The sequence below is a fragment of the Helicoverpa zea genome, chromosome 5 (assembly GCF_022581195.2).
Source record: "Helicoverpa zea isolate HzStark_Cry1AcR chromosome 5, ilHelZeax1.1, whole genome shotgun sequence".
NCBI lineage: Eukaryota > Metazoa > Arthropoda > Insecta > Lepidoptera > Noctuidae > Helicoverpa > Helicoverpa zea.
The window spans coordinates 4,355,314-4,499,492 of NC_061456.1; the positions used below are offsets into that span (position 1 = coordinate 4,355,314).

Here is a 144,179-nt window from a genome sequence, read left to right on the forward strand (position 1 = left end):
CACACGTCATATCATAACATTTTAGGAGCTAACGAAAAAATGGTGACCAAAACACATTGAAAAGAATACTTGATAAAAATAGTAACATTTCATGTTAAAGAATGAATATGAATTATAAACTTTACTCTGTATAATTGCAAGTAAGAAAGAGGAGTTAAAAAACAGATGCGATAAAAACAACTTGTTATACAAATACCTAAGCAATTTCTCGTGGCATCTCAAGATTTCACAACGCCATCTTCCAAACATTAAGCTTATTGTCTAATGAAAAGTAATTAACTGTTGGACGGCGAGCGGTGGGAGGGTGGGGGGGAGTATATTGACAGACAATGCCGAATGGAACAATCAGTGGGAAGAGTTAAAGAGTAGATGCTGAGTCAGCAACTATTGGACTAGCTCGTAACTAGACGCGTGCGCCGACGAACTAAGAAATTACTTTTATATACCAAGAAGTTTGTCTATGTTTCTCAGAAATGCTGTCTTGTTGGTTTAACCGCAAACTCCTTGGAGTTCCAATAATTTGACGCGAATAAAAAGAATTCGATATCATTTGAATTGCGACATGGTTGAGCTTTCAACTGTTTTAATTTTCTTCGAATTTTGTCTATGCAGCTGCTAGAATGATAGAAGATTTATTTATATTTGACAATTGTTTGAAGCCTTGCTCTTAAAATTACTTAATTAATTGAGCATATTATATTATATAAAACAAATACCTACATTTGTTCTAAGACAAAGTTTTAAATTAGTTCGAGAGGGAACTTGAAAAAAACTTAAATTAGCCAAGTTCAGTACAGTCTTTTATAACTAAGATAAGAGAATATACAATTTGGCGAACTTACATAGGAAGGACTAAAACACTTAAGTGGTGAACTTGTAGCCATAACTTCATTTAATTATACCTTTTTTAGAAAACCTTATCATGTTTCTAACCATGTTCTGCCATTTTATTCCGCCTACTTCGCTGAAAATCCGGAACCTGTGAAAAGGCTTTTTTAAAAAAGGTTATTTATTACCTCACCGGTGACTGCCTAGACTTTGTAGTTTTTAAAAGCATCTTTTATTAGTATCAACAATAGGCATGATGACAATTTTTTAAATTCCTTTGTATGATGTAGGTATACGTCTATTTTATATGAAAAATTATTAATTTTAAGAAAATGCGAAGTTTTTTTTATCAAATAATTGCATTTTTCTCTGTCCACTTTGAATCCGGCGCGAAAACGCTTGTCAGTGTCATGTCGTCACTTGTGACGTCACGACTGAAATTACAAGACGCAAGTAAACAACGCTCGTGCAATAATTAAGTTTTTTGTGTTATTAAAAATGAATTCGAAAGTGCATAGGTGTTGTGGGGTTTTGTATTGGGGTTTTGCATTGGGGGCAATGTAAGAACACATCCAAAACAACTCCTGATAAGTTATTTGTGTACGTTCCTCACAATAAAAAAATACGAAACAAGTGGCTTAAACTTGCAAGGCGAGATTCAAAAGCAATATTGCCCAGGGTACAACTTTATTTTTGTGAAGATCACTTTGATGTAAGTTATTACATAGTTCTCTAGATTCTAGCATAGTTTATAATGTAAATAACTATTTCGAGGTTAGGTTTCATCTCTCATTGTTTTTTAATTAAACTAGTATACTTACATGGAAGTTTTAACATTTCTAAATTCAGCTGAACAAAAATCTTTATTTGATGCCAAAAACTTTCCCAGCATTATGATATCAATTCTAGGCAAATTAGCGCTGTTTGCCTTGATAAATCCGGGCTCCATAACTCGTGTTATAAACAATTAATTAATTAGAAACAAAGATCGCAGTGGAAGTTCACAATAACGAAATATGACGTTCGCGCGCTTTCGCGCGAGTTGTTTCGAGAAATGACGTCACGAGCTCTGATTGGTGTTCAAGATATCATGGCGGATTGCCTTATTTCGTAATTTTATTTTATAAAAATACATATTAATCACATTATTAATAAAGAAATCAATGCGCGTTTTATATTCCAAGCTTCAAGTTTAATTTAATAAATATATTATTTTAATGATTTTTGATTACTGTCATCATGCCTATTATCTGCTTGTTAGGGTACATGACACACATAACATTACAATCGTGCGTGATCCATAAAGCTTTATTGAAAATATGTATTTACATAATAATTAAATATAACAACAACAAAAAAGGTTAGTCTGTTAATATTTTTGAAGCCTAGAAAAAAATATTATTTTGCCTCTCACGAAGCTCGAATATGAGAATTTAATCATTTATATCTCCGAGGTTTTGTTAAAAGATTACATAGGAATACCACATCCATTTCGTCTCGTAGATCTCAATGTGTTCGGTTAGTTAAACCGTAAAGACGCCGACATAACTTCATTGATTAAAGTTCATGTTTACTGCACGTTCTCTCTGATTTGTGAATTTGTTCTTACGAAGAAACTCGGCTTAGTTGTTTGTAGTTGTTTTAACATTATGTGTGGAATGAACTCTTGCTAATCGTACCTTTTGGTCGTGATTTTGACGAGGTTTTTAAGTGAGGTCTAAGGTCTTTTCCTACGGAACGTTCTCATTTGCTAAACTATACTCTGTGTTTTTGTCACCTGACTGGAGCAAAAACATTTACAAATTGGTTAGTTAAATACCTAGATTCCATAAAGACCAGCAAATGTGTACAATCGTTTCACTGACTAAAAATCAGAACAAACTATAAAGGCAAATAACAAATAGCTCCAAGAAGGTTGTCTATCCTTTTTCCCTCTTCATTTTACTGTTTTCCCTCCCTCGCTAACTCTTTGTCGAAGACTTTTAGCACTTTCAGACCTATGATATTAAAAACAACAACCTAAACTATCAAACGATTTACAAAATATATTTTAATTAATTTCCCAGTGGAACCCGAACCCCTTGCAATCGGTTATTAAGCAGGCTGCTAACTAATCAACTTAGCTGTAGCTGGGGTCCGCACGCACTGCGCACGCCGCGTGAAGATGCCACGATAGCAACCGCCGCACAACCAACACCAGTAGGGGAGAGGTGCCAAAAGGTCTACTTGGGGTAAAACTTTCGGCGGAGAAGAAGGATCAATGGTAGCTATTCTTATCCTTCTAACCAAATGTTTGACTCTTAGGGCCACTGTGTGATTTATACAGCTTCATAAGCTAAGATGATTTCGATGAAAAAGGTTGACTATTGATGAAATGGTCTGTACCATTAGATGGTTCGAAACTCTCACGGACTGAAGCCTGTTTCTTGAGAGCAGGGTCCAGACATTATTTCCTCTTACTTTAGCATACATATTCCCTGTTATGTATTCAGTATAAGTTCTTATTGTAACGCCTCTGTCTTAGCTGAATACTGCAGTAATCCTTCTGTAAGTTAGTATATCTGTTGGTAACAACCGCCGGCCACATGACGGTGCGCCCGCGCCGCCGCGGTCGCACCTCGCCGCGCTTGCGTGTCACACTTGCGAAATTAACTTTCTGGGGAGCTATTTTTTTTAATTTTATTTGTTTTTAATTTATTTTATAGCAACACACATAGCCTGTGTTCATTTAAATTGAAATAAAATTAGCCATGCACTACATGATTGTAACTTTTGTTTGTAGATATTTAGCATACGTTGGCACCGAACTTCATATTTTTATTACCATTGGTTAATTCTTTTTTTTTCTGTAGACGATGACAAGACTGATTATGAAAGTATGATTTTGCTTATTATTTATTGAAATAAACGATGCATGGGTACCCTCCCACACATATCGGCTATAGAGAAGAGAAAGCTTTTGATAGACGAATAGCGTTATTTTGATAGTTCATCAATACTATATCTTCCTGTGCTGTATGCTTAAATGTATGTGATCAGATTTGCTAATTAACCAGTACATCTCAGAATTACTCATACTTATGCTTGCTTTAGCTACCAATAAAAGCCATGTTTCACATTAAAAGTGTTATAGGTCCATGGAAAATATTAAAATAAATAGTATGATTCATATTTACAGGCATGTTTTAACTTCCCTAATATTCAAGAAACAAGTCACGCACGTTAGTTACGCAACCAGATGGCATTTGCATAAAATTTAGTCCGTCTAGTTGTTGCCTCGTTTGAAACTGTGCCCTCTACGTGATATTAATATCGTATTAGCATCTTCAACGCGACTTATCATTTCAAAGCTACACGACTGACTCCTTACAAGTCTAGCGGAATGGACCGCCTTTACAACGATAAATCTGTTTTTGGCCTTGTCTTAAGTCTTGGCGATGAATTAGTTCGCTGAGTCTCCAATCTCCTCTCTCATCATCTCAGTACATGATCCTAAAATAAATTTACAACCGCACGAGCGTATCACCGATTCCCCGTAACAATGATGGGAGGTGCTGTTTTACATCACATAATGAATCTGAGAACAAGAGGGCAATCAAACATGGAGAAGTGTTACATACGAGGCTTACGGGCTCTCAAATTAAATTAATATTGTAACAAACGGTCAGGCCGCGTGTAGGCGGACCTGAAGCGCAGAAACCGATGATTGCTTTCTGATACCGTCTTACGAAATACACCGTTAGTAGACAAACTAAAAAATTAAAATAGCTAAACGGCCGGTGGTGAGGCGGCTAAGCAGGGCAATTGTAGATCCCAGCGGGCGGTTCGCCTTTCATTATTTTATAATAACTCGTATAGAGGGCGAGCGAAACCACCGTGTCATGGTGCCGGGCCACGGCAAATAACCAACTCTTACCGAATTAATTGCCCCGTTCTGGGCGGTAACGTCAGTCCCGGCCGAGTCAATCGGCTTATTGTCGCTTCGCAGAAACGCTGCATCCGCTACTTATTGTTAAAACGCCGGGATGCTATCTAATACCTAGCTTTTTAATCCATTAATAGACTTCCATCTACATTCCAGTTCAAAATTTGTCTGCTCTTATTTTTAAATGTGATGAATACTTAATACCATCGCATTAGTAAAGTAAGTAGGTATAGTTGTGCAGTTAAAACGAAAACTCATTTAGTTTGATCTTCACCCAAACGTACCTACAAGTATTAGGATATTTGACATCACTTGCGGTTTCAATGAACAATACTCTTCACAGAAGTCAACTACGGTTCACACAGAAAGTAAACGGGGATTTCCATCAACATGACGCATTTTTATTCAAATTCGATTCCAATTGCAATTCAATTGCATGCGAACGTATGACACGACTTTTTCCTGTTTTACTTTATGTAAGTGGATCAACATGCTTTTTAAATAAGTAACTTTTGCAGATGTTTTTGCGTCGTCATTTGTTAAAGTGTCTTTTGACCTGGTCATGTGTATGTTAATTAAACAATAGACATCATTTCAATGTTTAGTTATGAGAAAGGATCACTCCACTTTTGATTGAAACAGGTGATCGAGTAACACCAAAGAAGCTTGCTAAGTTTTTATCAAGGATATCAGGCACAGTTCACAAGCTCCCAGAGTTCAGAGCAATATCCGGCTCGGGAATCATACCCGGGCGCCGCAACATCTGTACCGATCGATATAGCACTCGATCGAGCCACAGATTATGCTAAGGCGATGTCGAGACGTGTCGAACGCCTATCTCAGATCGATATAAATCATCTTATTAACTATTGTTTTGGGAGGTGTGGTGTGAACGAGCCGATGTTATCGGGACTCTGATGTGTTTTAAATTAACATAATAGGTTTTGTGAATGGATATTGCGTTTATGTTTGTTGTTGTGACTGCAGGCCTATGGGAACGTTTAAGGGGTTAGTTTCGTTTTGTCTGACAGATGCTCTCTTGTTTTGTTATTGTTCGTCCTTTGATGGTGTTATATTTCTTATTGGCGGTTCATAGATAGATGACAAGACATGATTCTTCTATTACATTTGCTCACATAGTCGTTTACTCTAACTGATTCCTCCATCAGAATCACATCACAACCTCTTGCATCTGAAATAGAAAATCACTTGAAACTTGAAACGGTTAAGAAATCAAAATTTTATCACACTGAAGAAAATAATTGAAACAAAAAACCTATTCGATCCTTTGACCTCCAACCACAAATGAACTAATGATTTATTAAGAAACATTAAAAATAAAATCAGTTGTTCTATTTTAGTACTTGATATTTACAATCACAGGCCTGAGGCGATTCTGACACAACCGCTAGGTGTGAACCGAGGTATAGAGTAGGCGGACGTGTATGGCCGTACACCCACAATTTGTAGATGAAAGTGTTAAATCCTTATGTGTTGATGTATGGTACTCGTGAACTTATGACACGATTTTTTTCTATTGTTTTTTAGGCGCAGTAGTAGATAGAGTAGCTAATGTTGATGTGACTGGGCTGGTAGTGTAGGTGTTTGCAGCAAGCTTTTTGAAAGTGAACGGAAAAATAGGGCTACCGGACTAAGATAATATTATGTGAATTAAGACATATAGAACCGCCATTCAGTACCTGGTTCCTAACTTTGTACATAGCCAATTAATTAATGCCTTCAATAGATGGGACTTAGGAAATAAAATACTACCGTAATTTGGATTTCCGACTGCATTTTTTCTTGCCTTCAGAAAAGCAAGAGTAACATTACATTATTTAAAACCACCTAAATTATATAATACCTACACGAATTGCTTCGCTATTTTCCTCGTTTAAATAGGTATAACAATGTAGGCCTATTCAAATACAAGCAACAATAACGCACCGCGAAAATAATCAAAGCGTCCAAACGGGCCTAATGCGGTGAACATCCGTTTTCTACCTCTTTGTGGTCGCATACAGCCTACTTACACGTTTCTGATTGTAATGTGTCATCGGCAAAAAAACAAAGAGTTGAATGGCCGGTGGAACATCGAATTAGTATGTATAGAGCCGAGTCTAGCGGCGAACATGAGAACGCATGACGCTGACTCATTGAGTGCCCTATCATCTCAGGACCGGCTGTGCTCTGAAGTTTTTGGGGGTTAAAGTTTGGAGATGTGGTTGATATAGTTACGTTTATTTTGCTTTGTACGCCTTGGTAAAATTTGAAAATAAGGGAACCTACTAAATAATCTATGTACCTAATTAATTTTTCTCTCTTTTGGAGTAAGGGAAAGTGATGAAAATTCTTTGTGTTGCTATTTATATGTGAAATACACATCAATGATATTGAAAACGCTACAAACTGCCAAAGTTAAAGTCCTGTCTCATGGTCGTAATTTAAGACTACTTAGTATCAATAATAAAGGCACAATTTTATAATCAAATAATTTATTAATATATCACGATTTCGTTCTTTCTCAACATCCTGTAAGTAAAAATACAATGCAACTTGCTAAACAGTTTTTCGGATCATTTTTAATTAGCTTCATATTTTTATTCTTCTGTAATCCTTGTTACTTTTTGTGGCTCTTGACTGATGTAGCCGGATTGTTTGGTCACAGTCATAGAGTAGCTGGAAGAGGTACCGTGTTTTGGAAAACCACATGGATTAACTTGTAACAGTCATGCTTGTTACTGTCAAAAGGTTGCGGTTTGGCTGCATGAAGTAAGTACTTGGAATATATAAATTTATTGAGATGTGTCTGCTTTTTATTGCATTTCCTGCAAGTATTTGTTAGACGCAAGTTTTACGTGCTTTAGATCACGCACACTTAATACAAGTAAACTCTCATACAAATGCATTAAGTGTTATTCAGAATTTGAGATATTTATAAATTCTTCATTATGTTCTACCTAATATTTTCTTTATGGACACCCAGCGAAAGCAGTACCAAAAACAACATATTGCTTTCGAACACCTATCAAAGAGCAATAAGGATTATATCACAAGGGTATTTCAGCTGGTATCCAGTAACCAATTCCAAAGCAATCTATCCCAGTTCATTCGACCCTAAGTCTAGACTCAATAACAATCAACGTTGTCTCTTCTAGGAAAGCTCGACATCCGCGTCAATGGCCTTATTAGGAGCGGCTGTATGACGGGAAGTGATTGTCATAAATATGAATAAGCTGAACACAGTTACTTAACAGAATTTGCTATTGTTACGTTTCCAGGTGGAAACTTTTAATATTGTGTTGACCCTTTCAAGTGATTACTTACAGTGGAGAGTTCTGTTCAAGTTGATTGACACAAATCCTTGAATGACATCAATTTGACCTTTTTACAATTCTTCTAAGAAATCCTAACGGTTCAGAAGTACAAACAATACCTAGCGGTGTTGATGACATGTACTTTATTTACGTGATCAGAATAACCGGGAGTTATTGTGAATTGCGAAATATTATTGAGTACATTAACTTATTGATGTCATAATCATCGTCATCATTATAAAGGGCTTTTATATGGTCACAAACATACGTTACTTTTATTAAAATTACTTGAAACCTAGTACATCTAGGGGTGGAGTAAAACTGGGAAATATGTACTTAGCTAGCTTCTGCTTTTTTATGGTAAATCCTTAAATGACCATCAGCATCCAGACCTTAAGTGACTAAAACGCATCATGTTCCTCCTTCCGAACAATCCCGCAGGGTAGGAGCTAGTTTCTACTGCAACAAATATTTTCACAATTTCACTGCCTCAATAATTTTTTTCGGAGATTTAAATATTGTCCATTAACTTTTTTCGACAACGACATCTAAAACTTATGAATTAGACGCCACTTCTCCATGGAGGCCATATTTATACTTACCTACTTAAAGTTAAACGCGATCGATACGAAAATAATAGACTAACAAGTAAAGTAGGTGAGGCTAGCAATTTTATCATTTTTCATTGAAGATTAATTTTCTTAAGCAGCTGTCAGGCGAAGCTGTGATGTTAATAAGTAGTAATGGTTCAAACTTAATGGTTTCGTATGATCATTGATATTGGAACTTGTTAATATTATCTGTATCGGTAAAGGACTGGATACATGCTTGAGCTTTAGCGACTTTGTAGGAATACTCACTTAAGTATTATTAACTACGTATCTGAAACCTGCAATATTTTCAAATTTTTACTAGAAAATTAAATAAATAAAACACATATTCCACGCGTAAAAAATTGTCATTGTCAACAATTTTAAGTTTGAAAAAATCATTTTAAATCTATGAATTTGGGCAAGATATTTTCACAGATAGCCAAATGCGTGGGTGTAGTTTTATTTAAAGACCTTACAACTGCACTGGGCGAAATAAATTTGGTCAACATATTTCATGTATGATAATTCTAAGTAGAAAGAGAAAAATGTGGAAAATTCTTAACCCTGGTGCATTAAACTCCTTTCACACTTATACTTTAAGTATTTCAGCTTAAAGCATGTCACATTTCATAACACAATATGAATGCTGTCCATAGTGATTAGTAGTGGGATTGTCCCATAAATAACGTCTCATTATAATGGCGGCTCCAACAGATCGGTCGGTACTTCGCGCGCCCTCGCATTGGGGCGCGCGCGCAGGGCCGTAGTTAGATCCAAGTATATGTACGTGTTATTTGGGTACCAATAAACCAATATAGGTGACCAATAAACATTTTGAAGATCATAGCAGTACGTAAATATGCTCGACGTTAGTCGTCAAGTTTTCAGCAGTGCTGAATGCATACTTATACATTATGACGTTCAAAACATTGTTGAGGTTTTGTCCCAAATTTCAAAATATGTGACTGCATATTTAAGAGCGAGGAATTTAATAATGTTTTGTTAATCCTTCATACATTACTAACTAGGGACAATAATTTGATATTACCTACGAGTTGATATTACGTAGCTAGTGAAACCTGTCAACAACATATGAACTAGGTATTTAAACAAAAAGCTTTAATTCTGAATTTTCCAGAAGAAAAATCAGGCAGCCAATTTTTCGTTCAATTTTTTCTTATATTTACTAACGGAGCTTCGAGGAGTTCACACAAAATTCTTGTCATCACGGCTTGGAACTTCATATGCCATTCTTATCATCTAGGCTCATTCAGACCAGGGTCCATTCCACCTTCCCTTCTCCACAGTCCAGGGTCCGCTCCTGCTTAGGGCGTGGTGGTCGTGCGGGCGCCGCGGGCGGGAGGCGTGCGCGGGGCGAGCGCGTGCGATAAATGGCCCGTCCGAACGTCCGCCGCGGGCGCATGATCTGCTTTGCGCACTTTTGTTATGGACGTTCCGATGGGCGAGCCATTTTCTTTTTAGGAGATGGATTTTTCTTGGGAAGAATACGATGTTTTCCTGTCTTGAATATCTTGGGTTTGACTTTCACTGTATCCATATGTATACATTCCGGCTTTTTACTCGAACGTCTGCTCTTTCCGAGTTCCAAAATTCTACCAGGTTCAACGTCAACTCTTGGTTCGTCAAGCTTCCTGAGATCTCATAATCGAATACTAATGAGCAGTATCAATTATTTACAAATTACAATCAGGACCAATTGCCACGAAAGGACGTTTAGTCTTTTCCGAAACACGGAGGAATTGTAACTTATGTTCTTTGATCCATTGTTGAATATAGGTGTGGCTGTTGGGTCTATGCTGCACTTGCTCGTTTAGTAGAACCCACCTTTAACTAAAAGTCGATACCTGATTTGCTTTTTATCACAAGCGTTTGAGCAATGGTGGATATTTGTCTTGAAATAGCGCGATATGGATACATGCTTATTACGACTTAGAGCATAAATATCAAAGTTTTATATACATGTAACCTTGCTCGTAAATATAGGAGGCGTGTGAAATTTATGGTAACAATAGAAAGCTTGTTAAATTACATCTACAACTTACAATGCTGTTGCGAGAACTTCGTAAATCACTATAAAGCTTGCATCTAAAACGTTCAAGAGTTGCTATATCCGTATGTGGCTGCGATTGGATTAATCTTTCAGCGCGGTTTAGTACGAGCAATGTTGAAATGTACCGACATGCTATTGAGTTACAGAAAACTCATTGCTAAGGAATTTTATTAACAAGTTTGTAATTAGTTAAAAAAATTAAAGCAAATAACTTCTCATCTAAACGACTGACCATCGGCAATGCTTTCTTTTATACATACTTAGTTTGTGTTCTCTTATACAGAAGTATGTGCTTTTAAATGATTTCAGTCTGGCCGCAGATTACTATATTTTTTATCTCTTTTGCAATAAGTACATGTAAAAATTACTTACCCTTACCTTTATCTTCACAACTTAACACCAAATCCCAACACTTTTATAATATACAGTGAAGTTACTTACCTTAGCATCTTGTTGAGATTTCTGCAGACCATTCTTCTTACTTACAAGTCCAAATCTCAACACGGCACTGACCATCCAATCTCCAGTAGGTGTGAATGATAATTTCTTTGAAGCACACCAGTGTTATCATTTAACAATGATTCATATCTTCGAGGTGAGCCTGGTTTAATAAACAGCGATAATTAAATGTTGTAACTTGAGTTGTTTATGCCGAAGCCGCGAGTGGAGGCCGGGGCTCCGCCCTTTAGCGCCCGCCTCGTTATAACCGTAAGGGATTAACGAGGATTCTGTATTGTTGTACTCTTATTAAAGTTTGTTGTGAGTGTTACTTTGAATGTTTATCAGACCTTCTTAAGCATTTTGTTTTTTTTTTCTAATCAGATATATTTTAGCGTATTGATTCTAACCAGCATTATAACAATGACTAAGGCTTAAATGCTGTCGTTCGTGTTTCAGTCGAAACCAAGATTTGTGTCTAACAAAAAAAATTGTGAAAAACAAAAACTCATTGATATGTTGCTTGCTGGATCTATAATAGATCAAAAGAAAACTTTTTGTTTTAAATCCAAAATGATTTGGTATTTAGAAATTGATAGATTTGTGTGAAATAATTAAAAAAATCGAAAGCAGTAGGAACTGAAATTTTGCAGATTTTTTAATTGAAGAAATGCCTCCTAGTTTCTATATGATTGAGATAGTAACTAGCAGTCAAAAGCGTCATTTAAGCTGAAAATGAAACTGTGATCCTAACGTTAATGTTATTCAAAGTACCTACAGGTTTTAAGAACACTATTAATTTACAGAGAATGAGTGATGACACATATTACTACTCAGAAATAGGCCGACATACCAGTTTAACAGGAATAAAAGTATAGAATAAACAGAGTTCGAGTATAAAATTATTTTATAAGGAGATTTTCCAAACACTCAAAAATTATGTTATTTTAAAGGACGGCAAGTAAACATACGTTAGTTTTTTTGAAGTTTCCGAAGTTAAAATGAAATATATAACGACAACGTATAATAGAGGTAGAAGAAAAATCTTATTAGGTATAGAAGAGTAAATGCTTAGCTAAGCCTGACGCAGTTATATTTACAGCACGTGTGATGAAAATTACATGCCACAACCTCCTTCAATGAAACTAAAATCACAGAACAAGACACAGAATTGTTGACATGGATACTAAAATTAATTAGGCACCAAACATTAACATTAAACACACAACAATTCACGCAATATAACAATCTAAATGAACTCCCACAACGGAGCACAAAAACATGTAACACAAGTACGAAGAACGAATTTTAAAGTCATTTCTGTTCCAAATCTCAAGCATATTGCTAACAAATCACAGGCGAATGGGTCGTTTAGCCACCATTTGTTGCCCTGGGCGCGACGCAGGGTGGTAATTGTGTTTACAATACATCCCCCTTTCACCCCCCTTCCGCTCATTTCTCATCCTCAAACATCAGGGTAACGCTTAGCGATTTCACCTCGGGAAATCTGGGAAAAGTGGAAAATGCGCACGGGTATTATGAGAGATAGATAACTAAATGTTGTGTTCGGGTGGTCTTTTGTGTTCCAACGAGCTGGGTAAGTTGCCTTTCCAAATTGAAGGTAGGTTCAATTGTTGTTAGAAGTTGATGGTTATGTTATTTGGTGGGTATTTTTTAAGTAATGGTTGTAACATAATTTAATCCTTGAAGTGCTTATGACAGTACCTATGCCTAGAATACTCTATGACTTTGCTCTTGCTGTGGTCTCAAAAAATTACTGTCATAGGCACAAAGGTTAATTTTATAGCTTTAAACATTAATTGATTCCGTGTTTAATCAATGATATGCTAGCTAGTTTATTTTTCGGGTTTTCATGAAAATGTATGGCGTTAAAAGCGCTCAATATAAAACGATGAACTTTACGGTGTCTAGTCTAGTCACTTTACGATCTCACACAAGAACTTAGTGAAAAAGAAACAAAAAGAATATTAGGTATGCTGAAAGATGTTCACGAGTCAATTTTCAGGATTATGGTGATTAGTCACGCTTCACAAATAAATGTATTAAAACAGTAATGTACTTGTACTGTATAGAGCATATTATATTTCATAGTGGTACTAATAAAAAATAAAAAAGCAACATCTTTAGCTAAAAATTCAAGTTACCTACGATGAGAGCATCTTGCTGGGTGTCATTGAGAATGAAAAAAAGGAGTGTCAAATTTATAGATGCATTTTAATTTTACCCGCTCAGCTTTCTAAAATGACTAGCAGCTAGGGACTTATAATAAAAGTTACAATTTACAAATAGTGGCAAAGTTTCTTCGACACAGTTGGTGCGCGATTTTTGTCTACTGTCAACATCACAAATGCAGAATCGCTTTAATTTTTGCCCACGTAGGTATCAGGTTTAATCTTCATCATCATTTCAGTCGAAATACGTCCACTGCTAGAAATAGGTATACCCTAAAATCCTGCCTGACATAAGGTTTCTGACCGCTAAGATGATGATTAAAAAATCGAAACACTCCAATTTATAATGGAAAAAGAAGAAAGATTAACACTCCATTGAATCAATTCTCATTACTCCGTGGCATAACGAGTGCGGGACGATCGTCTTCATGAAAATCTCATAAAAAATAATAAACAATTTACGTTCACCGACACGCTCCAACTTCACCTTTTGTATTAGCTGAGAACTTTACTGCGCCATTTTTTTATAAGAAATCTGCTTCCCCGGGAAGATAATACTGATGGGATATAAAAAATAATTGCGATGCCTAACTCTTTTGCGGTGGTGAAATATGAATGATGTTTTGAGGTTGGTGAGACTTGGATTTTACGTGTTAAATATAAAGAAAGAATTGACTCTGTCATTTGGCTTTAGAAGAAAGCTCATGCTATGAGTGGTTACTTTTCTCTTAGGTTAAATTATATTTTGTACATATACCTAAGAGCAGGACCAATTTAGGGGTTATGTTTTCTGTGGATACTGTTCCAAAAAAATAATTAAGCACATGATAAACTTATATTTCGTTTTTAATAAAAAATAAACTTTTCTCGTTTCTCTCTGAACGATTGAAATATTACTGACTGATCACACTTATCTCCCCTTATTAAGAAATTAATAAAATTGTATGAATTGGGATCTACTTAGTTATAAATAAATCTCGTACCTACTGCACACATTTCACTTTCTTTAATGTTCTAAAACGTACAAACAGTGGCTACTAAGCTCACCTTCATTGTTCGCAGACCTAGGCGAATAGTTTTTCTGAATTAATTTGTCCGCCAGAGCATTGAGCGGGCCGATTGCTCCAATCCCGCGTGTAATCCCGGGATTATGCGACAGTCGCCGGCGGTCATTAGTAATGCAGGTGGAGAACTGCCGTGTATGATGTCCACGAGGCATGTTACTGTACTGTTTTATATAATATTTTATAGTGGTGAAATTATTTCTGACGAACTAAGGTTGAAAAGTAAGGAAGTTATTCTGTCGAATTGTCAGTTCTAAGATATCATTCGAAGGATTATTGTCGACGGTATATAACTAAAATATAGAAGCAAAACAATAATATCTTGCAAGATATAACACTTAAATAATACAATCAAGTACAAAAATGCACTCGATACTAATAAGACTAGGCCTACATTTTTAAACACTATTTATCGAAACTAAACTTCGACGAAATACGGAGAAGCAATCCGATATCATCTATCTATCTCGTTAGACCATTCATTACGGGACACTGAAAATAAACCGGCCCCGTCCGAGAGACCAACAAGTGTATAATTCCTGGAATACCTAACAAATGTTACGTTTTTTCCGTCGTTCTGTACATGGCCCAATTAAGGGCCCGACAACAACCAACCGACTCTCTATATAATTTATTCGCTAAGGATTTTGTCTTGTGGCACGTTTTTCGAGATCAAAATCGGAATCGTAAACACCTTGTTCAGCTCTTTTGTTATCGATTAAGTTTTGTAATGCTTTATCGATTGTAATCGATATTGGGTTTCATTAGGTCTCGGTTATGATGATTTTATGGAGGCGTTTTTGAGATAAATATTGGAAATGAGATTGAATCTTTTATTTAACGAAACGATAACGATTTCTATTTAACGATAGTTACCGCTTGGATTGTAGTAAGTAAGAGTTGTGTCTTCGAATTACATACAAATGATATCGTAATCTGATAAGTAACTGCTACGCTAAGCGTTCCGATCAACAGAATTATTATAAAGTTTATTTAGATTTTTTTTCTAAACACCTATACGACGACTTAAACGAGTACATACAGGGTTTGTCCATAACTAAGATACCTATGGTCTTTACCATAGCTAGTCGCAAAGAAAAGAATATAAAGGAACATCAAAACGACATCCATAAATACATGGCATTACTTAGAAAAATATTATCAACAGCCATCTTTGTCTATGAGAAAAAAATCTTAGCAGACCATCACGACTGAAGCATATAATGTGCATGACCTATCATATAGATAGAATTATTTTTATCCCCTGTTCATACGAATGGCGTAACTATGTATATTCGTGCAGGCTCCGCGCAGTCCCGGTGCATCGATTCTCGGAACTCTTTAATTGCACCCACTCCGACGCAGATCGAACGTTTAAAATCGATTTTTTTTATTCGATTTATTTCATGTGAGCCTCGAGTTCAAAATCGTGTTTTTGTTTTGCGATAGCGAACGCTGTGTATATGCAAATTTTACACGCATCTACTGAAACTTCTCAATTAATTAAATTGTGTGACAGATATTTTTTGTCAGAATGTTATGTCGATATTAATTAAGTTATAGTTGAATGTCTGTAAGGTAATTTGTCGTTGACATGAAATAATAATAACCGCTAGTATTCATTACGTTGTTACTGATAAAAACTCGGTCAATTCTGACCTTACAACTATTGAGCACAAAAAATAAATAAATCGAAAGGGATAATATTTCTTGCCATTTAAAATTCCAAAACTGGTATAGTCCAATAACTGGAAACGATTTAATTGGGAACATAAAAATAGCGAACCATTAGTCCCACTTCTGTATTCGAATGAGCAAAATTGTCGCATTCGCCCTACGTCCGAACAAACGGCCAGCTTGTGTTTTCACACCTAAGAAATTTTCCAGGATATAATGAACTTTCAGCTTTGTAGCGTTTGGCTTAAAGTTCATTTTCGTTTGTGATATCCTCCATAATCAGGGCAGATATAAAATCAGGCAATTCAGAAATTTCTAGCCCAAAGTTTTGAGTTGAATTTCGTATAGTTAGAGTCTTCGACGGAAGCCAGACTGGGTGATTAGGTGATAGAAAGTGAACTCTATTTCAGTGGTCATACAGTCTAATTTTAGTGGACAAGCATGGTATAGGATCGAAGAAATGTCGGTGATATTCGTGCACGTAATGAGGTGAAACAATTCAAAGTACGAATGGACAAAGACTTATGGAGTTTTTATTTTTAAATAAATTGAAATTAAATTCGCTACATTCTCGAGCCTTGTTTCAGTGAAGCATTTTAATTTCTTTTCTCAAAATGTGCCAGTAAGTGGGTAGGTTTCAGTGTAATAGAAAAAGTTCAGCTGAAAGCTCGAATTTAGAATTTGTTAGCATTTCGTGCAAATTCTCTTTTGCTACTTATATAACGTAGTAATATTTTGCATTTAAGATTGGTACATGACATGAGACTGATATAAATTTTGATAATGAGTATATATACTTCGCTGCCGATTTCGGATATGGTGACTGCTTTCAGTTATCATTGAGAGAAGAGCTAGGATGATCAGCTCTTCTATGCGCCCTTTGATGGCTGCAGTACCCTATTTTATGTGTAAACGTGCGCGAGCATTGGCTGCAAAATGATAATGAGTATCTGGATATTGGTATCAGTTTTCATTTTAAGAAGGTAAGGAAATTTTTGGCTAAGAATACCAATAAAGTGAAAAAAAACGTTCATTTCCTATTTCACGTATGTAGTCTAAAGATAAAAGGAAGATAGCTGTTAAATGATGTCAATAAATGAAATAGATGTAGACTGTTAATGGTTTATAGTCCAAATATAAGCCAGAAGTTTAATTTGGTTAGAAAGTTAGCATTTTTTTTCAATTCCAAGGACGTTTTAGTCAAATTGTCAAATTCAAATTATAACTAGAATAATAAAAGTGGGTGAAGTTTGGAAACTTAAATATGTACACAAATTACGTGATTTAATTTTTTTTTATTGCAAAAATAATGCAAAAGAAATAAGTGATTTAATGACTAAGCTTTCTTGAGATTTATTTACTGTGTTTAAAATTATTTTCTTTTCATAATACTACTGTATTTAGTATAACACATATTTATATTTCCAAAATAAGAAACACTTCAACTTTTGTTATCCAACTTTAATATGGCTCCATTTAAAATTTGGAGCAAGGTGCAACAAACGGCGTCGATCAGGTGTATTTGTTCAAACAAGGTGCTCAACTCCGACGTAATTAATTCATATACTATTCTGCTCCGACAGCGGTGGGATTTACTATTAATAGTGAAATATATTTTATTACCTTTGAAAGCAATAAATGATCGATTAAATTATGTTATACATTATTTTCGAAACGTGGTGTTGTTGATCGAATTAAATACAAAATAGCTCCATTCGATTTTATAACGTAACTAGAATAGCTGAATTTGGTAAATAAATTAAATTTAACAAAAAAAAATATTTACCGTGCTTCACCACATTTTTTAAAAATAAGAGTCAGAATTTCGTAGCACTTAATTAAGAGAATTAAATGAATTCCTATTGAATACGAAACTTATACCTACTAACCAATCAATTTTAGTAAGGCCTATCTGTCTTGTACAGATCCTCTTTTTTAAAGACGGCTTAAAACCTTCGGCCTATGAACAACAATCTCTCGTTGCTTCACATGCATATTAAACCCTAATCAACACTCTTAGCAAGCTAGTGTTCTGTCAATCTTAGTCTTTTTTTCGGTTGGCACCTAACCGAATCATATGACGTAACGGCAAGGTGCAAGGCACGCGTCGAGAGTGCGTTGATCCGCATGTAATCTCCACCGGGTTGACAGGGCGCGGGCGCAGTATCGCGTTACCTTCCATTATACTTACTAATTTGTGGTGAAGGTGCCTTAAGGAAAGGTTTTATGATGTTTTAAAATATGAGTTGAAAAAAATATTGATATAAATAAAAATATATTAATACTAGCTTCCGCTCACGGCTTCCCCCGCACGGTGTGTTGATAAAAAGTAGCCTATGTGTTAATCCAGGGTATCATCTATCTACATACCAAATTTCAACCAAAACGGTAAAGCTGTTTTTGCTCCTACGTTCACCAGGATATAACAAAATTATATATATACGTAGTTCGTTATAAAGCAATAACGCTCGCATAATCGATAGTAAAATATGTTTTTATTATAACAAGAGAAAGTAAGTACTTAATTTTAATAATTATAACCAATAGATAAGCTATAGATAAAAGGTGTTAAAGGCAGGTGCACACACTTGTCACCGACCTAACGACAAAGATTACATACTTTTATTAATTACTGCAGATTATAATAGCATTAATTCTACAAGTAATTAAAATACTAGACTGACAGCGATAAGAACGCTATTTTTTGCTTAATTTATTAATGAGAATATTTTATGACAGATAAATATCAAAGTTTGAAAATTCTTTGAACCAGGTTTTTATTATGTTTGTTTAAACCTATATTATCTCAATTATTCACTGATATAAAAAAGTCAACGTTGTCACGTAAAGGACAACATGGCTAATTACTTTCGGCTGCATGCACTTCCAGACAAGAAAATGCAATATGTTATTTTTATTACTTTCATGTAAGAATGACATTGACATTGTCATTCGAAAGTCTTGGTGGTTGCTTAGGTCGGGAACCTCAACCCCCACAAAATCACAAACCATCTTGCCGATTTTTGCCTTGGCAGATCAATTGATCAGAGCAACACATAAATTAATTGCTTAATTAAAGGAATTAGGTAATTTAAATTAAATATTGTTTATTTCAGGTAATTACCCATAACATACACTAGATACAGACTAACACAAACACAGACTTTGAAATACATAATACTTACTTAATAAAATAAAATAACAAAAATTAAATAAAAAAATAAAAACTTACTTATATGTATATTATTATATTATTATGTGTATTAACTTATCCTATATGTAATCAAAAATTTATAAAAGTCTTTCATCTCTCGGGTTAGATGGACGTTATGAAAAACAGAGGACACAATTTTGTTGTTACTCAGGGCTACTCTGTTGTAGAATGACACCCTGAGCTTCTGTACTAGACCAGCAAACCCTGCAACACTGCTCTCAGCGAACATGTCAGTCGCACTACACCGCCAGGGCAAGTTCATCATTACCCGGAATGCATTATTATATTGTACACGAAGAGTGTTATACGCACTCCTCGTGTACCGGTACCAAAGTTGGCTGGTGTAGAACGACTGGCAGTACGCCTTGAACAGCGTCACCTTCACCTGTTTAGAGCAGTGGTAGAAACGTCTGGCTAGCATGTTACTTCCGGTATCAGACTAAAGATTGATTGGATTCACGATTTTCTAAAAAAAAAACCTACCTCGGGTCCTACGGTCAGCCGAATGTTTATTCTGCAGTATGCGTGTAGGCTAAGTCCTATACATTACTGTTGAAAAAATAAAGACTCATAAGAAAATTAAAAACGTAATTCTCTATTTACCCAACGCCTCAAGCTTACAAAACAAAAGCCTACACCTTACTACAAAAAACAACTGTGACCAGTAACCAGGTCAAAACTGTTAAGGTGGTAGGCACTAAAAGGTGCGTAGGTAGTTCCGCTAGAGGGTCGGAAGTGGGTGCTTTCGATCGACACATAAAACGCCCTGTACAGGTGCTTTCGTCTTTGAAACGTTTTACAAGGATTTTTTAGCTATTTAAAAAGATAGTAGGAAAGGTAATAAACGATTTTTTAATAAAGAGTCTACATTATTATTGTCAATGAATGTGTGAAATTGTTGGAACTGCAATCTTTATGGAACTGATATATAATATTTGCAATTAAATATGTAGTTAATAGCAGTATGCCTTCTTAACAGTTTCATAGATCATACCTACTTTTCTGTCTATTTTAGACCACAATAGCTCAAAAGAATTTGTGAAAAAACTTAATATTTTTACTATTCTGTAATCATTTTTATTTTTTGAGCATATCAATGTCATTGTTTAAAAAAAGAACAATTGTGTCTTTGCTACTACTTTTCTACATTGGTGTGTCAGATCAACAAATGAAGTCGTATATCTCTTTTTATTTTGATTTTGGAACACAAGTAAATTGGAACGTTTCAGCTGCTTGTCATTTGTTAGTCATAAAGCCAACTGAGAGGTTTTATTTTAATAGTTAATACAAACTATTACCTACGGCTAAAGTAAAAAACTATTAATGCAAGGGTTGAAACATTTTGCAATGTAAATTCATACGTGATTCGAGCTACCTGCCACTTTTAATTACTTGATAACGTTTTAACTTTTAAAAGTATAGAAGCTCGAAGTATTGTGTGCTATTTATTAGAAAAAAACCTATATGGGATTTCGTTTATTTAGTTTTTGTAGTTAACACAAAAAATCTATACACTAATTTATTAACGCTTTAGACACGGAGTATATAACGTAAGTCGATGTATTTACTTTGACAATCATCTAGTTAGATTAAAGACTTATTAGGAACAAAATTATTGGATAAATAAGCTATCTAATACTGAAAACAAAAAAAAAAACTGAATAAAGCACACAAACTCATCAGCGTTATTACTTACAGCAGGTTTTTAATTTATTTGCTAACACACTGTAGGTACCTACTTATTACATAACACATACCAAATTACAGAACAAAGGCACAGTTTTCCTAGCCCCGTTTGTTCTGAAAGTTGTGACATTCCTGTAAGCAGACCCGCATGGCTTAATGTAATTCTGACAACATACCCAATTAGAATGCCAAATAAGTACGTGATGCACCCGAAAATATACTGGTTACCCCTAGTAAAAAATATGCTGCAATACTATTTATGTTTTGAAAATTGGACAGACATTCCTCGAATATGTCGGGTATTTTTTTGGATTTTTCCAATGAGTATGTATTTTTTTTTTACTTACCCAGGTGTACATGAGATTCCACTAAGTACAGCTTCAAATTGGGAAGCGGTATTCGCAGTAACGCAGCGAATTAATATAAATTCGAATTAATAATTCCAATAAGGTTTACCTATTAATGGCCATTCTAATAATTATAATGTAATGAAAATATTACAAATTATATAAAACTTGTTCGTCCAAGAAAAATATTAATATGATTAATTAAACCTTATTTAGTTATTGTCACGACGTACACAGAATTAATACTCACGTACCTACATAAAAACGAAATCTTCACATTTTGTATTGTGTATTCCGCTTGTTCAGTAACAAACAGTGCCTCCACTGCAAGTCAACAACGCTACAAAGTTCGGTGCCAACGTTTTTGTCCATTCATATCGCAATAAACAATTCAGAAATATGACTGCATCATTTCATCAAAATTCCGTCAGTTTTTGTATTCCCTGTCACCTGTCTCCAGACCCTCGACCGTCGTCCGTTACTGCCGCCGCGATTACCATACTTTGGCCTCAAAAAAAGATTATTACTCGCCCCCAATACTGAAGTTAATATTCAATACGTTTACACCAAATAATAATTACAGCAGTTCGTCTGCCGAATGCATTAAAGGGTCGTTTTCCTTGTATATATTATAATATTAATGTGCGAGGGAGGGAGCGCGGGCAGGTGCATCCAACGTTATTAAGTTACTGATACTCAATACCCGGACACTTTGTTTATTATTATGAGCCGCGTACGTAAATAACATATTATAAGACGTAATAACTTACGTATGTTCTACGGTGCGTTCGGTTGTCGACGGCTCTTCGCCGGAACATTTGAAATAGGTATTTTATTCGTCGCCTCCGCCTCAGAGCTGAATTCCGTCTGGGAGTTAATCGTTTCTGTTTAATTTAAATGATCTTTGATCTGTTATCTAATAGTAGTTCCAGGAACTGAATGTTCTGATTCCAGCGTGTCGTGGACCACGTTCCGTCATCGTTTGTTACACAGTTTAATGATCGACTTTACAATATTAAACATTTTTATGTTTAGCCTTTTTTAGTAACTGTAAAACGATATCAAGAGTAACATCTCAAGTTTCTAGCATCAGTCGTGAAAATAAGTTTTTGAACTCGTTGAAAACATTGGATGTAAAGATTTGCGATCGTCATAAAGACATTTTCACACTCGAGCGAATCAGTGTCTGACCGGTGCTGTGTACAATACCTCAGTACTTTTTACGAACATATAGCATAATCTATTATTATGGTCATTTCGATTTCGTAAATGTTTGAAATTTAGACCACCATAACCACCGCTCATTTGCATGTTTTTTGTAAAATGTTAAGAAACTGCTAAACGGTAAATGCTTAGCTCTTTTAATATCTATTACTTCATCATACAATTTATAAACGGAAGTTATAGTTCCGCGATTAAGATAAATACCTCAATAAGCTACTAGTTAAATTACGTAGTGTTTGAGATACTTACTTGGAGATTAAACTAACTTCTGTAAATAATGTTAACGCAAACATCTACTTATTGAATTTAATTCATTTAATTTACTTTTTGATAACTGTTTTTTACTGAAAAGTTACAAGTTAAATAAATAAAACTGTCGATAAATATGTAGTTGCATATCTTACCCTAGTTACCTAATAAGAAATGTGTATTATTGTGACCATTTGTTTGTTTTATACCTTACGGCAATACTTTCTTGAATTATAAATTTATTTTTGTACTGTCGAGATAATTTTAATCCCGGAAATTGTTCTCTAAAAGCTTGAAAGAATGAGAAGGAATCCGTATCCAAAAGTTTTCGGTTTTCGAAGTTCAGACATTTTTGTATTAACATGACCACTATTTTCTCTTTCATAAAGAATTAGGTACGTTCTGCTGTTTCCATCACAGTGAAAACCCAACCTAAACAGCCAATCAGTCAACACCAACCCTACATTCGTCCACCGAGATAATAAAAATCGCTTTGCGTTCTTAATTCAAGTTCAATGAAGCGTCACAAAGAATGGCCGGTACAAAATTGAAAAGCAAATCAGTTGCGTCGTGACACCGGGGTCAGTGAGATAACGCCGTCTAAGTCCCGGATTGATTCCCGGATCAGGCGGATAGTCGGACCGCTGGAGTGTGTACGATCCCTTACTCACGACCCGGTGATGCGTCTCTAAGGATTTGTGGAGTTACGTTTACTTCTTTAAATTCAGAGGCTTTGGTTTATGTTGTTTTTTTGTGGTGTAAATAAATACTTACAGTGCTTTTATCTTGTACTGTGATGCTAGAAGTAAATCTCAGAATTAATGATCATCTTTTTAATCAGATCATAAGCAGATGTGATTAACTTTCCAGTCATTGGAAAAAATCTATGATTGTATAATGTCATAAACATACAATGAATTCAGGTCAAGTTATTCCAGGTTACATGTTCATTTGAAAGTAGATATTACTTGAAACTTTGTCTTAACTTTTCAGACTTGCTTATAAGATATGCTTTATATCTTATAAACTTCTTATAAGCTCTCTGATAAACATAATTTATACTGAATCACAAATCAAATCATTGTAAAGCATATGTCCTATCTCATCTCAGATCTATTTAGTAAAACAAGCAATTACATGTAGTGCGGCAGTTTGGGAGCTGCGTAGCTATTGTCAAAAGCTTTTTCAGAGTGTTACTCCATGCAGACCCACTCTTCCTTGTGCTGTGGAAACCAGAAACGATACAATGGGCCATTTCAATTTTATCTCTCACAGGCTCTTGCAATTTGTCTAAAATGAATTGTGTTCGCGTTTGTAACCTATTTGGTTAATGTTGCTCCTTAGTCGTGTGAATGTGAGCATGCTTTTTAATTACAATCATTATCTAGTTCAAAGGCTTACGCATTTTATTGCCTGTCTATTTCGACAGGTTGTGAAACATTTTCATAACGCTGAATAATTTAAACAGTGAAATCGTTACGTCCAGCCGATTGAAATGTTAATAAGCGTAAGAGTATAAATTATCAATTTTATTGTTCCTGTACGACAAGTATTCGACAATTACACGATATATTACATGTCATTCAATAAAATTAAACAAATAAATCGTACTGCGCGAACATACCGTGGCACGTTAGCGCTCGTAATTTTGCCAAGTGCGAAGTTCCGTCACATCGGGGGGTACGTCGCATACCGCTTTAGGTGTAAGAGTATTCGTCCAAGTGTCGGCTGTGGAATATTCTGCGGTGTTGCCGTGTGCAATAAATCCCAGGGAGTGATGCCGCGGTTTTTGCCTGGCGACATTTTTTCCCGCGCTAGCGGTGCATTTATCACCACGCTGGACTGGCCGCGCCGGCCCCGTGACTTATGCCCGCTCCACTCCGCACCAAAATGCCGTTTCATTTTTAAAACTACAAACAAGCTACTTCTTGTTTGTTTTGGGAGAGGATGCTATAAGTAACTGTAGGAGTGAAGGAAGATGTCTTATTTTTATTTAAATAACTTCTGTCTTTTGGTGTAGGTACTGCAGTTTAAATTACCTGGCTTCTATTCTATTAATGTATCTTTTAAACTTTTCAAGGATTAGAAGCTATATTAGTAATACTTCCTGCCACGGCATTCATTAAACTGCAACGTATTTCCTAACAACATGGCACACAATCAAATTTACTCTGATCCGTACAACATCAGGTAACTTCAACGTATACCAAAAAGAAGTATCAACATGAAATGTATCAAAATAATTCATAAGGAAGTGTGCAACAGAAATCTTTACAAATGTCACGTCGAACGATCATGGGACCACCGATGCGTGCACACTAAGCGTCCGCAAAATATCTGTGCAACTTAAAAAGATCAAAAGCAAACAATAATTGTGTACCAACAAAGGCACCCTTAAAATCCGTCGGAATGAACCGCAAATAAAACCAAGTTATTAAGTAAGGCCTATCGTGGACGGGGAACCATTTTATACGTACTTTTATCCGATGTCCATTCTTCTGAAATGCGATTAAAATTGAATAGGTCCATATGTCGCCGGCATCGAGCCCGTTGCGTCACAATCACACGGGCCGCTGCATTTTCAATTTGCCGCGAGATAACGCGCGACTTTTGGACGACTTTTTCTGCGGAATAGCGGAATTGATCCTGTGACTTATGGCGGACGACGTATAAGACGACGTAATTGGATGGTCAATTGATCTGCTTTCCAATTTAAAAGGACCTTCGCTCTTTTCATAGGGACAGCGGGAATTACGAGCGTGTTTATCAATTCAATGAGCTTAACTCTGGCGGTGCGTTGTTCCCCACGGGAGAAATGAAATAAACGTTTTAATATCAATATTGATAATTTATTCACAATTTCATTTAAAATACACAACTTCACAATGTTTTGTTTTAAAAACTAAAAACTTTAGGTACGGGATATCGTTATAGGCTGTTTTGCAGTGATCTCTAATTTACATCTTTTTATCTGATAGTCTTATAATGATTTCATTTATTTTCTACATTTTTCATTTACATTTCATATTTACATATTTTGGGGGTCGGGGTTCGTTTGTGGCTGAAACGTGTAATTATGTTCAAAGCTCAGGAGTCGGCAAATGAAGGTGGATTTGATTGGAGCATAACCCATGGATTAAAATAATAATGAGCCAGCACACCATGCTTATACAAGGTGCATGGAATTATTGAAACACTGTGTAAGTTCCACCTTGCGCAGAATAACTTTCTTTTGTTCACGCTGTATGTATGTATGTTACAACCACAGACAGAACCCCGTCATTTTAAATTTATGGCCACTCAATATTCTTAATTTTACAACGGTATGTGATACAAAACGTTATAATACACCTTGTGACAAACAAATTTTATTTTATACATAAATATTCAATAGCTAATTCGATTTAGTGACCACTTGAATAATTCATTTAAAGAAATCATGGTTAAGTTAATGCGCTAACAAAATCAGTTCTGCGAAATGTCACTATTCAAAACTGCTATTTATTTACAAATTGCATGTATAACTATTGCATTTCATTCATATAACATCTACGCAAATAATAAAATGTACAAAAAAAACGTCTTCGCTTTATTTTCTGAACACATCACAATTCCTATAGCGAAACGAAACGTTCGAATTAAATATAAAAAAAAAAAACAATGTACACAGGAACGGAATATAACTTATAGAGATATGTACAAATACACAAAATTATTTCATCTTTTTTGAACTATACTTATATAATTAAGACTTCGTAACCGACCTTATCTAATATTATAATACTGTACAATTTCGCTAGTTACTTCATGTAAAACACTCTTAATTTAATACTTGTAGGAAACTGATCGTGGTATATCAAAGTCTTTCATTGGGGAACGATAAACTGGGACATAGTTTTTGTGTTCAAAATCAGGATATGTTCAGTTCCTTTCAAACTGTGAGGCGAGGTCATACTGTCAGCGGAGAGCATGCGACGGTATTGCAGTAAGACACAACACAAGCCTCAAGTTCTGTTCAATCGCTGTTCTTTTATTGTATCTAAAAGCCTCGTCAATCACAGTTCGCCGTCGCTCCCCGCTCGCTCTGTGACCTCAGCCTAGTTTGTATAGATGTAAACATCAATTCTGTTCAACAGTCTTATTTATTAATGTGATGTGTCGAGTTTAATACCTATGAGCGATTACTCATGATTACGAAATCACAGCTGTTTTGTCGCCTCTGATTTCTTTGTAAGGTCATTGTGTCGGTCGCGAGGACTCGACTCTTGTTTACGAAAGACAATGTTTTGATTACTGCTTCTCCTGTGTTTGGTTGACTTATCACGTATACTCACTCCTCCAGCCAGTCTGTAAACAAACAAATATCATTAATTATACGATTTTTTCAAAATATTATTTACTCAAATCTATGAATACGACACGCTTTCAGTCAAGGGTATGTTTCGTAGTTCAAATTACTGTATAAGGGTTAAACGATCAATGAATTACAGTGAATAATATGAAGGATTTTTAATAATGGCCAAACATATCCCATAAAACGAATGTTTCGATATTAGCAAAGATACCGCAGTGTGAGTTTCAACCAATAAACGACGCTTAAACTTAGGAATGGCACAAAACTAATTACAATAATTACACCGGATCATTTTACATTACATCCTACTGACTCTCACTACACTACGTAATATGCATTTCAATATTAAATATTTACAAGGTTTCTCTTATATTCGTATTATTTAGAAACCTAAAGAATTTCTTTCATTCTTATTTATCATCGCCTGAAAGTTTTACATAAAATGAATTCTAAGTATGCTATTTCAACAAATCTTTTTTTTATTGCCAAATTAACAAATTGAGATAAAATTAATAGGCATAATGTATAATATGGCATTCATGATAGTGCACGCATAAATTAATCTAAATTCACCTTCGGAAATATTTTTATAGGATTTTTAAGGCTATCTAGCTGCTATTGCAATATCAATATGTAAATATACCAAATAAATACCTACTCTAATTTTATTGGATGGAATATTTATAGTTTTATGAGTTTTCTGATATGTATCTATCTCATTCAGTGCTTTTTATACTAGAGTTTGTCTAAAAATATTAGTATAAGTTACCCATTTTACTACTATTGCTATATTTTTAGATCGATAAGGATCGATATAGTTTAGATAAACGATTATTTTGCATACCTAGCAGTCAAATACTTTTAACTTTATTATAAAGTTAGAAAATTAACACAGAATTCCTGTTTCACAAAATATATGTATATATTTTCATCAAAATCACCTAAAAGTCTAGTAACCTTCTAGTATATTTGATCTTAATATAACAAGAGCGTCGCTTGACCATGAAATATGCCTTTTCTTAAGAATCGGTGTAGATATCCCTATCGACTTTCTCTCAAATTTCCTAATGCTGGCCAAATGCTCCATCAATGATCAAGACAATTAGGACTATAACAACTTATCATAGAGTTTATTTTAACTTGTGCTTACCATAGAATTGAGCTGCGCGAGGTGATGATGATGGTAGGGGTTGTGGGAGGCAGGTGGAGGGGCGAAGCCCTGGTGCGGCGCCCCGTACCAATGCGACATGTGAGCCGCCGCTGGGTGCACCAGACCCACTTGGTGCTGACCTGGTGGACAAAGAGGAAATTGATTAGAACTGGGATTTTATGGGCTCAAAAATGGGCACAGCATTTTATAGTGGTTTACTGTCGTTACTGATACTCTGAATTAGGATTTATATGAATATAATATATTTAAGTATATCTCAGTCGAAATGCTGATTATTTTCAAATTACTTGTATGAGCATCATTACAATATCTGCCTTTATATTTGACAAACGACGTCTAGATCGTGTTATCTTTTAATACAAGGTACAAAACAATACTTAAATGCTGAGCAACTAACGATATTATACTAACATCCTTACTAATATTATAAATCGGAAAGTGAGTTTGTTTGTTTGTTTGTTTGTTTGTTCCGCTTTCACGCCGTAACTACTGAACCGATTGCTTTGAAATTTTGCAGACGTAAAGTTAGAAGTCCGGATTAACTAATAGGGTACTTTTTATCCCGAAAAAATAGATATTCCCGAGGGAAAACAAAAATATTGTTTGCTTGATGGATGGATTGTAGATGACGCTGTGTGTCGTTTAAAACAAGGTAATATAAACATGCAAACGAATATAAACATGTAAATTTAGTAGCTAAATGATACGATAATGAATCCCCGAAAATGAGGAATTCCCGAGGGATGATGTACAATTTGTTTAATCGTCTAAACTGTTTTTTTTTTACATCTACTTATATATTGCAAACGAATATGAACATATAAATTTAGAAGCTAAATGATACGATAATGGATCCTCGAAAATGAGGAATTCCCGAGGGATGACGTACAATTTGTTTTATTCCACGCGGGCGAAGCCGCGGGCGGAAAGCTAGTATCTTAATAAGGGCTAAAGTTAACCATCTCAATCCACGCTCCTGATACCCTTGGTATTTAACTTGCATAAAATATATAAGTCGCAGTTAAATTTATTTAGAGATTACAAGTAATGGTCTGCAAACCAGTCCGCAAGTTAGAAGCTATTCATCTCTACTGAACGCAGATAACTCGCTGATACGCTTAATATTTTCCCTTCATTAACTCATTACTTAGTAAGTCTTAATTAAGTTAATACCGACGGCTTTTTTGTAATTTACTTAAGGAGGCTAACGGATTTAAACACTAACAAATGGAGTGATGATAAAAGTGTTCAGCTATAGTTTGTATTGTGAAAAAAAAAAAACATTTAGTATATTAATCTATTTTGGCTTCTATTTCAGAAATCAGGACAACACGAGTCTTTTAAAGGTACTCTGCTTACTTAAATAATCCATTCCTTCTTTAAAGAAGATGTTAATCTCTCAGAAGTACGTATGGCTTTCCTACTAAGTTTCCGTATTATTATTCTTGCGGCAAACGTAACCAAGTATTCGTTGCAAGTCATTTACATCTTCTCAAGACGATTAGAATTAAATGAGGTGCAATATAGTTACCACTAATTGGACTACCAATCAACAGCTCATGCAAATTGCGCCTAACATTTGAAATCTTTTAATTGCAATAATCATTGGCAAATATAATATAATATTTATAGGAAGAAATAAATAATATACGCTCGTAAACTCTTAATTGTTTATAGACTTGGCATTTGAATAATTAAAAAGTTTATTGCAATAGAGTCATAAAACAGCGTGATTATATTTGCTCAGACACACATTATTTAAATAGAACAATAATTTTCCATATTCGGTGTTGATAAATAAATTGAAGCGGTAATAAAGCATGAATATGTAAGCATGATTGACAGCCAAAAATAAATGTCACACACGTGTATCATAAAATGTTCGATATTTTATTGATCTTGAGACAGAAGTGTCATATTACTAATTAATAGTCTAGTTGATATTTCATCACAAATTTTAATAAAAAATACTGATTATGTAGGTGCTTACCAAAGTCCATAGCGGACGGGAAGGCGGACCCGCCGAAACCCTTGGTGCCGTCTCCTAGAGGCTTGATCATGTCTCCCATTACTCCTCCGAGGGCCAGGGCACAGGCTCCGCCCCCTCCCATACCCATTCCACCCTTCTTCTTCTTACTCTTACTACTCAGCTTGCGGTTTCTTGTCTGGATACCTTCCTTCTTCATTGTAAGCGGTCGATTTACCTGTTGACAAGGACATTTTGAAATTAGCATTTTGGACAGAAATTCTAAAATTGTTGAGTATAATGTTCAGATTAGCATTTTCAACTGGCTTAGAGAAATCTCAGACAATATAAAATTATGTCTTGATGAGCGATGATTTAAAAAGGACCATAATAGGGAAAACGGTGCAATAATACAAAACAAAAGACGCACGCCAACTCTCATTGTCCTGAATGAGAATGACATTACAACGTGAAGCTACCATTAACATAAATAACACAAAGCAACTAGGATTTACTTGAACAAGCAAATCACGTATCGACCAAATTATTCACTCTGAATATAATATTTCGCTTAATTGAAGCATCACAATATTCTGGACGAGGCTAATAAGTCGTAATTGTTCGTTGTTGAATCACACAATTTTGTTAACCGCCAGTATTCCATTTTATCGCTGTGACACGACATTTAGCGGTATGAAAAAACGTCTGTGGTACCAATTTAGAATGCTAACTACGGAGTATAAAGGCAAGCCGAAACCATAAAATGGTATCACAATAGTTGTGTGCGAATATTCAGCTGTTTGGTGCCGATGCCGCCGCCGCTCGCGTCACTCTGTGCATCCTAATTAGTGCAGCGATGCACTGCGCCTGTGTTTCGTACGCGTTTGGTGGGAAACTGCGGTGACGCGCGATTTGAGGTTAAGGTCCTCGTACTATGGTTCGCGAATTTCCTGTATGATAAACTATCCTATAGGAACGAAAACGAAATTTGGGGTCACATTGTCTATGAACAGCTTTTCAAAAGGAGGAGATTTTCTTTAAATAATAGAAGGACAGACAGAGAGGCTGTTTGTTTACATGTTCAGCATATAAGGATCGCCATCTCGATCTTTCGTATGATTACGTATAGATAAAGTCAGCAACGTGCTTTCCACATCAGATAAGCTCATGTACATTTCCATAATTGTGCAATTTCTCTGCCAAATTCTCGGGTCAACTATGTCGGTCACTTCTGCTTTGCATCGCGTTGTTTCTTAGAAGCGTGCGTCACGGCGGACGGACGGACGGACAATGAGTTATTCATCGCCTTCCAGGGAACTTGGCGGCGGCATGTGGGCCCTAAACGCACGATTGCATTGCGCCTGCGCGAACGCAGCCCATGCGCATGACCTGCCCTTGTTTGTGTTTGTTTTTGGCGACGTGCAATTGAGTTTAATCGTGCCTTAAGCTTTTGTTGCTGAATAGATGTAACATTGCATTTTAAGTAAAATTTAATCCGGAAATCTCTCACGATGTTTTGTTGCGGTTCAGCATTTTCTCTTATAAAGATAAACTAGTCATATGATACACGTAATTGAATGGCAACTAGTATTCACAAACTGTACAAAGTGCAATTTCTCCAGACGGACAGTGATAAAGCTTCATTAATCTGTTGGTGAAGTACTGCGTAGTTCAGTGCGTGCCAGATCCCGGCGTCCCTAATGCGTTCCCGCGAATCGCCCACACATCGCGCATACCGCGCCGTCGTCTCTCCTCCCAATTGAACCAATATAAAATGCATTAACATCACTGCATGCCGGCAGATTTAGACTGCAACCAAATTAGGTCATTGCGAAGCCTTTGCTAGCTATATTTTTTCTTAATTACCCACTGGAGCGCGCACCCGTAAAACGGTCTGGTAGCTTTTATTTTTCCGTATCAATTATTGCAAATTAGTTCCTTGTTAGAAAGTACCAGTTTTATTGCTCGTAATAAAAGTAAGTGTAAATAAACGAGGAATGTACGGTCGAGATGCAAACCTGAATAGTTGGGTAAACAAGACGACTTCTATGCTGATAACGATCTACTCATAGTCCTGATTATTTGTTTTTAGCTTTTTTATGGCACGTAATATATGGACGAGTAAATATCAAAGGCCAAGCAATTTTTAACACGATCTGCTAATGAATTCTGTTTCAGGAATTAATTAATAACATTACGATTGGCTTTGAGTTAGGAGTCACTTGTATGTGTAGGTAGGTACCTACATATTGCTTAGTTAGTATGCGAGACAATAGCATCGAAGGATTATGTGTTCGTCTATAGGTAGCGGAAGAGGGCTGATGTAGTGGGGTATGTAGCTGACAAGACATCCGCCTTGTTGGCGCAGAAATTGCTTAATAACTGGCCATTATGCCAGGTTAATTACGTCTGGCAGTTCCCACTGTCCGTGTAGTTAGATGGGTGAATGTACGTGCATGTTGCTGGCTTAGTAATGAAATATGTGCTATATAAATTATAATATACGAATATTGTGGAGATAACGGGGAAAATCGAAGTTAGTTATTAGTTTAATCACTTTTTTAAATTCCTGATTGTCAAGTATGGCCAAACGCCAGATACTTCTTCCATATCATAGAAAAGTTATAGAACTTCACTGTATGAACATATTATTAGATTACGAACACAACATTCTTAACTACATAATATATTTTACTTCCTCTTAATGGAAGGGAATACCTCCTCTTCCTATGAGGACTAAATTCCATGTAAAGTCTAGCGAAACCTCATACTCCTTAATCAAACGCGTTACACAAACTTAAGCATCACTACGTCATACAATTTTTGCGTTCCATTTCCACCTACTTAGTATGCGCTTTACGTTATCAGAGTAAGTTTCCACAGGGTCATAATTACGTCCAGAAATACAGCGGTCATAAGCAATGAATCTGGCCGAACAAGGCTTTTGCATGCAACGATACGGACGCGGGACGTAATGAGTCCAATGTGGGTCGGCTCATAGATTATCCGAAAAAAGAATACGGTGTGGAATAACATAAATTTTAAAGCTGGCCATTTAAATTAAATTAAATGGCCCATAGATAGTTTGGATTCCAAATTCTAAATGTCAGTTTTAGTACTCCCATAAGACAACAATCTATTGCAGTAATAGTAAGACTTGAGAGGAATGGAATTATTATTTTTGACAATAACTTTCGAGCCAGCATACAAAAAACAAAATACATAATTGTAGAACTGTTTACAAATTGATTTTTAACTTGTAAACCAATAACTTTGCTCTAAATATTCCTAATACAGTGTACTAGTCTTGAGTGTAGGTACCATAGCGTGCAAACTTCTCATTACCGTCCGTTCTTGTAAATTGTACCAAACATACTGAGCTACTACTAGTAAACATGACTTTGGTTTGTACAAATCAAAAAATTACGTAATTGGATGAATTGTGGAGGACGTATGTTGAAGATTTTGTTTGATAAAAGATACACTTTTTGACAGAAAAATAGGGCTCGAGTATCTTACAATTTAATGTACAAAAAATAAAAAGTAGGTTTTCGAATTATTTCTTTACTTGAATTAAAAGTAAAATTACACATTCCTAGGTATACCTGCTGTTTTGCCTTGTTTAAAATTATAACAAACATATTTTTGTGTAACATGTAATCTATGATCTACTTAAATCGGAATTAGCAAACGGGTTACTGACGTAAGCACATAATAAAGTGAATTGCCGAACAATTTATTAGACAGCATACTGTGATTAATTCGGTACGTCCACAATAAATAACTTTGAAGTTTCAACTTAAGGAGTTTAAAATTTTAGTACGGAGACAAAAATAAAATTGTAATTTCGTTTTAAAAGTCCACTTTTGTCATTGCTTTCGTGCGGTACAGTTCAGGGTTAGTAAAACAGTGCAGGTACAGTCGGCATGCACAACATGCATCTAGTTGTCAATGTAATATCGCCTAAGCACGCCATGCTGAATAAACTATGAAACCTACCTACGTACTGCCCTTATTGCTGGAAAACTTACATGAGTACCTACCAATTTAGAATATGCTCATAAACACAAATATTTTTATTGATTTTTTTTCAACGCTGTTAGATGTGGTTGTAACTTAACTGCAGTGATTATTAAGAAAACAATAGATTTATTGTAGTGGAAAATACGGCCAATATAAAAATATATTAACAACCAATAAATGTACCAATTTGCGCAATAACACTTTGAGACAATAAAGTTTTTGTTATATTACACGCATTACATCGACTGCTATCATTGGCTAGTGTGTGATACATTCGCACAAACAATGCAATAGTGGCGTGACTATGCGAAATGTCCGCGGAGAACAAACGCGTTGCGTCTCGTTGTGCGTGCGAATAATTGCGTTATGTTTCTAGGACGGAGAGTGCGCTTATTACGCTATCTGCACTCATCTGCACAAACACAGCCATAAAACCGCTCAAATGGGAAAATAACAGGCTCATACCACAATGCCATGGAAAATGCTGCTCACGGCCCCTCGCTGTAATTTTTTCCAACCGCTAGAAAGCTTTATTATGTCGTTAATTGTTGGAAAACGGCGAACATGCCTTTTATTGGACATAAATATTGTAATGAAACGGAACAGGGACGTACAAACCAATCGCAGAGCAATAAAATTGTGGCGTAATGCGCGATAAAACAAAGTTGACGCGTTATTGTTGCGAAATAAAGCGCTGTAAACGAGATGTAGCCACCTTAACTCGATATCTAGATGGGGGTTAAGTACTCAAGATACCGATTATATCGATATCAATCATGGAGGTAATATAATCGCAGGTGGCACTTAACAAATGCATCTGAACAACTTCTTTAGTACCTAAAGCTTTTTGCTTTCGATGTACTCAATACTGAATTGTATGCAGTTTCACCTGAAGTGTGTCTTTCATTAAAACATAATACAAAATAAGTAGATACTTCGTAATTTACGAAAAAATACTAATTAGAACTGCTTCATTATAAAATAATAACAGCCTAACAATAATAAGCTAAAGAGTGTCGACATCACATAAATACATAGATAAAGATCCAATACAAATTAAATTAACACTACATACCTACTTTAAGAATTATCACCAATTATATAGCAAAAACATTGTACACCTATTAACGGGTAAAAACTAGTAAATTGCTGTATTGAAACCGATGACGGTATTACCTTGTGGGACTTTAGTTTTTATCTCGAATACGGTCTGTCAATGTTTACCTAAATAACGGCTGCTTGCTATAATCTACGGTTGTTCGTAATTGTTGCACGATTACCTTTTTTCACATTCTGATGATAAGTTGCCCGTTTTTTTGGCCTGTAATGCACCTATTTGTTACTTGACGAGTGATTTATAGTTCAAAGAGTGTAATGATAAATTGGTGTTAAAAACTCTAGGATGTTATGGGTTTTGACAGCGGTACAAGTTAATTGCTTTATTAACTCGTTACTTTCAGGCAGTTTTGCTTGCAAATAATAAAACGCCTTTGGTGTTGCAGTGCTGTTTTTTTGTCAGTGAGTTGCTCCCGAAACCCACTTTAAAAATAAAGTGTATCAAACAAATGCATTAATCAAAATAACATAAAGATTTGGAGCGTTGTTATCAGACGTTACGGTAAGAAAGTTTGCAATTAATAACAACATGACAGGTGTCAATCCAATAACAGTGATCAAAAAAGTTTCAGTAGTTATGCGCACTGTCTGTCTGTCCGTATCATTTAGCAGAGTTATTAGTGACACTTCACTTAAGATCGTTAAGGCGACAACGTCTACACCGCTTGAATAAAGCGCTTTATTTTATTCCTTATAAATCACACCACTCACTCTTTCCAGCTAAAATCGCTACATTTTAAAGTGCTTTCGAGTTCGAAATTAAAAGAGCGCTCTTAATTTGAATCGTTCTTTCAAAACGTCAGGCATTTACCGTTGATTGTGATAAGTTCAGCAAAAAGTTCTTATGATTTTAAGAGCTATTGTCACGTCGTTAGGTGAACGTGAAACTATAAATAATTGTATGAAATTCCGATGCATTGTCTTATTAATTTGCCGCGAGCTGGCGACACCTTAAGAATCGCGTGCGAGTTTTTTAGCGAGTTTTATATTCAGACTCATTATTGTAAGAAATACTCTACGGCGTGAATTTTCGACGTGTGAATTGTGAGAGCAGCGTTTGACAGTTCCGAAGTAGGAGAGAAAGTGTTTTGGTACAAATTTACGATCAACTACAGACGGTAGCGTCAAATAAATCGCGATGAATATGGACTTGTTTTAGTCAGAGATAACGGTGGAAATGAGAGTAGTAAATCTCTTCGGCTGATCAAAAGAAATGCGATTTGATAACTATTTACTTTAATTTATAGTAGTGGAAGATGGCCTTATTTGTTTGTACCTAACAATTATCAGAAAAAAAATGAAGTGAACTATACCTCTAGTTTTGGATAGATAACAAAGCAGTTACTTTTTTTTTCAAATATATCTCGTATAATACCTAAACACCTATGTTCCTAATGAAAATACGTAGGAAAGAATTCGTTTAATATGCAGCTTAAGTGGCAAGAATTTATTATCGTTAACCTGCGGTCAGGGATAATTTAATTGGCATCTTACATTACGTGTCGCGTGGCTTGCGTTTGATTTTTGCACCTTTCTTACGCATAAAACTAGTTTGTGACTAAATAAATACTCCTTTCATGCACCTGGTTTTACGAGGCCTAGTTGCTACTGTAAATTTAGAGCAGGAATGTTCTAGGATATTGCTTTCAATTACGGTTACATATATAAGGGAAATTATGTTAATTAAGTCAACAACCTTAAAAATGCTCGTGGTAGGTGGATAATATATTTGTTTGTTATTTACTACAAAATACTTCCAGATAGTAAGTTAAGCTATTGAAGTTTGACTAAGGACCTGCTGAAATAGATTTATTTGGTTGCTCAAACCATTTTACTTAAACTTAATCGTAACGTACAAATCTCACCCGATGCACATAAAGTATTACATTTAACTAATATATTAAAGTTTCTCACTAAACTGATAAATTCAAGGAAGGCTTTTATCTCGGAATAGGATATTAACAAGACCATAACTCCTGTGTACGAAATCTTGATAAATGTTTGTGTAATCGCTTCAGCTTTGAAAATAGAAAGCGATTGAAAATTCTTGATGGCCAGTTTGAAAATGCAGTGTGAGAAAATGTGCAACGAACTGATCAGATCAGAGTAAGGAAAGACAGGGTTTTGAAAATAGAATTACCTAATAGATACTGGACTGTATAATAGAGGATAATTCGATCTATCAATAACTGAATAGTCAACTTATGTATCTTTTTTTTGTCATGTCAAAAATCTTAAATCTATCGTGTTCCTTCGTAGGCCTTTTATATACAAGGGCCACGGTAACTCTTTCGACAACCTATATACCTAAACCATACGCTCATGTATTGCTTATCCCCAAGACCAAGGAATCACAAAAGGACTGGATTGGTTGCACACAAAGAATATTCTTTGCAAAAGCTTGCGCTCTTTTTGGTGAGAAAGGATGTGCAGGATATGTACTTTACCCTACGTACATAACATTTTGAAAACTAACATTTTTAGTCTCAAATCAATAAGAAGAAATGGCTGACAAACAAAAAAATAGTCGTCCCGACAATCGTGTCGAAAGTCGCAATTAAGAGCAGCGAGTATATGTGGCGTGCCGGACAAACAAACAAGCCGTTGTCAATTGGCCGCGGCGAACGCCAGCGGAGCCCACACAGATACTACGGAGAATCACATGTACTGGCGAAATGGTATTAAAACTTCTGTTTTTTGGGATTGTATTTTTATGAAGTTTGAAGGGTAGCTTCATACTTGATATTTGTTAAAATAGTTGTTAAAGAAACTGAGGTTGGATTGTAAAAAACAGTCCTTGAAGTCATGAGCTAAACATTAGCTCTCGTACCAAAGTATGTAATATTATAGCCTCAAATCTAAAAGTGAAATAAAAGGTATTTTCTGTAAAGGGATATAAAAATAATTCACTGTATTTTCCAACTAATCTATTTGCTAGTCATTAATTTACTTATCTGTTGCTTTCAATTAACGCTTCAAAGAGAATCATTCTACCGTATCAGTCTGAAAGGGTTCTTCAGCCCTAGAAATATGTTTTTTTCCGCAACATAACTCTAAAAAGTATATTTTCGTTGACGTGTGTAATGAACTAATGACAAAAAGCGGCTGCGGTAATGTCTCTGAGGAATTAGTTCCGCATAGTTAGTCCGGGCCGCAATCATGCGTGCCCGGCGCCTGCCTACTGAAAACCCCAGTGGTATGGAACCCGCAAGACATGTTACAAATAAGAATTTATGCAAAACTTACATTCTTATGCCTACATATCTTCGTATTTCTGTAAATAGGATCGTGAAAAACTAATCCAGATTTCACTTTATCCACATTCTTTTAAAGATAAACTAGCACAACTTTTTACCCCCTATCAACTACGCAAGAGTAAGTCATTAGAAAATTCCAGTCTTTTTCTGTTCAAATTCCACTTTTTAAATAGGATTCACATACATGGTGTACTAAACGCTCTCAGCTAGCTAAACGCCTTTTAAGTATTCCTCGCAAAGGTACGAGTAGGTTCAAACGCTTTATATGCGCGTGTGGCAATGAATCAAATAGGGCGACTGCCTTTAATCAAGTGGCGCCTCAACTATTTAACACCACATAACGCCTGTCGGATCACGCAACCAATTTAATTAAGAAAAATAACTAGCGTAACGCTACACTATAGCAATTACTGCTATTTTTGCAATTTCTCCTTTTATAGCTAAATGCTCAACATGCATTTCTCGTGTATGCAATTTACTTAAAATAGAAGTAAACTATGATAAGCAAATTTCATAATTAAGGATGTGTTGCAAGACATGTCGATAAAACACCACGGTGTTTGATATGTGCACGTGATTAAAATAAATACTCCGGGCAGTAGTCGGGAGTCCGCCGACAGCTGCTACTCCGGGGGATAATTGAAACGACGATTTATACACCCGCCAAATTTATCGACATCCACGATTTATAGTGTGAGCAAGGCCTTATGCATCGGTTATTATTGTAACGTTTCATTTTTGCCATGCTCTCGATCATTTCAAGTATAACGCGATTCAAATAAAGATAAATTCATGAAGTATACTGTTTCTCAATAAACTTATGTAATTAAACAACTCAATTAAAATGTCACTTAGTAATTATCATTTGAACTAGACAATCAGTGAAATGCAATTATTGTCGTAGATTAGTTGCTACTGATATCTAGTGAAATTAAGTCGTTCCTTTACAAAAGTATCATTACGGTTTATCCTTATCTTATTAAATACATGTATATTTCGTGGCACGGATTTATCAAATAATATCAAGTCAATTATCAGGTGTCGATAAAAATATCGACATTTCCAATTTAGTGAGTTGATAATGAAGTTATGTTTGTCGTTTTATTAACACTTTAGATAAGGATTAAGAAATAGGTCCGATGGTTGTGCAAGACGTTGAGTACGCATTGAGTTGTCACTTTGTCCGTGATTACTTTCGAAGGAGAATGGCAGTTTATTAATAATGTAATTCCATTTAACAATAGTGTAAGAGAATTATTGAATTGACTTCACCGTACTCTAACTTAAAACCATATTTGCAATGAAGATAGTATATGTGGCAGGAGCACCAACTTCACATCTCAAAAACAATTATGGAAACCAATAAATTTAAATGTTTCGCGCCTGTGGCACTGAACCCGGTCCAATTAGAGTCCGGCGGCGTCCGCACTAAATCTCACGATGCTACCACGCTACACTAATTCATACGAGCCCGCCAACGAGACCTCGTAACTGTCCACGTCGACACAAAGTTTAACAGCTTCTCGATTATCGATAACTTCTGCTTCCCAACACTAATGTTGCGGTACAGCTGAATAACTTGGGATTGAACACGGAAGTTTTAAGTACTGTTATTTCGAACTAATTTGTAGCGCAGTTTATTTTAATTATGAATTTATCGAGAATTGGATTTCTAATAAATTTTAAACTAAGCAAATTACATGTTTTAACTATGAAAGCTGCTACAGTTGTGTTTACAACTTAACAATACTTAATCCAGCACATTTTATACAGCCGTATAATAAAATGTCGTATAACGAACTAAGGAACAAAAACCACTATCTTATATCATGTAATAGTCATTTGTCTTTCGTTCGGTCAGCAGTAAAAGCCGCTCGGATCGACGCGTGCGCACGGCACCTGCTCCTAAACCCCCACTAATTATTCCACCACTTATTATATGATTACGAGACTTTTTTGGTGCTTTCAATCAAATTACACCTTGGCCTGGCCACTTTGTACGAGTGAGATGTCATAAACTTTTTTTTAACTCCAATTATATTCCGACGGTTGCGTGCCGGTGTAAAAAGAAATATTATCAATTATTATTAATTTTTATGGTTTTTGGGGTCAGATTAAAATATATGGTCACCATTCTTAGTGCAGTCAACCATTTCTTGTCAAAACTTTCGGCATTGTTATAAACACAAAATAATCTCAAGTGAACAAGTACTTATGGATTAAGATAACGTATTGTCAAATACTGAATAATGACAAAGACATTTCTTTGTATTTACATAAGGGACAATAGAAACAGATTAACACAAACGTTTGTCACAAACAGTAGCACTCGAGACTAAATTCCGGATTTACAGAACGACCTAAAAAACTACGAAGACATTGCGCTAATTTCAGTTTAAACTGTCACCGAGATTACCTACATGATAACGAAACGGAGTTCTAAATATGAATTGGTGTAATGCCCGCACAGTTTTGCACTCAAGCGCATCGATGGTGTGATAGGAGGACATAAATAAATAATTAGACGGAGGAGAGGAAGTCGGGGGCGCGGCGCGGGGGGAGGAGGACGATAGTTTTGAGATAGTATCTCCCGCAACCGCGCTTTGTGTCAAACGTCAGATGCTTATCGGGAAGATGTTTACAGATGTACTGGAGGGGTAACGGCCCGAACATCTCATGGAAGCAATCAACCGTGCAACACTAATACGCTTGATAGACTGTTCGTTAATTATCTGCTTTTGTTTTACTTATCGCTGTCATATACCACCCTTTTTGGAGTACTAGTGATATTATAATTTATAAAATAAAATTGTAATGTAAAGCACGGAGTATTCCTGTGCTCGTAGATCACGCTAGATGGCGCTGATAGAGTGGCGCAGCGCCAGATCTGCGATCATCTCATCCCCGGCGTTTCATCGCCTAATTACAAGACGTTCACGTTACTCCGGCTATCAGGGAATTAAATCTTTCCTCTAATGGTTTTTCTATTTTTATGGAGCTTAGCAAGTGACAGTTTTGTTACATGTCACGTAGGTTGCTCAGATTCACATCGAATGATTTATGTCATATTACATTTTGAAATAAATGTATTTTTAGCTATAATACAGTTATATATTCTAATATTTCTTCTTATTTTTATTCTTCAGTTAAATAGAGATTTATTATTTCGAGAACTATAGTTGTATAGATCTCGAAATAATAAATCTCTATTTTTAGCATCATGTTTGAAATTCAAGGTTAGTATTAACGATTTGAATATTATCGTTATCATTTAACATGCAAATGGTTTATATCAATTGAAGTTCAAAATTGAAATTGCGGCTAGATCATTTACGAGCAAGAGCCGATTCTCAAAAAATCCGTAATCGATACATAGGGTTCGGTTCAAAAGTGCCGACCGAAACGAGAATAGGTAATACTCGATATATCGATAGTTACAAACATCGCGACAAAAGCTTGCGTACAATAAGTATTGCGAAACTCTCGGCGCAGGCGCAAGTAATTGTTTTGTAGAAGGACACGGCGAGTTATCGCGCGAACGATCGCCGAGTGACGTGCAGCTGCTATTTCGGTTCCTTTTTTAAATATCCCCCATGGAACTAGTGGAAATGGAAATTGGTTTGACCGTTACGTTGGTACTTGTGATTTTGTTCTTTTTGTAAAAAAATCAACTGGCCAGTAATTTGCAGTTGGATAGATTGAAATAGGTCTCGTTGATGAAAGATTGAAGAGGTACAATATAATACAAGAATACAAGACAAAAATATATTCTAGCACCATTTTATGTAATTTTGGACCCATATAAATGAAGCGGCAACTAGGTATTTCCTAGTTGCCGCTTCATTTCATTTTTCAATTTAGGTCTTCTCAATTTTATCTAAACAAAATTAGCCTGGGAATACACCCCACCGTTCAGTTTTTAAGCACATTCATTTATTGTATCTACTTTAAATAGAATTTAATTGCTTTTGCGCAGTTTCGTGAATAATTCTCACATTTTCACAAAATTTATATCCAAGACAGTAAATCAGCTGGGGCCACGCTCACTAAACAAAACGGGAGCTTAAGGCTCATGAATAAAAACATCCTATTTAGCGCTACACTCACCACGTCCTCAAGTGTACCGAAACATCTGACCAGAAACCTGATACGCGATACCTAACCCTAAACATATCAGTCGCAAGTATCAAAATTGCTTATAAACTTTATCGGACATAACGCTTTTCGGCAATGTGAGGTAGTTCTACGCAAACGCATTTCCGGCCGTACGCTGCCGGGAAAAAGCCATTTAAAACAAAAAAAGAAAAAAATAGTAACGCGCCGCGCGCCGCTCGGACACTTCCGGTGGGCGCCATTTTTTCTGTATTGCCAACAGATAAAATCTTTCCGGCCTACTGCGCGAACACCCGCTTTTATTTCTTTTATTTTATGTGATCACTTTTTGGCAAAATTATACACATTTGTTGAAAATAATAAATTGAAAAAACGTAGCCTAGTTTTATTGATTCCTATTTCAGGCACACAGAAGCCTGTCTCTGTTATCAAGGAAGGCAAAGCTATTCAAGTTACACTGAATTTAATTATTACAAATATGAATTCGTGTAAAGATCTATGAATTCATGCGCCGGTTTTCATAGAGGACAGTTATTATGGAAGTAGTCCGAGAGAGTAGAGGGATAATGTTAAGACGTTGCACAATCTCAAAATTTACTAAAACTAAGGCATAAATGAGATAAAAATGCAGTAAGCAGTAACGAACTAACATTGAAAATGTTAACTGGAACAATGAACAGCACAATTAGTGTAGCGAATAGCATTTGCATCGCCACAAAATTCAACGGTCGAACTTATGTAAATAGGATAGCTGTTCAATGTTGAATATTCAAATTGATGTCATTATAACATTCGGCCAAACGCGTCGGCCGTTTGGCCGCCAGCCAGCCGCACCGACGAATATGTAATGTAACGTAATGAGTAAATTAAACGTACCTCGTTTTTTTATCTCACACGCGAGTTAAAGCCTGACTCCTACCACCGGTGGCCATGTTTGGCGGTTGCGAAGAGAATTTTAACAAGCCAAACTTTCGCATGTTCGCCGCGATTAACTTAAAGTCAGCTTGGAAATGCAAACTTCATTTCTGACTTGTAGCGCAGTAAGGAACTAAATCATAGATTACGCGTCTCAAATACAAACTGCTAAGATTTCTCCACAACTAAACAGGATTATACGAAATCCTTTGTTATACAGTTACATTACAGTATAAGTCTAGACAAATAAACATCTCGCAAACAAAAAGAGTAGCAGACAAATTCGTGAAGATACCCTTATCTCAAACACATTGTATCCATAGCCTAGCATTAAATCTAATATCAGAGAAAAACGGGTGAAAAAACAGTGACTGTCAAATTCCCTCGGATGTTGGCTGAACAAAACAGCACTTTAGACGATAAAAAAAAGAAAACTAGAAGAGCGTTCTCGATTCAAAAATTGAATTGATCGCCCCATTGTATTCCAAATGTATCATTTGAGCTGTTATTATGGTCCCTCTCTCTCTAGCTCCATACAAACTGGTAATCCAATACTTTTGTATGGCAGGCACTTAACGCACCGCTCTAGGAACGAAACGTCCAATGTGTAATAAGGTATTAATTTGTTTAGTGTTTTATTGGCTAGCGCTTAAGAAACTTATTGTATCAAAATTGTAGTACACGTCGTTACAAATGTTTTAGAGTGTACAGGATGATAGTTATTAGCGATATTACAAGGCTCGTCTTCTTTATTAGCTCTATAAAGTATGACGTGCAATTTACATTGAAAAAGTATCTTTGATTATTGCCTATTTACAATTGGGAGCCTAAAATTAAACTTCACTTTAACATGCCATCGGTTAAACAACTAAGAAATCGAAAACAATTGAATGGGACCGCAAAAACTGAATACCAATTCATTGGGAGCATAAAGGTTGTCCGAAAAAAATGAATACAAACCACAAAAAGCTAATCGGCTATAACACGAAGGAAGTAACGTATAAACGAGCGTGATAAATTAAATAAACAAATTTATAAAAAGTGAGTCGAACATACGGATGGTTCGTTTTGTTGCGGTGGGCAGGTACGGGACTCGAACCCACGCTCCGCACTGTAATCCTATTAACCGGCTATTGTGGATGGCCAAATAAATAATTTATTTTCAATCACGTATTTATTGGTACCTACCGAGTAAAGTTCCCTTTGGGAGTTGTCACAGTTTAAAGTTGTCTACTCATCCGTGTTGGCAAAAATTACAATTCATTGTCACATAATATGTTCAGGAAAAAACTGTAATCCTCAGTATACGTTAAAATGTTAATATTATTTGTAAACTTTAACATACTTACCATTTGTATTTTTAACCCTCTTCAATATTTTTCCCACATCAATCAAATAAAACAGTATCACAATCAATCCAATAAATGTTCTTATTAAAAACAATAGCACAAAGCGTTATGGCCTCTCAAGCCAAAATAACAAGACCCTTGTCGGCTTCTCGGGTCTATATGGCCTGTATGAGGGCAATTCCAGCGGTTATGGGCATTTATAGTTAAGTTACACAACCAAATAGGCCCACTAAAGGATATGTTTTGAGTAAACATACTTGAGCATTGTTTGAACAATACGCCGCTCGAACGATGTTGATATTTGACCTTTTCGGGAATTTTAGCAGAAAAGAATAATATCTTCATACAGTGGAGGTAGTCCATCGACTATTATGACTTATGACTTCATATGAAATAAGGAACACATTATGATAAGTGTTGTTTTACAGTTTAACATAACCACCTAATTTATAAGCATATCATATGTTGTTTTGAATCATTTTGCTTTTAATTTCGTGGATCATCATATTAAAGTGATATCTTATCTACACCAATTGAAGCTTAATTTTATTTAAACGACTTTTTTGCATTGTTTCCTTATCTCCGATCCTGATTAATATATCACCTATCAAGTTTCTAGAACCGTGGGAAAACCCAGAATGTTTATTACCACAAACAATGTCTTCCGTATTGCTTAATTATGTTTAATATTTAGAACAACTCAGTAAGTGATGTCACACTTTTGATAGATTAAAATTAGTCTACTCAAGAAAAAACGGCGGCTTTCAACATAAAATATTCTCATGATAAATTAAGGTTCTTAATTTAAATATCTTGTACAAAATATAAAAACAAGTCCATGAATATTTAAGTTTTTCTTACATAGTGTCAAAAGTTTTATTTTACCATCACATAGTATCAAGACTGTTCGATCCCACACGGGAGGGTGACGTTGGCTCAAATCACAATGCGCTCGTGCTTTGTGTTATGAATTGCGTTTTTTGAGTGAAATCGATCACGATGTGTCCGCCTTGGGGCTGGCTAATATTATACAGTATTTATTTACACATTGTTGCTTTAAATTTGCTTTTCAAGGCTGTACACATTGTGCAATTGCCTTCCGAAACCACTTTGTAGTCGCATTAAAGTATAAAAAAACAATATTTACGTCTGATCTATTTCCCAGCCTAGCGGCACTTTTCTCACATAATTCACTCATATTATAATAGAACAAAAATATAGATTTCAAATATTCGTAAAGGAAGTTCATTACGACTTGATAAAGTAATAAATATCCATGAATGTAGATATATCAAATTAAGGCAAAGGCATTTTTTAAGTCACGTTCACACGGTATAACACGAAATTTATTGTGCTATTAAACTATGTTATACACTCATGAAATACATATGTTTATGCATACTCATATAATAATTGCTAAATTATTCTCATCTCTTGAATAAACTATAGTATTTAAACAGTGCGACTTTACAGCTCGAGTATCAATTTAATGTGTCAACAACTAATGTCAAAATTTGAATATCTGTCTTTATTAGTATTCATGTATTCAACAAAAACATGATTTTGCGCAAATGTATTAGATTAATTATTTATTGCATTTGAAATGTGTGTCTTAAAGGGCATGGAATCTGTAGCGAATGTGTAAGTGAGCCGTGTATAAATATGTATGAAGAGGCGGGCGCAGGCCCTTGACAATGCTACTGGCAATCCCGTATTGTGCCCCCGTCATTATGCCTTCAACGTCTGAAGTAGCAGGCACTCCCATTCGCTCCTTTGTCGCTCCTTCCGAATAATTAGAGCAAACAACATTGTTGCTCTGATGCTTCCACTCGGCAATAAAGTATACATTTCAATGAAAAAAAATCTCGAGAGCCTTCAGCGAAGGGTCGCTTTGACAGTTAATTTTTGCGTGATGTTTGTACTTTTTCCGTACGAATGTACAGCGGGCTGGGATCGCGTGAGGGTTTATGTTTATTGTTTTCGTCGGGGCTGTGAGAGTCGTGAGAATTGTTACTTAGCCTGACATTTAAACTTTACATCTTGTTAAATCAGCGATAAAACTTGTTCTATTTTTGTAAACCGGATATTGGAAACGCTACTATTGTTCAAACGGTTCGGTAACACCTTATCTATCAACTATCTTCGCGCGAAATCTTGGTTCTTTTAATTTTTGTGCCACTGTCTACCGGGTTATGCAATGTGGCTAATTGAATAAACTTACAATTGATAATGTAACTACTCTTTTGTTACTTATTATTTCATCATTCCCTCTACTTTTACCAGTCCGCTCTTTTCCCTATCTACTCCGATTTTATCATTCGCTGGCGTCTCCATTCACACAATCTATCCATCTTTTTCGACTTTACTTTTACTAACAATTATTCTTGAATTAAAACCATTGGATGTGCAATAATTCCCGAGAGCAAATTTTAAATGTAATTGAGCCATTTAGAGACGGTATCTCAGTCGTAATTCATGTGAGACAATCGTATTGGCTTTTATGACGCATTACAAGCCTTGAACCCCCGGGTTTAACCCCCGCTCTGACCCCGGCTTTGACCCCAAGTTATCTGTCACCAAGATACCGTCAAGTCGTCCCCGGGGATGCAGTCGCGAGGGACACCCCAGATTAACTGACGAGGGACCGATTTAGATACTTCTACTTTATTAGAGTTATTTTATTCTGGTTATAGGCAATTTGATTTTTAATTTTTATGTTGGGGTTGTGATGTTATTTATACTTGGAGTTGGAAGAGTTTGAATTTGGAATCTTTATGAATTCATCTGAGTACATTCAGTTGAAAATACTTGAACTTGTTCTGACTTTATGTGATCGAATGAAATTGCGATTTTGAGGCATGTCGCTTAATTTTGCTATCAAGACTAATTTATGTAAACAACATCAAATTATCGAATTCAAAGTATGTAATTAAAGGGCGTCGATTTAATCGTTATTTAATTCTAAGGCCCTTGAAAATCACATATCTGACACATGATTCATAAAAAACCTTATTTATTGGATTCCTTTGCAATAATTTGATTTTAACACTATGCGGATTTGTAATCCGATATTTCAGCCATTTAATACCAGTTTAATATTCGAATTGGTCTTGACCATATTGAAAAAGAGGTATATGGACACGAGTGACCAACTTTCATCATTTAAAAATGTATATTTAGCATCTTTATTATAGTGGTGTTGATATGAATATTAACTGTAAACGTTAGAATATTTTGCGATGATATATTTTATATGGCTACGAAACACGCTACGCTTTCCCTCTCGTACACAAATCTGTCCATTCATCTAATAGAACTTCTTAAAAATCCTATTTACATAATATATTTTAGTTACGTTTTCCTAGTAAAATATACGGAATATAAGTAAAACAGGAATTAAACATATGGTTACTAAATGTAATTATTATTTACTACGAACATTAACATGCTGCTACGAATATTTTTCCGTAGATGCACTTACGTATTCCCTAAAACTTTTACCTTTCAAGTAGATATAAAGTCTTTATATGTATACCCACACAAAATATAGCCTACGTTACCCGAAAATTGTCTAGCTTGCCAACCGTGAATACATTTTTCAAATAGGTACCTACCACGAAAATACTGAAGTTTCAGAAACGTCGAAGGAGGATAATAATGTTTTCTCTATATTATATGTAGGTATAACTATGGAAGTATAATAAGAGACTACGACCCCTTAGTTTGTTTTGGTGTTTCTTCTCAAGGAAAATTTGGCCTCATCTAGTTTATTTGTTTACCTTTTACAAAAATAATTACGATTTACGATTAATAGACAAATTAGTACTCACATTATGTAGTTTGTAGTATAATCCACAGGCATTGCACACTGGCTCTCCGTTCTGGTTGCGTCGCCATAACGTTGTGGTCGTCGTCTTGCAGTTGGCGCACGAAGTACCCGCTCGTCTCGCTGCACTTTGTAACGACTGCAACAAATAACATACTAGGTTAATTATTGAATTACATAATAAAACAAATAGAAGGTGAGGAAAATTAGGAAAACTGTGATGTGCTTCAGTGATGACACCTAACATCATCATCTCCCGAGCCTTTTCCCAACGATGTTGGGGTCGGCTTCCAGTCTAACCGGATATAGCTGGTGACACCTAACACAGCGAAAATAAAAATTGATTAAAAAAATGATACCCAAAAATGGTCAATTCAAAATAAAAATGTTCCTCAAAAGGGAGGATTTATAAGCCAATAGTTCTCAAGATATGATGTTATTCCTTTTGTGAACTTCTCAACGTGTGCGGGATATTAAACAGCTGAGCCATTCGTGTGCGACCATTCAAACCAAATTGTAGTTTAATTTTACTGTATTACAACACTTCTGTTATTAATTGTACTCGCTGAAGAACTTATTATACAACAAAGTGACAGTAATGCGTTTATTATTTTAAGCACAATTTTTAAAGGGCGATCGCGTACTAAAGTTGAAATAAGAATACGCGACCAAAATTGTTGAACACGGGGCATTTGAAGTACCACAGATGTTGACAATTTATGATTATGATGATTTCATAAAAGGATATACAGAATAACGGCAATAAAACGTAGAGGTAGGTCCACATACAAATTAATTAATTAACAACCGTACAGAGAAGTCCAATATGTTTTTCGAAAAGAAAACCTATTAAAGTTAAATGTGCGTCCAAATATTATTACTGGAAACTTATAGGATAACCAAAATTTACAACCCTATTAATGTACGTTAAAACAATCAACATAAAATACGATCAGTTGAGTCGCAAAACGACGCGACCGACAAAAAGTGAATATTCGAATATCGAAACGAAAAAGCGAGGTAGCTATCGGCGGGTTCTCTTACGCACCTGCCCATTACAACCCGTCAATCAGACAAAAAACATCCACGGCATGCGGTGGCCGTTTTATACAGTCCACAAAAGTGCCTCACTCAATTAAAAATGCATTCGTCCTAAACCGACACCAAAATAAAAAGAGCCGGCGCAATCCGACTCATAATAAATCCATTAATTTGTCATGTCATTTATCGAATGAAAAGCATTGAGGTCGTAAAACATTACGAGAGGCAAACTATTCGGGACACCGGTTGAGGTTCTCGGTAACTAGAATCGAATACTACCAAAGATTATCGTGACCGCACCGCGCCGTATTGTCCGATTTAATATCGTAAGTGACTGTGTCGGCCTCAACCGCTAGTACACTCGAGCACACAAGCCTTCATACACAGAATATTATTAACTCGCATAGATACTGCGCAATAAAAATCAGTGCAAAGATTGCTTTTTAATCCTCAATAAGCGTTATCTTCTAAATTCTTAGATAACGTGACATTTAATGTTTTATCATCACTATTAATAAACGCAGTTTCGATTTTATGATAACGTTATCTATGTTGTGGCCTTCGCGGAGCCATTAATTTAATAAGAATTAATCTTGTAACATAAAAAGCTGATTCGTAAGTCGTGTACATTCAAGAATACAATAAACTTGTAATTGCCTTATATTTTAGTTTCGTGTCCTAAATTAACTTCCTTTTTCATTAAATAGTGTTTTTCTAAGAATCTAAGCATAGTTTATTTCGTTAAGTTTAATTGGAATTGCTTATTTATTAAAGGAAACCCTTCACAAAAATTAATATTTATTTTCATGTAAAGCAGAATAGTACGACCTTAACGTCACTCAAGAAAAAACTAAACATACTACCATTTCCGTTCAATTTAGTAAACTCCCAGTTAATATTATAAAGACAGCAAGCATCGTTGGCCTCGTCAGTACTTCTGCATATTGGAATACCTAAATATTAAATGGTTTGCGTCAATATCTGCTGTGTCATGGCAGCTCCTTTGTGCTGCATGAGATTAGAGCTGGCCATATTAGCCGAGCCTATAACACACACTTTTTCTTCTTCACAAAGTTCCATTTATGTGACATACGAGCTCCGGACTTTTTTGTTTTATTTTGTTTTTTTTTTTGTAGCTGAAACCTGTCTTATTGAGCGATGTTTTAAATAAATATAAATATGTTGTCTGATGTGACAGATGTGATGTCTCAAGATGGATGCCGTTTGTGAACATATAGGCTTTTTTAATCGACTGCGGTATATGCAATGATGACCGGACCGGTCACTCTAGTAGACTCGTATTTAATATATAGTTATTTAATGTACGTGAATACCTAATCAATCTACTTTACCCTTGTTATTATAGTAAAACCTTTAATTAAAACTATTAAAACTAAAAGGTTCCCATAACGTCTTCTCTGTATCACTGCAAATACAACTCCGTAACTCATATCCGCTTAATATCAAAATTAACTGCACTAGTTTACAACTCAATTACCAGAATCCGATTATATTAAGCGAGATAAGAGTTCCCATCAACCTATAACTGTTGGTGCATCACGCATGATCCCAGGGGATGCGAGCAAATCTGAGGGGTTCAATGGTAAGCCGATTACAGGAGTCAACCAACCAACCCCACCAGTCACCCCCCGGTTTAATGCCCCTGGAAAAACGGCTGTTTACTCGTAATTTGATGGACGAATTACTTTCACTCCTCAAACGCTGAAATGGCTGGAAAAACTCGTAAATTTTACGAGTCGGATTATTTTTTATTCGGGTCATTTTTTATTGCGCGGACCTTGCCAGTGAAAACGCTTTATTCGGACGACCCAGAATAAAATAAAACCTTATTTATTATGGACGATAAAATGTATTGTTTTTATTACAGAAAATCTCTATCAGAATCTGAATATCTAACCAGACAACTAATTAATCATAGTTTATTTCTGATTACTTAAAAAACGATACCGCCGAATGAAATACAAAGAATCCCAAGTATTCGAACACTTGTCCTGTATCTCAAAGAGGTTTATTAATTGTTAAACCCATTTCACTGTCAACGACATTCCTCTCGGATCGATATCTTACATACACGCCAAAAAAATACCAAACAAACGCCGACAAAGATAAAAAGCATCACGAACAGAGAGTACATATTGTTGGCCACTTTAATTTCCAGTGTAGTGTAAACTTGAGAGCTATGACAACAGACGACGCTATTGTGAATGTGACACGAACAAAAACACCGCTTTTGTACCCCCACAGAAGAAATTATAGCATAAAGCTGTAAGCTGACCGTATTAAGTGGACATTGTACAAAAGCACCAATTTTAAAGAATTAATCGTACTTGTAAACTTTAAGCAAACAGCTGCGCCGAATACACATACCAAACAAAATTCCTGTGGTTAGAAAGTGATTAAAGCACGTATTAAATATCTAAATTATATAACCGAACCATTGAACATTGAGTTAATTATCAACAGCGACACATCAAACGGATTAGTGCCGCGTCGCTTCACACTAACTCCCGCTAATTCAATAAACCACCCACATTAAAAACATATTTCCATAAAGCCGTGCCCCCCGAGCGATCCAATCAGCGTTATCTCCCCCGCCCCTACTGCAAACACCTCCTAATCAAATCAAATCACAGCCTCCGTCTTGCCTAATCTATGTGCCTATCTACGCTACAACGTAAAATTATATTGCAAAAAGGGATACCTACGACCCTTCATATATTTGCTAACACAAGCAAAATTTATCCAGCCCGGATGCAGCCCTCTTACAATACATACCTACACGATTTTGTAGCCGGAAAACACAAAGCTATGCTACACACACAGACGCAGCCACATCGCGCGCACACACCGCCGCCTATCAGCATATCTACACCATCTAGATCCCACTATGAGAACCCCCAAGGGGGAGGCAATCCATTTACCAGGCCCAACACCGCACTGAAAATTTCCTCTTATCCATATAAAGTTAGAGATGACAATCGCGCGGCAAAAGCAATGTTTTTAAAGGTTTACACGGCCCCTAGCAGTGAAAGCGCGGAATCGATGTAGCCTTTACCCCTCGCCCCGCGCCAGTTTTTCCGGCGCTCCGTCCTTATCTGACCGGGGCGATTAGATAAAGAGAGATAGAGCGTGAAAATAAAGATTTTCATCGTGTTCACTCACACCACGATAGTTTCAGCCGTGTAGTAATGTAAATGTAATAGCGGTGTGGTTGTGTGCGTCGTTCACATAGGAACGGGTACGTATAGACGGAAGGGCTCTCGGAATAGAGCGGGGGTCGACAAAACTTTGATGTCATGTGTAGGTTCTTTTGAAGCAGCTGGCTTACCTTATTTATTCATAAAGTACATACATTCTTCGTGGCTTCAAATGATTTATAACTTTGCTAGATTATCAGTTAATAAATCTGTCTAGTATTTTACCTAGACAGATTTTTGTACTGTTTGTTTGTAATGACTGGTCTCCTTTATATTTTTAAGAGTTTAGTTCAGTACCTACGCGTGCCAAAGTCGAAAGTTGATTGTACTTGAAAACAAGGAATTTCAGCGTACGTATATAGTGTGTATAGCTATAACGCAATTTACAACTTCTCGATCGTGTCTCGGTGGAAATTTATCACGTCGGTAGACGGGCGCCTGCGAGCATCGCCGAAGCAGTCATAAAAATAAAAGCGGTGCTCGTAATTTTTTAAATTTTCACACGAAGATGCAGCGCCGCGCCGCCCCCGCCCCGCGCCGCCCCCTACCTCCCATTGGCCGTATCCGCGGAAGCCATGTTGGGAAATTCGCTTAACGATTTATTTGTGTGCGGATCGTAGCGCCGGCTGGCCGCGTACTCGATTGCCGTGCTACAACCAGAAATAGGACGCGTGAAACTCATTCGAGACCTTTAATTGTCGCGGTCGGCTGTCTATGTAAATTGAGGCTTCACGGAAAAATTTATTGGAAAGGCGGACGGTATTGTCCGCTCGGTATCTGTTCATGGGCCGTCGAATTTTATAAGTCCGTTAGGATAACAAAGCGTGGCGGTTGCCCAATAGAAGCTATCGGATGATAGCGATCGACGCTCGCTCGGATTGACACATCAAACCGCCAGTCGCTCGTTGAGATTACCATCGAAATACATTCGCCTCGTAATCGGCACGCCGACGTCACGCTCCGCCTCATTGATGCTGCCAAATATCTCTCCGTGCATCCTTTTTCGACTTCAATAATAGAAACATCCCGAGATTTCAAGATAACTGGCTATTTTATACGTCTCACGCCTAGACCGGACAGCTTCATGAATATAATGATGGCGTAAATTCGCAATGCGAAGATTATGTCATTTACAATTAGATGGGCAGTATACAACGCAGTAATTATCTTCTTCCGACATTGATTGATACTTTACATTTTACCTACTACTGTTGAGTCACACTACAGTATCGTTAACACAGCAGGCAAACTGTTTAATCAATTAATATTGCAGAATAAATTATGGTGATCATCTAAAAAGTTTAATTAATAAGCTTCTTAAAAATTTCTCTTGCCTAATAAACAACTTCTAACAAATCTTTAACACTTTATTTAATCAGTATTTCTAATCTCATTATATCGAGGCTCGCGACGTAAGAATACTGAAACACAATTTAATTATAATGCCACATGCGTATTTTTTACACTTCATAAAGAGCGTTACTTTACAAAATAATCCCTACACCTAGGTAGGGCTTATTAACAACACTGGTACCCAATCCCTCATCTACAAACTCATCCATTGCAGGATAATGACAAACGTCAAACCACATAACCTATTCACTATCATCTGCAGAACATGAATGAAGGATGTGCGCAAGCGCGGCCAAGATGGATGACTTCTGCGCAGGCGTCGCCGTGTCACCGGTGAAGGCCCAATCTTGATACTTGATAGATACACATTATACATGTTAATAGCCAGTTGGATTTATAGCTTGAACTTACCAAAACAATACTGATATGCATCTCTATATAAATAATTTTCGTTGTGTTCTATTACAAATTGTCTACCAGCCTACATGTTGCACTCGTAATAAGTTTGTATATTTGTTGTGTGTATAAGTGTGTGTGTTTAATACTTTGCACACACAACCTGCATATTTCGTAAGTTGTAAGTCGCATACCGCAAAAATAAAATTGAAATGAACAGAATGCCAGTAATTCAGTGATATAATCGTATATCACTCAGAATCAGCATATTTAGTTAAACATTTACATTATAAATAGCATTTTTGGCACATTTAATTTACAATAAAAACCGGACGTTTACTCTTAATGAGTTTTTCCAGGAAGACGAAGAATTAGAAGTTTATTTTTGGTATGCTAATGAGGTAAGCCTTATTTATGTTGATTTAAAAATATACCGTTGGGTTTATAGTTGAAATCTAAATAACAAAGTAAGATAACTGTTACGTAATGTTTAAAGCCCAACGGCAAGGTTTAGTCGTGTAGTCGATAGGTCATGAGCTGAGATCCGCTCCCAGTTAACTATTGTGATGAACCCACTTACAACCTTGTTCAATACTTTAACAGTAGGCTTAACACAAAACTGACAGTAATAAATGACTAATTTCAGGTTACAAGGATCTTTAAATAGTTAAGTATTATTAAGTTATTTCACCACAAATGACAGCCGTAATTTCTTAACGGTGATCATTATCGCGTCCAGTAGCTAACTAGGTTACACAGTCCGTTCATACACGATCACACATCCCATTCATCATAAAATATTCATTTAAAAAAACCGCAGAAACACAGCAACATTAACATATTCTAATAATTCAGTTACCAAGCCACAAGTTAAACGTTACCGCACATAATATAAGACAGGTGTAACACTTAAAAAGAAATATAAACAACTTCTAAATTACACAAACAAGGCGTCAGTCCCGCGAAATTACAAAGTAACCTGGGAATTATGTCCTGGAGGCGACTAAACGCTAGTAATTCTACCTCGAAACGCTTCTTATAACGTATGAATTTGCATTGAATGGCAAAGGACACTGCGGGCGTTTTCAAAACAGACACACACAGAATTCCGTGTCCCGTCGTGCCGAGTATCTCACATCTCATCCTCGAACACCGTGTCTCATTCGGGTAGCTGGAAATCAGTTTGGGAATGTATTACCCGAATGTAGGCTTCACGACTGCCGTTCGGGCTTTGATTTAGCTTAGTGCAAACACTTTATACGAAATGACGTAATTCATATTCGTTGAATACGAAATGAGATAAATATTAGAACTATGGCTTAGACGTAACATTACAATAGAAAAACAGTTGTTGGTAATAGCCCATTGTTAGTAGAACAGTTTCTGCAGTTAGAGTTGCTGATATTTCTAGTCACTAGAACTTTACAAAGTTGTAGTAATAAACTACTTTGAAATTGCTTCTATTTTTATAAAAATAAGATTAAGGTCAGAAGCAACCTAGACTTAAGTATCTTACAAATAGGCTTTTAAATATTAAGAAAAATAAATTCAACCTGTCATCGTAAAAAATAGTAATGCATCAGCGGTGGTTCTTCAAAAAACCTTTTCACATCAAAGTGTTCTTTCTTAACGTGTAGATAATGATACAATTATATGACAGGCCGATTGGTTGTTGTAATTAATCAAGTAAAACAGGTGCATAAAACAGTGCAAGTGAGCGAATGCCCCGGGTTGTGTTGTAAAGCTGCGCCCGCGCCCGTGGAAGTCGTAAATACGATGGCAGCTGCCCCTCGCCAATCCCCTTAATATACAGTTCTACCTTCTTGATGATTTGACATTTGTATAGAAATTGTAGTAAGTATTTGAAAATGTGCAAATGAACGCACAATTGAAACAAGAGAGCCAAGTTCAGCACTGCTAGAATAAAACTAAAAATAAAACGTAATACAAAAGGCAGTATTCGAGGCGTTCTAAGATTGAATCGTCGGTTTATCTGATTTAACACTATGTTAAGGGTCGTTTTGATAAAACACACGCTAGATGAATGTACGCACGTAGCGCATTGCGCAGGAGTGCGAATGCTGGTCCCGCAGGGTCGCCGGGTCACTTCGCACAGTTTAGCACCGCGTCATATTTATAATTACGGCAGGCGGGCGCATGCGCGCTAGGCACTCTCCCGCGCTGCGCCCGCGCCGATAAATCAAAATTTTAAATCACCGGTGGGCGTACCGAACCGCTCGACCAGCGCCGAATAAAATGAATTAAAAATAAAAAAAACGCGAGGGGGCGAGCGCGTCCTGAGAAAATTTAAAGATATTTCGCTTTAGTTTTTTTAATTAATACCTTGTTAAAATTTAATATTGAGGGCGCATGCGTTATTACAATGGGTGTGCGGGAGATTTTAAACTCGCTTTCGGTAACTTATTGAAGCTGCGGGACCTTTTAATTGGATCATTTTTTAACGAGAAATGATAACATTCGATCACGGGTGAGACGAGATCATTACGTGGTTCAATCGATCTTGCAATTTATTGCAAGATGATGTCGAAGCCTGTTTACGTTCTGAGACAAAAAGTTGCTTGCAGGTTTTAATAGTAGATGTCTTCTATAGACTATGGGGTGCCTATGGGCCGTTTATAATCTGTTCTCACAGTCGGAATGTGAACATTGAACGTCACGCGTAACATGTGAGGCGGTCAGAGTAGACAAGCATTAAACTTGGTCCCACACTGTTACGTCATGTCAAATGTTAGTTCCACTCATGTTTTCTAATAAAATTATTGTAATTTATAAACCATTGTAATAATTTAATGGTTTTGTGGTTATAATTAAGCTTGGTTAACCGAGAATCGAACGGAATTACAGCAGGAAGGTTTTTATTTACTAGGATTTTCTTACGTCGACTTGTGAGAAAATTGGTTAGGTAAGTACTTTATTTATCTTTCTTTTCCTACTTTCTGTCATATAGATGTATTTTTTTTAAGTCAATTATTACTAGCCTATTTTCCTCTTAAAAATTTTGTTCTCTCAAAATTTAAAATCAGCACCCGCAACTAATTTACTCATATCAACAATAAACCAATCACTCCTCGGCAGCTTAACCTCGAAGGTCATGGTTTCCACATGAGCTGCCGTCGGTTGGTAGCCTTCACTCCTGACAGCTCATCGGGTAGACATAATGTTGATGAGTACTTTTTTAATCATACTCTTTAGGCACTGATCATGCGTAGTGCGTAAGTGTGGAGTTTTTTATACAGTTCTATTTTTAAATTTTGGTTTGTGCTGCTAGCTTTTTTTTGTTTCGTTTTTTTAGATCTGTTAATACTATGGTCTACTTATTTCAAAATTATGCAACTTGAAATTCTTGTCGGCACGGCAAGCGTTTATCTAAACCTAATCGATTAAAATCAAAAATACTAGTGTTAATTGATAAATAATTCAATAAAACGTCGTTATTTCACGATTGCAACAAAACGTTGGTTTCATAAAGATAAAATATAGTACTTAATAAACACATTTGTATTGAATTTATTGATTCGACCGTACTTTATGGTAATGTTAAAAGCTACTGCATGTTCTAGTAAAATATTATAAATGAACAGGATTTGTATGTCCTAGTATGTCCGTGGCATAATTTGGATGAGGTTTATGCATTGTGAATTATTTAAACTAAACTTGACAATGAAATTCACAGAGTAAAAGAATTCACAAGCACATTAAGTAAATAAATTATTAAGCAGTTTTGGAAGGAGTTATTAGACAACAAATTTATTGAAATTTATTATATCTTTGTTCTTAGGTAAATTACTGGAAAGAATAAAACCAGTTCAATTTCCACGATGCAAAACTTTTTGCTACAAAACGAAACGAAGGAGGTTACGCAATACACTCTGAGTCATAGACACGTAGAGAATGTATTTGAATTTATTTCAAAAGTATTCCAATTCGATCGATATTCATTTGTTTTTTAAATGTCGTCACAATAGTAGACATAGGCACAGCGGCTGATTTAGTGATGTCGTATATTGTGGAAAGGTAGCGTGGCAGGTGGGTGCCGTAGGTCGTCCAAGGTGGATGGCATTTTGGTTTATAGCTCCCATTTAGTGCGGCTTACAGCCAATATTGAATAGCGGTGACGTTCAACGCGTATTTGTTTTGAACAGGTGCCCTTAACTTAATCTGCAGCATAATTTTATTAGTGAACGCATTTCTTTTCGAAAATATAATTTGGTGTTAATTTGTTAGTGAGCGCTTATATGTACATTTGTAAATGTTAACTTTTTGTTTTGACAAATTCGCTACATAATTTCAGCTTTTTAAAACAAACAACATGCTGGTGGGGCAATGATAATCAATAACTTTTAATAAACCTTTAAGTAATTAAGCAACGAATAGCCTTAAGGGCTGTAGAAGTAATTTCAATCAAGCGTAACAAGGTGAGAGCTGTTTGTTCTTTGATATAAACTGAATTTACCTTCTATATGAAGGTTTTTTTTTTATTAATTTCAAATGACTAAGCCCATTCCAATTGTCGATTTTCTGTTTCACCATTTTAAAGTTGAAATCCATCTTTAAAGTAACATTTATCATAAAAAACTGGTGATCCAATTACTACACCATATTTCTTTCAATGAAATTAATTTTAAAAGCTTTTACATGGAAATTAGAAAAAAAATATTATTGCCAATAATTTTATTAAAAATATCGTCATGAATATGAAATGATCTGATATTAAGTTTATTAATATGTTTACTTCCCTGAGGCAAAACGTGCTCCCGTAAGTTAGTTAACAGCTGATTAACATAATGGTATTTATATAACAAATGTACCATCGGACTTATTACAAAGGTCACTTTAAATTACCTAATAAATTATTGCACCATCCGAGACAACAATGTGCAGACAAATAGAGCGAATTAATGCGTCCGCGCAACTATTACTCAAGCAATACTTCCATTAATTAGACCCCTCTTTAAACTTAAAAAAGATACCCTTGTAAATGTACAAACACAATAATTTATTAATTAAATCAACCTCTGCGTGCCCCAAATGACCGTGAAATGACATTCGAATAACACAATGTTTATTTTTTTCATAAAAAAACACGAACATATTTTCAGTTTTTGTTGCAGCACGTGAACGAAGCAACACATACCTCACTATCTGGCTAATGAGCGAAACATTAGACTTCGTAAGCCAATATTTTTTCGCGAGATCTTTAAGGACTGGGTGTAATGCAATTTATGTAGTACACATCGCATGCGCATTCTATTCATAAAACGTTACAAGCGTTGTGTGAATTCAAGAAACATCGATTTTAATTAAACTACATGAGCATATCCTTTATTTTACATGCGCTCATTGCCATTTTATTGGTGTATTAAATTCCTTAGATTTATAATATACAGCCTGAACATATTATGAATTCAGAAGGAGAAACAAAAAGTACGGCCAAATTAAAAGTATGGTAACAGGACAAAGGGTCGGGATGTTCGATTGGTAAACAAGGGTGGCCCGTTTCAGTTAACAATACGGATTAATTATCGGCAGAAATCGACGAGTCAAATATACCTGTCACGAGTGTAGAACGTCGCGGTCCAATTTATATGGGCCCCGGGCCCCCGAACAATGGTAAAAGCGGTAAACACAATGGGAAACGGGTGCAAAATGAGCAAAAGTGGAGCGCCCGCGCCGCGAGGTATGCTCTTGTGCGGACTCCAGCAAATGTATGAAACGATTAATTACTTTAATAGACTTTGTTCCTCTATAATAAATCCTAAATATTCCTCATATTTATCAAAACTTTTTAGAAAATTTGAAATCAAACTCTTGTACTAACTTAGGTACAACGTTACGTAAGTACTTTTGGCTAATGATGACTCCTATGAAAACAATTGTAACAGCTACCTCCACAGGCTGTGTATGTAAATGGTTAGGGTTGAAATACATGCGAACACGGCGGCGCACGCGCGTGCAGTGACGTGCGGACCACCAAGCCGCGGTGTCAGCCCTTGATTCACTGACGTATAGCTTAGGGCTGCCAGATACGAGCTGGCAAATGTTTGAACAGATTATTTTGGTATTCAATATAGATTGATTTTAGTGGTTTAAATTCTTTGTAAGAATATTTCTTTGAAGACAAAAATACTGAAGTTTATGATATGGTTTTAACGCATAAAAGTAATTTTACCTCTTCATTTTAACTGTGCCTGAAAGCGTCAGTTACTCAACATGAAGCCCGTAGAGGAACTTTTATAGATAGAATGTAGGGGCTTACGTGCCATTATTCCCGACAACATCCACATATATTGTGAAACTTGTTGAGCCAGCCCTGTGCGAGCGGCGTGGCGGCAGCGACAAGCGTAGCATTGTTAGGCGGAGGCCGCCCTCAGCCCTGAATAAATACATTCATATTGCCACTCTAAATATCTGCGATCAATGCTCCGTACGCCTCTCAAATGCCGACGCACCACAAAAAAACGATCATCCATTAAACAACACATTATTACGTTTTATTTGTTCCAGAATTCATTATGGTTGCCCTTTTTAATACTCAGCAACAGCACTAGTCATCATCTATGAACGCTGCACATAAACCTCTAATTCACCCCTAAGACAACATTGCCCGCGAGATAACCACTATTATCCGCATAAAATCACATCAACTGAGGTGTTTGCGAACGATTTAGATTGTTAACACTAACAACTTATTCTATCGACCTCCCGCGTTTAATCGCGCATAATCTACCGCATCGCGTCGCATTCGGCGCGCCAAAATGTGCAGAAAATGGAAAAAACATGGCGCTAAACCGCGAATCCGTATGTATTTAAACGCCGAATTCGAGATTCCAATTCTCAAAAAAGCGGCCAGCGCTCGGTCATTTAAATTTTTCCAAAACGTGAACACAATGGAACAGATTCAGAAAGTTTGTTGATTTTCTTGTTTTCTTTTTAATTTTAAATATAAAAAAGGTATTCGGTTCGGCAAGGGCTGTCACATCATTCCAGCGCTGCTAAGTGACGCCGGACGCACGTCAGTCCCCTGGATGTGTTTTATTTTCATACGAATCGGACTGACTCGACTTGTTTTTTGTTATCATAGTTGTCGTAACCAAGTCTCGTACCTAATACGGATATTTTTATAATTGTTTATCGTGTGATCCTTTGTTGGGATTTTAATTTTATTGTGAGCTTTTTATTTTCTTGTTACTTAGTCGCTGCATTCCAATAACATTTCAGAATAATGTTTCTGGAACCACTTCTAAGGCTTTGTTTATTACTACAACGGATACATAATTTCAAGAAATATTTTACAGATGGGTCTAGATAGCAAAATTAATATTCATAAGTTATTTCTAGCCAGCGCAGCCTAGATTATGAAATGCAAGAAATGAGCAACGGAACAAGTTTAGTAACGTCTATAAGTTTTACGTTCATGGCATAGGTCGGCTATTCGTCATTTATATCAAGATCACAAGAAATTTCACGAGACTGATTAAAAGTAACTGTAGCCCAGATAGAATATCACCGTAGGACAATAAAGGCCCGGCTCAGAGGCGACACGCCGCGTCTTGGCGCGATTGACGTCCGACCACATGACGCTAAAAGGTCTATTGTATACGAAACGCTCGTTACGACGCCGTCCAACCGGTCTTTAACACGCTCGGACAATGATCACTCTATACATAGTAGCCGTTCATCTTCCACACGGTAAAACATAGCTCTTATTAGAGATATTAGCTGGCCGACCTGTTTTAATTGTGGAGCCATTCCTTGAGAAACTAAATGTTTCCGGGGCGTGGTTTTATACAGTTAATTTTAATGTTTGACATGTATTTTGCTATTTTGATGACTTTATATTTATTTAACTGTAATCAGTTGAGTTTCATAAAATTAAATGATGTAATGTTCCCACGGATATGTCTTTGGTGATAGTAAAAAAATTATAGTTTTAATGCGTCATAAAGCACCCGTAGTGACCTGAAATACAGTAAAGCTAGTAGTAATAAAAACAATTATGCTAAACCGAAGCTCATTAAACAATTCACGTGGGTAAATACTGTCACAGTCGATAAGGCTATCGCATCGCGATGCGTGATCTTACATCGCGGATAATATCGGATTGCGTCAATTACGCGATCCGCCTCGATCGCGCGATACATACAAATGTATTGTATGCAACGACCTTTATTTAGCGGACCACTGGAAGCCTGTGTACAACCGCTTTACAATACGAATCATAAAATAAAAGGCACAACAATCCCACTAATAGTAACCCTTTCGTGTTCTTTCAAACATAAATCTTTGCTATAAGCCTGTTTAGTGGTAAATTATAGATTTATTGTACTTATACATACATATTTATGGATACTGAATGAATCATCTACAGCAATGCCGTTAGGTTTTCTTACATAATAAAACCATCTAGGCGAGCTGTGTTCTCCATAATAAATGCCAGTTTTAACCCTATCACTACCCAAGCTGTGCTAGTTTTAGTAAGATAAGTCGTTGTGGGTAAGTGCGTGCTTTACATAACATTTTCAGAATCTATGAATTATCCATTGTGGAACGGTTGTTTTTATAAATGTAGCCTGAAAATGTTCTGGTGGTTCTACATTATAATTGATTTTGATGCACTCTGTGACCAATAAGAGAGCGGGAGCTACCTATCGGATTGTAATTTGAGCGAGCGGCGGGAGTCTCGTTTGTTCCATTTAGCGGAGCAGTAGCGAGACACGGAAGTGACCGGAGACCCCAAGTAGGTCCCGGTGGCTTGTACACAGGCCGCGTGGGACGACATTACAACGTTGACAAAACACTCGCCTTTACCCGGTATTAACGTTTCGCGAATACAGTTAAATGGAATTATACGTGCCTCAAGATACCACACCGACTCCCATATGAACACCGAGATTAATTTATACCGATTTTTCACAATCGCCTTTGATAAATAACATTATAAAACATACAATCAAAGTGAAGGAATAAAATCAAAATAGATGGGTTTTGGTGTCCTGCGGCATATGTTGCAGATATCAATAATTGAAAAGCGAACTTATTAAATATGCTTATAACACGGTGTTGGCATTGTTCGGGAGTCGCGTCATTAGTCAGGGAGACACGGCGCTCGAACCCGACAATTTGAGCGCGGCGCGCACTCGCCGAACGCACAGTAAATTGCGGGTTGCCACCTCGCACCGCTACTTTTATTTATTTGTATTTATAAAGCATTCGGATCCTAATTATATTGGCGGTGAGCGTAAACTGTGATTCGAGTAGGTAATGCTTTTTGGAACAGTTGGTGGCTCCGCGCGCTGACGGGTTAATGACAGCCCGAGCTTCCTGCTATGTTAATTGTGTAGAGGAAGTCAATAGGCGCGGGCGCATCGCATTATTTATTACTTGTAGTTTTGGTTTTGTTTTGTTGCGTCACGTTCGGTAGCAGGCACTTACCCGACTGTCAGTCTCCCCGAGGCTTAGTCCAGATTATAACGTAATACGGTAGTTTGCTTGTCTGTGGTGCCATTCAAACGATTGCTTAATGCATTTAATTGCTGGTCGACTAACAAAAACTTAGTGACGAATTTTTGACACTCACGGATAAGATTTTTTTCAGCGATTAATCGCAAACGATTAGGCACTTGTTCACGGTGTGTTTTTTATTATTAGTGAGTTTGATAAGATCTAGATACAAGTATTAAGATTTTAATGTTCAAAGAGGATTGATTTGTATTTGTTTAAGTCTCTTTTCTAATTCGTTCGAACGTAATTTAATTTCGAATAACATATTTTAATTAAAGTTTAGCTTGGTACCTGTGTACTTGGAGTATTAAAGGTATAGAAGTGTTGATTGCACATGATGTTAAATCGAGATGATTGCTTGGGTAATCCCGCGCCGTGCAATTTGAGGCTCTAAATCATTGGGGACGTCTCGCGTCTGCCAGCAGCTACTGATAAATAACAGCACGGAGCCGCGAGACGATTAGTGTAACAAGAGAATCATTCATTTTTAACTGCAATACAGCTTTTATTAAGCTATTATGCCACTGCACATTAATAATGCCGAATGTCAAATTGCAGAACATTTACTAAAGGTGCTGCATTATCTCCCTAGAAAATGCTAAAATAATGTTCTTAGTTTGTTATATTTTTCTTAAGATAAAAAGACGTATGAGTATTATTAGCATTTACATTACGTTCTTCTTTATAAGAATGACGCATCAAAAGCTTTAGAAAAAATACCGACAGTAAATCTCCAGGGAACATTAATTAACATTTGCATATGCGGTTTGTTTATAAATTGTATTGCCTAATTAAAAAGGCAGTAGGTATGTATTTGTTTATTCTATTAGGTTGACATGTGCAGGCCTAGTTACGGGGCTATGCATCGTGAATGGAGGCACGTTCGAGCGAGGAATCGATTCTCCCCGCTTCGCCGCGTGAAATCGGGCGCGCGCTCTCATTTACAATCGATCGCCATTTACCCGACCGCCTGATTCGATTACACAAACCCTTATTCGATAAATCGATTTGGACTAAACACGATATTAGTGATGCTGAAGTTTTACAAAACTTGTTGTATTTCTTGTGGGAAGTAGGAAGTATGTTTTTTGTGAACGCTTGGTAAGGTGTCATAATTTGGCATTCAAAGATTTTTTTATTAGTAATGGTTTCATATCTCTATAAATTATGCATTTTATAAATTTCGAATGTAGAGAAAGATCTTATAATATTAAATAAAATAACATTTTAGCTAGTGTGGGAAATTGGTATAAAAATCTAAGTTAGAAACCACCTTACAATTGGTTCCAATAGACATGATCAGAACGATGGCTCCAAAATAAACAAAAACTATAGAAAACATAGAAAAAATGTCAAACGCCAAAATATATTTTGACAAGAAATGGGCATGTTTCTCCCGTGCACTCCATCATGACAATTTATGGCCCACACAATGTCTGTTTCCTCGTTATTAATATCAACATTAATTGTGTCCCAATATCCTGACCATAAATGTCATGGCCACTGGCGCCTAGCACAGGTACAAAAAAAAACCATAAAAGTACGTACAAAAACGTTCAATTCCCCACACAATGAACTGTGAGTCAGGTGAAAAAAAAAAACTTCCAAAATTTATAACACCCCGGCCACCGGTATAAAAATCCTGAGAATAGTAATTTTTCTTACAAAATTTAGTGATATGTCAAACCTGTTCGACGTAGCAAATAAAAATGTACGAAGCGATGTAGAAAAAAACAAAACTAAAGACTTTGGGTTATTGCTAAAACAAGGGAAGGTTACCATATCAATCAAGGCGTTGACAAAAGTGTATTTTTTTCCTCGTACTCAGGCCGTGGGATGAAAAAAGGGTCCGTGTTTATGGAAATGCAATAAAAGAGAAGCGAGCATTGCGCGGGCGCTGGCTGGTCTACCCCTCCCTGCGTAGCGTCACTCGGGCTTCAAACGGATATTTGTTTAAGTTTTTAAAGCTTTTTCTTTAATACCCTGAAATTACCCAGTTTTTTCACCACACGGATATTATAGTAATAAACTTTATGTACAGGTCGGCCTACAAAAAAGGTATTGATTGAGTACTTTTTATAGTCGTTAGTCAGAAGCTTTATAGGTACTTTGACCACTAGCGAAGCAACGGAATATATTAATAAATGTCTAGAGTGGCACTTGATACATATCAAAACATGTGCTACCTTCTACCTATGTCACTTTTACCCTGTAACCTGTTTACCTACTTACGAAATATCGACTCAGGAATCAAACCTTATACTTGCGACTTGATAACAACTGCACCATGGCGACATACGGTCAGGTAGGTTGGTTGGAGTGCGAGAACAGTAAAAATGTTAGTGCGATGCGACCCCCGCGGCGCGGATAGTCCCGTGTGTCACTCACGGTGCGTCGCCGTCGACGAGCCATTTTTTGCCCAACTCACGAAATGTTTTGGCGTTTAACATGTCATTATTAAAGTATTTTAATTTGAAAGTATCATATTGTACCTTGAGAAATAAAGGATTAAAAATATACCTACAATGTCAATCAAATGAACAGCCGGAAAACATAAAACATTTGAACATAAATCGAGGTTTGATTATGCGAATTGGACAATTTAAATTAATTTGAGGAAACATTGTTGTGTATAATTTGCCTAATTAAGTAAGTATATCGCTATCAGCTTATACAATATACCGCAACAAAATGGCCTAGGTAAGCTATCATTTCATTTTAGCGTACTGCAACTTTCCATCGGCTACTCTTTAAAATCGAGTATTACTTTCTAGATCAAATATCTAGCTGCATTCAATGTACATAATGAGGCTAATAAAACTTACGTCACAAGATTTCTACAAAGTACTCATAACAATTAGTGTACGCTGTCAAGCGCCATTTTAATTAAGGTTTGAAAGTGAATAACAAAACGTTCATATACGTCTGCAAGGATTACGATACGGATCTTAAACTGCAATATTAATTCAACAGCCCGTTATAATTTCAATCATAAACAATAATACAAATCAACATATCGTAGTAATCCGTAATAGCGGGTGACCGCAAAACGTGAGCGACGGAGCGCAATCTGTACATAGTGACATGATATGAGTCACTCGCTTGTCTAATATCAAACAGATACTGTTCACATGGTTTTTGTGTCACGATTCGGTAGTATTAATGTATGCATCTGTAGCTGGCACGCGAGCTCAAGTATTTGTCTTAAACATTCCTATGCCTATGCTATGTCGCAAACACTGCAAAATTTATCATCCTCGACAGTTATATTTTGTGAATTTTGACGAAAACATAACAAAGCTGTAGAGCATTTAAAATAATCACCCCACATAAAATATAAATAATCAAAAATATACTAAATAAACAGTCCAAAAATCGCTTGTAAGCAAACACTTGGGCCAACCTCACGGGTACAATTTATTCGACGGCGAGCGGTGATCGATGACCGGCGAGACTTGTCGGGCCACCGAGACACGGACAACGGTCACTACCGTTCCTAATGTTACGAAAAAAATATTTTACCACGATCCAAATTCGAAAATTTAATTATTTCAAGACTGCCAGTAATGTTTTTAGGTGGGGAGAGGCTGTATTAAAAAGAAATCCTGAATGGTTCGATTTTTGAATGCTGACAAACGTTTATAGCTGAACGCAGCTTTTCTTTTTTACATTTGATGAAGTTATTTCGAGCACATGTAGAACCTTCTCTGTGCTAGAGGCCTCTGTGCCTTGCATTAGGACACTGTAAACGGCCAGTGATGATATAGAATCCTGAAGTCTTTTTATAGCATACTTACATATCCGATTCATTATTACACCAGCTCCTTAATCAATTGGAACCATTGAACAATATGATAAAGACTTGGCAACGTTCACAATAAATTATTCGTAACTTATGACATCACATCGATTAATAGATCAGGTAGACAGTGTGGGACCGATTCCTGTCACAGCGTTTAAGGCACAAAATTCTTATTGTAATAATTTATTTGGCATCAGACCCACTCCTGAATGCCAAATAGGAAAGTTCTATGACCGTCGGTTTGGTACAAATTTAAATATGTACCACATGTACCTATTGTGGTACATTATGTATTCAAAGTACAGATGTTGAGTAATAAAAATTAATTGAAGTGTGTAATTTTAGTTTAACAATGTGAACGGATAATTGGATCCGTGTTGAACTTTTATTGGTAATTTAAGCAATGAGAAAGTTAGACGTAGTAAATAAGTTGCTTATGTTTATGCTAACTCTTGAGAGTTTGGCTTTCTGCTTGTGAATGGAAATAAACTAATTTCTCTCTTTCTAGAATAATAAAAAACGAATAAAGTTATAGTTGATAGATAAAATTCAGCCAACAAGAAATTATGTCTACTAAATCGCAAAGGTTTTGTCTCTTCGTAAGGCAAAACTTGCTCTTTCAATTTATGATTGCAACCCTAACAGGGTTAATCCTGTTTATCCTAGAACATGTCTTATACACATGCAAATTAAACGTACTTTATTACATAGGAAAGGTATATAGGTAAGTATGTAATATAGGAAACAATCAAAAAGAAAGTTCCCGTCACGGCCACTAGGTTCAACTTAACGTAGCTATAAAACAGTATAGAGCCTCAACTCGGAAATCGCGCTATTATATTATATTATTATTGTAATTTACATAATCCGCAATATTTAGTTTATTACCCACGCATAATCCCTAGCGCGTGCATTTTAATTGCTTTATTAAAAGTACGATTCATACTTTGGTTTAATGGAATATGGTTCATCAAAATACTGCTTTATTAACACTAACATTTTTACATAGTACAGGAAAAAAACTTGAAACTTTTCTTGTAGATATATGTACCTACTCACATATCCTATGTATACTATGTATACAGCGATTGATAGTTTTATAAAACGTTTAAAAAGGTTTTATTTCCACCCGCAAACGAAAAAGGTTTCTAGTAATAAATACATTCGTCCAAAGTTTATCGTTTAAACAAATTAAACAAACAAATAGGCAAAATACACATGTAACATAATAGCATACGTGTCTACACTACCGTCTACTTATATTTCTGCTCCTGCGCAGTGCGATATATCGCCACTCGTACGCGCTCTTTATTCCCCTCCTGCGCAGGTTTAATGCGAATGAAATTGTAGGACTTTTGTTTGTGACATTTAAGTTGGTAAAATGTATGTTATATACTTATATATGCTAAAGTATGAATAAATACCTGTATTTAGTAATGTAGTAAATAATCCTACTTTCTTTCAAATACATTAAAAATGTTTAAGTTCTTCTGTTAAATTATCCCTCGTCTGAAATCATGCTTACAGTCTCAAGACTACAGATGTGATAAATAATAAAGTTTAATAGTGTCATCTTCATAGATTCTACCCGTAGTTGAGGAAATAATTGAAGAACCTAGAGAATCATAAACACTGAATCTTCCTTAATAAGATACCCATCAATCGTCATTATAACGTGTCACACTTAAATAGAACTCGTAAGTGTCACTAAGATTTTCCTTACCTAAAGGAAACCCTTATGGACAGTTTTCCTTGTCCATTTCAGTACATTCAAATCATGCATTGCGACTACGAATACTAATATTATGCTAACCCTTTTCCTTAAAGCAAGAACATAATATCTACCTATTATGATTAAGACCAGATATTAGGTACCTGGATGTGTTGAGCTTCTATAGTGACTTTCGAAGTATACCCATGTGCAAGAGAATGGAGCCTTTAAATTGACATATATGTCTGCTCACTTGTACCTGTTTTAAGCTATCTTTAATTTTCCATCAAATAACTTCTCTTTATGTTAAAAAATAATATTATAATCAGCCATACCATATAGCACGTGCAAATAAAAGCGCATAACGTTAACACTAGTGTCCACTTATATTTCTGTCGGCTCCCGGCAAGCTGCCCGCGATATATTGCGCGCACCCCTCGTAACGTATGAAGCGCTTTATAGTGCTCTTGCGCAACTTTATTGCTTTTCGACTTAAGGTGATGCTACACTGGTTAAGCAAGAAGTGAAAATAAATTTAAAAAATATAATTAAATCATTTATGCAGTGTGAAAAAACTGTATTTCCATATTAATATAATAAAAAGGAGATTTTTTTGATTTGAAAAAATCTTTCAGTAATGACACACTCTTCTCGAGTAACGAAGGCTATATTTTATCCCGATACAAGTAGCAGTTTCCACGGGATGCGGGTAAAACCGCGGGAAAACGGGTAGTCGTTTATAATATTCTATGCATTTTGATTTCATTAAAAAAAATATGTAAAATCTTTAACTTTTTTTGAACTCAATATGATAGTCCTAACCAGCAATTACATATGTAGGTATGTAAGTTTACCTAATAAAGACTATAACTGTCACATCCAAGTGTATTATAATGTGATAGACGGACAGGTACAACTGTTCTATATTATTTATGGATCGGCCTTTTAAATAATGGGTAAGCAACTGTATAACATCATGTTGAATAACTTTGCATTCATCGATTAATTTTTTACATAAGTTTCTTAAGCATGTCACCAATTGCTTAATATGGGAAAATATAAACATTTTATTATAATAATAATCTATCATGAGTTGTCTCAAAGATTTTTTTTTGTGTTTTGACAGTTCCTCAACTGTCAACGTCAAACTTTTGACTTTGACATTTTTGTACCGAGTGAGTTCGCTCCCTTATGCGTTCAGAAATACAGGTGCACGCGCATAGACCTTTATTTTCCATAATTCTATTTTATACTTATAAACAATTTATTGTTCACGTTGTCAGTACTGACAAACAAAGCTTGCCGACGTTACAACTGCCTGGCTAAAGTAAATATTTTTATGAATTATATTAGAAGCAAAGGACAGATCAAGTTAATTCTGTGGCTTTTACATTATTTTGTGTTTTTAATGTCGTAGTTTGAAGAGAAATAGGAAAGTGGTGGTCAGCATTTTTAATAGCAATGCAGAATTTTGGTGTGACTTATATGCGTATGTTTTCAAGACAATTAAATGTGTGTGACTGAATTAAAAGAAAAATTTAAGATGAACTTTGAGAAATTATGCAATGACAGGTGGATTTCTTTTTTAGTTTCTCATATAAACTAGCAAGGGAGCTATTACTTTTATTATTCTAAAAATACGTAATTCTGATCGGTCTTTTTAAAAAATATATCAAATTAATTATTTAACATAACAGCTACCTAAACTTGACATGGCTATTAAATACTTAACTCTATCCTAGGAATTTTATTAAAACATACTTTATAACTTTCTCAGAATTTGTTATTTTTCTGCAATAAAATCTTTATCGCCGTCTTCGTCTTAACATAATTATGTTACGCTTCAGCTGTCACTTGCTAGTCTATTTGCATTTATAATTTCACATAAAGTGACACTAGAGAGTGTAAGGAAATTAATCTTTGTCTAAAAACTTGAAGCTCACTAATCAGTTTTATTTATAATACTGCATTTAAAAATGTTAATATAAATTACTATTCAGTAATTCACGAGAAAGCTGAACACGTCAGAACATAAGACAGTGTGTTATATTAAAATTTATTACGTTTGTGGCCACATTTATACATAAGTTAATAATTCTAACGCTTTATTTATACCGAGTTTTTGCTTAAACAATAATCCTATTTCGCTAATTAATGTGTGCAATATTTCCAGCACAAATTACGCAAAGGTCATAATTTCAGTAACACTATTGTCTTATTGCAGTGTTGCCACCGTTAACGCATTAAGAAAAAATAATTGTATTTATTCCACACATTAGATTACGTATTGTCCTAAAATTTCCCACCTAATTCTAATTCGTGTCAAGTGCACATCATAATTGGGCTAGTCCAATTATTATGAATAGAAATTATTGTTGTGCTTGCATTAAATATTCAACGTATTGTCCAATTAGTTAGAACAAGGCCGTGGTTTCTTAATGCCTTAATTGCCGCCATTTTGCCGTGTAACAATTTAGTTTTAATTAATTCTAATAAGAATGTTTGCAGATTGATGTTTAAAGTGGTTAGTAAACTGAATAGTTGTCTAGGGCACGAACTTAAGGACTAGGTTGGGCCTTTGTTTTGCAATCGATAACTTTGGTATTGCCTGCCGGTACTCGATACGTTCTTATTGCGATATTGTACTTCAAAATGAACTTACTCAAACAATAACAACGGCACTTGTATTTACGGAGCAGTTAAAGGAAATGCCGTACTTAGCAGCAGTTAGCACTATTGTAACGTCATAAAAATGGAGGTTATCTTGATGCCAATATAACGTTATTAGAGTCATTGTGGCACTCTCGCGGACGCTCCTCAGGATTAGCCAAGAGCAGGGACGGTCGGTAGGCGGGCATTGTCTCACACTTCCCACAACGAAAATAAAAGTGAGAATTCAATCTTCCCCGCAGCACATTAACGGTATCTCTCCACACTACAGTGAATCTAAATATTAAAACCGCGTTACGAACATCCGGGTTTAAAAACCATGACTTCGCTCTCGTATAAGTTGTTTTACAAAATCGCTCCTATTATACTATTGTAGAAACAAAAAACGTTACTTTAAGTTACTTTATCAATTTAACTAATCGTTAAACAGGAACGCCATTATACGCATGTGGCCCGCAGCCATAACGCTGTACGTTGCAATGAAATCATAACGCTGGCATTACGTAATTTGGCCAACAAAAGGCAAATATTCCGAGCCATTCCGCTAGTTTATGTCTGCGAGACGGGTATTAAGGTAAATTGTACGTACAATTGCGCGCACGGGCCACTCGTTAGCCGACATGGGCTGACGTGACACCGAGCGGGCCGTATGTCGCATTGTTTCAGTTTTATGCGTACCCGACCTTAGATTAAATGTTAACTCCAAGATTTATGGCGGTCATGCGGAGGCTAGTTTAGTGGACGTTCAAGTCTTTCGTCGAAACGTTCAACTTTCATAAGAACCCAATTTGTGGGAGCGCTTAATGCGGTGTCGTGCACGGGCGTGCATGCTCCGCCTTTTTATTGCTGCCCCTTAACTGTAAACAACACCCATTCTCTGTGAGATTGTGTCGCTATGCCATTTGTAGATGAAGGAATGTTATCTTGAACACACGCCACTTGTAAGAAGGTGCTCGGTGGGGAGCTCTGCGCCGAATTGTAATAAAACGGATATGATCTAAGGTAAACGTACCAATAGTCGTCGGATTTCGGAAATCACTGACTTTGAAGCGCTACTGTGTGTTAAATACTCAATAGAAAATGAAAATTTTTGCATGACGTGATAGAGTATTTATTCGTTATTCTAAGTAACTAATGTTTTTTTAATCATTTTGATGGGTTTATATACTTATTAAGGCAAAAGTAAAAAAAGGGCGATTTGTACCAATAGTCGTCTGATTTGTACGGATACTCGTCAAATATTCCCAGTACTCGTCAACTTTTAATGCTAATGTAAACTCTCTGCTCTTGAACATAAAGTTCAAGTTATGTACATTTTTTTGTGGTTGAATTTGTTAAGCTATATACTTTTTAATCATGATAACCGTGCAGTCATGTGCATATGTGGCACGAGTAAAATTATTACTATTAAAAAATTTAAATTGTAAAATAAAATAATCAGTTTTCACAAAAAATAAACGCCACATTCATTAATCATCATATCAGCCGTAGGACGTCCACTGCTGAACATAGGCCTCCCCCTTGGATCTCCACAGAAACCTGTTGGAGGCGACCTGCATCCAGCGTCTTCCGGCGACCTTTATAAGGTCGTCTGTCCACCTTGTTGGTGGACACTGCGTGCGCTTACTAGTCCGTGGTCACCACTCCAGCACTTTTCGACCCCATCGGCCATCTGCTCTGCGAGAAATATGGCCTGCCCATTGCCACTTCAACTTGCTAATCCGGTGGGCTATATCGGTGACTTTAGTTCGTCTACGGAACTCCTCATTTCTGATTCGATCACGTAGAGAAACCCCGAGCATAGCCCTCTCCATAGCTCGTTGAGCGACTTTGAGCTTTGAGATGAGGCCGATAGTGAGAGACCACGGTTCGGTGCCGTAAGTCAGCACTGGTAATACACATTGATTGAAAACTTTCGTCTTGAGGCAGTGAGGTATGTCGGACGCGTAGTTTCCCGAACGCTGTCCAGTCGAGTTGGATTCGGCGATTGACCTCTTTCTCGAAGTTGGACCTACCTTATTGGACTACTTGTCCTAGTCAACAACTTCAAGTACCGAGCTTCCAACAGAGACCGGGGTGGGCTCAACATTTTCAGGCCCACCCGTTGTGAAACTCGGTCGAGGCCATCGAGCATCATACTGAGTTCCTCCATCGACTTTGCCATGACTGCAATATCATCGGCAAACCGAAGGTGAGTGATGTATTCGCCGTTGATGTTGATGCCAAGTCCATCCCATTCCAGGAGCTTGAAGGCGTCGAGCCTTGGTTTCGCTGTATGGTCTCTTTAACACGATTTGTATTAAGAGACGCAGATCGTGTCGCAAGGACTTAGATATTTGTCTATTGAGCTGCCTGTATGACTTCGCGTCGCTGGAAGACTGCAACTGTAGCAAGCATCATTCAGTCATGAGGTTTAAGGTTTGGTCGGTCAGTTTTTGAGGTCTATCTTTAAGGCAGGGTCTAAAAAACTTAGACCCTACCGTGCGGACAGTTTCCACTGGCCCGTCGTTGATCTCGTCCACTGATGCTAGGTTCTCAAGGCAAGCCAAGCGATTAGATTAGACTCGAGCTCGAGTAGAAAGCTTTCTGGGTTTTGAATATGGGACCGAGTAGGTCGGAGCGTAGACTTCATCAGACTGGACCTTTCAAGTTTAACATTAATATTCAGCTAGTCTCTTACGATTCGGTGATCGCTACCGGTTTTTACCCTATTGATCACAGAGACGTCGCTGAATACCCGTTTCTTGTCGGTCATGAAGAAGTCTATCTCGTTTCTCGTGAAACCATCGGGACTTAACCAGGTCCATTTCCTGTGAGGCGGTTTCTGGAAGTAAGAGTTCATCATGAAGAGTTCCTTTTTCTCCAGAAAGTCGGCCAGCCTCTGTCCCTTAGGGTTCTGTTGCCTATACCCAAATTGCCCCTCTCTCAACTCATCACCGCTTTTCTTTCCCCACTTAGCATTAAAGTCAAGTCAAGTGGGTTTTGGAACTATGTATGGCTCTACTTACGTCCTCATACATAGTCTCCACCTCATCATCGGAGTGTGACGAGGTCGGTGCGTACACCTGAATGACCTTCAGCGACTATCATTCAGATATTCTCAGTAGGTATTAGGTATACCACCCTGTTCGACACATTGTCGATGGTTGTTATGTTGCTCACGAGGGACTTGTGAACGAGAAACCCGACACCACCTTGGGACTATTGGTCGCCCTCCCGGTAGTAGAGCAAGTTACCAGACTGCAGGGTTACGGTGTCCTCTCCCTCTCTACGGACTTCGCATAACCCTATAATGTCCCAATGTAACTTGCTCAACTCCTTTTCCAGCTCGCAGATCCTTTAATCAGTCCTCAATGTGCGTATGCTGTGTGTTACCAGGGCCAGTCGTCGTGGGGGTGGGTAGCCGGATCTCTTCCGGGGATTCTTAGCACCCCTTGCTCCGCCGTTACCTTGACCGTTACCCGCGCCAGGGATAGCGGAGCTGCCGGGGACTGGGGGCCTAGTTTCTGTGCCTATCATAATCATAATTTGCCGTTAATCGCCACGCTTGGCAGGCGGGTGGTGCGGTACATGAAGGGCGCTGCTGCTCGACCTCCGGTTTGTCCCTTAGTCGCCTCTTACGACACCCAAATCATCCCGGATTTGGGGGAACGCAATTCTAAGCCGGCGTTCCACGGCGGTTTAGAATTTCATTATTCTATTCTAAACAGCTTCTATGACTTTTAAAAGGCCCTCTTGCTTGTAGTTTCTTACAGTCATGATCTGCTATTAAAATGACGATGATGCAATCACTATAGTTCGGCCATTCAGAGAATGCGTTCCTGACACGTCGCGATTGAACTGACGACGTAACTTTGCAATGGCGTTGCAGTTACGATAAAAATATTTTTGCTGGTTGTTTACCGTTTTAACAATTGAGGAGCATTAAAACAACATTATTATATCAATAATCAATGAATGTTATTACGTCGTCAGTTCAATCGCGACGTGTCAGGAACGCATTCTCTGAATGGCCGAACTATAGGTACATACAACTTTAAATATTTTTTTTTTACTTAAGATTACTCTTTACCCATCAATATCGAATACGACAAGCAAAGAAGTGACAGCGCTGGAAGCTATGTCATCTTAGTTTTAAAACTGATTTTAATATTTTTTGCATCAAAACAGTTAGCTAGTTGAATGACATAATTTTTATACAGGCGAAGACACGTTAGGGAGACGCGGTACAATACGCGTGACGACATGCAGTTATTTCGAACAAAAAGCATAGTGTAAGAACAGTCAAGTCAAACACAGTATTTTCAACAATTGTAGTCTAAACCTTAAATATGTTTGTCCTAGAGATATAACAATTTTGTATAAGTCCCGATATTAGCTATTTATTCGCACTTTGTACTGTAAAACACAAAATATCCTCATTATGACGAGTTTAGGTGCAACTATTGAGCATGTCCCAGTAGTCGTCATAATAATTCTAAAATTGACGAGTTTTGGGTCAAATGGGAGTTTTAAAGTACCAATAGATGTCACATTAAAAAATATATCTTCTATGTTAAAAGTATTCCAAATTGCATATTACATCGTTAGCAAATAAACTTAACTATCCAATTAAACAAAGAAACATACCACAGACACCACTGGAGTCATGTAAATCAAAACACAAAACCACGTGCTCAGCTTCACTTTTGACAGCTGAACTTCACGAAAAAATGATTTTGTTAGGGCACACACGTTTCGACTAACATATCTCCGATACCATGACTGTTAAAACCCCATATTGTCATTTCAATTGTGCAATATGTTATCAACAATATGTTGTCATATAAACCGGCCCATTTTAAGTTCAATAGAAAAAATAAATAAAAGTTTTTAGATTAATTGACGACTATTGGGGCATGACGACTTCACCCGCGTTTACCTTACACTCGTAAAGTGAATCGCTTTCGTTACGACTGTACTCGGAAATGACGGGTGCATCGTTGTAAAAACTAACGTAGTGAGCCAATACTTCATTGTTGCACGTTAATCTAATTATTATAATAGTCAGTTAATCAATGCACATACATTAGTTCTAAACGGGATTGATTGAGATTAACGAGTCGAATCGAACAACGCTACAAAGATCTGGAAGTTCAATTAGCACATGATATACGATGTAGTAGTAAAACTATTAATTTGTTAGAATTCCAGAAAGTGTCTAAGAACTTGTCTAGATAAACCGATCTAACATGCCTTTATGTACAAAATGTGCTCCACGTCAGTCTTGATATTATTTATTACCGACGTTTGTGGTTTAGCGCACATTGACTTTTTTACTCAAGTTTTTACGGCAAACAAATTGTTTTAATTCGACGAGTAAACAAAACCTTTGGAATTTTATAACTAAAAATTATTTCTAGTTTAGAAATATGAAAAATATTCGGGTATCACGCGATACTCAATCTCTCTCGCGGACTCAATCGGTTTATCCAGACAATGGAAAACAACAAAATTGGTCGGATTCTTACACTCACCAATCTTCGCTTGGGCTTGATCAGGGGTCTGTTCTGTCCGTTCATCTTGTAATAGAGTCCGCACGCGTTGCAGAGGTAGTGTCCCGTGCCGTCGCGTCGCCAGAGAGGGGTGCTGGTGGCGCCGCAGTTCACGCACTCCCGACCCTCTGCGCCCAGACAATATAGTCAGACAACCATATACAGGATAAAAACAATGTAAAAATTTCATTTGAGACAAAATTAAAGTAAGGAGGATTTAATAGGAAGTTGATAGTCTTTTGTTAAATATTAAAAAGTGGTTCCAAAATAAAGAAAATAGCTTCCAAAATGACTTATTCACAGTTGAATGATTTTACGCAACAGCAAAAGTAAGTAAAGCAAACAGTAACACCAAAACCAAAGTCAGAACTGCCAAGTAAACGTAATCTGTACCAAACCATAGATACGTAGCGCTGTATGGAAGGGTGGGAATTACCTGTTTCCTGGCAGGCTGGGAAAGATGAGAGAAAATCACATTCAGAAACATTACAAATAGAATTTCACTAACTAACAAAGCATGCTAACACCAAGCACCTACAAACGTTCTACATCATCCTTCACAACACTTTTATCTTAACATCAACATAATTGCAATTACTACGAAAAAAATAGTAAAATATTCAATAATAACTAGGGAAAGCGCGACGAGTTTCACTTTGAAGAAAATATATCAAGATTTTTTACACGCGAAGGAAAACTGAGAGAAAGTAACATTACATCGGTTGTTGAGTTAGACATATGCGAAACGCCCTTTAATTATGGCTAGCACATTGTAACAAATAATACACGAGACAGTACATAATGATGGCAAATTAAATATCTAAACAATTAGTAACGAAATCAAAACATGCTACAAAACCTTGCTCCTATTCACGTGAGAAAGAACAAATAAAAACATTTAACCATCATAGATCAATAACGCATACTAATTTGGACTGCAACAACTAAAGCTGTTGCTACAAAAATAAATAGTTGTTGCAAAAACATCGGTGAGCGTCTAGCACTAAACAGAGCGGAACCAGAGCTATAAACTATTACCCACATGCTAATTTTCGCTGTGTGTAATTGTACTCCTACATCTAAAACAATTTCAAACGCAAGCCATCGCCCCTCAACCATGAACCGCGTTGAATTGCAAATCTTCATAAACGAATCGAAATAAAAACGCTCTCATAAATTCTACGTTTGACACCTAATTCATCAAACTAGCCAAGCGATGAAATACACTATTAAATAAAACGCTAATTCAATACTTTAATCATGCGTTAAGTTTATAAAGTCATGCAAATCTGACCCCAGGATGAGCCGGCCTCCGGGAAACTTTTAACGCATTTTGAACATCACAATAAGCAATTTTACCGAAGTGCTTACATGGTTAGTGAGAGGATGTGTTCACATATGGGATGCGCGAGCGCCGCCCACAATCTTTCTCTAAACTCGATTACACGATCGATGATTTACCGAGATCGAATTTAAAAGCTCGTTACACCTTCGCATCCTCGACAGAGGCGTTCGATAACAAACTAACTACAATCAGTGTGGGAAATCTGAGGACGCGTGACAAACACCCGCACTTATCTATTAGTTTGTATAGAACTGGTTTGACTCGAGCATATCGATCGGAAGTGTATTAATAGGTATCGTAATAATTATGTATCTAGATCTGATTATCCAAGTCCCAAGACGCACCAGGGCGGCGCGCTGAATAAATAATAATACGCGGGAACGTCGCCACGAAGGTGAAAGTGCTCGAATATCTGATAGAAAAAATACGTTAAACGAACCGAGATGTTTTACGAGCTTTAGGCAGTGCAGCCATTCATCTTTTTTATGTAAAACCAGATCAAAACCGGCAATTAAATCGCCCGGACCTTATCGAAAACTTATTGCGATCGGGCCAACGACTCACTTTTTGGACTAACCCTTTATATTTTTTGTTACATCGATAAAACCTGTAATTTGTATCGAAGTTTGTAATAAATAAACACCAATAACGATTATTAGGAAAAAATAACAGGATATTACACGAGACTCGATGTTTTATGGTAGTGTCTCTAGCTTAAGAGACGGATTTAGTTCATTAGTAACATCTCTATTGGTAAAACGTTTGTGAAAGCCCGTGGTGCCGCGGGCGGCGACGTTTCACAAGATTTACAGCGGCCTGCCCCTCATACATCGACATTACACGTATTATTAAAGAGAACACTGTTCTGATTAATTACTATACGATTTAATTGTTCGATCCGGTTCAATGGTAACGTTTTAATACATTCACACCGAAGAGTTATATCTTAATTTCCCCTGACGGACGATCTCGCCGTTGCTCCGCCCGGCACGTGATTTAGACTCGACATAAAGATATCATTTTATTTTATCCGTAACGGTACGAGTCCACTGAGAATGCCTATCCTGATCTACTGCAAAACGTATGAGGCTGAGCGAAAAATTCCAGTGTTTATTCAAAATTAGAATGCGGCGCGCTCTTTATAGCCCGGAGTGACGTGCGCTCGTGACGCGGCGCCGCTACGTGACCGCGATAAAAGATTTTCATCTGCCATATTTACGTAGGCGAGTGGGCGGTTTTTATTTTTCGAGAGTCTCCAGGCACTCAGGGCCCGTCGAGAACTCGCAAAGTTTTCACACGCTCCTGCCGCGTAGGGAAAACACTGCACACGGCGCATTTCGCTGAGAGTGCAGCGCGCGCCACTCGAGCGATGTTGACCTCAGAGCTATCGATGCGTTCGAAACAAACCAAGCCGGCCCGTTACTGCTCGATGAAACCACTAAGTAAAAACTCGTACATAGTCACGTATAACGTTAATGTGCACCAGGGTAATGTAATTTAAATGAAGGACTAATTCGCTCTCGTGTAGCGTGACGCGCTCTCTCGGCGCATCAGCCCATCAACACGTAACGGTGAGGCTATTTTGCATACAAACCATTAAATTATTGCTCAAAACTTATTCTTTGTTGCGCCACAGAGGCTGTTATTACGCTTTAATTATATGCCTGTATGCAAATAGAAAAATTTAATGGAAGCTGATGGTCTCGCTCGAGGTTTATTTTTATTGAGCATTGTGTTGCCAGGAAATACGTTAAAAGCAAAAAACAAGAAGATGTTACAAGTCATTGACTGGCCATTTCTATTTCACTTTTGTTTAGTCATTAAGCTATCGGTGGATAGTCTGTGCGGTATGATATAACGAGCGGTGATCAGGAATGAAGCCATTTTTCACGGCGCTTGCACTGCGCCGATGCTGTGTCGGTCGGCGGTCGGCGGACGCTCGTATTTGCATTCGTTATTAGCATACTGCGAGATAATTACGTGTGACGAGCGATGCGATGCCGCTCAGTAGCAACTAGCACTGAACTCCATGTAATTATTGTACATATACCGGTCATGTGTTGTCCGAGCAGTGCGCACACCTCTAACGACCGGTCCAAGCTACGATTTTTACCATAACCAGACTACATGTAACCGTTCGATTTGCATTTAACCGTGAACCGTTCTGATGCAGCATGTATTACAAGCTAGTAAGATAACGTAACATCTCTGTCCTCTAATTTTATAATTGAATTAATAGCCGCGGATGTCCAACGTAAAATGCAAATTTCAAGTTGATGCAACTGTGGGCAACAATACACGTCGGCAGACCGTGACGGATTTGCTATACCTAACAACATTAACTTTGTACAATAAAGTTGGAAACATTCATTTAAAATACATTCGAATTAAACGAATTGGTGGCTTTGTTACTAAGTATTACTTGAAACGCGAAAGAAAGATTTATTGTTAGTGTTTTTGTGATTGTTGGTATAATAGTGGATATTGTAAAAAGTGTTGCGTCGTCGGGCAAAAATAATAACATATTAAGAGTTGGCCGGAGCGTCATTCCTGGTGTGTGGCGGTCCGTGGCGCTCGCTCGCTAATTGGTTGCGCAACCGGGGAGCGCGCGCGTTGCTGCAACACGGCGCGTGACTCGCATCCCAATGTTACACGCGAAATTTCTCTGCCACTGTCAACGTGAATCTCACTATTAATTATTGATTTTCACACGGATTACTCGCAATATTATGGCGCTGTTTCCAACTCTTATTGCAGTTTTCTGTCGCATTATAATGTCAAATTTACGAAGACAGCAATGTATTATAAAGCTTGATTTAACGTCTTACTCAACGTTCAATTCTCAGCTTTACCCAACGGCAATAAGAAAAGAATCGCAAGGTTCGATCAGTTGAACAAAGCGGTTGCATTTGAATTGTTATTGAACACAAAATCATTGAATAATTTGAATACAGTCTAAGTGAACGCAACATTGTTTTAGAAAGTGTTGAATGGTACTGTTTAAGAAATAGCCTGTATAATAACAGGTTACCATTGGAACTGACCGTTTATTATACGAATTGCCCTTTCCATGACATTCTTCAAATACAAACTACGGTTTAGGTCACGATTTTTCGATTGTTCGATCTAAATGCTACGTTGTACTAATCTTGTATCATTAATTCGTAATGTACAAAGAATTGATACTATAGCATTATCCGATGTTCAAGGCCGTAGGGTCTACTTGACTGGCTCCTTATAAATTAACAAGTTACAGTCTACATTTAAACATGAAATGGATGCACCTATCAATCGAAATTCTATCTTAGTACCAAAAAGACCGAGCTATACCTAGTCCTCGAAGGCAGGTATCTATTGCTGCATTAATTTGTCCTAAAGTCCGCGTATATTGTAATAGGCAGGAGGCTCGAGGTCAGGCGATCGCTGGCACAATGGAATGGTCCACATCCGGCCGCCGCGCATTATCATAATACCGCTTCCACCAAGGAACTGCCACCTACTGCCCGATATATGTATAAACTGATGTATATACGTGTATATGCTAACACGTTTCATGTCACAAACACCTCATAGATTGTACTTAATGACGTCACAACTGTGTAGAAATGATGTCTCTTAAATTAGCCACTAAGGACATGAGGTTGTTATAGCTATTCCAATAGGGCAGAAATATAATTGTGCTTAGTCTTTATTGATTTCCTCACAAACGGCATAAAAATAACCAATTATAAAAGCATCCATAAACCGTTATTTCGTAAAGATTAATTATTATTATGAAAAATATATTTTTTCATAATAATAATTAATCTTTATTAAAAACAAATCATTCGGGCATGTTACGACTAACTATCAATTAAATAAGTGAGCTAATAAACTATTTCCAATTACTTACAAACACACATTATTATAGCAGGCGTGTATTGAGTTTTTTACGACAATTATCAAGAACACGTCGGGTTTAACAAAAACTTAACGACGCGTGACATTGTGTAAATTGGATTAAAACCTGAACTTCTTTATGTACTTACACAATTTTTTTTCTGCCTACTGACATGATTAGGTCTATGATTTGAAAATGGAATGCAAATCATACTCCGTGGGAGATTTTTACTTCTTAATCTGTGGGCGAGGGTCGACTTAAATGCCAGTGACATTTTTAATTTGCTTTCGCCCGTCACAATGCCGATGATTGTATTCAATCTAAGATGCATATTAAATTAAAAATGAATTGTTACAATAGACAATGGACATAATTACTGCAGACATCTTAAATCACAACGAATTAACTTCTCGTTGTATAACTCTAAGAAGAAAATGCGAAACGAATTCTTTGGAGAGATTTACATTTTCATAATACACGGAAGTGTAAATAAGTGTCTACTTAGTTAATGGCTTTATCTGGTGCAATTAAAGCTACGCTTACTTCTTTTCAATACGATTCTAATTATATCATGAGAAATCCATTATAACAATCTAGGTGCGACCGCGCTCGTGAGCGGGCTGGCTAATCCATTTGAAATTTCACTAAATATTGAACAAACATAATTGTAACGGGAGCTATTTAATTGTCTGTCTATATTAACAGTCACTGTACATAATTCTGCGCATTCATTATTCTAATATGAGACAATAAGCCGCCATTTTAGTTCCCGTCCATTGTCAAAGTTTAACAAGTACGGGAGATATAATTACATTTTCAAATATAAAATAAAGCTGCATTATGTGGTGTTAATACAATTAGTTGTGTAATTCTTTGTGTTATGTTGGCAGTGACGGTAATGGTTTAGAGTGCTCTCGTTACGAAAACGCAGCGAACAATTAAAGGTCAACTTCGACCAAAAAATTATTAACGATGTCCTCCCATGTGCCGTGTGCAATGTACTAGAGTAAATCAAGCGCGCGTATACGATAAAACGTCGAACAATAAAAGAGAAGAAGCGGAGTAGTTAATTGTGAAAGTAAACAAGAACCGTCTCTCCTAATTTAGAGGACTGTCACGGCACTTAATAGAAATCTACTTAAGAGAATTTATTTAATTATCTAGTTGGAAAACAATGGCAGGTCGCAATTAAATAATGAGAAACGTCTAGTTTGTTTGGTCAACATCAGTCGAGGCCGCGTCAGTTCACATGTACCAGTAACAATGAAGTGCGCCCGTCCGCCTAGCTTTACACCGTAAATATATTAGACAACTTAATTGGGAAATTCCTGCTCTCTTCTAACCACCAAAGATTGATTAAATCCGCTTTGTAACTGTACGCTTTTGACGAAAAACTAACCACGATCTCGCTAGTCGCGAAGTCAGAGAATTTATCAGGTACAGTAACTGCAAAGAGCCAATATAATAAATCATTAGTACACCTCCACCGTTGAGCAGTTAGTAAGAAGAAGCGTTAGTAGTGGACATGATCCCAAGCCCTAGTCCGTGTTAGAGACTCGTGAGGCGCCACAACCCCCGGTGCAAGAGCCGCGCTTATCCGAACACATCGCGATATCACTCGACAATGCCATTTCGAAACCAAATGAAATATTAATCTTGCTACGTTTATCGAATTAATATATCTCAATTGTCGATGAGACAATCTGTAGAGATTCTAATTACGCGGGATATCTCCGCTGCCATTCTGTAAAGGCTTCTATTAGGCCTTGGATGGCCGCGTATTTGATTTATTAACAGATTAGACACCATTTAAATGAAAGCTTTTCTAGACGTAATGCGAGTGAGTGTCGTGAGCTAGAGATTTGGATCATCTGCATCGCTCACTGTGATATCTTGAGTCAGTGAAGCTGTTATTATGGTGTGATCGGATAAGCGAGGCGCGTCGTGTGTGTGGTGTGTGCACGCAGCGGGAGCGGTGCAGTGCGGTGCGGACCGCGGACTCACCGGCGCTAGTTCGCGTCTTGTTTGGTCGCGGCTTGCTCTGCTGCTGCCCACTATACCCCTTGCCCTGGTAGTTGTAGTAGTCGCCGCCGGCGGCGTTGTACTGCGCGTTGTATTCCCCGGAGGGCTGGCTCGACTCCTGGGGGCACGAGTCCGGCTGCGCACCTTCGCGCTGCTTCGACGGCGGTGCGCCCATCATGGGCTTGACGTCACCGCACAGCGGCAGCTCCTGCTGCTGCTGCATGAAGGCAACGCTCATGGCGGTGGCGTGCGCGACGGCCGCCTGGTAGTCCTGCTGGCCGAGCGCCGCCGCAGCCACGGAATCCGGCGTGGAGTCCTTCGGCGGCGTCGGGGGAAACGAAAATAAGGGATGCGGGTGGTGGTGCTGCGCGGGAGACAAGGGCTTGTCGGCCTGCGCGGCATCCTGCTGGAAGCCGCTGCCCCACGCGCCGCCGCTCAGCGCCTTGGACTCCAGCCAGGGGTGCAGCGGCGTGTGGAAGTGCGGCCGACACACCTGCCCGCTGCCGCCGCTCAGCGTTCGACCTGCGCACAAAAAACACCTCTTCAAAAACGATTCAAGCATAATAGTGATGACGCCTCCGCAATTTGATTCCTAACCTCTCATGTTTACGAGCGTTTAAGTAACCATTATCGTAGCTGAGATCCGGCGATAGACAGTCATTGTAACACGAGTCCGAAACATCAAAACTTGTTGTCATTAAAGCGAACAATTTGGAGGCGTTTTGTTACCCCAGCGTGCTTACCTAAATTAATATCATTTGTATCTAACAACTGGTCTTTCACACGACATCTTCATTCTCAAATATTCTAATTGTGATCATGAATATTCCGGGTTCTAATGGCTATTTGATAAACAAATAATGGAGGTATTACGCGGGTCTCGATGGCTGCGTCCGTGAACAAAAGGCCGTACTTTTCCGAAACGTTTCAAAAGCGGCGTATCACAACACCGAACAATTAAAATTGTAGGCCAGCTGGAAATTTCATTAATTATGTACGTAGTGGTGTTAGTTTTGATTATACACTGTGTTCATTAGTTTGCATACGCGCTTCGTAAATGTTTTGATCATTATGATGTTCAACGTTTGGATTGGATCGTTGGATTTCGGTGCGGCGATATTCTTTGGGGAATATAAAATACTTGTGTATTTAAAATGTTCATGTGGAGTCGCTCCCCATTTTAATTTCCGAAGCAACATTCGTCAATTATTATTTATAGAAGTGAAAGCAAACATATGTACGGGTGCATTTGTAAGCCGAGGGTGGCGGCAGTAATGATATCTGTGTTGGTGAACTGTTCGGCGATTGGTTGATTTCAGTTAGGGGCGCATCCCTTCACGCTATTCCCTGCGGTACCGCGGCAGGCACAGGCGCCGAGCATCCCTGCGGCGCACTGCGGGTACTTAACTACTAGTTACACTCAACTTACTCCCAAACATATGTCCAACACTATGTGATTTAATCGCGATACGATTAAGCTACAGTGCATTCACAATACCTATGCAGATGTTAGACTAAGATAAATCAGTACAAATTAATACCTTGACCTTCCGAAACAAAGCTGGCCGATTATAAAATGGTATCGTTGCGTCAATGAATTCGTCGTAAACAATGTTGTAGATATATCTACACAAGCCCGCATCGTGTCGATCCAGGTGTCGATCGCAGTTTGAGATTATCAACGATTGTTATCACAAGGGCACCCGTACATTGCGGCCTAGTCACGGCTAGACCAGCTGGGGGAATGAACCTTACCGACGCCGAATGTTGAAAGTACATATTTAATTAGTGAATCTGATAAGCCAATTGCACCTGAAGCCTTCAATCAGTCCGGTGTCCCCAAATCACATAATGACTGTAGATCTGATAAAAGTTTTAAAAATAAAGTCACAAAAGAGTCACTCATGACATATTCATGAGACAATTGAAACATATAGATTTCAATCGGTCGTCTACTTGCAGCTATCATAATTATTTTAGAGAGCCAGTTTGTCTGTACTGAATTACGTTGGACGAGTTAAACTGTCGATAACATCGCAATGGGCTTCACTGAAATAATCGACCATCAGCCGCCGGAGTCATTACGGTAAACAACACGAAATAAAACAATAATCAATCCGTACGGGCGTCACATTAGGCCGAATACACACAACAACGTTTTGACAGCGGCCGCGACAACCGGGAGCCACCCCTCGCGCGTTAGGCCGCGTTCACAATAGCCGATGCGATGGCGGACCGATAACGCGCGTATGAATAATTCGTGTTATCGCGCCATCTCGCCATAAGCCCTACCTGGCCGCTACCACGCTGCTCCGCAACAGCCGCTGCGACGCGATACTTTAATCCCTTCTCCTACAATAATACAACAAAGGCGATTTTCCGCCGATAGCCTGGTACCGGGCGGCCACCGGCGCTTTTTATTCATTAGAGGGCTGCAAGTTTCGGCCATTGTACTAGATACGCAGTTTGTATACCACTAAGCCTTGATTGTTATGGGATTTCGTGTTTTACAAGCACGCGGGGCTAATAGAAAACAAAAACTATAAACATAATAATAGTACATACGGTGGAAATTGAATTAGGAGATCCTCTTTAGTTATTATCTATGGATCTCTGTGCGAGAATAAAGTTTTAATCTACAAATCTGAAGTTTTAAACAAATATGGGTACCATGATAGATGAGAGCTGATATGAGATTATTTTTGCAGTTTAGCTAAACATAATTTTGCGATGGTAAAACTTTCTAGAATTCAGAAAAGATGTATATTTACACAGCAATCAGAATAATCAATCACCAACCCAAACCCATAGGGGTCAATAAATCATTATTAGGAAAACCCCCATTTCTCACAGAGTAATTAAAGCCAAGTAAATACGAAAATCAAATCATAAAGCAATCATAGCTAAGCCGTTAGTTCCCACAGACGGCGCCGAAACAAAACACCGGAATTGAACCCCGGCCCTTGCCATGTGACTACCCTCGGCAGATGCAGCAAGAGATCTTATCACCACGCCACAGGGCACTAGCGCTGGTGTTCGCCGATGTACACCCGCCTTATGCATTTACTGTAACGGTTTTCTAACGCTTCGGATTTTTTTCGGGTCGCGAATTTTCACAGACTCATTGGGTGGGTTAAGAATAATTAAGATGGGTGCCCGATTGAACCGTGTATTTATTTTTTTGCTGCTAACATTATAAATGATTTGGTTTACTGACACAATATTTATAAACATCCGTTTTGTGTTAACATTTTGAAAATGGAAAAGAAAAAGTAGGTAACTAAGTGTGTAATGTATCTATTTGATTTTGTTATATTGACTTAATAATCCTGATTTTTTTCGGGTCGCGAATTTTCACATACTCATTGGGTGGGTTAAGAATAATTAAGATGGGTGCCCGATTGAACCGTGTATTTATTTTTTTGCTGCTAACATTATAAATGATTTGGTTTACTGACACAATATTTACAAACATCCGTTTTACGTTCACATTTTTTAAATGGAAGACTATCAGGTAAAAAGGAAAAGTGACTTACAAGGAAAATGTATTTGATATTTTGTTATATTGACTTTATATTATCCCAGCAAGTATGCTCGTAACTTTGGTAGAAAATGTAAGCGTTTTCTACTCGTTCGTTAGTAGCAGTGAATAGCGAAATTGTTTTAAAAGTATGTTTTGAGTAATTACTGCTTTCTCCAATCTAGTAAGCAACATGTTACGTGTTGTAATTTACTTTACGAGAATAAGTTTCATCTATTTTTGACAGAGCAATGTAATAAAGGTTTCCAGTACAGTTTTTTCATGATCATTGCCAAAAGTCTGGAAGCTTTCCATCCCACTTACATAAGTACCAACGCCAAATTATGGCATACATATTGGATATCCGTAAAAATTCATTGAGTCCATTAACCCGCCCCTTGGTGTTGCATCCACACAAGCGTTAAGGCGTGGTTACACTGAAACCGAGCTCCCTCCTTTATGCTCTTCGCTTGCGGCGAAAATTGCCCCTTACGGCCCAAAGTGCCTCGTAACTGGTGCATATGTACGTAATAAACTATAATGTGTGTTGTACTCCCCGTGACGTCTTCCGGTGACAGTTACAGCTTGTAATAATTATAGCCCCAGAGTTAGGTGATTTTATTGCCGTTCTACATAGGCTTTATTAATAAGAATTACATTTTCTGCGATAGGAATAATGAATCTAAATGCGAAATTGTTTTTGTAAAACAGGGTAAGATGTTATCTGACGATTGAACGAAATACGAATTTTATTGCTTAATTCAGTACAGGACACGAAGCAGGTTGACTTGTGCAGTACGCGAATGTATGCTGATGTGTATCGATTCATAAACGAGAAGTGACAGCATCGTGAGAACTTTCCCGGGCAGCGTCAAGGTCATGCGGGCAGCGTCGTCCAGTCTGCCTCGGTTTATTTGCACGCCGTGACATCAGCCGCATCCGCATGCGAGCTGCGTGCCCGCGCGTGTGTTCACGCCTTTACAACCGCCAATACGCACGCCATCTTATCCCTTCCACTTATTGTATTTAGACGTGTTATCCTTTGTTCCCGCGGCGGATCATTACGTGCCCGATCATCGGGACATCGGTAATCCCTATGTACGTTGTCATAAAGGACACATTCCCTCGACGAACGCGCCCTGTGAAATGTCCGACGTGTTAGCGAATGATAAATGTAGGCGTCGGTATCGCGTATCGGATCTCACCGTTCGCACGCCGAATTAATTTTAATTTATTGATCGTCGTATCGACGACGAGTATTTTAGGTGCCTACTAACGTCGCAGCGCTGCTTTGCTTTTAAAGTATTTCTTTACAACATTGGCTTTTTACGGGTTAGTAATATATGGCCGGTAAAGTTGAGCTACTTCTCATGATTCTTTTGTTGTGTTCTCACCTTGTTATCCAAATTGTAGCGTTTAACCGACTATTTGCATTAATATGTTAAGTATACGCGTACTTTCTTATACATTCACCACACTGAAAATGGGATGCATAACATGTTATTTCCGATTTGGGTTAACATTATTTAAATGGATTCCTTTTAAATGCGGGAATTATTCAATTCGGAATATAGTCTTTTTATGATAGCCGTAATACAAGTTGTGCTATCAAAGTGTACGGCAGTTAACTTTATAATTGTCAGTAAAAATATAAAATTGTTTATTGTGAACGGGGAACGTCCGCGATCAAGCCATGACGGTCAGATGGAAAATATTCGCAAGCTAATTAGCCGGATTTCCCTTATTATGAAAGTAGGTATGTAAATTATATTTAGAGCAATAAAAAACCTACCTTTATTTCAAAATTTGTTTTATTTTACGATGCACGGTAATCCTATACCTAAAAAGTGAAACCCAAACAAAACCAGTTGCGAAGTGTCGTCGGTTTATGCTTATTTGTTTCTGCATTTATACAGTGGTAGGTGGTTACTGACTGCCACGAGAACTATGGGCTTTTTCACTACTGTATATACTAGTATAGACTTTATCGATCAAACGAACCGGCCAAGAATGTCGTTCGCATTTGCAAAAGTGATCGACTTTGCGTTTGAAAACGTCAATGAACTTGTTCGAGAATTCGGGGAACGCGATCCGCAGCTGAAGTCGAAAGTGATCGAATGGGACTGTTCGCTTTCGTACACTCCCACAGCGCTGTGTGTGTCTTATACTATTTACTTCTAATTCCTCGGTGTAACGTCCAAAATTATTTTATGATCGACATGGCCGCGTCCCGAATGGTAATACGTGCTCACGGGCGGTCACACCTCACGTTCCCTCCTGATTGGATTATAATGCTTTTATATTACAATTCTTATTATTACGGATGGGTGCTACCGAGTGGCGTGTGACAAGTGACGCAGGGAATAACAACTAGTGTCGAAGGCGGACGGAAAAGCTGTCTTGTCGAACGTTGTCGAACGCGCCGACAGCTATGACTTCGATAGATTCGAAATGCTTCTAGTTTAATATCCAACACAGTGCTTGTTTAATTAAAATCTATGTTTGAATGAAGATGAAGATTTAGTTTCCAGTATTAATTTTATAGCTATACTAAATGTCAGATCAGTTTGTACGAGCATTTGAATACAAAGTGTAGATTTTAAAGTTAATTTAAATTGCAAACACTGCAAAACAATGTTGGCGACATCAATTATACGATGAGTAATAACAGCAATTATTTCACATATTTCCACATTTTCGAAATGTTAACGTCACTGTTCGCCTGTTAAAGCGAACTCGATTTTCGACACGACACGATCGGTTAAGCCCACTCGGATTAGAGTTCGAGTAGTCGAACGTCGTCGCATCGTGGGTGTCTCTCTGATTTATTACTGCTCACATCAAGACGGTTATGGACTTTCTATATAATAAATACCAGTAAAATCCTGTTGTCTAGTGGTAAACATAACTAATTAACGAACGGTAGGTCTGTTTATAGAACCAAATAAAATTCTTTACGTAACAAATTCCAAATACTTTACGCTTATATATTGCTTCCTACTTTAAGTATTGCCTAACTCATTATGCCAAAACCCTTTCTAGGCCTACATAACTGAAATTACCGTACATCAAAGTTTAAAATATGATTCTAAACAAATAATGATCTGGGCTTTTAGACGTTATCTAACGAGATAGTATCTACGTCTACAAATAATTGTTGGTCGAAGCTTCTTTAACGCTTAGACATTGCATCAATCGATTCTTGATCATGTTAATTGATTATGATGCGATAACAGTTTGCGATTATCGTCTTTATGTAATGGAGATAAGGTTTGAATTTATTTTGCAGTAAGAGTAAGGAGGTTCTTGTAAATCATACGTAAGTAAAGTATAGGTGTATCATAATGCGGCAGTTTGGTACGAGATGATAGGACAGTTTCTTCTCGATGGCAGTGACGCGGTAGAAGGAATGTCTTGCATACAGGACATGTAATTTCAAGCGCATGCGCCCTGCATACTGAATGCGGCCGCCTCGTTGGAAGCCAGGGTGGGTACATTGTATTTTTATTTTATTTTCTTACGAACCCATCACTTCTCATTAAGTGGCGTTTGGAGAATAACTTAACATCACTAATGTCCGGACACGAATTTTATTGTTATTGCATTTTAATAAATTTTCATTGTTCCAACTTGTCAATGGCTCTCTCGATACATTTCCGAGTATTTAGGAAGGAAACCTACCCTTTGTTATTGTTTATTGGTTAGATTTAAAAGCGTCTATTGAATGTGAATATATTATAGGACACACAATTTCTCCGAACCATTAATAGTTACATACAAACCATTTGATAGGACATTATTGGTTTAGGTACATTAACTCTATTTGACTAAACAGTTTTTATTGAAACATAATTCTACATTAAAAGCTGCGCAAGGCGGATGTACCAGTCAATCGCATTACGCATAGACGTTGCAATAGCCAAACCCAATCTATCACGAGTTAGAAACCCGAATCCGATTCAACTCGATACCTAACCGACAGTTATCGATATGCCAGTAGTGAGACATCGGTACCGTACTCTTGAAAGCGTTCATGGATCTGTAAGAAATTGACTGCTGGCCGCACATAATAAGAACATTACAGAAGGCAAACTGCCAGCATTTGCGAAGCTATGCAATATGCAAACATTTTACTACGCGTTTCGTAGCAGCTACGCGTATTGTAGTCGCTGCGCGTGGCGTAGTCGTATCTTCGTAGTAAATATGTTGCTAGGCAGATGTGCTTTGGTAAATTATGGATATAGCAAACTAGAAACTTTTGAGTGCAATGAGGACAACAGCCTAATGTAAATACCGAGCTTTATCTAGCTATAACTTTTTGCTGCGATTAAATATATTTTTCACTAGCTTTTGTATAATTATACATTCGAATCTTTTAAAGGTATATACGAACATTTGTCGCCCGGAGAAATCATTCCAAACACTATAGGTACACACATACCCAAGTGCATACAACACAGCAACTAATGAATCGCTACTGGAATTATTAACACCTGCATGCGTCAACGAGATTGCACCGATACGAAGTGGACCTTCTGCATACATAATAATATTGTCGGCAATCTTAAAAGCGTGCATAGATCCGTAAGAAGTCGGCTGACCGCAGGGCCACTGTCGGCCCAGTATGTCACGGTACAGTCGCAGCATCAAATGATCAAACGCGCCGAGCACCTGCGTACAGTCGCGTACACTTGCCTACTGACTGAACGCTACATTTCACTTGACAGCTTAGTGTTTGAGTTTCATTTGTTTTTTCTCTACTCAAATATTATAAAGATGGTACTTAATAGGTATGTTCGTTTTGAAAACAGAATTAGGTGTTTTCTTTTGTTTGTTATTGGATGTGTTATCACTTTGAAAGGACAGTGAACTTGTACTAATGGACTTTATAACTCACATTTTGCATTTCTGATTGAGATTGGATAAGTTATCACCTTGTGTTTCGACCAAGAAAGTTGCTTTATCCTTCTGTCTGCATTCTTAATACATACGTACCTTCTCAGACTGTCTCTGATCTAATGTAAGAAAAAGAATCTCTCATGATAATCAGGTACATAAACTTTTTTTACTAAGGAAGTAATTTATAATATTTTGTATTGTAGAGGTACAGTTACTTCTACGTCATTTAGCTGGTAATTTGCAGCTTTTCCTGTCTGATAACTTCTTGAATTCCAGTTGTCAGGCACTTAGTATATGTAGAGGTAGGTACTAAAGTTAGATTTACCGTGCCTTGAGCTATGAATAAAATATGAAGATACTTAATGACACGCTTTGAACATAAAGCGATATATCATGTATGAGTTTACTAGTTTATTTTCTACAATACCTAACGGATTCTATAAATTATTCCATACACTTATGTTAATTGTGAGCATTACTTGTTAATAGAATTATTCAATTTTGAAAGTATCTTTAAAATTATATATTTGATACCTAAAATAATGAATGTAGTGAGTGTGTGAGTGTGAGTGCAGTGAGACTATGCATATAGCATAGCTTAGAAAAGTAACATATTTTATTTAGGACCAGTCCGTTTTATATACCAATGTATTTCCAAATCAATGTAATACAGTACAAGATATAAACATAAGCTGATAATCCACGTCTTAACAAAACGATAGCTTATCTCAAGTGTGCCTTAATCTACCTCATCCACTATCAAGACATACGGTGCGCATGCGATTCCTCAAGTCTATACATCTGCGGCCAATAATAAACGCCCTTTGACGTCTTTGTGATAACAAAACGCGGCAGCAATCACTGCTCCCGCGCACCCATGATACATGCTTGCGTAAATCGGAACAGATCTGCGTACGAACTGATAAGATAATGTCTATTTGTTAGGAAGAAGAAACAAAGTCTTGAGATGAAGTGAAAACTTAACATGTGACAGTTCTTCAGTGGAAACTTCCAGGGTGCTTCAACTAAAAAGAATAAAGAAATATTATAAAATAAAAATCGTGCAACAAACTCGTGCTTCCTCAATAAAAAGAGGAAAATAAACAGAGATGATCCTTAAACACGTATAAAATAAATTAAGTTAGCAACATAACTGCTCAAATAAGCCTCGTAACTCGCATAAAATATAGCAAATAATGACAATAAGGTACCACAAACGCGACTAGACACGACACAAGAACAATATCTACGAGTCGTCATAATCATTTTCATAATTAATAACCATGTACGAGTCACGATGTCTATCATCGAGCGTGATCTAAGAACCAACAGCTTCTCTGAATTTTCATCAGCGAACACGAACAAATTGTTTTACAAGCTACGATTTATTGGGTTATAGGAATTGTTGCGAAATTACAAGTTGGCTAACATCGGCCGGGGTCTGTCTGACCCCACAATCTTGACAATGGCCGGGCGAGAGACCGAGTGTTCCTGTAATAATGCCTATAATGACGGCGCCGGGCAGCAGCATGCTTACATAACCGTTCGTGACTTGCGCATTACGGTATCGGGAGAAAAATACGAGTCCACAACACACAGGCACGCATCTAACAAAACTACACTATCGATATTCCACCATATATTCGGAAATCTACCGTACACGACATATTGCAGCCATCCTTCACGATATGGTGAACTGAATAAGACCTCTCTTCGGAAATGAGCAAATAATTACGTTAAAATACTAATTACCGTCACACACATCGGAGGCAGAGGCGAACTTCTAAACGCAGTTCAATAACGATTAGATTTTAAAACCGATACATATCGTTACTTTTTATTTCTCATTTAACATTTTAAATTACTATGAACTTTTCTATTTAACCAAAAATAATAAATTTCTAAAATAATTATAGAGCCATAAATTGCAATAGAATAATATTAGGATCAGCTGTATGTAAAATGGTATTTATATCACGCGATCGGTCTAATACTTTGATCATTGGAAAGAAAACGTTGCTGTTCTAATTTATTGAGTACTGTATTAATGAGTAGATGTATTTCTATATTAATTTAAATTTATCGATGTTTTAGTCCGCCCCTGTGGAGGTAGGAACTCGTTCCTAGGTCGTCAACGAGCTATAACTTAATCCTACTAGATAAGTTCGATCGACCTTTCGTATGATTCATGATCACGTTGTTACTGTTTATAGTTTTAGTCATCAACACTGTAATTTTACTTATTATCGTCAATGTGTAATTATGACAAAATTTCACATATTTTAGACTATTGAAATAGTATATCATTTTCTAAAAATCTTTTTAAAAGTTCTAACTTTCTAATATTAACGTGTGCAGTAATGCAACATTGCGATTGCAATCAAATGCACGGTCTTAAGGGCTACCTGAAGGGCGTAGTCGTTGTAATTGGTATTGTGTTGATTAATATTTGTGCTAAAGGCTGTCAGCACCCCCTCTTGTCTAGTTAGATTAAGTAATTTGTCTTCGGTTTGAAAGACACATTGCTCGCTCTCTGACTCTTAGGTCAAGTTATTAATATAAAGTTTATTTTATATTAGGTATGTTTGTTTTTATTTTTATTTAAAAGCATGCGATAAGAAAATTGAAAGCTTGTTAGGTAAGTAAAGCGATAACCTATGAGCATCGATCATGCTGTTGTAACATTGCTACAATTATCGTCCATTTTGCGATACAAATCGATCATTCATTTAAGTTCTTTACTAAACAATTTATGAGAAATTATTTCACAAAAAAAAATTATATCATAGGTATGCAACCAACCTTTTTTGACTGATCAACTTCTGAATAGGCATATAACAATACACATTCCAAATTCGAAACAAAATTTTCAAATTGACGCAAGTCTTCGAATTTCTCGATACACTGATTCATTACCATCAACGCGCCATAGACAAGTTCGGCGTTACATTGCAATCAAACATAATAAATCAACAGCAACATTATTACTTACTTAGTGGACATTTTAATCAATGTTATTCCGATGACAGATCGCCGCGATCGACCGCGGTCTGTGATCAATATATAGCCTCTACAAGTCACGAATGTTGGTCATAGTTACGAATAAACAATATTAATTCTTGAGCTAGCAATACGTAGGTTGATGACGTCATCAAAGTTAGTATAGGTCATAGCTCTGTGAACTTGCAATGCGTGTAAAGGTAGAATTTTATGTTCGAACTTTACTGCTCATAAATACACTTTCTGATTGGCATTTTATTTTTAAAAGATAGAAATAACTTTTTATTTGTCTTGCATGCCAGTTCTACTGCCAGACAAAAGTCTGTCTCGACGTAGGTATTTTGTTTACTTTACTATTTAAAGAATTACTTACTGCTCATTTTGAAAAATTTTGACAGAATTCTTGTGAATGCCAACTCCTACCTTTGCTTTTAGTTTCTGGCTTTTTTCCCCTATCTCAAAACCTAACTAATTGTTTACGTAACAAACATTTTAATAACCATCCCTCGTTTAAGATTCAACCATAAAATCTATAGAAACAAAGCTAAACAAGTCGCCATAAGCTCGTAACAGCACACCTGCGCGCGCGTCGCTCTGATGACGGTTATTGTGCAGCCGCAAACTGTGCTCTTATTACCTGAGTACACAGTCGCGGCGAATTGTTGCCTCGTCAGGTGCCGTATGGCCGGGGTCAATGGTTTGATGACCACAGTCTAACTAGATGAGCTAGAGGTTCCAACCTGGCCTGATAGTTTGCAGTTTTTGTAAGACTGGGTTTAGTGGTTTACCTACTGTTGTGGTTAGACTGTAGAAGTTGAAATGGAATGGTAGATAGAAAATAAATAGGTGACTGTTTCTGTATATGTTTCAGAGATTTCCTGAATAGATTGACAGTCTGTCGTTTAAAGAAGGTCAAGAGAATGGATTTTATAAATATTAGATTTGAAATCTTTTTTATTGGAAAAGAACTACTTAATAGGGTTATTTTGCCTCACAGTGAGTCTATCGCCAGTCAACACCACAGCCGTTAACTATTAATTAAAGTCGCCGCTTCAATTAATTAAATTAACTAGAATAAGTGTATAAACATCCATTAATCGTAAATACATATGTAGCTGTAGTATGAGCTGTAAACTAATGAAAAGCATTCGTTTCCTCGTCTATAAACATACGATGCCCTTATTTAATTATCGAGCATAACCAATAGAAATGTAGATTTCCAATCAAGTGCACTCACTGAGAAAATTAAAATAAAACGCTTCTAATAAAACTGATATTTTTTACGGCCCAATCAATAAAGAAGTTAATTTATTCCAGGACTTAAATACAATTTAAACTCGGTTCTAACTCCATTAGAATATAACCCTATGTTGTTAAGAAACTGTGGTAGGCGCCCGACAAAGATTAACGACCGAATAATTCAGAGGCGTCATTACGACTTCAGTATTTAACTGCGCGATTAAAACACTGTTTTTCTTTAATGAGCCCTGATAATAGTGTGTAATAAAAACTCGTATTTTCTTTAAAATAGGTATATTCCGTGATAACACTAAAATAATAGTTGTACCTAATCAATGCACCAACTTTCAGTGGTAGATAAAAATCAGTTAATAAAGCTCGAGTATCCAAGACGATGGTTATCTTCATTCAAAAGTAACAAAGAAAGACAAATGCCACACTTTCCTCGCACAAAGGAGTGTCCATTCTTTACCGGGCGTTGCGGTAATGAGTCTATGTCGCTGGCCCCTGGTAGCAGTACAGAACAGTGGGGCATAAATCATGACCAGCCAGGAAATCATTCATCCTCGGTAATGTGCTGCGAAAATAGGCTTCCACTCGGAACGGCGCCGCGACGCTCACGCCCCGCGCCCTAAATGTTTTCTAAAGTAAAAACGTACGACGTTAATGAAAATATAAATCTCAAATACTCGGCAATTTACACTACAACGGTTTTTTAACGTGTTCTACCCACACGAATGCTCTAATTGTTAATAACTAATTTGAAAAGTAGCAAATGGAAATAAGGATTTTGATTAGTTACCAAAATAACAACGAATCTAAATTGTTAAAAGATCGGCTACAAATTGAACCAAATTGATCAACTGTAGGGGAGCGGGGGGCTAGTTGTAACAGGGGCAAGTAGTAACAAGCATTTTTTTCCTACAAAAAAGAAGAATATTCGTTTGATTTTCAACCTAACCTACTACGTATTACCCATTCTATCGTATACGCGCGATCAGTACCCCGCCGGACGGCGCTGGAAGCGGTGTTGTGCAGGCTCTCCGATAAAGCCAGGTAATGGACTTTTTATTGTTTATAAAAAATTGAATATCGTAGATTTCAAATTGTTTAGAAGTTGTTGATTTATACAAATACATTAAGCAATTATTTAGTTTGATTATATTAACTGGAATTTCACACCATGTAAGCGACTTTTTTTTATTAGAAGTTTTTTCAAAAAATGTCGCAGTGGGGTATGTTGTAACATTTTTACGGGGCAAGTTGTAACTTGTTACAACTTGCCCCTTATTAATTCATAAGTTTTATGGAATCACGCGGGACGTATTTAAATTCCTTCTTTTTTATGTTTTGATTACATTTTTGTTGAACTTCATTGATTTTATCTATTTCAGAATGAGAAACTATAAAAGAAAAACTGAACGTGCTTCTCAAAGCCAAGACGTTTACGAATTAGCGTCTGCTGAAGTCTTGGAAAATAAAACGAGTGTACGAAAAGCTGCACAACATTTTAATTTGTGTCATGTATCGCTATATAGATACGTGAAAAAGAAGAAGAGTGACAAATCTTTATCAGTAGGCTATGTCAAACCTAGATTGGTTTTTAAAGAGGAAGAAGAAGCTAAAATTTGTGAGTACTTGCTTACTTGTTCCAACATTTACTTTGGGTTGCTTCCTTTGGAAGTCAGAAAGTTAGCATACCAGTGTGCTGTTATGATTGAAGCAAAAAACGTTCCTCCGTCATGGAGTGAAAATGAATCAGCTGGGCCAGATTGGTTCAAAAATTTTATGGCAAGAAATCCAAGACTGTCTCTTAGGACCCCTGAAGCTACATCTCTAAGCCGCGCCACATCCTTTAATAAAACCAATGTTCAAGATTTTTTTAGAAAACTTACAGAAGTTATGGATAGGTATAAATTTACACCATCGCGAATATATAATATCGATGAAACTGGAGTGACTACAGTCCAGAAACCAAAGAAAATTGTGGCTCCAAAAGGACAAAAACAAGTAGGAGCTATTACTTCTGCTGAAAGGGGTACCCTTGTAACTCTTGTATGTGCCATTAATGCCTCAGGAAATTCTGTCCCGCCAATGTTTGTGTTTCCAAGGCTCAGATACACTGATATTTTTGTAAGATGTGGACCACCAGATTGTATTGGAGCTGGAAATTCTTCGGGGTGGATGACGGAAAAAGAATTTATTTTATTTCTGGATCATTTCATTAAGTTTGTCAAGCCGTCGGAGAATGAACCTGTCCTCCTATTACTCGACAATCATCATTCACACGTAAACATCTCAGTGGTGAAAAAAGCAAAAGAAAATCACATTATCATGCTATCATTTCCCCCCCACTGTTCACACAATCTGCAGCCGTTGGATGTTGGAGTTTATGGTCCGTTCAAGAATTACTTAAGCCGAACACAGACAGCGTGGATGCATAACAACCCAGGGAAAACTATGACCATATATGACATTCCTGGAATCGTAAAGGATTCTTTGCCATTAGCCATGAATCCTTCTAATATAATGAGTGGATTTAAAGCCACTGGAATATGGCCTCTAAATGCAGATATTTTTAAAGATTCAGATTTTGCCCCATCTTATGTAACGGACCGGCCAAATCCTGCAAGCAATGAATCAGAAACAGATATGAACATTACTGTCTCTAGCTTGACAACAAATCTCCCTAATATAGATTCATTCGATAATTGTTCCTTAGATATAAGTGTCAGTGAAATCATAAGTTCCATGGAAAATTGTGACCCAGTAACTTCAAATTTAACTAGAATTGATAATACTTTATTTACAACAGCTTTACCTGAAGGTCAACCGGAATTTGAGCCGACTCCTGGACCTTCTGGTCTTCAAAAGCAAAATGACTTCTCTCCATCTAAAATAAGACCTTACCCGAAAGCTCCACCACGAAAACTGACTAACCGCCCTCAACGTAAAAGAAAATGCTGTGTCCTCACAGACACGCCGGAGAAAGATGAGTTAGAAAAAGAACACGAAGAAAAGTTAAATAAGACAAAAAAATCAGAAGAGACAAAGAAAGGCAAGGGAAAGGGCAAAAGAACGATGACAAAAGATCGAAGGGAAAAAGATAAGATAAAGATAGTTAAAAGACAAGAGATAGAAAAAGTAAAAAAGAAAGTTCTAAATTCTGATTCGGAATCTGAAACCGAGGAATGGTTTTGTTTAGCTTGTGGGGAAACTTATGAAAATTCAAACGAGGAGTGGATACAATGCATCATGTGCAAGATGTGGGCACATGTAAAATGTGCAACAGGAAATAAGATCTCATTTGTGTGTCTCAATTGTGATTCCGATGAAGACTGATTTCATATTTTACTTACGTCAATCAAAAGGCTGATTACTTAAGAAATTTAGATATTGTTTTTATAAATGGCTGTAAACCTAAGGTAAGGTTCTTTATAATTTAAGAAAGAAAATATTTTTGTTAATTTTTTAGTATGTTTCTATAGGATGAAGAATAAAACTCTAAGTTTGGTATAACTAGGGTTTATAATGGTAAACACGCTAAATTAATCAAAAGTCTGATTACTGAAGTAGTTAAGAATATAAATGTCAATCAAAAGGCTGATTACTTAAGAAATTTAGATATGGTTTTTATAAATGGCTGTAAACCTAAAGGTTCTTTATAGTTTAAGAAAGAACATATTTTTGTTATTTTTTTATTATGTTTCTATAGGATTTAGAATAAAACTCTAAGTTTGGTATGCCTAAGGTTTATAATGGTAAACACGCTAAATTAATCAAAAGTCTGATTACTGAAATAGTTAGAATATAAATGTCAATCAAAAGGCTGATTACTTAAGAAATTTAGATATGGTTTTTATAAATGGCTGTAAACCTAAAGGTTCTTTATAGTTTAAGAAAGAACATATTTTTGTTATTTTTTTATTATGTTTCTATAGGATTTAGAATAAAACTCTAAGTTTGGTATGCCTAAGGTTTATAATGGTAAACACGCTAAATTAATCAAAGTCTGATTACTGAAGTAGTTAAGAATATAAATGGCTGTAAGCTTAAAATTCTTTCATAGCAAAGTTTAAGTAAAGAAAGTACAATTGTTATTTGTTTATTTTTGATTATTTTTCTGTTAGATTAAAAATAAAACTTTAAAGTCTAAACTTGTTTTAGCGTTTGTTAAATTTCTTAGGCTAAATATGCCAAATAAATCTTTGTAAAATATAAAACTGGTTTTCAATTCCTAATGTTACAATTTGCCCCTAGCCTGTTACAACTAGCCCCAATCACGGGGTAAGTTGTAACACTCGTCAGTTTTTTTTCAAAGCCGTTTCTACAAAAAATCATTACAGGTTTGATCAAAAATTTATTTGAAATCGATAGTTGGATAGTTGTTAATTGGAATAGTACTGTTAGATTTCATAAACATCAAAACAGTAAGCTTTCACAGCCAAGAAACGAAAAATTGTTACAACTAGCCCCCCGCTCCCCTACCTATCTAAAGTATTTTACTTAGGAAGTTTAATGTAAAGTTTGATGACAGGCTGCAATCGGTTACTATTTATATTCGGTTGCGAACCTGATACACTTGTAATTCTCTTCACCCAAAACAAAAAAGCAAGAGCGGACACAGCTAACTGTGTTCGAAACATATTTGAGAGCAGAAAAACAACGAGCTCCTGAGGTAACTGCCTTTATACTTTATTTATATTTCTTATCTCATCAGTTTAACTAACGATCCTCTTATCTTTTATTGTTAGATACTCTGTGTATAAAACACAGTATATATAAATCGTGAATTAATAATTAAGTCTCAGTTTATTGTAGTCGCTCAGTTAACAAGTTATTTTGTTGTGGCACGATCGCCATTAGTCGGACATTCGAGCCCAATCAATTAAAAAGAGTACAAGCCACAGTTCGTTGGCCGTTCCCACGACATTTTTGTCATAACTTCTGCTTAAGTTTTGAGCTGTATCCATTCCTAGGGTCGTCCGTAACCGCATATCGATGTATGACAAATCGTGACAAAACCACCGACTCATCTACACTAGTTAGGACTGCACCGTTTTCTAAATCATGCTGCAAGCAACTATCGACCTTATTTGTTTGAGATAAGAGAGTGATAAGGTGGAACTGTAGCGTTACTGGCAGAAAAATAAGGTTGGCATTTGTATACACGAATTCATGTGGCTCAGCCGCATGCCTGCGCCTGCGCTGCCTTCATCCATCAAGCTCGGCGCGCATCACCTTCAGCGTGGCAATCGACCGGAAACATACCCTGCCTGCCTCTAACTTGGACACACCACGTAATTAAACAGCTTTTATACCTAATGCTAAGACACGCAGCAAAGAAATTAACTTCAAAGTGAAGGATCACTTTAATTGTGTTTTCTCCTTGCAACTTTGTATGAGGCAACATCATAGCACTTTTTGCCCGCTAACTCGACATGAAGAATTGATAACATTAATATGGCATTTAGATATCAGCTTTGAGAACTTAGCGCTAACATACTTTTATGAGCACGCGCACATTAAACTTCAAGCTGATAATAACTTAATCGCGAATAAAAAGAGACATTAAACTTGAAACAACATTATTTTTATAGCAACACACATTTCACAAAAAACAACAATTACTTTTAATTTCGAGCAGCAGATATCATATTCATGGCAGGAAATTTTTGCTGCCTCAGAAAAACACTTCCTAACATGTCCCCATACACGATTATTATTCATTATCATGCGAACAACATGGAAAATAGCGTCATGTCCCTTGTTGTCTCGTGGGACTGCGTATTTCCATCCTTGTCGCGGGCCGGTCGCCAGATTTTAATATCAAATATCAATATTTGGATGCAATCAATCAAAGTTAATCACGCGAAAGATATAAAAGCAAAATGAATACATTAAGTTCTTTGGTGAACGGCGTCGGGTGCATTCGAGCGAGCTCTACCGGCATTATTTTTTGTATGGGGCCTAATAATGACCGATTAGGAAAAAAATACGCTGGGAATTCTGTTGGCCATTGTATTAAATACATTGTCATGACGTAAGCACATTTAAATATTAATTAGCTTAGATTAGAATGGTAAGCCAGAGGTAATCAAATGTATCCAATGGTTCTCAAACTGAGCCATCTCCTTTATATGTAAATGAGTTGGGTTGCTAAGTACAAATTAAAATAATGTTTATTGGTTGGTTAGGCGTCTTGCGGGTGTCTTAGACTCGTGATTTAAATGCATAGTAGGAAAATTATACTTCAAACTGACTATATATACTGACTATACCGATCTATAGTTATATTCTATAGGTGCTGTAAAAGAAACAACCGTAGAAAATATAATAATCCTGAGGTGTAATTTATAAGCAAGAAAACCGCACAATAATTTCCTATTTCCATTCCGTAACACATTATAAAGCAAACTTCGCCAAGTGCACTATTTGTTTTCGTAACTGCACAGCTTAAAATAAAGCGGGCATTAAGGAACTAAAGTTCTAGACAAAGAACAAATGTGTGGTAATTTAAAAACTTAAGTAATTAGGTCAACTGGTCCCGTGGTGGATCGATGGAGTGGAAACACGCCAAAGTTTTAACAACGGCAGCCGTCAATAAAACGGTGTTTTCTAGTTGTTTGCTGGCTACTGCCAATCGATATTTGTAAGTGTTTGTATTTTATATTGTTGTTCGTTGTTCTGTTTTGTACTTTGAGTTGTGTTGTGTTGTTGGAATGTGTAGATATCTGATTAAATTAAGTATAAATTGTATGATTGTGTTTTAGTGTACGTATTACTCGATAATACACTCATGTACATGAATTTTTTTAGATGGACCAACAACTTTACTTTTGATAACATTTACTACAATTGCAAAAAAACACATTTCAAACATACGGCCCCTTATCTAAGTATAGGAAAAATGTCTTAGATGGCATTACTTAGCATACCCAGGTATCTCACGTGACTAGCACACTAAACCCATTCATGATAAACAGAATCATAAATAACCAGGTTTTTGTTACAAACTTCTTTCATACTAAGATCAGCTTAATTGTTTCTGCTAGTAAAAGCATTCTTTCTTGTCTTAAAACTACTAAGTATTACTTATTATGCGCGATAGAGAAAAAATACACTACTTCCATGTATGGCTGCCAATAGACTAAAGTTATACGTAGATTTTTTGTAACCATACTTTTCTTGTCCGTACTGATCAAAGCTTCGTGAAAAACCGCTGCTTAGCGTAAAGTAAAAACTGTTTGCAAATGGTCTTTAACCATTTGCGGGAAATTTTAATTTCTAGAATGTAAAGCAAATACGGTACTTTTGGTTTCGCTTTTAACGAGTTTTTTTCTCATAAATCTAGTATTGGTCTTCACAATAATGAATTGAATCTACGAGTGTTATTGTATAACTGTATACCTAAATAATTTATTTTTAAAAATGGTTTGAGGGAAAATACCTAATTATTTTTTACTGTATTGCCATCATAATATAATTTTATGCAACTGGCAATTAAGCACTGATTGCCTCAGAAAAAGTAAACAGTCCCGATTGTGCCACGCGCGTTCTTAATTCAAACGTAACTCAAAATGGCTGCCGTTAAATGTATTGTGACGGCTAATAATATAAGTGGCCAACATAACGGTCACTTTGACTTAATTAATGCCGAAGTGCTTCTGCGCAGGGTACAACTACTTTCGATTTTTATTTAGTTATTATTTATTATCTTTAAATCTTAACTCGGAATATTTTTGGTCGAATTCACCGAAGCGTTTCAAGCATTGTAGCAACACTAGTACTATATTATTTAATGAATGTAGGTACAGTTCTGTTGATAACTTATACCCACTAGATATTATTTAATGTGACTATTTGCATTCATTAAGCTTATTTATGGTGAATACCTAGGTATAAAACGCAGTATTTTAGAAAGCTGAAATCCTATGATTTCTAAGAATTTTTTTTGTTATTTAGTACCTATCTATATTTTGTTAATTATGTTTAACATATGTATTTAATTCTAGAGAAATCCGTAAATGGCGGTATTCTAAGCAATACAAGTCTAAATTATGTCCATTTTACAGCAGCTGTATTTCCTAAGTGATGGCTGTGCCATTATATGCCGATCGTTGTCGACTGTCCGACGTGTGTCGATTGTGTGCTAGCCCTGAGATGTTAGAGCTAAGTACTATCACCAACAAAAGATTTACTGGCAATTATGTGTGTTTGGAGTAGATATTCCTAAGGTTTGAACCATTTCTCTCTCCATTTCTTTCACTTAATTTTAGTCTAGACTTTTGCCTGTCCTAGAATAGACGTAGGAATTTAAATGATAATCTTCAAACTAAAACTATGTCGTACAAAGTAAAGAAACACACAGTTGTGACACAAAAATAGTTCCAGGACATACCTACACAGTTCAACGATCAAGGCTAATGGCATAATAGGTAAACAAACCTTTTATGTTAAAAAGAATGCTAAAAAGTGCTAATTTAGACGCCTGTGTGGTTCCCTCTACGCCGTTGTTTTTCTAGCAAATATTTAATTCATGCGGTTTAACTATGCATGTCGCCAGCCATGGGTCTGCTTGCAAAGTACAGGGAGAAAATAATTAACCGTTGATGGCAACATTATTTTGTGGCATGATTACGGGTAACGCAGCAGTGTGCGTCTGGGAGGAGATGTCGCGGCGTGCGCGGGCGCAGGCCCCACCCCCGCGCCGCTAATTGCGCCAATCTGCGGGGCGAGCCGCACGCACACACGCGCGTCGCACGCACACGCCGGCCACGCGGTGACAAACGCTGCATTCGCCAAATGTATGTACGTTACTAGTGTATGTAAATGAAAATGTATGGAGGAGCACGAGGAAACAACAGCAGTCATTATACGAGACCGCTCCACAGCTCACACAAAGGTTTACCCATCATTTTAGTAGGAATTGTTCATGTATATTTTTTTTATGTCGGAGACATTCAATTATATTTAATTGTACCATGTTTCGCACAATTACTTGTTATGATAAGGGCTGAATGCATCTATAGATACGTATGTAGGTAGTATTTAACTCTCTGAAAATGACGCATCTGCTAAGTTGAGCAGGCAAGTGGAATTCACAAAAAGAATGTTTAATCAACTGAAAGGTGGGAGTAGGTGGTGGACGAGGCAGCCGGTCAGACGACAGACTGGCGGGCGGCGCTGACACACTCGTTACTACATTCATTTATTTAACCAACAGAACGCGGTAATTGAAAAAATCTCATTTTCTCCCGTCTAGTGATGTAAACTTGTGTTAAAGGAATAATAAAAAAACAAATGAACGTCTGGCAGTCGGTCCTGCCATGCCGGCCGGCTACTTGTTTGCTCATGTTGTGCTATGTATACCTACCTACATTTAACCACATTACTCAGCCAAGCGAGACTGTAAGTGTTAGGACCTTACTACATGGGATTTTTATAGGTTTCATTTGCATGAACATTCAAGTCCACAGACTTTATGTAAAAAACAAACGGGGATAGAAACAAACATAAGACATTGATGTCCATCTTTTTTTGTGGAGCATCAATTTGTTGCCTATAACAGGTAAGTTCAGTAGTAATTTCATTCCACTTATCTACACGTAGGATTGCGTAAGTGCACACAAGCCAATAATTTAAAACAACGTATCATAACAATTATCACTTTTTACAATCAAGTAGCTCATTGGAATTTTAACTTTACATGTTGATTATAAGGTTGTATTTCAGTTAACTTTGTTGAGATTACGAGTGGTCCGATGTTTGTCATTGCTCAATAGGTGTGAAATTGGCGATGAGTCGATACAGAGCAGCGGATTGAATAATGTGCGTGTTTCATTTGTTTTCTTGTCTTACTTCTTGTTACCCTATGCTCAGTTAGAACATTGTTCGACAAAATTATTCGTATGAAGATTTTATGTTGTATCCTAAAGATTATTAAAATGTTTTTGAATTTTAAAAGAATTATTTCAGCAGGCTACTTCAAAAACTTTACATAAAACTTTAATTATGCAAAATAAAGATTGTAGAAATAAGTAGCATTTAACATACAATGCATAATAATACTTTATGATTTCATTTAATACCATCAAGAAAATGTAAACGTAGGTCAGCTCGCGAATAAAGAATGCTTAAATGCGTCGGGAACCATTCAAAGTAAAAACCCTGAGAACCGAACATTTTTATTTTCCTTTATCGTCAGTCCACAAATCAAATGAAATATAAACCGACCTCCATTAAGTAGGTATCGCGCAATAGGTGTAACATTTCAGAAGTTAAACCGAATAAAAACAACAATAAAAGTGAAACTCTCTCAGTGGAATAAATAATTTCCACTATGTCATCAATCGCTTCACTAAACCATAAATTGGGTGTGCGCGTCAAACGCGCGCCGTATCGCGTTACAGGCACACCCGTCACCATGGCAACCGAGCTGTCATTAAAAAAACGTTTCATTAGCTCACCACCACGTCCCAACGAATTTCTCCCAAATTAACACAAATTGTTTTCGTTGACTCCAGATAACTTCTTGTTCATAGACACTTAATAGTCATAAGCACATTTATGTAGACGCGAGACACATTCGTGCAGTTTAATTCGTAAATAAAATAACTATAATATTGCGAGATATGCTGGTGACGCGGAGACGCAGCATAAAGTCGGCAATAAAGTTAGTGACCAAAGTGAAAACGATCCGAGTTGTCATCGTAGTAAGTTTATGTCCGTCTCAAAACCGTTAAATACACTTTTTATATCTCCATGGAACAAGACCCGCGATGAAGCACCGATGCTACAAAGAGAAGCGTTTCAAACCGCCTATTTATGCGCAAGTAAAAAATGTAAGCATTCGAGTAACCCGTGATATTTTAATATGAGAGATAACAAAAGTGAGCAGCGACATTCGGTAAATATTTTTTAATTTACTTATCTGTCGGCGGGTATCAATGTTTCACATAATTTTATATGTAAGTAACCTAATCGAAAGGCCGCCGTGTGTCGACGGACGAATTTACCAGATTCAGATATAATCAGAGCGACAAGAAGCCGCATCGGAGCTCGACACTAACACGATAACAGAGTGGGTTTACAAACAGGACCCAGGCCGGGAGGATGGCGGGCGGTCGCTCGAACGCGTCCAGCGCCCCTACACATAAACTAACACACATAACTGCTGTGAACGCGACGAAATCAATTCCCAGTTCCGATTCCGAGAAGTGACACAGTTTCTTAAGTGTCGCGTCACTACCGACGAACCGCTAAATAAATTCTAATCGTCCCATACTGTTCACATGCCAATCTAGTCCCTAACACCACGATATAGACGAACTTTTGAATGCACTCGAGAAGTTACAACATAACGAACAGCCACCTGTCCCCACGAAAATCTTTATAGCCTCCATAAAATTTAAACCTCAAAAGAAAAACAAAAAGTATGGATTCAGTTTTTTTTTCTTTACGAGCGGGACCCATTTTAGATCGTATTTACCTAAGCTGTCACCTTACAGAATGGCGATTTTGACTGGTCGGGTCCGTTGAATTAATTGTGGAGTTTTGGAGAGATATCGTCTGATGTGCGATAACGTCGGATGGACGAGCTGCCTACCGTCCGTGGGAGCAATTTGCTTAATTCTGACAGTTTCGGTCGCGGAATTAGAGGTTCGCTTAACGTGCTTAATTGTTACGACGTCCAGTTCTGAGAGCCAATGTTCGTAAATTGTATGTAATGTGAGTGATTTAGAGATTGGGCGGTGTTATCAATTAAAAGGTTACTGAGAAGTTGCGACCGACAGTAGCAATGCAACTACTCTAAACACGCATCATGTGATGTGTCTGGCTATGACATTACGAACACGTGTATTGTATGTAGTGTTGACAAGTGTAACAGATCAATAGACAAACTCACCATGCGAGCCGACAGCGGCGGAGTAGGGGGCGTGCATCTGTTGGTGGTAGTAGCGCGCGCGGCTGTGGTGGCCGCCTTCCAGCGGGGAATGGAAGAAGCCGTCGCCATTGGCGTCGGCGTTGACGTCGCCGGCGGCCGGGCTGCCGTTGACGCGGCCCTCGTACCACCGCTGCTGCAGCGCGCTCGCCCCCGACCCCGCGCCCTCTCCACTCATGTCCATGGCCGCTCCGACCTCACACACCATGCATCGCTTTTATACACACGCACTATAAGTCCACTCCCCTATCAACATTTCCTAAAGTCAGCCGGTGTATGATGAACCCAAACTAAAGTACAGTCGGGCTCAGCGTGGGCATCGTTTGTAGGCCTCAACTTGATGAGTCGGTTGACGGCCAGCTCATATTGCACGTATCTGGGGAAGATAAAAAGAATGATTACAAACACTGCAGTTACCAACGTCACTGATAAATAACGCATAAAGAAAAGCAATTACCCATTTACAATTAATTCATTAAATTCCAATAATTTCAGGTAAAACCCAAATACATATTACAACGCACGAATACTCCTATCATAAGGTCATTTTGTCCGACATCAAAGCAATACGTACGATAAATCCAAGCCGGTGTTTTGTCAAAAAATAGACAATCAATTAAGATAGTAGTGGTAAGTTATCAAATACGTCTGCGATATCGATACGCTCCCAATTTGATTAAGTGATAAGGTGCGAACAACACTCGAACCGCCGCGATAAGCGATAACCGCGTATTAAGCGTTGTTAGCCAACCGAGCCGTGATTTTTATTGCTACTAAAAACCTGCCAAAGATATACTTTATCTGGTTTGTTTAATACACCTGAAAAAAAAAACAGTTTCGAATCTTTCATTACAAAACGTATTAACCCACAGTTCCGTGACCAAGTATTCGTCTCACCATAAAGTTTATAGAAAGTTAGGTACTTATTAGGTCCCGAAGTGACTTCATAAGCAGATCTATCCTTTCATGTCGTGTTTGACATTTCACTAGCTCATAAAATGTCGCAATTTTTGGCATTTAATTCTAGAGTGTGCAAATATGATACTTGATAAACCACACCCATAGAGTAATTTAATACACAAATCTATGAATAGAGCATTTGTAGACATGCTCAATAATAAAAGCTATCATATTACAATTGAGGAACTTAATCATAAAACAGCTACTTATATAAACAACTGAATTAATAATTTAAAATGGAATCCGAACTTTAAATAGATTTTTAAAGTGTATAAATAATTCAAAAAGAAGCAAATGCACAATTTATTTTTGAAAATTATATAATTGGGAACGCAATGACAGACGGAATGAATGATACACAATGAAAAAACGTATAATATTATATAAGTATTTTTACCTACGTTATAAAAAGCTCATGATTTCTGCAAAGGCATGAAAGCTCTATGAAAATTCATATATAAATTATTACTGAGCATATTAACCTGTGCTATTATTATTCGGGTGCTTAGGAGTATAAAAATAGACTCCGGTGGCGATTAGGCTGCCAAAAAACTATGTACTATATATGTTGTAGACAGTCTCAGAAATATACATATTTGTGTTTAATGTTCCTAAGATCCGAAAACAAAACTATGCAGACAGAATATTAAAAAAAAAACTAACAGTTTTGTAGCAAAATGACTCTAGTAGCTACAAGCTACTTTATTTATTCATAAATAAATATGTAAAGTACATACATTAGTTCGTAGTAAGTACATGAGTCATTTATAATCATGCTTTTATTATTGATGTACGTTATTAATTGTTCTATATTTAAAACACATTAACATGAAAATATGTTCTATTTTTATGCTATTTATATTTATAATGATAGAAAAATATAGAGAACTTGTAGGTCAATTACCTACCCAGGTACCAGTTACCAAGCCCAAATAACTAGATATGATTTTCTGCCTTTCCAAAAACTAAGTTAGGGTCAGCTTACAGTCTAAATAAACGCCATAATTAAATATTTTTAAGATATTCAGAATGCCGTGTGCGCTGAGTAAGTACCAGTGTGAATTAGTTTTAATATAACAACTAAAATAATAACTCCACAAAATCTGAATCTGAAAAACTTATATCTAAGTTATACAAGTACAAAATTTTCTTTTCTCTAATTACTCAAGGATGCACAAACTATCAGGACTTTACAAAATAATTTTCAAGCTATTCATTATCGTTGTGATAAGATATGTCGAATATGCTAATCGCGATAACATCGATTTATATTATCATCGACAATGTAGAATTATTTCTTTAAAAGCAATTTTCAACACTAGGCTTCTCTTATCGTTAGTTATTAATTGATAATATTATTTTACAAGTTTACCTAATTTCCTGCCCCTTGAGATTTTTTGAAAGCTTACACATACTTTTGCCTACGTAATGCTATATACATATTAAGAAACTAAACGCACATACTACACATAATTTACAAAAATTTCGAAGTTTGTTATCGATGATATGTATGTACCAAATCAATTCTGAGTCTATTAGGCATATGTGTACCCATATAATTGTACATAACCCAGTCACAGTATGTGGGAGCTTATATCCCAAGATAATTGCATCCTCTTTAAAAACAATTTTCAATCATTTTAATTTAACAAATAAGTTACCTATAAAACAAATTCCAGACAAAAGCTAAAACCAATTTACAAAAATTCATATCACCAGACACAATGTACCAAATGTACCAGCAATAAGAAAAACCATTTGTCAGATAAGGACAAATGTCATAAAATACAGAAAAAAAAGATAAATAATGGAACCACTCATGTTTTGCTATCACATGCAAAAACATTGTATTGTATGTGCATTTTCTATTTATAATGTCTTAACATAGCTGGCATAGAACATTTTTCAAGTCCATATAAGAAAATCATCAGAAATACAAAGCTTAGTAGTAAAAAAGTGTATTCTGCTTGAATACCAAAAATATTTTGCATTCTAAACATTTTTCATGCGAAACAAATGAAGAAAACGGAATTGGATCTATTCTGCAGAAGATATGAGATTTGAACTGTTTTATGTTAAACAAAAATAACTTTTTTTTCCTTTAATCTTAAAAAATGTAAGTAAATGATTAATTAATTTAATGGAAACTTCACTTGATCTATTAGTTTAAGGAAACAAATGATAGCCAAATTACTGCTACTAAACTATTTTAAAAAAGTGTGTGTTTAAACTAATGAACGGCACAAATAATAGAAATCAAGGTGGTTTATTTATAAACGTCAATTATAATGGAAATAAAAACAGTTTAAAAACAGCAAGTTTCATACGAAATTGAAAATAGACTAGACTATATTCCTAATTTAATAAAGTTGCGGTTCCAATAGATATATTGTGAAAAAAACTCTTGATAGAAACAATTTGTGAAAGCGAGTATGTTTTAGTATATGTAATGGTTAAAAATTCTAAGCATTTTATTTGGTTATAAACCAATGAATTTGTAGATTGTTCTTAAAGTAATAAAACATAGATTTCTCCGTTTCAAAGTATTCAAATTGGCTAACTTTTATGCCTCAAATGGATATAGACACACATTTTATATTAGAGCATATACGACGATACAAGAAGAACAAGGTTTTTAAGTTTAAAACATCTTCAGTTTTACGACACTGTGACAAATCATGTTAACATCCCAAAATTCAATGTTAACGTCGCCCAAAATGTTAAAAGAGTTTTCAAAAAAACAATAATAAAGAAAAAAAAACATTTCAAATAAATGTAGTCTCTCACCGCTGATAAGATGAAAATCTTCAGGAGCTTTGATAATTTCCAAATGTTAGTGTAACAAAAAGATATAGTACAGGTAACTATGTATCACAACCGACGACACTGCTATCTGACGATCGACTGAAAAATGGATTTGCCGATAAAAAAAAGAAATCTCACGTTTTTATCGCAAATTATGTCGATTTTGTGTGATTTCCTCGTAATATCAGACGATAAGCCAACTTATCGGGCGGCACCATTGCTCTGTAATCACTATTTTTCACTAATTCAACGATTTTAAACTTTATCAATTATATACCAATTGATTTAATGCACGCCAATTGTGGTTTTGATAAATTGTAAATTGAAACTGACTGTTCAAGTCATGTTGGTTTATGGGTAAGTAATTATTCTCTGAAAACTTAACATAGTCTCTAGCCTTCAAACTATAATAAACGTTCCTAAAACTAAGCAAATCAATAAATTTCAAACACCATGGCCCAATCCTCGGCCAGGTCAGAGGAAATCATAAATTCAAATGTATAAATTCACACCCAATCTTGTTGAATTCATAAAGTTATCATAATATTTGATTATCATAATTTGGTAGATGGCCATATTTTCACAAATAACTCTAAATCGTCAGAAGAGCTCACGCTGTGAAATTGCCTGTTATACATTTTAAGTGACGATTATCAATAACATGTAACAAATAAATTATATATTTGGGCTTCTAAAAAGTGATATTTTATTTAAGCGTCCTTTTATGATGGAACCTGCAATTTCGTATTTATGTTAACGTATGATAATGATGTAGTTGAATCCATAAATAGTATGGATATTAATTAAATAAGTCGAATGGGGAGTACGTTGTGGTTTTATTTGCTCGGGCCCTGCATAAACTGGTCTTACAATTGATCCGGCAAACGCAAGTGATCGATGCGCGAGCGCAGTTACTTATCTATACCGTACGTAGGCCTATCGCGGCTGGGATCGAGTCGATCGCGAGCGGTAGCACATTCGAGTTATAAATCATCGCTGATTGCCTATAACTCGGTACCAATGATAAACATTGTGATTTTACACCCGTCCAACGGTTTAAATTATAACTTCATGAATATTATTAGGGTCCAGTGCAGTTTTGTTGAAATTACTTTTCATGTTATTTGGATAGTTAGTATTATTTTATACACAGATGCAGTTTATTTTGAATTGGTGATCTTTACCAAAAGCTCAGTGTTATGGAAACCAAATCATTTTAAGACCAAAATTAATGGAGTGGTACCCCTAAAACTCTCTAACGCCTTTAGCTCTCTTCTTCCATTTTCTAACCTTCATAAATAGATAATTTACCTACCTGCATAAGTTTACAAATAAAATTACCAAAAATTAACTACATTGTTAATTTCTCACATTGAAAATGTCCAAAACCCTAAGCGCGGATCCCCGAACAAAGCTGCAACTGGCACTTGACCGTTTTGCAGTGAGTTCCCCAATTTGCATCAAACAGTGTTGCAGCTACACTTTGTATGCATTCGATACATAGTGATTTTCAATTGACACCTTCTATTTGAAATGGCCATACAATGACGAGTGGTTCCGTACTTGAAAATAATCTTTATAACATAGGTAATTTTGTCCCTGCTCTTGAGGCCTCTATTACTGAGTTTCAGTCAAAGTTTTAAGATAGTACAAAAATAAGATTATATTATTCAAACGTATAGATATAATCTGGACTGTAAGTAGCCAAATATAGTACAAAAATAAACAAAATAATCATCACACACCACAAAAACTCGCCAAATTATAAAATCAAACACCGATCCCAATCAGTTCAAAGATAAACAAATTAATATAATAGTCATCGTCTTAGCTTACACACGTTTACACTCTTCTATCGCTCTTATTAAGATTAGGCTGGGGTCCAATTAATATAATTGATTCTCCATGGACCTCCCGGCCGAACGAGGCCTAAATCTTATAAAAAAAAAAGAACCAGTATTATCTTATCCCTCTATCGGCTCGCTTCGATACTAAATCGATCAAGTTTTACTATAAATAAAAATATTTGGTGTTAACCTTTTTGGTAATAGTTATTTTATTATTGTTATTATGTTGGTAGATTTTGGTCTTCCCACGTGGGTTTGGTTGCTTTAGGGCTCCGATAGATAAGTGGGTTAAAATTTATAACTTTTTATCACTTTTTAGATGTTGATACTTAATTCATTGTGAGAGATTATATCATTTCTTACTTAGTCAGTTTTTTTTTTTTTTTCAGAACAGCCAACAAGAATCATTCCTTTGCAATGTACCTATTTTTGAATTTAAATTATTGTAGAGACACCTAAGTATGTAAGTAGGCAAAACTTAAAAATATTACAGCCTTTAACATTAACGGCGCCATGACAAAACTAAGTATGTAGTCTTAATCGCAAATTTGAACGGACCTAGACTGAAATTGGTAATATCAAACCCTTAAGATAAACTTAAGACATGGTAAATATACCTATATATACTAAATACTATAGGTATAAGAGAAGTTGTATCTCCTAAACTGAACACAAACAAAAAGGAATAACGTTAAGCTCACATAAAGGCTACTGGTTCTATGCAAAGTAAATTGTCGTTTTGCCCTCAAATTGCAGGTGCCGTACCTATAATTTGTAGGCAATACAACAGTCAATATACCTTTAATTTGTGGCTAAAACCACAACTTATCGACCTACAATTTGTGGGTAAAACGAAGCGAGACAACATTATAGTCGATTACCTGCGATGATCACAGATTGATCGATGCCTTTTAAAATAACAACGAATAATTTATCGATTCCACCCAAATTCATTGAAAACTTATAATCCGATATTGATAGGTGTTCATTCAACCGTTTCGATTTATTAACCAAACAATTTGTAGACGATTGTGTTAATTGAATGATTAACTAATAGCTGTATCGATTAATATAATCGATCGTTGAATGCTATGTTTGCATATTTACACCTCGTTGACATCGATAAATATTTACTTTTTATGGTTAATGTACATGTGTATGTAAATAAATTATGTAAAATTTCAACACAAACTAAATTATGATGTTTGAAGATGTTAACTAATAAAAATCATAATAATCTTGCCATAAAACCGTTATGTTTTATAAATGTTTATTTCTAACTCTATCGATTTCACTTCCAAATGAAAGTGTAGGTATGCTTATAATAAAATTAGCTAGTTTTCCTCCACTTTGTCATACCTGACCAACTATTTTTTCGATAGAAAAAATCTTTCAACTTTCAATACAGGATGATTTTTAAAACGTAAATTAAGTTTAACAACTAAAATAAATACCTCCTCAATTTAAGATAAAAATATTTTTATAGAAATACTATATTGCTTTATATTAAGAATTCATTTAATACAGCATTGCAAAAAATGTTTCAACCAGTTGAAATAGTGAACATTCGGCATACTAATACTACCTACTTGTAACATTTTTCTTGGCCGAGAGACATCTGGAATCTTTACCACATTTATGTCATGTATATTTAAATGCAAACATATATCAACATCTATTTACAATTCAAAATCAAAAAATAAAACCTTGTTAACGTGTAAAACAATCTGAGAATATCAATAAAATCTATTCAGTTGGATTTATTCAGAGATAATGATCTACAGGCTCACCTGTAGATATATCTAGTCTCTTATGCAATCTAGGCTTTAATTCAGTGTTTAATTTTCCCTCCAAAAATAACTTACACAATATTATTTAGCCTCATTCTTTACCTAGAAATTACTCATCAGTTTGCTTACAGTTTCGAAATACCAAATAAACAATCTTTAAGATAAGTCCCACAATTACGTTAGTAAATTATTAGATTAAAAATATTTTATAAATTATAGCACCAACATACAGGATATTACACTACGTAGAACCACGAACGGATACGTTTACTTCATACACACACACACATGCACATATCCGCTTATCGGCAGCTAATCGATTTGCGTTTGCGCATCTCGGGGCGCATTCAAATTTCGAACGCGAACTGTCATGGCGGCTTGATTGGCCGAAAACAGCCGAACAGCGTATGAAAACGACGTAGTGCCATTGACATTGATTGGCTGTTGAGAAACTTTAAACAAAGGGTACATAGCTTCTATTCAGACATAAATAAATTCAAATTATAATGCACTCACACATTCAAATTCTTTTCCTCTTACTTGTGTGTGTAACTTGTGTATAACACAGGTAATAATCACATAGACGTTCCTAGTATAGAACATTAATGTACGGATCGTATTTCAAAAGAGTTTTAAATAGATTGTTGCCCAATATAAACCAATAGTTGAAAATGAAAATCACTCATTAAAATTCATGAGTAGGTAGATGATACCTACAATATGGCGTATACATAGAGAAATATAGGAAGTATGGTAGTTACAGCTAAAGGCTCTATTTGTGAGTAACTGAATAAATAACATTAGTGTTATCTTGTGTTTCAGATAAGAAACTCTTTAGTAGTTTTCTTTTTCAGCAACATTTTGCTTGAGATAAAAATAAGTGTTTATTTTTCAATTAAGATAATTTAATGGCAAATTAAAATTAAATACAAAAAAAAAAATGTAGATCAATTTGTCAGATTTTCTAAGAACAAAAAAGTATTTGAACCCGTTTATGTCTTTTCCTAGAAGAAAATCAATTTTGGTAGAAAAAGTCAGTTCTCAATAATGTTTGCTCATATTTATTATAGACACATTATTATAATTCTACGTAATAAATCCAATTCTAATCATTGTAACTTATTATAATTGTTTTTTAAATAGAACTGATAAGATTGATTTTCATAAAAAATACGTATGATAAATCTAATGGCTATTAACTTATATAAATATTTTTCATGTTAAGTAATGCTTATCATTTTATTATTATTTTTTGATCAACGGTTGGTTGCTGAATAAAATTTTCTTTAATTTTCGCGACGTTGTCCGTCGGTAACAGAATATGTTGACATTTGTGATGCAAAACTCAGCCTTTTCAAAATATATTTATAAGTTTATCTGTACATCAAAATTATCTTTGATCTATGCTTAATGGAAACGAGATATATTCTAACATATTCAGATATTTGTTTTTGCAAACATTCTTGCATTGTTTTGCATCACAAACACTCAATTAAGGCAATGTTTGCTTAAAGATGGCAACTTCAAATTAGACTATCATTTGCATGTATTGTTAGAAGATAAAAACATAAAAGTAATTAATCAATATAATCACCAAATAAAGCTTATCTTTTTTGCATACAGAGGAAAATTTGCCATCACATGTTTGCAACGCAAATAAAATAATAACAAAGATTAAATACCTCAAATGTCCTTATCAGATGCTTATCACAATGTAGTTCACTATCACTATGTATCACTGTAAATACTGTGCAGATGCATAAACACACTGAAATCATGAGCTCCATTCCGTTTGCATGTTCATTTTCATAGGGAAATTGGAAAATTCTCTATATCACAGGTCACAACTTGTCCTATTATCTACGATGAGAAGGTAATGTATGTACTAGATGGTAGAAGAGCGCGTTTATATTGTGTTAGAATTACAAAAACAGTCCATGTTAAGAGCGCAAGCGCAAGTGCGGCGGTGAGTCGTGCGGCACGTGATGCGGCGTCGATGGGACGCAACCCGACACTAAACCAGTCGTCAGACTTTTTGTTGTGACCGCGCGCAGTCGGCCGCCCTCGGCTGCGCTCGCCGCCGCCGACTGCCGTTCGGCTGTCGCGCGTCGCTGATTGGCTCGCGCGACTTTCAGGCGGTGGGTTCGGGCGGGGCCTCGGCCGCGATGGGAGTGTTCTCTTTTAACATTTTCTTTTTCTCTTTTTGGGCGGGTAGTGCGGTGGTGTGCGTTAGTCGAGGCGCGCGCGCCGCGGGTGATGGATGGTCCGCGGTCGCTCGCAATGTTTCTGTTATGCCGGATGATGGCGGCCCGACGGCTTCTAACAAGATTAATTGCCTGAAATTAGTGGTACTTTCACAATCAAAACGACACCCCATTAAACAATAGCGGTCACTTTATTTAGAACCAGTTCTATTCTAACTCTTTATTTGTGAGTTTGTTGATAGTATAAGATGTTGTATATTTATTCTGGTAACTAGATAGTAAGTAATACGGCTATTATCCATCGGTAGCTGAGGCTTATTCTGATTGAGCTTGATGATAGCTAGCTCTCGCCTCCATGTTATTTTCAGCACCATTTTACATGAAAATAGAATCTTTCGTAACCATTCCTGAGATAAGAAAATTAGTAGATACCTACAGAAAATATGCATTAGGTAACGGGTAGGTAATTTAATCTTTCACACTGATCAGCTATTCTTTGATTTAAAGGGCACGTTAATTAATGATCGAGTAGTTAGGATTGTGATTAAATCAAATATTGGTTTAGTACCTACCTACTTGTGGTGTTTTGGAAAGCACTTTCAATTGATGGATGGTCACTTGAATATTTTTGGCAGTCGTTACGGGTAATGGCTAGGCAGATTATGACATTTTAAGTAGATGCAACTTTACGCAGACAGAAGGTGAGATACTTAGGCATTAGTTTGGATAAGTGGGTATGTATAACAATTTCTCGCAAAAAGTAGCTTATATCTTCCTAAGGGTACACAAGATCGGCCACAGCTCTGTCTTAAATCAATATATATATATATATATTTTTAATTTATTTTCATTAAAAGCACTACTTGCTTCTCATCCCACTTGTCATTGGCAGAATCGTCGAATTGACATCGACACGGATTGCCATATACAAAAATAGAATAGAATAGAATCTTCCTAAGGGTTGCAAACATTTCTGTCGGCTCAGAGGTTTCTGGAGAAACATGTAGACAGACAGAATTTATGATGAAATTGTTGTTAATGCTAATTACAACAATTTCAATTGCACTTATATATTTGTACATTTAATAAATATATACACCTACCTAATTGTTATGTATATTTATTTTATAGAGGTAAGTATAGAGTTGTTACTTTAGTTAAATTATTGAATTACTGATTCTATTTGAAAAAAAAAATATTTCAGCATTAGATAGGTAGCCCATATTATGAAAGGAATCGAAGAAGTTTTTTTTTAAAGACGTTCTTAATACTGCTTTGCTACTTATATTACAAATGCATTACCGTGTGGTAATTTGGTATCTTATTTAAACTACTATCTGGAATCACTGACATAGGAAAACAACCGCATCTTAAAGGAGTTAGACACGAGTTTAATACACTATTTTTATATAAACTGAGTTACTTTTCTAAGTCATCTGTTTTACATAAGTAGAAAAAGCAAGTTTGAAGTAAAAACACCTATTAATAATAAACTAAAATCTTCAACTGTGTGAATTGTTTCATTCTCACGTTTAAAAAAAAAAACCTAATATTGAAATTCAAATATAAAAAGGCAACGCATAAAGAAACAGTATTTCTTTTAAAAAATATAACCTACGACAAAAATATTTATGTCGGCATCGAATTAAATTAAAACCCAAATATTGATGTTTTTTTGAAGTTGAAGTTGCAAGCTTTACTTTGTTAGCTTGATATAAGTAAGTATAATACTATAGTAGCTATGGGTACTTAAGTATAATGTTTTGAGACTTCCTCATAGATATGTATACACTTACCTATAGGTACGAACATCTAACCAAAATCTAGACACCCCCAAAACCTCCACATTTTCATACAAGAAGAGAAAAAACAACAAGACAAAAGCTCTATACAGCCTTCAGTCTAACTAAGACTACCATTCCCCTCCCTACGTGATTTATTCTATATACCCGCGCTATAAATCTGTCGAGCAAACACTATCGCTAGTGCTGGGCGTAATGGCTAATGACATAACACCCGGCTGCCAGGGTTCACGGTTAAAATGGCTTCTTAATCGGGGACAGGATTACCGGGAATGTCTTGGCGTTTTAAATATTTTTGGGTAGCTTTAGGCGTGTTTTAACAGACTAGCTTCCGCTGGCGGTTTCACTCGTGTCCTGAAATAACTGCTTCCTGTAGCTGGATAATGACAAAACTATCCTATGTTGTTCTACCGGGTATAAGCTACCTCCCCTCTAATTTTCATCTTAATCGGTCCAGCCGTTTACGCGTGATGACGTGACCAAGGGACATAGGGATTCTTTTATATATGTAGAAGATACTTGTGCTATAAATCTGTCGAGCACAACACTATCGCTAGTGCTGGGCGTAATGGCTAATGACATAACACCCGGCAGCCAGGGTTCACGGGTAAAATGGCTTCTTAATCGGGGACAGGATTACCGGGAATGTCTTGGCGTTTTTAATATTTTTTGAGTTAAGTTATCTTGAATGATGATAGATCTATTGGGAAAAAATGACTAGATTCCGAAGATAGATCTAGACTAGATAATGAAATTCGAACAAAAATATTGGTTACATAATTTTTGTTCGAATACGATAATCTCTATTTGCTTTATAGATCTATATATACATAAGTACGATGTATTAGTAAAATCTTGATTCCGCATTCGCCTGACTGCTTTTAATTGTTGATTTCTGAAAGGAAAATGTGTAAGACAAACCTGTAGGTATCGCACATAATATATTATAATTCTGAAGATTAATCGACATAAACGTCAAAACCTGCATCCTTGTAGAAATATTAATATGTTACTAAATAAATACTAATGTAAAGAACTCCGAAAATTGATTGAATCGAATTCATAATAGTCCAGTTTATAAAACCTAAATATATCCAATTCAATTATATTATTATTACATACGTGTCTATAAAATACTTACGTACATTTATCACGGCTTAGTCAGTTACCCATTAAACAATTAAACATTAGTATCTTTAACAAATACTCATTTGGAATTATAACTTATCTGCCTACATCCTCCTTGATATCTAGATATCGGCGCAGCAATATCTTATAAATTGTTGCTTTAAACAATAACGTGTGTTTCTCACACTAATTCCTGTTAATCGTGACTACTTGTAGTCATTTGTAGGTATTATAAATGTAGTAGGATAAATTTTATGTTCTCTATTCAGCTCTGTAATAAAAGTATCGATCTTCCAATACTTATAATCTTCCAATATGGTTTTCTGGTTCCAAATTCCTGAACCATTGAGATAATGATAGTAACAAATAAATACTTGATAATTGTCCGGTTCTGACACCTTAGTGTCAGAAACAAAGTTTAGAATATCAGAAACCGGCCCTTAATCCTTCAAGCGCCGCCGACGACAATGAAAATTATGATGACCAGGTTTTTTCCTATGTATTATTTCAAAGTAACCTATAAACCTACAGCTTGAACTTTCAGGTAGCTAGATACCACGAGCTATTATGTAACTCATCATCATTCTCCGAGCCTTTTCCCAAACTATGTTGGGGTCGGCTTCCAGTCTAACCGGATTCAGCTGAGTACCAGTGCTTTACAAGAAGCGACTGCCTATCTGACCTCCTCAACCCAGTTACCCGGGCAACCCGATACCCCTTGGTTAGACTGGTGTCAGACTTACTGGCTTCTGACTACCCGTAACGTCTGCCAAGGATGTTCAATGACAGCCGGGACCTACAGTTTAACGTGCCATCCGAAACACAGTCATTGGTGTCTAAGATATACTTAGAAAGTACATACAAACTTAGAAAAGTTGCATTGGTACTTGCCTGACCTGGAATCGAACCCGCGCCCTCATACTCGAGAGGTTGGTTCTTTGCCCACTAGGCCACCACGACTTTTATGTACTACGAGCTATTATGTAACTAACATTACTAAAAATATCAACTTTTACCCACATTAAATTGATCAAAGGAATAACCACCCAAACACGACGACATACACAGCTACATACATACAACAGCCTATAAAGGTAGGTACATATATCTACATTAATACATAAGCTCTTCATCAATAGGCATTAAATACACGCACACATAGACACAGACAGCACACATACACATGCCTCCGCATCAGTTAATCAGTGCGAGGACGTCTGTGAATTACTAAGCGAATACGGGAGTCTATAGCTGTCTAGTTAACGATAGGTACAATGTTGTAGGAATTTCACAAAGCAAATTATTATATTATTAGGGAAAAACATAGTTCTTCATAAGTAATTAAAATTGATGAAAAGTGGACGATGAAAAAACAGAACTTCCTGAAAATTATTTATCTAGGTAATTGAGACCTGTATTTTCAAATTACTGTATTAATATTTGAGCAGGTATCTACAATTATCTTCAACAACAATTAATTAGTCCATTGACCTGAAATTTTCGCAATTTAAATTGACTGTTGATTTAAATATTTTTTCTACAAAAGCGAGATTATCTGAGGCTTGAGTAATAGTTTCTATTACCTATATTTAAAGGTACATATCTGTTATGTCAATGTGTATGTTATGCTTACCTACGTCTTTGAAAAGTAATTTATTTAAAACAAAATGTTATTTAATACCAATGACATAGAGTAAACTCTGTCTTCTTTTATATGATACAAGTAATTAATATTAATTAAACATGCGTGTACACTATATGTATGTACATATTCTTATTTTTCTTCCTCATAACTTGGATTACTTCAATTTTTTTTCTTTCAAAAGTAAAGATAGAACCACGTTGATATTTACTCACGGGAAAAAGCAAAAAGATATTTAACAATTATAGATGTGATGTTCAGAAATAACAGGCGTCAAGATCCTTCATTCATGTCAGAACACATCAAATATCCAAGCCAAGCAACAAAGCCCAAATAGCAACAATAGTTTCTACCAGAATTCAGTATTCAGATACACAGAGACATTCACATTAGCAATCTCAATAATGACATAGTCTGATCTCACGAGCATTACATTACATACATACATTACATATAACATATATACCTACCTACTATATCGGGTGTGTCGTACCTAATCACATTAAATTAAATATGTTAATATACTGGTTAAACGTCAATTACCACAAAGAAGAAAATTAAATACGGAAAAATACAATGAAATGAATTTTTCAAACAAAGGAAATATAATAAAAATGTGCGAGAATTAGAACACCATATAAGAGTCAGTCATTACAAACAACTGAAATTCTTCCTTGAAAACTGACAACTGTCAACTGGTCAAAACATTCGATACTCCTAACTGTATCTCTGCTTTACACATGATGTTGTAAATAATAAAAACGAAAAATGATTCCTGTGGCTAAACCAATGAATGGATTAGGTTATTTTTTTACAATTCGCCATAGAATAACATAAAGTATATGTGATAGGATTTAATGTGATTAGGTACGACACAACCTGTATAGTTAGGTACGTAGTAATATGTAGCACAATAGTATACGTACTACGTAGGTATGTATATACATATGTAGTAGGTACATGAACGTTATTATTTAGGCACGTCTAGTTAGCTCAGCCTGAGGTGGATAATCAATAGCTCAAGGAGAACTCGACCTCAAATTGACATAAGTTATATGTATGTAATGCTTAATATAGAGCAGTATATATGTAAGGTGTCTATGACGGTGTGAATAAAGCTTGTTTTCGGATGCTATCCTAAAATAAGGAACCAATAATTAAGAATAGGTAAGTTTTAAAATTTAAAATTAATATTCAGACATTCGTATTTTTAAACGATATGTTATATAGAAAATAAGATTTTAAAAGGTATCGTATTCTCATTCACAACATCATCAACGTTTCAATCGAAGACGAATACTAATAATTTATATAAAATATAACTAATGGGAACAGGATGCAGTGACATTGATAGCATATCTAGATCTTAATAATGAGAAACAAAATACATAGTTACATTGAATTAATTTAATATGTGATGAAAACGATGAAATGCGACCACCGACGTTGAAACTGTTAATCTTTTTGAAAATAAAATTTTATATCTTCTATATAAAATCTTTCATTTTTCAATTAACATATTCAGTGGTCTCTATTCTAGTGTATATTAGGTATTACGTTTGTCAAGAAGATACCGTAGTTAAAAGTAAATACTACTTAGGTACATTTACAGTACAAGAAGGTTTAACCTCTCTAAATTTTTATGTAGAAGAGTAACTGGGATGAGAATAAAACAAATGCCTGCTTAGGTACTCCGAATCCAGTATTACGGTGCGGGTTCTAAGGCCCCACGACACCCACACATTTTCTAAGCGGGCAGCCAGTCTGAATAACATTTAACCCCTTTGAAATGTAAAAGCATTACGGAATGAAAAAACAGCACTTATGTACCCCGCGACTCAGATAAACCATCTCCCGTACAAAGAGCACAAAGATACAATGCCTCTGAAAGGGTTCAAGAACGCACTTTTAAATTAACCCTTATGAATTCCAAAACGACCTATACCAAACAGAAAGTGCAAGCCATTCTCATCCTTAGTGACCACGTCAAGCTAATATTAGACGTTATAATCGTATGCACCAAAACCACAATATAAAATATTTGTCGTCGCAATACGCCTATTTAAAGTAGGTCCGTTTACATTTTTCCTTTTCATGTCATTGTCTCTGGCCGAGAGCGCTTGCAACCGTCACGTTCCAATTTTGAAAAGTGTCGGAACAAAATGGTAGTCGCTTTGTGTAGTGCCCTCGCTCCTGACTCGAGTTTGGTAATTTAGCAGATGTTCAGAGAGCCCGACTACCTTTGAAGTCGACTACAGCTAGCTTTAGCTAAAGAAAATGGACTTTCAACTTGCATTTGTTTGACTATGTAGTTAGGATACACGTAGCGTATTCTGAGAATTGAGTTCGGTAAGTCGTCGGTACGTTTGGAATCGTTCGGAACATGATTCGTAATTATTCAAACCGCATACCGACGTCAAAAACATCATCCGACGTACACGAGGAGTCATAGATACAACCACCCATCAGTGGAGGTTGGTAACCAAATTGGAACATCACTGTGCCATGTTTACAACTCGACAAAAAAATAATAACAAAGGAGCCGAATTTAAATTCCAATCGAACTTTGACACATGTCTGCCACCATAAACAATGGAAATTCAAATCATCGTTGCAGCGGGCTGCGGCGGACTAATGCGATTGTGGCGTGAGTGAGTCTATTGCTCTTCATCTATAAATAGGAGCCTTTTCTCTCGCTTTTTCTTCACAGAATCTGAGTCGAGATCGGCCGATAAGCTATCTCGTGTGAGACGGTCTCAATATCCACAGATGGCCTTGCTCTGGAGTAATCTCTGTTCCCGGCGTGGATATTTTTGTCATTTTTTGCTTGTGATTCTTTGAAAATCTCGCTTTGTGCTCTAATAGGGACATTATTTTGACGTGGAGCACGCCGCTGTAATATTGTAAACACTGATTGAGTATAGATAAGTAAGACAATCGGAGTTTTGTCCTTGGTTGTGACATTTTTTGTAGTGGCGCGAATTTAAGCCTTAGATTGAGGTGATGCTTGATGTTACCGGGAAATGTTTAGCAGCTGTCCTGGCAACACTGTAGTAAGTGCGGTGGTAAGTACGTTATAGGTACATGTTATCTGTACTGATATCGAAATAAGACACGTTTGTTTGTACTTGTTTGGCGGCCGAAACATGACGGATTTGAGAATGGAAAAAGTTACACCTGAAGCAAACAGGAAAATAATAAAAATATTTGCAAGGTGTTTTTTAAGTTACAGAAAAATATACGTGTGTTCTAAGTTGAAATATTACATTGACCAGTATTTTTGAATTCATAAATAGAAGTCATTATATTACAATTTGTTGTGGAAAATTCTTAATGATGCTACTGCACAATACAAATTGGAATCGTTATGCTTTACAACGAACAGGTAGGTGCATTACATGCATAATAATGTTTTTGACAAGCTAGTTAATTGCGTACAATATCTCGTAAACATGTCTAATATATCAGTTTCTCCCACAATTTTAATTAAAAACATCTTCTGCTTGATAATGAATAACATTATCCTTAGACCGCGCTAAGAATACTAGGTACATGTCTTGATAAATAAGTAATTTATCAAAAACAAAGGTTAAAATGGATTCAGTGTTGCTGAATTGGTCAATAAAGTGCAAGTTTTATGAAATCATGTATCGACGTCTCATGTGAAGAAGCTAACGAAGAAGAAGAAAATTAGTCCAGTTTAGTAAATTCTAACTAAACTGGACTAATTATATGATATTTCCAAGCTGTACAACCACTCGATAAGCGTCATCGTACCTATATAATTTAGTGTAAAACCTAATACTTAGTCCCTCAAAAGACGTGCTCAATACTTCCATACGCCGTGTTTATAAATCCGCTTCGTGTTAATCTGATAACTATTTAATTTTTACGCCAAAGTTCGTTAGCTCAAAATATTCCAAGTTAATCATGTTTTTTAAAACTCCTTTTTCTTATTATTTTACATTTTATATTCACATTTTTGGGTTTTATGAAAGCAGAATTTAGTGTGACTGAATCTGAAATATTTCACGTTGGCGACTCGTTTTTCTTTGTTAGTAGCGTTGCATTTAATATGTTTGAACGTAAGACATTCGGATTAGAATTAATACCAGGTCGTATATAAAGTCACAAGTATTTAAATGAATGTAAAAAGGAACATTGCATGAACCAGTGCTAAGTGAAAGTGCGATAACCGTCTGACTGCTAGGTAATGCTAGGTTCTGTTCCACGGTTGGTCATTTAAACAGTTTCATGACTTTCCTCACGTGCCGCGAACTTACACGTGATGGATTGTTTGTAAATGAATAATTAATTTTATTTCTCACAAAAGTACGACGTAGCACGTAATAAAACAATGACGAACCGAAATAAAAACACGAGTAGGTAGTTGACAAAAATACGGCGGCGCACGTCGTCCGGCCGGCAGACAATCTCCGTACCTATCCCTTATCTGTGCAACTTAGCAAACAAAACATCGCAACCGGCAATAAGCATAAAACAAAATCGTTTCGACCCCACACACGCCGTCGCCCGAACACTTGGAAAAATCCCTATGGATTTTCCGCGCGGGGTGACGAGGGCGACCGGCGGCGCGCGGGGGCGGGGGGAAGGAACGTAAAAGAGAAAAGCTGCGAGTTTTTATCTCGGCGCCATAAATTTTATTCGTAGCGTGATTTAGTGCGCAGATTGCCCCCCGCGCCCGCCCGCCCCGCGCCTACGCCTCGCCCGGGTAAGGCTGCTAGTCATTGTCAAAATTATTGCACCCCTATCTACTGAAGCTTTAAATATATGTCCCCGACACGTAGTTATGCCTACAACCCGTTCCTACGGCGAATACGATGCCTTCATGTAAATTTTATAAGATGTTTCACATAAAGAATTGCTTTTGCACGATTATTTACCCAAACATTTGAGTAAAAGTGAAAATAAATAAAAGAAAGCGAACAATCGAACAAAGGATACATTGCATATGTATAGCTAAGTACAAAATCTATTTGAATTAAGCCTATTCATTCCTTTATATTGCCTATGTTTATTCTAGTGGATAGTTACGCAAGCTTCGCTTTCCTTGGCTCTCAATTGCATCCATGTTTCCACTTGATTTGTTTAGAATATTGCTGCTAGCATTGCAAAAGCATCGGGTCGTCTGTAGAATAATGCAATAGTAGGCCAATGGCGCCATGCGATTCTCAGAGAATGGCTAAAAAAATACTGCGCCGTCCTAATCCTTCATTCTTACTCTAAGAGTAAATCTTACTTATTTGTCAATACCGAGCCACAAAGGCGTCCAAATACCCTTACACTGGATGAAAAGCATAATACACGCCTCATAATAGTGTGGCAATTCAGAAAATGTTAAAATCATAATGCGCTTTTGTTGTGCTCTTGACAGCTTGGTTTTTTTCAATGATGGTTTCGTGTTGCCGGCCAGTGCGTCGCGAAAGTGACGTTCACGATTTCTAGCGAATCGATCGGTATCTACGGGGCGTATTTTATGTAAACACGACAAATTTCGTGATGTAAAATAGTAGCCGCAGATGCGGCCGTGTTATTTTTATTCTCTGCGCGAGAGCTGCGGGTTCGGAGGATCGCATTTGATCCGGGACTCACTCCACACTGTGTCTTATCTCGGATCTGGTTTTATGAAACCCTAAATTTACGACTGCGGTGAGGGGTGGGGGTTGTATTAAGCCGACTCTCGTCGCTTCGCTGCGACAGACACTTTTGTCACCAACAATTCATGGCTGAAGCACGTTCGGCAAAAATTTTGCGTGTCAAATTACAACGCAGCGAACAGTCGATTGATGACGAGATTAGGCAATACGAGTGTCGTTATGAAACGTACTTCACTTTACGATTATTACTTATGTAAATGACGACATAAAAGATTCTTTTGTGGCAAACAAATAGACGTTTGCTTAAGTAATTTGATGGTTGAGTTCTGATCAAAGACATCAGACGACTGGCTGTGGTATTCACATTAAATGAAAACTTTTAGCGTTAAGTTTTGCTCACTGAATAATCGATATCAAAGCCATAAATTACTTTGAAATAGCTGAAAAAAAGTCGTGAAAACTTGTCTTTACATGAAAACAAACAAGACATTCCCCCATCAAGAAGCAAAGCGTTAATAAATTATTATATTATAGATTATAGCATCTTAATTAGGGGAGGAGGTTAGACTTAATTGCGGGCCGCTTGCCGGGGCGGGCGGGTTAGCCCAGATACAGACCGATCCTCTATAAATTACGGGAATAAATCCCGGGAAAGAAAAATTGCCCTCTGGAGCACATAATTCTTGCCTTGTCACAAGCTCTCCTTATCTATAGCCAATACCGGATTACAATGTGATTTTTATTTCATGCTATATTCGTTGGTACCTCCAACCTACTTACGTTGTCTTTATGTTAAGTTATTTATGTTACCTATGTGAAATTTGTTTTTCGGAGGGTGTGGAATATGTTTTATTTGTACTTGGTTTGCGATACTCTTTTGTTTATTTCAGTTGTATTCTTTCAGTGTAGAGCTATCGTAGTCTAGAACTGTTTATCTTGTAAGTAGTAGTACAAAAAACAATCAGACCTTAGATATGAGTTTCTGTCTTTAAGTGTCATATTTCATTATCTACAGTATTATTGGTATGAGAGACTCGTGATCAAAAAAACAGGCACGGCTTCAAATAATTTATTTTTAGTAATACGTAGCCGTATGATAGTGTGATATCTCGTGTACCCCACTTGAAAAGCTTAGCCTAGCCAATTCCTTCATTAAAATACATAATTATTAATAAATCTTATATATCAGCGACCAACTTCAATCGAGCTTCGATGGCAATTAGAAAGACAGCAGAATGACAATTATGAGCTTTCACTTACTCTTTATTGCCCACTTATATCGCACACTCAAATGTTACACAAAATATGTAATCAAAATATAGCAAAATAATATGTTGTCACAATAAATGCCAATAATATATCCAAGTGTTAAAGCAATACTTCAGCTAATATATTATAATGTTACCCAACAATATCTTCTAATGGACAATGACAAATGATTCCTATTGTATCGAATAGAGATGTCATGGCGTATTTTTCTCGCACACAAAAAGGGCGTATCTACAACTTAACCTACACTCACTTACACCCTTTTTACTTTCGAAGCTGTATTGTACGACAACAAACGAATTCACGAAATATATGAAAAAAATACAACCTTCTTAAAATTGGACGAAATATTTTGACAACATAATGTATGGGCAGGTATCGTTGAGTGACTGGCTAATGATCGTTTAATAGTTATCGAATGTGGGCGAAATTCCATGATTCTGAAAAAAATATTGGGCAGATTTTTTTGATACTTTCACTATGTGTCATAACTATACTGACCTTTTGAGTGGTCAGACATCTTTTCTTGGATTGCTTAATATTCTTATTTAGAGGATTATAAGATTCTACATTCTACAGCCATTTACTAGCAGCACCTACGACTCATATCCTTCAGAAATGTTTTCATTTGTTTCTAAAAACTTTAAACTTTGTTCTCGTTTAATAATTTATTTTGATTTATATTCCTTTTAAAATTTAAACAAACAAAAAAGCACTATCGTGATCTACGGCAACATTTAAAGTTTTCACTTTTAGTCGCTCTCATAATGTACATAGTTAAAAAGCTTTCACGAGCTTTTGAACACATTTTTTAATTTAAAACCTGTATTTGAACATATTTTTTCCGCCAAAAAACATTTTATATAACTCAAAAAAAGTAACAACCTAATTATTTCACTTATTTCGTATGTATTATAACAGCAGCCACATTCGTTAGTAAATTCCTTCGCGTATCATCTCGTACGATCTTAAAAATCGAGCATTTTAATCTGAACACACCGCTCTTACGAAACAACCAGCATAACTTGATCTCTCACCTTAGCGCTGCTTGTAACAAACACTGCTTTATCGAATACGTCAAAATGTAAGTTCCTAGTTCCACCGCGTACCAAGATACGTTGGGCCGTCGCACTTGACATTCATAATGCGTATAAACTTGTTTTATTAATTCCTAAGTTTATATTAATTAATATTAATGGATACAGAAGGGATGACTGTAAGAAATTTAATAGGCACGAATTTCTTTGATTCATATTTAGGCATGCATTTGTATGTCAAAAACTAATTAGTAATGACTCCCTAGTTTTAACGTGATTACTTTTATAAACGTGACTATTAATAAAGAGGATTATGATCGACTCCCTACTTTAAACTTGCATTTTACAAGAGTATTGTGTGTACTGCTTTATCAAAATTATAGATTATTTCATCATTGTATCGAATTAAAATATCGTAATTTTTATTATAATTCGTATTCTGGGGAATAATGCTTTATATTTTTCGTTTAGTTACTCATACATTTTGCCAGCATTCATGATTTAGTCAAAAGCAATCGATAGTCAATCACACACTCATCACGCCTATTCACAATCACTATCCAATTCCAAATAATTGCATAACGAATGCGGTGACACAGCATTGTATTAGAATTTATTATTTTCTTTTGTTGGCAACACCCAGCCCAGTGGGTCGCGGTTGGCAACACAGACCGATAATGCCGATATTTATTTGTGTAGAGGAGATTATTTATTTATTTTGTTCGGGAACATTGTTGATGTTTTGTTGTCGGTTCAATGGCTGTACAAATGATTTCCATTGCTCCTGTAGTGAGCAAACACTTAAGTTTGTTGTGTTATTAAAAAAAGTTGAGAGGTTCACTTAACTTTTTTTATGTGCCAGCGTCGATTCGGAATTCAAAATTTTATTAACAGTGGTAGCTAGATAGTGGACAAAAAAAAAAGAAATATATTGGTATTTATAAGTATTATCATCTGGAAATTACGCGATAGAATTTGATAAAAAAATATCTAATCGGAGTGTAAGTTCCGGAAATCAAATCAGGGCAATATCGGAGTGTTATCGTCATAATTTTGCAGATGATCAAGGAATTATTAGTGACGATTCATACGGATACGTCGAGGTCCGGTTGCAACGAGCCATGTGGCATGGTGATCGATTATTTTATTACTTGATATATTTAGATAGGTATATAGATGCAAAACATAGGCATGACTTGTGATTTTTATTTAATCCTCTTATAATCTTTATGGTAAGTTTTTATTGGTTAACAGTGCAACTGTTTTTTTTTATATGCTCTGTTTTTACTCTAGGTAGGTACTTGGTTTAACTATTTTGTTAGAGCTGTGTTGTATTTAAATAAATTTAATTCCACAGTCATACTTCTACTTTCCATCGTGCAAACAATATTTTGATCTAATAACTCTCTTTTTGCCCAACACACTGGTCCCTATTCTCAAGACAATTGTTTTCTCCTACCATATACCATAACTTTTTTCTTCTAATATGCATAAGTGCAAAACCCAAACAGTCAGCTATCCTTTTTGTGTCGCTAGGTTTGATGCCTTTGTCTCGCTACCTCAGACGAGCCCGTTAAATGCTCTGTTAACCATCATGTAACAAAGGATTCACAGATTATACTCATTACTTGTTTTTATATATGGCAATTTTAGACAGCTTTTTGGAGTCGGGAGGGTGAATTCGAAAGTTGTAAGATAGAGGCTTCATCACCATCCTCCGAGCCTTTTCCCAACTATGTTGGGGTCGGCTTCCAGTCTAACCGGATTCAGCTGAGTACCAGTGCTTTACAAGAAGCGACTGCCTATCTGACCTCCTCAACCCAGTTACTCAGGCAACCCGATACCCCTTGGTTAGACTGGTGTCAGACTTACTGGCTTCTGACTACCCGTAACGACTGTCAAGGATGTTCAATGACAACCGGGACCTACAGTTTAACGTGCCATCCGAAACACAGTCATTGGTGTCTAAGATATACTTAGAAGTACATACAAACTGAGAAAAGTTGCATTGGTACTTGCCTGACCTGGGATCGAACCCGCGCCCGCATACTTGAGAGGTTGGTCTTTTACCCACTAGGCCACCACGACTTATACTTATAGAGGCTTCATTATACATATATGACGATATTTTGCTGAAAAGTTTTTGGTATGTTGCGAAATAATTTATTTCTAATTAAGTTGGTGGGCTGGTTTGGACATATAAATGTAAAAAACAAAGTTATGTTACCTAAATGATTTATGTAAAGATCAAGTATGTATTTGATTCAGGTAACTACTTTTAACAAATGAAGTAATTTGTACTCCTTTTCGGATCATGTGAAAACAAATTATATGGTAATTAAAATTGTTCAACTAACCGAAATACAAACCATTGTATGCTGAGTGACAACTATGTTAGCAATCCCAAATATTTGCACGAAACATTATCTTAAGTCAAAATTCGAACAACAATGAATAAAAAAAAACAAGTGAAAAACCAGAAACAATTTACACTGAAAGAAAAAAAAATCCGACCACACGGAGGCGCGCATCACGGACTCACGGCTCTATGCCCGAACCCCACGATTGCACGCTCTATTAGACCTAATAGCATTCGGCATGGCCCGCCTTGTTACCAAACAGACATATTTATTGCAATATTAGAATTAACGATGTGAACATGGCAACATTACCCCTAAATAAGAAGATAATTCGGTCAGACTTTAATACGCTGACAAAGATCGCTGAAGTTCGTAATCGTTCGGGCGTGTTGCTACAACCGCGATTTCAATTTTATGTGTCGTTTAATTGTGAGAAAGTTGCTGTAAAATTAATTGACGAAGAACGGGTGCTATCTCGGTAGTAATAAAAAATACATTTCCTGATACTATCTGATAAACAATGATTCAAATGCCGCTGTTAGATTCCAGATAAAAATAGACACGTGTAGATATTTTTCTGCCTATGACATCTCGATATAATTTTCCTTTACCATTGAAAACGGCAATTACTATTGCAAAATACATTTCATTACAAGTCGTGAAAGTCAGGAACAAAAACTCAGTATCTTGTTTGAAAAATCGATCCGCAAAAGTGTCCCCAAAGTTACTCAACTTAACTTCTCTTTAAGTAACTGAATTTCGCTACATTTATTACCAAAATATTTGTTATTTACCACTTTTTGGGACACACAAACATTCTATCTACATTAATCTACAGATTTACACTTAGATATTGACTATCACCTACTACCTATTGACAATGTAGATTTACACTTAGCAATCTACATTGTCAATAGGTAGTGACGAAAATAACCCACGTATCTACCGTCTTATCGTTTGTCGGCAAATATCAAATATTTTACGACGTCTATCTTGTTCCTACACGATCGTAAAAAAGTAGATTTTCATGATTAAATTAGGGTTTTATTATCTCTTTTCGTCAACCTAGTTGATTAGAATGGTATGTAAATATTAATTCTGTATCTTAGGCAGATATCCTGCGTGCTTTTCTTTAGATGTTTAGGTACATTGCATACTTGAAATATTTAGATCAATTTTTACAAAAAAAAACTTTTGAATTAGTGCCTAGTATAGTTCAAACGATCAGATAACTGAGAACACCACTGACATTTTTTTTGTACATGAAAAATCGTCAAATAGGAGTTAGGATCTGACTGTCAGAATTTTACTGACTAAAGATACCTGTTCTCTCTCGGATCTCATACCTAGCCTAGGTATAACCAGACCAAAAATACATTCACGAAATTATCAAAATAGAACAGAAAATACTTGTATCACATAAGCACCAACACACGTACATAAAGCCTATAAATCCTACTTAATCGCCACTTACAACAGTTAATAACACCTAATTACCAACTTTACTCAAGGTCGCACTATCGGCACACTTTTAGAGTACAAACCGCAAACTTTTAGTCGGCCGATAGTTTACTTAGGCTTCTAAATCAGCGTAAAGTAGAATATTGTATGCACATTGCAAAGATCAGGTAACTAGTGTGTCTGAGACCGTCCGAAAACTTTGACTGGAATCAACATTTTCTTCTGAAATTCTAATCATCGGCCTAAAAGTTTACGGTGTGCGGTTACTCTAAAATCGGTTTGCTCAACTTATTTTTGCATAATACACCATATTCCTAAAATACGCCAATAAAATGCGTATTACGGTTGTTTGGGGTCCCTGATTAGGCGCGGGCCATCAACGATTTGCTACGGCTGGTGATAAATATATGGGGCGGTCCGTGTACGCTAATTGTTTATCTATGGACGCATTGTGGTTGCCTCATTAAATTAGTAACGAGGTCTATTGTTCGATGGTTACTGGCGTTGTGAAGAAATTTTGCATAGGTAAGTACAATTTTAGAGAAAAATGCTGTCAAATATTAGGTAATATTTACTTACAGAACAGTCGCACGTAATAAAATACACCATATTCTAAGCATTCGTTTAAATATGATTATTTATTTAATTTTAGCAATGCTGTATGTTTTTATGGGATGGAATTAACTACAGCGCGAAGAATTAACTATGTGCGGACACAAATTTTACCAACTAATATCCTCTATAAATAAAGACATACAAGTCAATTATCTAATCGACTACAAGATTATTACCGAAAATTACCAATAACATAATCTTCTTACGACCGCGACAGTTTGTTTTGACATAAAACATATTGCAATAGCCATTTTATTTCCTAATTCCGTTGCCGACTTAATTAAAACAGGTTCTAAACGTCAATTACGTGTCTATTATTTTACGACAAAACTGTCTAATTAGTCTCCCGGCAAGTAAGCAGTTGTCTCCATACGAATATCTATAAATCCATTTTAATATTTTATAGCCACGGAGGTAGTCCTTGCCACAAGGCAATAGAGATAACTATCGCTACCGAACGCATCTCGATTTCTTTCATTACATCTAATTAGTCTGATTATAATTTTCTCTGAGAAGGCCGGTAGCTGGGTTGTAAATTATTAATATGATTGGGTAATGTAATAAAAAATCACATTTGGAATTATTAATTTTCGGATTATGGCAAGGTTAGGTCGTGTGTACACATTCCGGATACAAAAATGGCTGGAAATCGTCACCGCAAAACGTAGTAAGGACGTTATAAATCATATTTTCATCATATTAACCAGTGTTGACATTAATAAGTGTCAATTTTGAATTCATATTTAATATTAATTAATTTCGTGCTAATTTTAGAACAGAATATAAATGGTATGTTGTATTTCCCACGCGTCGGTAAAAACTCACAGGAGACATTTATTATTGCTTGATTTACGACCGGCTTCGATCATTAGTTGACACTATTTAATCGCTATGTAGATAACATACGTACATAGTAGAAAGCTTGGCTTTACATAGAACAATTAAAATAACTTTGCATAGATAATTAAGCTAATCCTTTAATTTTATTGTAAAATAATGTCAAAGAATCCATATTGTTGAAAAGAAGTTATGAAGGTGAGTCTGCAAATCTGTCCAACATAACTACAAGTAAGTACACAGCAATAAATATTGTTATTATAGCTAGTTAGCACTATAAAACCAGTTTTGGGCGGAAATTTAGTGATTAATAAAGGTTAATTCAACAAACCAACTGTTATGTTAGGCCATACACCTACAATAAAATTGTGCAATTTCCACAATTGCGCAATGTATCAAGTGACTCACGATTTCATGTGCCTCTCCCAGGTATTACAATTAAACTATTTCAATGACGACTTATGACTTAATATGCACACTTTAGGTCGCTCAGAACTTGTTTGATTAAGCTAACTGCAGTTGCGGGACTGATTGAAGGCTGACTAAATAAGCAAAAAGTGTAACTAACCTTGTTTAGATATGTCTTGCCGAAATGGAGTGCCTTTAATGATATTTAGATGTATAATAATATATCCGTTGTTTTTGGATTAGAGATTGTTTGACATAATTTGTGTGAAGGGAATGTCATGGTTCAATCTCCGCAAGACAACAAGATCGGTTATTGTGATCCGCGAACACGTCATTGAACTATCAAACTATTCTAAAAACTTCAAATAGACATACACGTGGACCACATACCCTCATACTGCAGGTAAATGCATTTAAATTAATTAAGGGGGAGCCAGACCGCCCGCGCGGCTACCGTCCCGGCGGGGCGCCGTGACGACTTCATGCGGCTTCCCGGAACCGAGTCCCGGGCAGCACGGGACGCGGGATTTAGTGAAACTAGTACCTGACTACGTGACACGAATGCGAGTAGTTATGTCACGGACTCACGGGTCACCGGACTGGATAGTTTGGAGATGAAGGTGTAAAATGCAAGCGTTTGCTGTTTCGAATTGATGCTCTAGTTTTTTGATTTGTTGGTTTAACTGCGGAGTTTTGGAGTTGTAAAACTTTTTGGTATGAATGTGTAGTTTAGTATGAATGTAGATAGACCAAGGATTGATAGACCAAGCACTCATTCCCTAAAATAGACCATGCATAAGAAGGCATAACTTCCCCTGTTAGTTTGAACAGGGTAGGAAAAAAAGGAAAAGTTGTTAGGATATTGACTTAATATAAGGTTTACTATTTAGACTGGTCAAGCTCTTAATTTCTTGTTAAATTGCAATCTCACGCAGGTTCAAAATAGAGATATTTACTGATATTCAAAAGTAAAATTCACTTGAATAAAAATTTCCTGGACCCTAAAAAGATACCTTATAAAATCTCATACACATGGATACCCTGAAATATTGGTAGGTATTACCTAAAATCTTAAAGATATCTTAACCAATATCATAATAATATGCCACAAGCCTTACTCACTGAGCTCGATATAAATAAGTCTCCATAATGTTTATGATCTAAAAAGAAAGCCCTAAAAAATATTCTCTCTAAGACGAAGCTCCTGATATTTAGCTATGTTTACCTGAAATTCGATCTTAGCACAGAAGTTGCGTAACAACAAAATTATTTTGCTCGACCTATATCTAATAATTAGATATTATTGTAAAACTGTCCACAAACACGGCGATCATTTGTATGCTAATACAACAATTAAAATTTCACAAGTACAGGGCTCTCATGAATCTCACGATTTGTATTATCGGCTGCCCACTGCGCGGCTACCTGTGCAAACGGTGTCACAATAGGCGCTCGCCCTTAACTCGCCCGCTATGAGTTATTACAACTGCCCCTTAAATATTTCATCGATTTTATTGTGGCTCCAATGTCAACCCCGTCTCGACGATAGCTATAAAGACTGTCGTTAATTTTTTGCGCAATAATGCAAATCGTGTTTCGCGCCGAATTTTTATGTTAATCACAGTTTTGACTTAGATTTATTTTTACTGGATAGATAATGCGTCTAAACGATTTTAATACATAATATTGTAAATTATATTTAGTGAGTAATTTATTGTTAATCAGTATAAACAAACAAAACAAAAAATACAGAACCTCCCAAACATGTCAAGGTGAGGAAAGATACAAATAAAATTTTCATGACCTAAATATCATTGTGTGTTTCAGTCTAGATACATTATCCTGTAGCAATGCCATAATAGGATTATCTCATATAAAAAATGGGGCCCACCAATGCTTCATACTACAACATAGACATAATAGGATGTATAGAAGGCTGTATAGAGTTAACCCGTGCTCACCTGGCGTCACCCGCGCTCTCCCACAGATAAAAAACTCTTATAAAGAGATAAATTATTGCGTTATGGCTTTTTGAAAGAGTCCACTGCTGCTGAGAAATGACAATATTATTAAAAAGTACGCGTCTTTGTCACAATATCTTTTTGTGTTCGATATATTGTCGCCATAATAAATGCTGCCCCTTTATGGGTCGAGCATTGTGCTCCGTACCTTTGTGGACATTATTAAATATATTTTAAAGAGTTTTATTAATGGTGGGCGTCGTAAAGAGAATGTTTGATTTATTTTTTCGACGCGTGTGCTCGATGTTAGGTTGATAGCCTTCAATCATGAGAATTAATGTGAGAGACTAAAATGTCCTCAAAACTCGGTCGTATATGCACAGAAGTCATTATGGCCAGGCACAAACATCCGTGGCCAATTAATAATGACTAATGAGCAGGAATAACGTCCGTCGCCTTCATTTTTATTGCAAGCGCACCGATAATGCAATAGCCGCGCTATAACTGCGAAAAAAAGGATTCCCGCGCTGTCAATAAACATAAAACTTGCGAAAAATTGTCATATCGAATTCGTTGTTTTGAAATACGATTCGCTTACCTCCTTCAAGTATCTTCACGCCTTCGGTGCTTTTATAAAGATATTTTTATTATGTTGATTTTGTTTATCGCGTTGTATAGACCAGAATATGAGATCATGTTGCGGGAACAGGTATGTGACCACAATTACATTTTTTGCCCCATCTACGTGTAATAATATAAAATGTGTTTTTATGCGTTATTGTGATGGGTTTAACACCTGCGAGATATGACACAGAAAAAACCTATAGTGTGTACCAGCATTTTGATATGCAAATGTTCTTGATAAATAATAGTTTGGTATCGTTTTTCATATGCGCGGATCATTATAGCAAACTTAAATTGTGTTCAAAATTAAAGGAACGAGGAACACCTACGTTTCGAAGGTCAAAATTCCAGTCATAATAAAGGAAACAAATATTCATTGTTTCAAATAAACAGCCTGCTATTATAAATGTCACATTTGATATAAATAGCAATAAATCACAGCTTACCTGCATTTCTTATGCCGACCACGTTTGCAGGTGCAAAACAGTTGCCAAAGAAGGACAGTCACTAACCTTATCTCTGTAATTTTAGCATAAAAACAATCGAAACAACCTGTTATCCTTATCTTATTAAATATAAAGTTTTTGGGAACATCTATCACAAATAACATACAACTAAGGATTTTTATTATAATCGCAATAGAAAATCAAAATTTTTATTTGCTTACTGCTGAGCCGTTTACGTAATACCGATATGGCTAACCAATTTTATTGAGACTACAAAAACATTCATGGCAAGTCATTCCAAACTCGTAAGGACCTTCGCCCATTGATGGAACCCAAACACAGAACTCTCTAGGGAAAAGAACAGGTGAACTATTCTTCACACCGGAGACACAGGACCACACAACATAAACCAACATTAATCAACAAACAAATCTATTATTATCACCATCTAACAACTAACTTAGGTATCTAAAGAGAGTCTAATTCATGCATCCTTGGAGATGTTGAAATGACGTAGAAGCCTGCCCGGCTCGGCCATCGGAAGTCGTGAAGGCCAATAAATAATATATTACTATCACGTGGCGCTTAACAAATGGTCACTTCGTGCTTTGCCACCGGTTCACCTGACTGAAAGCATAGATTATTTAAATAGAAGATAGTCCAGTTAGAAGATTTTTAAATGTTGACGATATTCAATTTAAAAAAAAAAAACATTGTTACCCGGTCGCAATTAATCAGCGCTTCCGTAGAAAATACGTGAAAAGCTCACACTACACCTCTTCCTTTACGTTTTCCATTTGTCTATTGTCCAATAAGTTTGTTTTTAGTTTCTTCTTATTGTCATATTGGGAACATTATTTTCTTGCCACTTTTTGTTTTGCAGCTGCTGTCTTATGCCATTGGAAGCAGTTCCCTTCTTGTGGTTTTCCTGTTTAAAAAAAATCTGATTAAATACTTACTGATAGAATTTCTAACTATATTATTTCGTTCTTGTATCACAATTTCAACTAGACTATAATAACATTATTCTACACATAATCGATATTTTTTTAACAAAATTAAATTCTGCTAAGAATGCAAGATTCTAGAGCTAAATCCAAAAAACTACATTACTACTATTTGGAACTACAAATTCTTAACAGAATTAAAGTCTCATTCACTAGAAACTTTTTATTCTGCTACCATAAACAATTAATAAGAAATCGTATCTGTTAACAAAACTTTTTACTCTTTGTGGACCCCCGCGATTCGCCGGCAGCTGGAGTGTCTCAGCCGTTCAATAGTGTCATTAATATCGTCCATACTAACATTAAATTGATTTTAAAATACATTCGCCTTTCTTATAGCTAAGTATTAAGTATTTGCGGCAATTTCATATGCGGGAATGTTTGCTTGGACCTTATGCCTTCGATTAGTTTGTCAGAATATATTAGCATTGTCTATTGAATTTATGACGTTTGGTTTAGTAGGTGTGTTTGATATTATGTTTGTCCTTGATAATGTTATGTTAGTTCATGATGTTTTGATAGCAATGTGAAGGTCCCTAAAAACCTTTTATCATTTATAGAATTAAATGATATGTTTATGGTAAGAGAACTTATGAGAATGCATAAAAAAATTGTAACAGATTCTACTAAGTCGATCTTTAACCATTCTTAACAGAACTAATAAGAATAGAGTGTTAATAGATACCTGCAAGGCAAAACTTGTGGGTAATATAAAATTAATTAAACAGAAACTGTAAATAATCAATATAAAAACAATTCATAGTTTTACAACAAAAACAACGAAAACGAATTTAATTCAAACAACTGTTTCATAAAAATAGTCCCGTCGCCATTCGAAGCTCACCAATAACGTTTTAAAGTCTATTTAGCTGTTATCTTTACTGTTATACTCTATGCTCGGTTAACTTAGACTCGTTATATTTTAGACAAAAGCTGGCCACGACCTTACATCTTGTGCTGTGCTTAATCTTAAAGATATTGTTAGGGTTATTTTCTAGTCTTTATTGAGTCTATGTTTACTTGATAACCGACAAATTCTGCAATATTTGATCATCCGCTCACCGCGGGCCATTATTGGTCATCTCTATCCTATATCCGTCACAAATCGTCAGTCTATGGCAAATAGACAAATCATGACACATGTCAGAAGTTTCAAATATAGAACAAAAAAATATATAATTACAGAAACAATACACAGTAACGTGAACTTTTTTAATTTTAGTTCGGTATAATTGTCAAGATACCCAAAGCAACAAGAAGATTTACTTATTTTAGTTCACAAGTTACATATACTTAAGGCTCTACTTACATTCGCAAATTATCATAAATATATGGTCAAGTAAACAATCAATTAGTAAGTAACGGTACTGTCTTTAGTTACGAATTTCTCCAATTTTTTCATGTAGAACAGCTGTAGACAACATTTTTAGTACATTCTCAGATGCATATATACAACAAATTAATAAATTATTTATAAAACGAATTAAACTATTTGTCATGCTCGTGCAGATGTCCTAAAAAGTATAAAAACATTATTTTCTTAATTAAAACCATTCATAAATTCAGTATCGGCAGGATGCCATCATATTGGTTATGTTTTACATTTAGCATACGAAATTTTGCGTAAAATACTTACTACCTATAGTTCGGCCATTCAGAGAATGCGTTCCTGACACGTCGCGATTGAACTGACGACGTAACTTTGCAATGGCGTTGCAGTTACGATAAAAATATTTTTGCTGGTTGTTTACCGTTTTAACAATTGAGGAGCATTAAAACAACATTATTATATCAATAATCAATGAATGTAGTTACGTCGTCAGTTCAATCGCGACGTGTCAGGAACGCATTCTCTGAATGGCCGAACTATAATTAGTGTATACTTTACAGAATCACGTAATGAATTACTTTAAAAAACATTAAAAACTTAAATACCTATTATAGTTCGGCCATTCAGAGAATGCGTTCCTGACACGTCGCGATTGAACTGACGACGTAATAACATTCATTGATTATTGATATAATAATGTTGTTTTAATGCTCCTCAATTGTTAAAACGGTAAACAACCAGCAAAAATATTTTTATCGTAACTGCAACGCCATTGCAAAGTTACGTCGTCAGTTCAATCGCGACGTGTCAGGAACGCATTCTCTGAATGGCCGAACTATAATACTGTGTATTCTAAGTAACATAGAATGTATGCTATAGTTCGGCCATTCAGAGAATGCGTTCCTGACACGTCGCGATTGAACTGACGACGTAACTTTGCAATGGCGTTGCAGTTACGATAAAAATATTTTTGCTGGTTGTTTACCGTTTTAACAATTGAGGAGCATTAAAACAACA

At 36.3% G+C, this 144,179-nt stretch overlaps 2 protein-coding genes across 5 annotated transcripts; one reads left to right on the top strand and one right to left on the bottom strand.

Annotated features, from left to right (window-relative positions):
- Positions 1 to 25,652: 25,652 nt before the first annotated feature.
- On the bottom strand, positions 25,653 to 119,443 carry LOC124630297 (GATA-binding factor C-like). 4 transcript variants are annotated; one of them, XM_047164125.1, is made up of 9 exons: positions 119,096 to 119,443; positions 109,976 to 110,387; positions 85,392 to 85,931; positions 78,599 to 78,613; positions 78,145 to 78,290; positions 48,920 to 49,054; positions 30,341 to 30,554; positions 28,330 to 28,469; positions 25,653 to 27,172 (listed from the first exon to the last, which is right to left on the bottom strand). In XM_047164125.1, exons 2-9 carry the CDS (start codon positions 110,217 to 110,219, stop codon positions 27,146 to 27,148), a joined length of 1,461 nt encoding a protein of 486 aa, XP_047020081.1. In that variant the 5' UTR covers positions 110,220 to 110,387; positions 119,096 to 119,443; the 3' UTR covers positions 25,653 to 27,145. The 4 variants fall into 4 exon arrangements, with proteins under 4 accessions (XP_047020081.1, XP_047020080.1, XP_047020083.1 ...); XM_047164124.1 differs by having other exon boundaries at positions 78,139 to 78,290; XM_047164127.1 differs by lacking the exon at positions 78,599 to 78,613.
- LOC124630296 lies at positions 98,953 to 102,290 on the top strand. The gene is made up of 2 exons (XM_047164123.1): positions 98,953 to 99,123; positions 99,462 to 102,290. The coding sequence occupies exon 2, from the start codon at positions 99,463 to 99,465 to the stop codon at positions 101,407 to 101,409; it is 1,947 nt and encodes a 648-aa protein (XP_047020079.1). The 5' UTR covers positions 98,953 to 99,123; position 99,462; the 3' UTR covers positions 101,410 to 102,290.
- Positions 119,444 to 144,179: the final 24,736 nt, after the last annotated feature.

What these genes read in the sequence shown, in the direction of transcription:
- LOC124630296 (XM_047164123.1), top strand. Translation starts at nt 99,463, where the DNA reads ATGAGAAACTATAAAAGAAAAACTGAACGTGCTTCTCAAAGCCAAGAC.
- LOC124630297 (XM_047164124.1), bottom strand. Translation starts at nt 110,219, where the DNA reads ATGGTGTGTGAGGTCGGAGCGGCCATGGACATGAGTGGAGAGGGCGCG. An exon ending in CGCCGCTGTCGGCTCGCATG is followed by an intron (nt 85,932 to 109,975) that starts GTGAGTTTGTCT and finishes TTTTGTGCGCAG; the next exon opens with GTCGAACGCTGAGCGGCGGC. An exon ending in CCAAGCGAAGATTGGTGAGT is followed by an intron (nt 49,055 to 78,138) that starts GTAAGAATCCGA and finishes TATTTGTTGCAG; the next exon opens with TCGTTACAAAGTGCAGCGAG.